The 144,179-nt window shown below is 43.2% G+C and overlaps 3 protein-coding genes across 3 annotated transcripts; all 3 read right to left on the bottom strand.

The window, feature by feature from the left end:
- Nucleotides 1-25,945: 25,945 nt before the first annotated feature.
- LOC142663938 (pulmonary surfactant-associated protein A-like) lies at nt 25,946-33,133 on the bottom strand. Its single transcript, XM_075842789.1, has 4 exons — nt 32,962-33,133; nt 31,126-31,245; nt 28,393-28,470; nt 25,946-26,322 (listed from the first exon to the last, which is right to left on the bottom strand). Exons 1-4 carry the CDS (start codon nt 33,131-33,133, stop codon nt 25,946-25,948), a joined length of 747 nt encoding a protein of 248 aa, XP_075698904.1.
- A 25,760-nt stretch (nt 33,134-58,893) lies between these two features.
- On the bottom strand, nt 58,894-80,031 carry LOC142663937 (uncharacterized). Its single transcript, XM_075842788.1, has 11 exons — nt 79,980-80,031; nt 78,367-78,562; nt 75,748-75,864; nt 75,089-75,250; nt 74,701-74,832; nt 72,690-72,842; nt 68,275-68,436; nt 66,316-66,468; nt 66,068-66,211; nt 61,656-61,736; nt 58,894-61,178 (listed from the first exon to the last, which is right to left on the bottom strand). Exons 2-11 carry the CDS (start codon nt 78,560-78,562, stop codon nt 60,802-60,804), a joined length of 1,677 nt encoding a protein of 558 aa, XP_075698903.1. The 5' UTR covers nt 79,980-80,031; the 3' UTR covers nt 58,894-60,801.
- Nucleotides 80,032-90,704: 10,673 nt separating this feature from the next.
- On the bottom strand, nt 90,705-134,714 carry LOC142663936 (pulmonary surfactant-associated protein D-like). The gene is made up of 7 exons (XM_075842787.1): nt 134,586-134,714; nt 134,294-134,462; nt 130,887-130,967; nt 130,745-130,789; nt 127,648-127,695; nt 110,394-110,480; nt 90,705-91,179 (listed from the first exon to the last, which is right to left on the bottom strand). The coding sequence occupies exons 2-7, from the start codon at nt 134,457-134,459 to the stop codon at nt 90,848-90,850; spliced, it is 759 nt and encodes a 252-aa protein (XP_075698902.1). The 5' UTR covers nt 134,460-134,462; nt 134,586-134,714; the 3' UTR covers nt 90,705-90,847.
- Nucleotides 134,715-144,179: the final 9,465 nt, after the last annotated feature.

Below are 144,179 nucleotides of genomic sequence, written 5' to 3'. Positions count from 1 at the left end.
AAATCAATATGTCTGCATTCAATAACAAACACAGCCTTATATGCTTTGTCTTAAGGATGTTTTCTGGTGACTTATAAATTCTAGTAAACAAATATACTGTAGATAGGTTCTTATGCGTATGAGATAACTATAATGGGACTAATTTAGTATACTGCTAAACCAACCATAAGTACAAACAAGACACAATATGTGCCTCTGTCATTCATGGTACACAGGACATCTTCAAACATTGTGATATCTTAAAATCATCAGATCTTGACACATGGCCTATTATTTATAATTCCCAAAGTTTAAAGTGGACCTGTCGCCTAAAATAACAATTCTGGAGCATCTTTTCTGTGTTGTTACCATTCCCCTTATTAATGGGGCATGTCCCTACACAGTCCCACACTGTTAGCACTGCTTGGACATTGTCAGTCTGTGTAGGACCAACCCCCAACTGGTAACACCCAGCTGTCAATTTATTCATAATATTTTAGGAGGATTAACTGATGAACGACACATTGCAGAGTTATAAGAAAATGTGCTCCAGAGTTGTTTTTTTCACAAAGAATACAAGTATTTCGTTAAATAGACATGTCAGCAGAGGTTCTCTTTAAAAGATGGCACAAATTTAAGAAAAAAAAAGATCAGATTTGGGTCTTACAATCAGAGACTTAATATATGATTATAACAAATCTGTACCATGACCCCTCAGCCATCATCTTCCTGTAATATTACCGGTTTCCGTCTATGTTGTAGAGGTGCCATTGGACTCCATCGAGCAACAAGCCTAAGGTGCGACTGAAATCTCTGCACTCCCTAAAGTTATAGTCAAGCTATAGCACAAGCTCGTATTCTGGATTTCTCATTTATATAATTTGATGAAGTTTACAGCATACCTACGCAAGAGATAATCAAATAGAGAAGTATGCAAATGGAAAGTCCCTTGTGGTACATACCTCTGAAAACCCCCAGAGTAGTGGGCACTGGTCGACTTCTCTAGTTTTTATAATTTTTTTGTCCTACTTAATTATATATCTGGTGGTAATACGATATTACTTCAGTAAAACAAATGCCCACTTTGCCACTTCCTTAGTGTTTCTCTAAAACATCTTGAATTAACAAATGTATTTACACAAGGTAAAAACAAATGCATTAAGAGGTATTTGATATTACCAAATAAAATTTTCAAGTGCTTGGAGAAGTTGAGTGGTGCATTTCATGCCAAACTTGACCAGCTTGACTACCTCAATGCAGTAGAGGTAAAATATACTATTGTTTGTTCATGTAACTGTATTTTGTAGGGACAAAATTAAACTCAATATTATTATTTGACAATAACCTTTTAGCACTACTACTAGGTAATTAGTACTTCCATACTGATCTACGGCCCTCTGCACTACACATTTATGCACGTTTATGTTTAGCGTGTAAGTAGGGAAAGCTCCTTTTTTTAAGGATGGAATAGCGTAGTAGGCTACTGAGGGATCCTGCAAAAAAACGCGTACCGCACAGTATATGTTTTGTTTAATATGGAAGCTTATGTGTGACGAATACCACTCTATGGCATCCACCACATGTATACGTTAAACTAATACGTCGGGGAGCTTCCCCAGTGCCCGAGTCTCCGAGAAGAGCATCAGATAGCACTTGGCCCGGGGATTACAGCCCAGGGGAATCATCTTATGTCACTGTCCATATAGGGATATATAAAGAAAAAAAGGATAATGTTCCCCAGCGCTGTCCAAATGTTTGGAATTGAAGAATTCAGTCCAAAGCATAGATGTATGTGGCCTGATGAAGAGATGGGTCCGATCTTGTAACATACCTCCAATTTATACTTCTTGCTTTGGACTGAATTCTTCAATTCCAAACATTTGGACAGCGCTGGGGAACATTATCCTTTTTTTCTTCATATATCTCGATCCACTGAGGAAGCCCTGACAGCCCCTGTACGGATATTACTAGCTGCAGTCCTTTGAGATCGTACATACACTTAAGCAGAGGCGTAGCTAGGTTCTCCGGCACCCAGGGCAAAGATTCAGTTTAACCTCTTTCCCGACATCTCCTTCCCCCTCGCCATATTTGTTTTCTCTACCAATCAATGACGTGCCATTTCTTTTCCACATTTCTTTTTATGTAACACAAGCATAAAAACATTTGCACATTTTACAAGCAATATAGTTCTATACACAACACCAGAATAGTGCTCAGTACATAAATACAGCCCCAGAACCAAGCTCAATACATATATACAGCACCAGCACAAATACAGCTCAATTTAGTGCAACCCCTGACGTATAGATTCACACTAAATTGTTTCCAGCTCCCAGTATGGCCCGAACAATGGTGAGGATATGCTGGGTGATGCTGTTTCACAAAAAAAAAAATCATATCATAATCATACCACCCATCTCGCTGCAGATCATACAGTGACTACAGTACTGATTAGAGGCAGAATAAACATTTACATTAAGTGACTCACCGGTGACGTCTCAGATTCTAGTTCTTTTTCTCCATCCGGTCCAGACCTCTATTATGACTTCTCCCGGTCACATCTCATTTCTGCAGTTTGCCGCTCAGATGTCTTCAGCCTCTCACTTTTCCTGCATTTCTACACATATAAACAAAGATAAAGTTCTCATTATACCACATACTACGCCAATAAATATAATAGCGCTATACACTGCACCTCTAATTATAACAGCACCATACACCGTGTCCCACACACACACACACACACACACTGTGCCGCCTGTAGATAGTGCCTGCCATAGAGCCCCCTGTAGATAGTGCCTCCCATAGAGCCCCCTGTAGATAGTGCCCCCATATAGCCCACCCCTGTATAGTGTCCCACATATAGCTCCCCCTATAGTGCTCTACAGATATCCCACCCCTGTATATAGCCCCCTGTAGATATAGCCCACCCCTGTATATAGTGTTCCACAGATAGCCCACCCCTGTATATAGCTCCCCTGTAGATATAGCCCACCCCTGTATATAGTGCTCCACATATAGCCCACCCCAGTATATAGCCCCCCTGTAGATAGAGCCCCACCATAGAAAAAGCCCGCCCTGGTAGATAAAGCCCCCGTAGATAAAGCCCCCTGTAGATAAAGCCACCCCTGTAGATAAGGCCACACACTTTTTTATTACGATAAAATAACAAACTATTCAAACTCACCTTAATCCCGTTCCGACGCCGTCCAGCAGCAAAGGAGACCTGCTCTCTTCTGCGCAGGTCTCCTGGAGTTGAACGCTTGCCTGTCATTCATCGCCTTTCAACGATGCAAGCGGCGCAAAGTATCGCACCACTTCACTTGTAGAAAGGCGCTGAATAGCCGGCAGTGGCGGATTAAGTAGACCATAGGCCCTGGGCTGTTCCACAAACTTGGGCACCCCTTCCCCACCGCCGCTCTGCCGTGTCTATAGTGAACACCACCTTTTTGTGTGAGCATTGACAAATGGTTGTTACGATTCCCCTTGTCAAAGGGCTGTGTCCCTACATACTGAAAGTCTCCAACCATCGCTGGACACATCCTCCTGACAATGGGAATGGTAACACGCATTTGTCTATTAGCTCTGGCTACACAGAAATATGTGGAATACAAGGATTACCTGCAACAGACATGTCAGGAGAGGAGGTCCCCTATAGATCCAGTGATGTCTTCTCTGATGGGAGCCATTTTCTTTTCTTCTCCATCTGACGCAGACCATTATGGCGACTTCTCCTGATGAGATATCTTTGCCCATCACTTCTGCAGCCATTTCCAGCCCCTATAGAAACACACAAATTTAGACACCAAGGCCCAGGCCAATAAATTAAATGGGTGGTGCGGGCACAGACTGTTTTTTATACTGATGACCTATCGATGTGCCCGGACAACACCTTTTACTCAGACTAATAAATATGGACCAGAGACTAGATCATAGAATACATATATTTTAAACTATTGCAGTCCCCAGACCAGACCCCCTAAACAAATACAGACCCCATCACAAGCACCCTGAATAAATACAGATCTCAGACCGGACCCCTAAATACAGATACCAGACCTGACCCCCTACACGAATAATGACCCCAGACCTGACTCCCTTAATACAGACTTTTGACCAGACCCCCTAAACTAATACAGACCCCTAAATAAAGACCCCAAAACTGATACAGACCCCTAAATACAGACCCCATAAACTAATACAGACCCCAGACCACACCCCCAAATACAGACCTCCTAAATACAGACACCAGACCTCAAACTAATACAGACCCCCAAAATACAGACCCCAGACCAGACCCCCTATTCTAACAGAGACCCCAGACCAGACCCCTAACCTAATACAGACCCTAGAACAGGCCCCTAAATAGACCCTGTAAACTAATACAGACCCCAGATTAGACCCCCTAAATACAGACCCCTAAATAAAGACCTCTAAAGTAATACAGACCCTAGAACAGGCCCCCTAAATAGACCCTATAAACCAATACAGACCCCAGACCTCAAACTAAAACAGACCCCCTAAATACCAACCCCAGACCTCAAACTAAAACAGACCCCCTAAATACCGACCCCAGACCACTTAAACTAACACAGACCCCTAAATATACAGACCCTAAACCCCTTAAACTGATACAGACCCCAGACCAGACCCCCTAAATACAGACCCCTTAAACGAATAGACACCAAACCTCCTAAATACAGTCCCCAAACCAGGCCCCCTAAATACAGGCCTCCACACCAGACCCCCTAAATACAGTCCCATTAAACAAATCAATCCCCTTAGGGTATGTGCACACGATAACTGCATTTACGTCTGAAATTACGGAGCTGTTTTCAGGAGAAAACAGCTCCGTAATTTCAGACGTAATTACTCGTACTCGCGAGGCGTAAATTATGGACGTAATTTGGAGCTGTTCTTCATTGGATTCAATGAAAAACGGCTCCAATTACGTCCCAAGAAGTGTCCTGCACTTCTTTGACGAGGCTGATATTTTACGCGTTGTCTTTTGACAGCAACGCGTAAAATTATAGGTCGTCGGCACAGTACATCGGCAAACTCATTTAAATGAATGGGCAGATGTTTGCCGACGTATTGGAGCTGTGTTTTCAGGCGTAAATCGAGGCGTAAAACGCCTCATTTACGCCTGAAAATAGGTTGTTTGAACCCAGCCTTATACTTAGATAGTCCGTCTTCTCTGTGGAGTCTTGCTGCTGCTGCTTCTGCTGCTGCTCGAAGTCCTGCGGTCATGTGACCAGCAGGTCTCTAAGCAATAGTAAGAACTTCAGAAATAAGGCCATGTGACCCTATGTCTAAAGGTCCTTTTGCTGGACATACACAATGCAGTTTCGTCACGTTTTTTCCCGCGATTCGTGGCAAAATCGCGACAAAACTACAATGTACCATGATAATATGCCATTGATGGCAGGGCACGGAACGTACCTGGCCATTCATTGGTTCAAATTGTACCTGTGTCCTATAGACGCAGGTACAATTATAGTGCAGTAGGGGGTGGCGCTGGCGCCCCACTCTAAGTGGCACCCGGGGCACATGCCCCGTCTGCCCCCCTAGCTGCGCCACTGCACTTAAGGGTGTTGTGCTCCTAACACAACACCATAAGGTAAGCATAACTGCCTATCCCTGACCTTTTGCTACTTCAAACAAGAGATGATGCAAGATGTGTGCCGGGTGTTTTTTTTTTTTTTTCTTCTCTGTCTATAGATACTATCCATATAGGGACAGTGACGTAAAGAGCCTCACTTCCACTGAGAGTTCTGGGGCAGAGCACTCCCAATTCTCTCCCAGGCAACTCCAGCATTGTAAAACTCCTGACATCACTGTCCATATATGGATAATGACATTAGGAGAATCCCTAGGGCTGGAGTCCCTGGCTGGAGCGGCTCCGATACTTTGCCTAGGGTGTCCGGCAATGTAAAGCTCTTGACATCACTGTCCATATATTCTTCCCGGGAGCCGTAGTCCCCGGCCAGAGCGCTTTTAATGCTCTGGCAGGGGACTCCAGCATTGTTAGCTCTGACATCCTTGTCAACATATGAACCCCGCAAATGCTTTATTGGTTTATTTTAATTAATTTTGATTGTTACCATACCCCATTTTATGGATACTAGATTAATTTTTCATTTCATACATATTTCCATAGGTTAAAAAAAAGACACGTCATTCATTGCTTGATTAGTTATTACCTTCTATGCTATTTATCAGTAAATATTAATCTAGCCTTTTTTTAAATGCTGACATAGTATCTGCCATCACTACCTCTTGGGAAAGGGCATTCCATAGTATGACCACTCTAACTGTAAAAAAGCCTTTTCTATATTGATGTCTGAAACGTCTTTCTTTCACACGCAATCGATGTCACCTGGTCGTTAGTAGAGTCCTTGGAAAGAACAGATGATGTGTTATATCCTTTTTACAATATGGAGCCCAAAACTGAATTCCATATTCAAGATGTGGCCTCACAAGGGATTTATAGAGGGGTAATATTCAGTGGCGGATTAAGTAAACCATGGGCCCTGGGCTGTTACTCAAATTTGGGCCCCCCTTCCGAACCGCCGCCCTGTTGCGCCGTAACTATTTTTAACTCTACCTTTTTGAGCAAGCAATAACAAATGGGTGTTACGATTACCCTTGTCACAGGGCTGTGACCCTACATACTGACAGTATCACACTGTGCGGGGACGCGTCCTCCTGACAAGGGGAATTGTCTATCAGTCCTGGACTGCAGAAACACTTTTTGTGAAATACAAGGATTTCCTATAATAAACATGTCAGGAGAGGTGACAGATTCTCTATAAATCTAGTGACTCACAGGTGACGGCGTCAGATTCTAGTAGTTTGTTTCCTCTTTTCTTCTTCATCCGGTCCAGAGCTCATGACGACTTCTCCCGGCCATGATTCATTTCTGCAGAATTTGCCACTCAGATGTCTTCAGCCTCACTTTTCCAACATTTCCACACCTATAAACGAAAATAAAGTTATCATGGGGCCACATACTGTGCCCCTAAATATAATAGCACCAAACACTGCGCGCCTGAATATAATAATACCAAACACTGTAAAACACCACATACACACAGCCCCCTGTACATAGTGCCACACACAGCCCCCTGTACATAGTGCCACTAACAGCCCCTGTAGATATTACACACCCCCATAGATAGTGCCACACACAGCCCCCTGTAGATATCACACATCCCACCCGTAGAGAGCGTTACACACAGCCCCCTGTACATAGTGCCACACACAGCCCCTGTAGATATTACACACCCCCATAGATAGCGCCACACACAGCCCCCTGTAGATATCACACATCCCCCCGTAGAGAGCATTACACAAAGCCCCCTATAGATAGTGCCATACAGCCCCCTGTAGAGCCCTCCCTCTCTTGTAAATAGCGCCAAAAAGGCCCCCTATAAAGAGCGCCACACACATACCGCTGTAGATAGTGCTACACAGCCCCCCTTTGTATATAGTGCTACACAGCTCTCCCCCTTTGTACATAGTGTCACACAGCGCTCCCCCTTGTATATAGTGTCACACAGTGCTCCCCCTTTGTATATAGTGTCACACAGCGCTCAACCTTTGTATATAGGGCCACACAGCGCTCCCCCTTTGTATATAGGGCCACACAGCGCTCCCCCTTGCATATAGAGCCACTTAGCACCCTCCCTTGTATATATTGACACAGAGCACTCCCCCCCTTTGTATACAGGACCACACAGCACTACCCTCCCCCTTGTATATAAGGCCACCCAGCACTCCCCCTTGTATATAGTGTAACGGCCCAATCCCCCCCTCCTTGAATATATACACAACGATAGTCCCCACCTAAAAAAAATATATACAGTTTACTTACCTTACCCCGTGGCGGCCGCTCCAGCTGGACGCGTGTGAATCCTCCAGACTAGACGCATGCGCAGACCGGCGTGATGCAGTACCTCATCACGCCGGCCTAGGCAGGGAGTCTTTCCAGCGCCTTATAGGCTGCAAGCCGAACGTGACCGGCTGCAGCCTATAGTATTCATTTGTATCTAAGTCCCGAACCGCCCTAATGATAATCCAACAATGGTAATATTACACTGTAATCACAAATTTTTATCTCTTTTTTTATACATCCTAAAATCCTATTTGCTTTTGTGGCTGCTGCTTGACATTGAGTGCTGCTGCTTAGCTTATTTGTTACCAGAATACCCAGGTCCTTCTCTTGTTCCATTATCTCCAGCTTTATTCCATTTGATATATATGCATTTATACTATTATTGCGTCCTAGGTTCATTACTTTACATTTATCAACATTTAATTCCATCTGCCATGTTTTTGCCCATGCTGCCAGCTTATCTAGGTTTTTCTGTAATATTTTATAGTCAAGTTGAGTTTTAAGTATCCTATAAAGTTGAGCATCTTTAGCAAAAACTGACACCTTGCTATTAATCCCATCAACAGGGTGATTAATATAGAGATTAAAAATAATTGGGCCTAACACTGATCCTTGTGGTACACCGCTGCTGACTTCAGCCCATTTTGAGTAAGTTCCATTTGTAACGACTCTTTGTTTTCAGTCCCTTAACCAATATTTTACCCACTCGCATATATGGTCCCCCAGTCCCAGTGTCTGTAATCCAAATAAATCACATCAGCCGCATGACCAACATCCAGATTTGCACTTACCTTCTCATAGAAACCGAGCATGTTCGTTAGGCACTACCTGTTTTTCATGAATCCATGCTGGTTATCAGCTACTAGACTTATCTCTGCTATATACTTTTGAAGTTCATCTCTTAGAATACCCTCAAATATTTTGCATACCACAGATGTCAAACTTACTGGACGGTAGTTACTCGGTTCCACCGTTTTACCCTTCTTAAATATTGGTACAACATCAACCGTTCTCCAATCCTGTCACTGATCCTGTTACAAAAGAGTCTAAGAAGATGAGATACACTGGTCTGTCCATGACAAGGGATAACAGAGTGCGGTCTTGCCTTACCTTACCTGCCGCTACTGTACCAATTCAACCGCTGCGTCCCCCACTTACCATACTGTTACCTAGCCCAATAAGACACAGAGACTTTGGCTTGGATGAATTTGGCCACATCAGCCATTTTATTAACTAAACAAAACAATTCCACACATGAATACACAGGAAATAAATAATCACAATTTACATAACATTGGGGAGGGGCGTCCTTGAAGCTCCGGAAGGGGGATCTGGTGCCAATCTGCCCATACAATGTAATTTTACCAACAGCCGTCCAAAACACAGGCTCAGGGGCACCGTGACCAACCGCAGATGACTAAAACGGCACATGTACCTACTCCTCGGGACACCACCCAGCAGGAGTCCAAATCCACCAGATCCCCCAGAACATAAGTTTGGGAGGGACCATCCTTACTATTAGTCTCTCCCCCACCAAACTTGACCAACTCCAAGGACCCCCAACCCGGCCACAGTGAGCATATTTTGACCCCCTCAAGTATGCGAGTGCCCCCACAACACCAAGGCCCGCTCGATTCCTTCCTGAATCCTCAATGCCCACAAATCCACACCCACTGCATTCAAATGCACACCATCCGCCATCCGCCAACCAAAATTTACCCACACCATACTCAAAATCAACATGCCGCCCAAACACTCTTTCTTGCCACAAATGCAGACAACGCCCGATTCACCTTCACCCGTGCCCTATTAATTTCCGACACGGGCCTGATGTCCCTCCATGATTTTTGTGCTACGATTTCCGACCAAACCACCACCACTCTGGGGAAAAAAGACCCATAGACGCAGCAGATCGAATCACATGTCCCGAATCAGTTCACAAAATGGACGTACGCCCATGTCATTTCCCCCTACATGCAGCACTAAAACATCCGGCGCCCTGTCCAGCCCTGCCGAGTGATTAAACTCCATCACAACCCTCGCCCACGACATGCCGCGGAATCCGAGCCACAGCAACGTTGCTAACGATCTGTCGAATCCCAGCTGGCGCCCGTCCAGCCGAACGTCCGCCCGTACCGCCCCATAATGGACATACGAGTGCCCAAAGATCCATACCAAGCACGGAGACTGGTCTGAAAAAGAATTAACACAACTAGTAGGCATGAGCAATAACAAGGGCCTCAAGAATGCCTCACGCTCCCGGGAAACTGCTCCCCCACCTTCCCCTTCTCTTATGCAAGCTAGTGCGGACGCACGTAAGTTTTGTAACACAGAGATTCCCACATCCCTATCCTACGCACCACCTACGGTGCCAACCCCCAGCTGGCCTCCTCAATGGCTGCCCCTATACGAAATGAATGTGATGCGTAAGATCTATACTCTAGGCCTATGACCCGCAGACACCTCCGAAAAACAGCCGTAAACTGGAAACGAAACATAAACCCCCCGTCCGCATGGCGCAGCAATGGACCCGCCCCCAACTCGTCAGTCCCCAAGTAAGACACTAAAGTACGCACCGGACACATGATTGCCCTTTTCCAGACTTATCCGTTTTTGACCGGCGAATCCAAAACTCCACCCTGCCCTGCAGCTTTGTTACATCCTCCCCTAACTCGCCCCCGGTCGCGATCTACTTGGCGCCACCAACTCCCCTACCCTAAGTGCTCCGAAAAATGCCCAGGAGAAAGCCAATCTAAATGAACCCACCTCATATCCGGAGGTGCACACCCCGTTCCCCACTGAACACAGTTGTTCCAACAATGCAAATTACACCGGGCGCCGCCCATCCGCCACCACCCATCCCCTTCTAAACCCCATCAGGGCCTGGCCGACCATAAAATCCTTTGCCATTTGCATCCAAAAGCCAAGGCCGCCACAAAACGATTCACCTTCGCGACCGACCAACCCGCAGCCGATACATGACCCAAAAACGCAAGCAACACAACCATCCAATCATCCGTTACCACCCCCTCCACTGCGTCATCCACTCCTCCCAATCACTCCATGCTGTCTCATACGCTAACCACGTACCAGGAGCCAACGACGAATGGATCAGCCGACCTGCTCCCTGCAGACCAGATCCCACAAGTGCACCAGACAGACGAGTCCCTCCACTTCTGCTTCTAGGGCCAACAGCCGGAACCAATCCCACTATAACCGAGAAAGAGAGTCTGCGATTGAGTTGTCGACCCCAGGTACGTGCACCGCAGTAACCCATGCATTCAAAGACAAACACAACAAGACTAGATGTCGCAACAAACAGACAACGGGGGGAGAAGACGCCGACACATTGTTAATTGCCTTCACCACCCCCATATTGTCACAGTGAAACCGCATCTTCCTGTTCCTAAACCGCTCCCCCCCCATATTGTAACCGCTACGACAATGGGAAACAACTCCAAGAAGTCAAGGTTCCGAACCCAGCCCTTCTCCACCCATGTGACGTGCCACTGCCCCACACACCACTGCCCCCTCCCCCGCAGTAAGCGCCGAAACCCACGCTACCAGATGCATCGGTAAATAAGTTCCAATCAAAACTATTAACCACCGGTGCCATGATAACTGATCGGCTATTGTACTGGTCCAGAAACTCTGACCACACCTTTAAGTCATCCCGATGTTCCCTGACTAACCGGACAAAATGATGAGGTGCCTTTACCCCCACCATAGCTTGTGCCAACCGCCTACAAAATATCCTGCCCATGGGCATAATCCGGCATGCAAAATTAAGCTTCCCCAGGAGAGATTGCAGGTCCTGCAGCGTGATTTTTTTTGCACGTGCTGCGTTTTCCCCACCAGCAGCTTTAAATCCTGCAATTTCCCCGGGGAAAGGCGGCATTCCATACGCTCTGTGTCAATCGTGATACCCAAAAAGACCATCACTGAACTGGGGCCCTCTGTTTTTCTGGTGCAAACGGCACCCCGAACCGCCCACACACCCACTGTACCGTTGATAACAGGTTGCTAGACACCAGGGAACCTGCCGCCACACAAAGAAAATCATCCAAGTAATGAATGATTGAGGCCACCCCCGACACCTCACAAATAACGCACTCCAAAAATGAACTACAAGCTTTGAAATAGGCGCAGGAGATGGAGCAGCCCATCGGCAAACTTCTGTCCACAAAATAACCCCCCTCCCAATATCACCCCAGCAACCGAACACTCTCTGGATGTATTGGAAGTAACCAGAAAGCTTATTCTATATCCGTCTATGCCATAAGGGCCCCCTTACCATACCGCCTAACCCAATCAACTGCCGCATCAAATGAAGTGTAAACCACTGAACATATAGACGGATCGATGCCATCATTCACCGAAGCCCCCTTTGGATGAGACAGGTGATGAATAAGCCAAAACTTGTTGGGTACCTTCTTGGGAACCACCCCCAGTGGGGAAACCACCAAGTTCGGAAAGGGGGCGAAACAAAAGGCCCCACCATATTACCCAGCTCCACCTCCTTGCTCAACTTTTCTGTCACTATAGATGGGAACTCCCGAGCCGATTTTAAGTTACACAACGAAAAGGGGACCTCATTCTGCAGCAGAGGAATATGAAACCCATCCCTAAAACCTGCCTCCAGCAACTTTGACCCCTCCCTATCCGGATATCTACCTAGATACGGCAACATCCCTGCCAGTTTCACCGGTGTCTCCCCCATGGTCACTTGCACCAGCTCCCTTTCCCTTTCCTTTTTTGAAGCAGCAGGATGACCCATGGGACGCCCCTCCCCCCCACAAACGGCGCCGGAGTGCTTGATCTTGCACCCTTCCCGAACTTACATTGGCCGTCATTAAACTGCCAGCACAAACCCATTTTACTGCTTGCATCCCCGCCCGACTAAGCCCCCCCTCCCAGTTGCCCATACAAGCTGGACCCCCCCGGCCCCACCTGGAAAGGACTTCCTGCCAAACCTCACTGGTGCCATTACCCTCAGCCATAACCCAATGTCCTTCTGAACCCACTGTATACTGGGGCGACCGCCTTACGCTGTCTGAACTGCTCGTCATATCTGAGCCAGGTCATCCCCCCATAAACCCTGTACGCCTCACCTATGGCATATAAATAGCAGAACAGGCCAGAGCAATTATCCGGCACCTTCTCCCCTATGACACTCGCTAATATAGCAAACGCCTGCAACCAGTTGGGAAAAGTTTGGGGTATTAATCTGTACCTACGCTTCTCCTCCTCCTCTTTCTTACTCTCCACCCACTTTGGCTTATCCAAATTAAATTTCTCCAGTGGTAGCAGTGAAAAAATCTCCACATACTTGTCCTTCCATATCTTCTCCTTAACCTCTGGTTTTAAATGCGCACCCAGGGGACCCTCAAAGCAAACATAAACCTCCCCCTTTGCCTTATCATCTAACCGCACCCGATCAACCTCTCCATCCTTATCAGTCTGAACCGACACTGCCACGTCCGACTCCCGAACTGCCCCCCCAGTGCCTGTCTCCAGTGACCTCTGAGCCACGCCTGCGGCCTCCACCCACGGGGCTCCCCCATAAACCGTCATTCTCGCACCGCGACAATAATTCCCGTACATCTCCCAACAATTCATGCAAACTATTGACCTGCCCCCGCCCTACCCCACCCGCACATGATTCCTTTCCTAACTCCCCTAGTGACGCCCCGCAACGCCCTGGGAAGCTATGGCTAGCATGAGTAAGATACGACTTGTGTACTGACCGGGCTGCAAAGGAGCTGTTTGCCCACCAGCCGGGGAAACTGGATCATCCCGTCGTCCTCCTTTAAACTCTTCCTGTTCTCCCGCATGGTCCTCCTCGTAGGTCTCGTAGCCTGTCTCAGCCGTCCCTGGAGGGCCGCTCCTGCCATCCTCCGCCCATACTGGCAACAACACCGTCCGCGATGTCCACGCCCTTTTGTTCTCCACGCCGAGGAGGTGGTGCACCGCCCACCGCCGTTGCCCCGCACGACCACTAACTGTGGTCGCCGAGCGATGCCGCCATCAGTGATGTCATCATGGAGACTGGCAGGCCGCCCGACTGGAGGATCGCCACTGTCCTGGGGCCTGAGGGCGTCCCCCACCTTCTGGGGACCAGACTCCCCGGCCCCTGGCTCTGGTCGGGAGACGGGATTCCTGCCAGCCCGTGGCCTATGCCCAGAATTAGAGGGCTGAAGGAGCGCCATCTTACCCAAACTTGTGTCCCTCGGCTCCTCCCCTTCCTCTTCCCCTCGTCATGGGGCCTCCCCCTAGTCTGCGGCTTCGTACGGCTGTTCTTTACTGAGCTCAATTCCCTTAATACTCGTGGATGTATGCTGTCTGGGCCAAGGGATTTATCAATATTTAATTTGCTCAGACGCAGCTGCACTTGCTCCTGTGTTAAACAAGTAATATAGGGTGGGGAACCTTTATCACTATCCCCCTGAATATCTGGTACTGGCAGGTCATCAGTGAACATAGAGGAAAAGTATGTGTTTAATACCTCAGCCTTCCCTTTGTTATCTACAATTATATTCCCATGGTCATCTGTAAGAGGGCCAATATCAGATATGTTCATTTTGGCATTAATTTATTTATTAAAAAAATTTGGGATTCATTTTAATGTCGTAGCGATTTTCTGTAGATAACTTTACTAACTTGATTTAATTTTTACATTTCCTATTGAGATCTTTGTAAGTCTGGAATGCTTTTGCTGAGCCCTCAGCCTTCAATGTTTTGAATGCTTTATGTTTTTGTCTTACTATATTCAGTAATTTCCTATTTATCCATATTGATCTCCTTTTATTCCTAGACATTTTGTTACCAGTGGGTATAAACTTACTACACAATTCATGTAATATATCTTTTAAAGCTCCCAATTTGGCGTCAGTGTCCCTATTTACCATTACATGATCCCAGTCATCAAGACTAAGGCCCCATGCACACGACAGCAAAAAACCTACGTTTTTGCGGACCGCAATTGCGGTCCGCAAAAACTGAGCCATTCACTTTCATTGAACACTGACACCTTTCCGTAGCACTACAGAAGGGTGTCAGTGCCGTGGAAATGTTCCGGGAATTATGGAACATGTCCGTTCTTTCGCATTTTGCGGGCCGTGCTCCCATACTTTGTATGGGAGCACGGCCCGAAAATGCGGCTGTCAGTCAGTGGCCGGCCATGCCCGCAATCGCGGGCCGTGATTGCGGGCACGGTCGTGTGCATGGGGCCTTAGTGTATCCCCCAGTCGATTGAATTTTGCTTTCCTAAAATTCCAGGTTTTTATTGATCCCCTTTGAAATTTTTTATTGAAAATTATATTAAGACTTACCATATTGTGGTCACTATTGCCCAAGTGCTCCCGGACCTCCACATCTGATATTGTGTCTGGTCTATTAGATAAGATCAGATCCAGCACATTATCCCCTCTGGTTGGTTTATTAACCAACTGCGTGAAATAATTGTCCTGAATTGTGTAAAAAAAACTTCCAGCTTTTAGCCCATCCAGCAACCTTTATGTCCCAATTAATGGCAGGATAGTAAAAATCCCCCATAATAAGGACCCCATTATTATTCGCTGCTTTTTATATTTGTTGCAGTATTTCATCCTCAGCCTGTTCCGCTATGTTCGGTGGCTTATAACAAACTCCAATTAGTAGTTTAACATTATTAACCATGATGTTAAACTACTCCCATAAAGACTCCACACTGTCACAGTCTCCCCCAATGTCTTCATTCAGGACCGGTCTTAGGCTGGATTTTACAAATAGACAAACCCATCCACCTTTTTTTTCTTTTCTATCCCATCTGAATACGGTGAAGCCCACCACATTTGTTACCAGTCATGGCTCTCATTGAGGCAGGTTTCTGTTATGCCCACTACATCATAATCCATGTCGGTCATTAGAATCTCCAATTCATCCATTTTACTTGCAAGACTTCTTGCATTTGCTAGCATACATTTGATATTACTGACACCTTTAATATTCTTAGGTCCGTATTTATTCCTAGTCCCAATGAAATCCCCATTAACCCCTTCTGTATCCCACTCCCTATTTACTCTATCTAACCCCGCTTGTGTATCCCCACCCGCCCTCCCCAGATCCTAGTTTAAAAGCTCCTCCAGCCGTCTAACCATTCTTTCCCCCTGCACAGCTGCACCCTCCCCATTTAGATGCAGCTCGTCCCTACCATAGAGCCTGTAGCCGACAGAAAAGTCAGCCCAGTTCTCCATGAACTCAAATCCTTCCTTCCTGCACCAATTTCTACTTACACTTATTTAACTCCCTAATCTCCCGCTGTCTTTCTAGTGACGCTCGTGGCACTGGTAGTATTTCTAAAAACAGTACCTTGGAGGTCCTGGACTTTAGCTTCTCTCCTAGTTCCCCAAAATCATTTTTAAGGATCTTCAATCTCCCATTGACTTTGTCCTTGGTACCGATGTGTACCCTGACCGCCGGGTCTTCCCCACCCCCACCAAGCAATCTGTCTATTCGATCTGCAATATGCCGAACCCCAGCACCCAGCAGACAACACACTGTTTGGCATTCATGGTCTCGGCGACAGATGACCCTATCTGTCTGCCTAATAATAGAATCCCCTACCACCAGCATCTGTCTGACCTTTGATGCACTCCTACTTCCATCCTTCCTACAGCAGTCTTTGTCCTTGTTGCCAGGTGCAACTCCCTGCTGTAGTGATGCTGGCCCTAGACTTGCATCCCTAATATCAGCCAAACTGGCATATTTACTAGGTTGTGCCAGATTAGGACTAGCCTCCCTGGCACTTTTCACCCTACCCGTTCTTCAGTTACCCAGCTACAAATCACCAGATCCTGAGCTTGCCCACCTCCACCCACGTCCATCTCACTGGCCCCAGAAAGTGTTTGCTTAGTGAGCTCTAAACTCCTCTCCAGGTTTACAATGCTCCTAAGTGTTGCAAGCTGCATATTTTGATCCAATACCTTGGCTTCCAAATACACAACATGCGTGCATCTAGTGCAAATATATTCACCCTCAAACAGCTGTTCAAGGAATGCATACATTGCACAAGACACACACCTGGTAGCATTGTCCATGGAGCACATTCTTAAATGGGGATAGACAGTATAGCAAGACAAATTAAAAACTTTTGTAGTATAGAATGCACAACAATGCACAAAGAAAAGTTATCAAACCTTATTTTCCTATGTCCTTTTGTTAAACTATGGCCCTTTAACTATGCACATCCAATCTATAACTATGCACAACAATCCATACAACCCAACCGTCCCGGATTCAGCGGGATAGTCCTGGATTCTGGGCGGTGTCCCGCTGTCCCGGGCGGTTGGGGGTATGTGACGCTGTCAAACTAATTCTGAAGCAGGGAACCATCAGCTCCCTGCTTCAGCATTAGTTCATAGCGGAGGAGCAGAGGGAGCACCTCTGCTCGCTGAGGACTCTGCGGGCAAAGCACTACTTTAAGCGCTGTGCTCGGGGAAGCCCTCCAGTGGCTATTCCTGGAGAAGAATCCTCGGCCAGAGTCGGCAACGGGGATTCCGCTCAAGGAGTAGCCACTGTCGTCACTGTCCATATATGGACAGTATCGTCAAGGGCCTCCCCGAGCACAGCGCTTAAAAGCGTTGTGCCCAGGGAATCCTCCGCGAGCGGAGGAGCTCCTTCTGCTCCTCCCCTCTAAACTAATTCTGAAGCAGGGAGCTGATGGTTCCCTGCTTCAGAATTAGTGGCTACTCCTTGAGTGGAATCCCTGTTGCCAATTATTCCGCTCCTAGAGGAAACCCTGTCCATATATGGACATTGACATCAATGGCTCCTCCTGGAGCCTAATCCCCGGTCAGAGTTGGCAACGGGGATTCCGCTCAAGGAGTAGCCACTGACGTCACTGTCCATATATGGACAGTGACATCAGGGATTCCCTCTAGGACTAGAATTCCCGGCCTATGCTCTGGCTGGGGAGTCCGCTCCTCGAGGGAGTCCTAATGGGGGGTAGCGCTATCTTCAAGGTGGGTGTGGCACTATCTACATGGGCACGGTGGCACTATATAAGGGTACTTTCTACAGGGACACTGTGGCGCTATGTACATGGGCACTATCTACATGGGTACTGTGTCACTATCTACAAGGGCACTAACACTAGAGGCAGCTAAGGGGGCATTATACCGTATGGGGCAGCTAGGGGGGCATTATGCTATATGGGGAATTTGTTTGGGCATTATATTGCATGGGGCATCTGTATGGGCATTATACTGCACGGGGGAATCCGCGCGCGCCGCATCGGTTGTCCCTCTTTGTGATACTTGAAAGTTGGGAGGTATGACATATCTGCAAAATCACACTTTACTGCGGCACTTTACTGCACACTCGCTTCACTCAGAAAAACCTCGCTTGCAGTCTCTTAAATTGCAGCTCAGAAACAGTAAATATATATACTTTTGTGAGCATAGTGTCATTTATTCTAATGTATTAATACTTTTCGAATGTACCTAGGTTTAGGATTAAATTGATATAATTGGATAACTAATACTATTTGTGTTTATTATATATCAACTATATGTACTGCAGTGAGTAAAATCTTGTAAGGGATCCTAGAGAGCGGGTATCATCTTATAATATATATTTAGTAGATGATTCGTTTGGGGGCTGTATCTAACCCTTGCACTCAGCTTCCCAAATTGCTTGCATAACAGGCGAGCCACTCACATCTACTGCTATATCCCACTGTATGGCTATAAAGTGGGATAGGCTGCAGCCTTCTGCTGTATACATCTTAAAGCATTACACTGATGTAACAGGGACCTTAATATGGAGGCTAGTACACAAGTTATGAGCCCTACCTGATGTGAATTAATAATGTGTAATAATATATGTATTCCCCTGCCCAAATAAACTATTGTATGTTTCCACCTTAATTCCACTTTTTCAACTGTGTCTCACTGTTAGCAATACAACTTAATATAATCCACCAGTAATTGTGAAGCTAGATATTTGCTTGCTATGAAATGCAGTAGTGGTTGTCTGAGTTTAGAAAAAAATGGTCTGTTTTTTACAGAAACAGTGCCACTCTTGTAAATGGGCTGTGTCTGGTATTACAACCCTATTCTAGTAAATGGAGCTAAGCTGCAATAACAGACACAGCCCATAGACAAACATGCTGCTGATTTTGTGAGAAAAATATAGTAATCTGTACACATGAGTCAACCCATTAGTGACCAGCCTATTTTTGACTTTGGTGACAGCAATTTTTATTTTTATTTTTCGTTTTTTGATCATCGCATTTCAAAAGCCATAACTTTTTTTCCGTAGACATAGATGTGAGGACTTTTTTTGGGGAGGACAAGTTGTCTATTTCAATGGCACTTTTTTGGATACATATAATTTATTGACTCAACTTTTATTAACTTTTTTACGGGGCAATGAAAAAAACCCTGACATTTTGCCATTCTTTTTTGTGTCTTATATTTACGGTGTGGTATAAATAATATAATAATATAATATACTGCAGGTCGTTACGATTACGGTGATATCAAATTTATATTTTTTTTAAGTTTTAATACTTTTACACAATAAAAACACTTTTTTTTATAGTATTTGTTTTTTGTAGCCATATTCTAGGAGCCATATTTTTTTTATTTTTCAGCTGACGTAGTTGTATAAATTCATATTTTGTGCAGGACAACTTATAGTTTTTATTGGTTTTGTTTTGTGTTAAATACTGGTATGTAATTTTATTGCATTTTTTTGAAGGCAGAATGAACAGATAACAGAAATTCTGCCATTTTTTTCCCTATTTTTATTTGATTGCTTTTATGATACACTATAATACTTCTGTATTGCAGTGTAATATGTCTGTCAGTGTAAAATTGACAAGAATTCTATTAGGCCTCGCGTCGTGGGGTTGATGATGGGGTGGCAGAGGAAGCCTCCGGCCTCTGAAACCACTTAGATCCCACAGTCGCTATTGACTGAGGCATCTAAGGGATTAAACGGGCAGGATCGAAGCTAACTCTGATTCTGCCCATTAGAGCAGGAGCCCGACTGTCTTTTGACAGCCCGAAAAACGTTCTATCTGGCACGGTACACCCGTAATGACACCCGTACCGAGCTTAATTAACCTTAATGACCACCTTGAAATGCCATATGAGTGGTGATTAAGCGGTTAAGAGCTTCACAAAAGACTATGCTCAACACTACTTTTCTAAGACTAGGTTCACATCATGTTTAGGCAATTCTCACGACATAAACGTCTAATAGATGCCATTAGCCGGACAGATGCGAAAACAGTGTCCTTTTGCCACATATTTGTGCGGTAAATGCTGGTATACTTTTCCCTGAACGTTATTAAAAAGCCTAGTTCAGTATGCCTTTCAATCCAATTTTATACAAGAAAATATACCATGTAGAATTTTTTTTTTTATTATTATTTTCGTATGCTTATCCCAGAGCCAATGTCTATATAAATGTTACTGTCTTTTCATACTTCAGTCTGTCCCCATTACTGTTTGCAAATTGCCAAAGAGCCCTTGGGAATTATGCTGCGACAGACCCAGGTACGAGGAAAGATAGAGTCAGATTATATGCAGATGTCCTGATCTTATTTATGTCTCAGAAGAAAGACATTCTCCCCTGGGCATCCATCTTATAGATCAATTTGGACAATATTCAAGCCTAAGAATTAATTGGTCCAGATCGATGCGGGTACCACTATGAATTGCTAGCCGGCCTACATGGCATTCTGGTTGAAACGAATCTTAAAGATTTAGGTATGATTATCACTAAATATTCCTCTAAATCTCATAGATTGAATATATACCCCCTTTTAGAATACTGTCGAGATAAATTTCAAATAAATGTCAAATCTAGAGTACTCTCACAATGTTCATTCACCTTGCATGGTGACTAATTCTTTCTTTCTACAATCAATCGTTATTATCCCCTTTTTTGGGGGGGAATTCCTGCCCTAAATTATCCTTGAGTACATTGTGGTGGCCTAAGTTACAGGGGGTAATATCCTTGCCAGACTTTTTTATTTATTACTGAAAACTTAACTTGTGTCTAACGCTAAGGCACATTTAGCAACTTATTTAAATATAAAGGTTTTATGGCCAGTTCTAGAGAAAGCTAATTTATTCCCCAGAGTGTTACTACCTATTGCAACGTCTGTGGTCACTGACCACGAACTCCTTCCATCCAGTCGACGCCCTTCTCTCCAGAGATGTCTGCACATGCAGCCGTCCTGTTCCACAGTGACCACCAGGGTACGCTCTCAAGCTCAGTCCAGACAAGGAGCCAGGTCTCACACAGGTCGGAGATTGAGCTTATTGCTCCCAGAGCACCCTGGACTATAAGAAGGGCCCAGCTCCTTCTTGCCATGCCTGAGACTTGTTGTCGTTATCCTAGTATGTCTTTGCAAATGGTCTCCTAAGTGTTCCCAGTGTTCCCCATTCCTGCTACCTGTAACCTGTATCCCGTGCTATTCTGGTCAAGTCCCGTGTTGAGCTGAAGTGGTGCTGTGCTGTGTACCACGTCTGTCATGCTGTGCCACGCATGGTGCCTGCCTGCTGCCTAGTCCCAGCCGAGCCTGTCTTGCTACTGTCTGAGCTACCACAGGTACGCTATACCAACTATAGACTGTGACCTGTGTCCTGTTGGCCAGCTGCCATACCGTCAAGGCGGTATGACCCAGTGGGTCCACATACCCAATGTGACAGTAGGCTCAGGCCATGGACCCCGCTGGTCAATCCAAGACCATGACGACGTCACAGGAGATGCGGGCGGATATGCTAGACCTCCGGTCTTGACAGGACCAACTCCTCCAGGCATTGAACATTATTGCATGTCGGCTGGAGGTGCAAGCTGCCGTTCCTCCTACTACAACTCCTGGCAGTACTGATCCTCCGACTACACCTCCTGACAAAGCTGATCCCCGATGTTCTTTGCCGCTTCCTGACCGCTAAGATGGAGATGCGAGGACCTGCCGTGGATTTTTGAACCAGTGCCAGATCCACTTTAGCCTGTATGCAAGGGCATTCTTGTCTGATGGCGCAAGGGTCGCGTTCATTATCTCTTTCCTCACTGGCAGGGCCCTTGCATGGGCGAACGCTATCTGGGAGAGACAAGTACCAGAGACCAGCAACATCCAGGGGTTCCTATGGACATTTCACATGGTGTTTGAGGAGCCTGGATGAGTCTCGTCTGCAGCCGCCTCCTTGCTGAACCTACACCAGGGAGACACCTCTGTGGGTGAGTACGCCATCCACTTCTACACCCTGGCGGGGGAACTGCTGTGGAACAATGAGGCCCTTGTGGCTACATTCTGGCAGAGACTGTCTCCTAGGATTAAGGACGAGGTGGCCGCCCGAGATCTACCATCTACCCTGGATGCCCTCATCCTTCTGGCCACCTGGATTAATATAAGGATCCGACAACGGTTCCAAGAAGCTCGTCAGGAGGGAGGACTCCCTAGTCCGGTTCCTACTTTGCAGCAAACCCTGTAGTCCTCAGATGCTGATCCTGCTATGGAGTCTGTGAGGACGGACCAGTTTAAGCTGTCTACCCAGGAGAGACACAGACACACCTCGGGACTGTGTCTATATTGCGGCCTCGGAGGCCATCTTGTGCGTCTGTGTCCCCAAAAGCCCCAGAGCCTAGGGTTGAGAGAGACAACCCTGGGTAAAGAAGGACTTTTGTCTAAATTTTCCATCCCCGTGACCATAGTGTCCAGCGAGAAAATGTATCGGGTCTCTGCATATCTGGACTCTGGATCCGCTGCTAATTTCATTCAAAGAGACCTGGTGGATCTTCTCCAATTGCCCACTACCCCTCTGGAGAGGCTATTGACGGTTGCATCTGTGAATAGACTACCTCTGCCAGACCCAATTGTAGCTTTGCCCAAGCCACTGAGGCTCCAATTGGGAGCCCTCCATTCCGAGCTCCTTTCGTTCTTTGTCCTGACTAAAGCTGTCAATCCTGTGCTGCTGGGTCTGCCCTGACTCCTACTACATGCCCCAGTCCTGGACTGGAATTCTGGAGAGGTTCTCCAGTGGGTTCCCGAGTGTCTCAACCGCTGCCTGGTACAGATTAGTTTGGCTCAGCCTCCTCTGCTTTAGTCCTTGGCAGAATTGCCTGGTTATTATTCTGCATTCTCGGATGTCTTCAGCAAGAAAGAGGCAGAGTCGTTGCCCCCACACCGGGCCTATGACTGTCCTATCAACCTAGTTCCTGGTGCATCCCTTCCTTGTGGTAGGGTATATCCTCTCTTCGTGCCAGAGACTCTGTCCATGTCTGCCTATGTTAAGGAGAACTTGGAGAGGGGCTTCATACGGAAGTCTTCATCCCCAGCTGGAGCCGGGTTATTTTTCATCAAGAAAAAGGATAGTTCTCTGCGTCCTTGCATCGACTACCGGCGTCTCAACCAGAGCACGGTAAAAAATAGGTATTCGTTGCCTTTGATTTCTGAGCCAGGTCGCACACAGGTGGGGGATTGAGCTGATTGCTCCCAGAGCTCCCTGGTCTATAAGAAGAGCAAAGCCCCTTCCTGCCATGCCTGAGCCTTGTTGTCGTTATCCTAGTATGTCAAATGAAAATGGTCTCCTAAGTGTTTTCCAGTTCCCAGTGTGCCCCGTTCCTGCTACCTGTAACCTGTATCCTATGCTCCTGATCAAGTGCCATGTTGAGCTGAAGTCGTGCTGTGCTGTGTACCATGCCTGTCCTGCCTGCTGCCTAGTCCCAGTTGAGCCTGTCTTGATACTGTCTGAGCTGCCACAGGTACACTATACGAACTATAGACTGTAACCTGTGTCCTGTTGGCCAGCTGCCCTACCGTCAAGGCGGTACGGCCCTGTGGGTCCACATACCCAACGTGACACCTATACATAGGTTAGCGATATAGGTTTGTACAGCAAGAATTATCCAACAGCCATGACATAATAGCCGAATACTCTTTATGCGATAATAATATGATTGCACAATTAATCTCCTTTCATGATCCTTAATGATGGAAGTTACACAATATATCCACTTTAAGTAATCTGTATGTAGACAATGTTTTATGCCCCTTTGATCAGCTACAGATTAAAGGGGTTTTCCAGAGAAAGAAAATAGATAGCCTATCCTCAGGATAGACCATCAATATCTGATCAGTGGGGGTCCCCTCGACACCCCCATCGATTAGCTGTCTAGAAGGGACTGCAACGCTCGTGCCAGCACTACTCCCTTTACTGCTCAAATACTGTGAAACACAGAAACCATTGTAGAAGCAGTTAACAGTATTACAGTCTTCTCCCATTCAAGTGAGTCTAGAGAGTTTTATTTTTGGCTCGTAAGGCTATTATTCTCAGAGAGATGGGGTATAGTCTTCCCTCAATGGAGAATCTTCGTAAACTCTACAATTCTTTATGAGAATATTTTGTAGAAAAATAGAGGGCATCCTTTTAAGTTTATAAAAGTCTGAGGAGCATGATGTTCATCTTCTCTAACACATTATTCTTCTTACTCATTAAATAATGCAATAAGTCACCCAATAGAAAGTGATTCCATTTTACTGTAATGTTTATTGCAATAGTCTTTAGTATGTACTGTATTTTTTAACATATTGTGTATTATTCAGTGATTTGCCCTGTCAAACTTTGTGCTCTGGAAAATGTAACAGTGCAAGTACTTTGTTAATATTTTGGATCCAATAAAATAAGTAAAAAAAAAAGATATATGCAAGTGCAATTGTATGGTAATATAATTAAATATGTCTGGGCCATACGGTCAACTGAACTTGAAAACAATCCCTTTGAATCCTAACAGCAATATTACTGGTCCATAGACTAATAATAAAACTTGTGTTTACGATCACTAGTTACGTAGACAGAAGCCTAATACCATTTGATGAGATTTAAAATGTAGAGTTGGATCTAAGGCAAAACATTTAAAAGTGTGGGGGAGAGTTTGCGATTCTTTGAAGGGAATTATCTTTACAGGGCCGGGGGCGCCCCTCTCTGATACAGTGGTTGGTCTGCGCTGGCAATGTGAGGTCTAGTAGACTTTTAGAACAGGGGTGGTCTGCTAACTGACTTTTAGGAACCACAATTCAGGAGATGTAATTGTGAGAGCATAGAAGCAAATTAACTACTCTTGCCTCACTTTAAAAACCCAATCGAGGCACTTACGATTCGCAACAAACTTATTTGAACCAAATCGAATCTGATGGCCAATCATTGTCCTGTTAAAAGTTACATTGTCCTGTTAATCTGACTAAGACATTATTGTTGGATTTTTTAATACAACTAAAACAAGACTCTTATTTGCAATTGGATAGCGCAAGTGTTGTTTTTTTTTACGACTTTTCTACACCATTTACAACCTTGGACTCTTAACCAAAATGTAAAATGCTACAAAGAGCATATCTAACTCTGGAGGACTTGGCACATTCATGTCTTACTAAGACAGCCCATTGATTTCAATTGGAGCTCTTTAATGCCTCCTCTCTCCTCCGGTGGCACTTCAGGGGTATTGAAAACATTCTGCCTGAGTGCCCTGCAGATTACAGCAGATGGTTGGGTATCTTAACACCAGGACACTCCCATAGCAATGTCCATGGACATTATGGTCGCATTGCTTATTGCTACTGGAATGGCTTGTTTTTCCGAATGTGGCACAAAAGCTTCAGTTACTGAATATGGCCATAGATGGAGGCATACACTAATAGATTTTCATGATTTAAATGGTGCTAGCACTAAGGCAATGTGCATAATGCTATCAGAGGGCATGTTTGGTGCCTCTGTTGGCAGGCTGGGCAAATTTGACTAGAAAATTTGTACTGAATGCGCTATATGTAATACCTTGTATAAGTGGGGGGAATGTATAAAGACTGGCATTTTCATTTTAATATAAAGAGCACTGGCATACGAAGCACAAATGATGACTTTTGCAGCCTTTGGGCCTTTTCTACGCCAGAAAACTGTTGTAAAACTAATTATAAATTCCCCACACTGTTCAACAGCTTTAACGAATGATACTGAAAGCTGTAGTTTTGACTTGAGGATAGATTTATTTTTATGCAACAATTATTATAGTTATGAAGGCTTAAAACTCACAAACTGTGAGCCGATATTGGTTACAAGTCTTGTCATTCCATTTGCCATCTGTGTACATTTCTATACAATTTTCTTTCCCTTTTCCAGTAGGTTCATTTTTTCTCCAGTTGGTGTAGTTCACATGATCTCCATCCAAGTAGTGGAAGTCCCCAGGTATTGCCCCTTCAATAATTCCCAGGTATGCATATCTGTTGTACTGCTTTAAAATTGTTAAAATGGCGCTGTTTTCAGCTTCATTCATGGGTGTCGCAATACTACCACCAACATCTTCGCAAGTGGCCTGGGAAGTTTTGAAGTCTACTTCTTTGCCATTTGTTGCCAGTATTTTATCTTTTACATGTTGGATTTTTCCGTCCAAGAACAAAACTAAAATAAATTATATAAGATCATCTTATTTACTGTATATCGGAAAACAGAATTTTCATGTAGTATATTGATATTAGTAATTGCTTTACAAATATGTACAGTTGTAGTAGAGCTACGTTTGCCTTTAGGGTCATGGGTACATTTTACGAAGATCTAAGCTTACAGTTAGTCTTAAGATATCACAATCTGTGGTTCTCAATAGGACGGCATGTAAACCTAATGAGATGTCATAACTCAGGGAGTTATTACAGTGTGCAAAAAGAAAAGTAAAAGGGCTATTTCCAAGAATGATTTGACATATCGCTAGAATATACTATAACATTGTGATCGGGGAGAGTCCACCGATCCCCAAAGCAACAGATGTCTCTTTGGCAGCCCTCCTGCACATCGGGGCTCTCTGCCACTCGCCATGCAGAAAGTGCAACATAGCTCAATTCAAGTAAATGGGGCTGTGTAGTAATTCCCAGCACAGCGGGTGTCCTTGAGTATCATTGTGATGGGAAATTGGGGATCCAACAGTCTGACTGAAGATATGTCATCGATTTCTATATGAAAAATGCAGCTCTGCTACATCTCTAGTATTGCATTTGCTTATTATAATTCTATTTTTTAATATATGTAAATAGTAATGATAAATTTACCATATACAGTACATTTGGAAAGTGTTCAGACCCTTTCACTTTTTTCACATTTTGATAAAAAAAATAAAAAATGTCTCCCATCATTCTGTACTGAATATCCCATAATGACAAAGTGAAAACAGAATTTTAGAAATGTTTGCAAATTTATTCAAAATCAAAAACTAAAATTTTGCATGGACATTAGTATTCAGACCCTTTGCGGTGACACTTGAAATTTAGCTCTGGGGACCTCCCATTTCTTCAGATCATCTTTAAAATGTTTCTACACCTTGATTGGAGGCCACCTGTGGTAAATTAATTTGATTGGACATGATTTGGAAAGTCACTCCCCGGTCTATATAAGGTCTCACAGCTGACAATCAGAGCAAAAACCAATCCATGAGGAGGAAAGAACTGCCTGTAGAGCTCAGAGACAGGATTGTGAGGAGGCACAGATCTGGAGAAGGGAACAAAAAAATGTCTGCTGCACTGAAAGTTCCCAAGAGCACAGTGGCCTCCATAATTCTTAAATGGAAGAAGTTTGGTACAACCAGGACTCTTCGTAGAGCTGGCCGCCCCACCAAACTAGTAATGGGGGGAGAAGGGTCTTGGTAAGAGTGGTGACCAAGAACCCAATGGTCACTCTGGCTGAGCTCCAAAGATCTTGTGTGCAGCTGGGAGAAACTTCCAGAAGGTCAGCCATCACTGCAGCACTCCATCAATCTGGACTTTATGTCAGAGTGGCCAGAAAGAAGCCTCTCCTCAGTAAAAGACACATAAAAGCCGCCTGGTGTTTGCAAAAAAGCACATAAAGGATTCTCAGACTGTGAGAAACAAGATTCTGTGGTCTGATGAAACCAAGATTGAACTTTTTGGCCTAAATTCTAAGCGCCCAATACCATCCCTACAGTGGAGCATGGTGGTGGCAGCATCATGCTGTGGGGTTATTTTTCAGCGGCTGGGACAGGGAAACTGGTCAAGTTTGAGGGAAAGATGAATGGAGCAAAGTACAGAGATATTCTTAATGAAACCTGATCCTGAGTGCTCTGGACCTCAGACTGGGCTGAAGTTTCACCTTCCAACAAGAATGCCAGAAAATCCCCACATCCAGGTGTGAAACCTTGTGGCATCATACCAAAGAAGACTGGAGACTGTTAACGCTGCAAAAAGGGGCTTCAACTTAGTACTGAGTAAAGGGCCTGAATACTTAAGGCAATGCAATATTTTAGTTTTCCTTTTCAATAAATTAGCAAAGATTACTAACATTCTGATGTCATTTTGTCAGTATGGAGTATTGAGTGCAGATTGATGGGGAAAAACTTGAATTTGTTTTTATTTTAACACAAGGCCTCAGTATAACAAAATGTGAAAAAAAGTGAAGGGTCTGAAGTCTTTCCGAATGCATAGTTTCTATCTCGTTTCATCAACCAGTCTGAATGTTTATACCCACCTCCTTCAAGTTTCTTTATTTGCTGGTTCATATTAGCGAATTGAAGCTGTAGTTTATCATCCAGTGATGCAGGAATACCTTTGAAAGACAATCATAAACACTGAATATAAACTATGTTAATCTCAGATATATTAGAATTGCAGTTAGAATTATAAATATAATTGTATCAATTAGGAATAGTTCTATAACATTTATTCCATATCGATTTACATTTATTTTGATTTTCTGCTTTATATATATTTATATTAATGACATAATTCATGCATATTCAACTCCCAGTTACATTTTGAATTATGTTGTAATAAAATTTACACTAGAGTCCCTATAGTCTGGTATTATGATACCATAGACACTCTGTGTGCCGCTATACTATGCCGTATGGCACAACATTCTCCCTTAGGGTATGTTCAAACGATAGCAGGCATTTACGGCTGAAATGACAGCCTGTTTTCAGGAGAAAACAGCTGCCTCGTTTCAGCCGTAAATGCTCCTCCTCGTAATATACGAGGCGTCTGTGACGCTCGTAAATCTTGAGCTGCTCTTCATTGAGTTCAATGAAGAACGGCTCAAATTACGTTTCAAGGAAGTGTCCTGCACTTCTTTGCCGAGGCAGTCAATTTACGCGTCGTCGTTTGACAGCTGTCAAACGACGACGCGTAAATTACAGGTCGTCTGCACAATACGTCGGCAAACCCATTCAAATGAATGGGCAGATGTTTACCGACGTATTGTAGCCCTATTTTCAGACGTAAAACGAGGCATAATACGCCTCGTTTACATATGAAAATAGGTCGTGTGAACCCAGCCTTAGATACAAATCCTTAACAGTGATTTTAGAATGTGAGTGGCCTTTTAGAAAATGTAATTTACTCAACCCTATTTAACTGAATAAATTAAATGAATGTAGTTTGTAAAATACTTGTGTTTGCATTGTTGTTTCTAACACCCTATTCCAAAGCCGGTCACGTGATGCGTCTCCAACAGTAAAATCAGAACTTCGGGCGCTGCCCCGTACATCAGCTATTACTTCCCTTTTCTGGCCGGCTTAATGTACGGGTACATCATTCTTGACATCATTATACACTGAGGGAAGGGGTGCACCGGATACTCTTCCTCAACTGACACTGAGCATGTGTGGTTGCTACACAAACAGTGTTGACCACGCATGCCTAATAATCTGCTATCAAAGTGCTTGCTCGGAATTTAGGTAATCGGACTACAGGAAACAGCCGACAAGAGGAAGTATCAGAAGTAAACAAAGCGCAAATCGAATGCAGTGGGCATACAGTGAGTAAAATGAATCAGAGAAAAAGCTGGGCAGCATTCTTACACCATCCCTAAGGGCATGGGCAGACGTGGCGGAATTGCTCTGGAATTCCGCTGCGGACAGTCCGCTGCGGAAATCCGCAGTGTACACGTTTCTCCATTGCTTTCCACAGCTTTTTAGTGAGGTTCGTTTCCATGTTGTGGAAAACTCTGCTGTGGACCATAGGCTGCAGTGCGGAATTTGGTGTCCGCAGCATACACTGGATGTTGCGGACGTATAGCGGACATGTTGCGGACTCATTGCGGAATTTCTCCATTGACTTCAATGGAGAGTCAAAATTCCGCAATGAAGTACGCAGATGTCATGTGTGTTGCGTAGCGTATTTGTTTTACGATCATTACATTTCTTCATTCTGGCTGGACCTATGTATTTCTAGGTCTATAGCCAGACTGAAGCCCCATGCACACTAACGTAAAAACGCCCGTAATCACGGGCCGTTATTACGGCACCGGCAGGTCCATAGAAGTCAATGGGGCTCCCATAATTATGGGTGACTACGTGTGTGCACCCGTAATTACGGGAGCGTTGCTCGGCGACGTCAGTAAATAGTCACTGTCCAGGGTGCTGAAAGAGTTAAACGATCGGCAGTAACTCTTTCAGCACCCTGGACAGTGACTTCCGATCACAATATAGATCAAAATAGAAGTTCCTACTTACCGAGAACTCCCTGCTTCTTCCTCCAGTCCGGCCTCCCGGGATGACGTTTCAGTCCAAGGGACGGCTGCAGCCAATCACAGGCTGAAACGGTCACATGGACTGCTGCGTCATCCAGGGAGGTCGGCCTGGATGTTGAAAGAGGGACGCGTCACCAAGACGGCCGGGTAAGTATGAATTTCTTTTACTAGGGAAAGGGCTGTCCCTTCTCTCTATACTTCACTGATAGAGAGAAGGGAAGTACTTTCACCTCAATATGCAATGGCTAGTCCGCATCAATTTTATGCCCATTTTAGGCAGAGCCGCAACAGAATCTGCAACGCAGATTATGTGCGGCATTGATGCAGACAGTGGCGGAAGAAATACGCCACGCCTGGTCATACCCTTACAGAGATCTCAAATTAAGAAAAAATTATTTTTGCATTGGAAAACCCCTTTAATCGGGTATAGACTGCATAGTATAGAAAAAAAACAATACGTTTACAACAAATCAGGATATGCTCTGGATTTAAACAGAACTAGCAGAATGCTCTTGAGAATGGAAAAGCTAACAGAAAAATCTGCCAAAGTGGATTGTATTATTGGTTCTCAATGGAGAAGACAACATAATATGTCCGAAGACCACAACAAGGTAAACAAAGACATTAATAAACACTTATTACGACTTGAATGTAAAGTGTTGTTCAAAACTGGAGCTTCTATTTCTTCTAATTAAAACACAAGATATGCATTTACTCATGATGTTAATTTACCTGGTGGTCCTATATCCCCCTTCTCGCCCTTTATCCCTTGTACACCTGGTGTTCCTGCTGGTCCAGTAAGCCCATCTCTTCCTGGTGGTCCTGAGTGTCCTCCTGGTGGACCCATTGGTCCTGCAATGGAATAGCCAAATCTTTTACTTCAGTCTTTACTCAACAGTTTCTGGAAATATCTGACAATATGACATACAGCTTTATATGTATTCACAAGGTCTCTGGGAATATACTGTAGTTGCCGGAATGTTTAGTTTGAACAACTTTTTACAGTATATATATATATATATATATATATATATATATAAATAAAAATAAATGATTAACATACAATTTTGAGTAACTTTGTAAATGCATTGCATTACTCGACATGTATGAGTGGTGAATCACAGCCTGTATTATAGTATAAGGCTAAATCTCCCAGCAGTTTTTGCTGGCTCAATGTCTGCACAGAGCTTGCTCTGGTGATTTGCATTCTGGGAAATGTCCTGTTTGCACTAGACACTTTACATTAATCTGATGTTGGAGAAAACTACTTGTCCCACTGTATAATAGAAAGTTAGTTAAGCTGTTGGGGAAATGTCTAAAAACCAACTTGTTGATTGTTTCCAGTGACAACCTGCAGAACTGTAGATTCAGCTCGTAGGTAATATACAGGCTGTTTTCAGCATGTTCAGTATGTTGTCATGCAATTGATAATTCATACTATTAACATGATTCTGTATTATACAAACTGTTTCACAATAGTTTAGAAGGGAAATATACAGTTAAAACTCTGAAAATACAGAGAAACCGAGAAATGGCCCCTGCTTATCAGAGCTTACAGTCTGAGAGTAGGTGGGATAATGACTCAAAAGTTAAGAAGGGCTTTATTTGTGTTGTTGACCAGCCAGATGCGGATACAAAATGAGGGGAAGATGGTGAATGTGAAACAGGGTTTAGAAATGCAGGAATAAATGGGAATTCATGGTCAGAAAAGTGTCAATAAACCAATTAATTTGCCAGAAAGAGATGCAGTACAGTCTCTATGGCAGAGACAAGGGAGTGGTGGAAGAGCTGTATAAAGAGCCTGGTCTGAATGTATAGTAATATTGTCCTGCCTTGTGTAAGCCCCCAACAGCCAAATAAAGCTGTCATGACATTAAATCCCCTGCCCTATTGTGATAAGATGATTCTGATCATTCTGTCCCAGTCTACACAGCAAAGCAGCAAACTGAGATGCAGAGAAAAGCAGATGTCATCCTACGTATTGTGTGTGCTCCACTGTGAAAACTAGAATATATCAGGATTTTTTTTTATTTTGTCACAAAACAAATATGTTTATAATAAAAATCTGATTTTCGAATAATACATTCCCACGAAAGGTTTGGATGTTGGATGGACATTTCAGAGAACAAGAAAAATCTTTGAGACGGCAATGAGAGTTCCTGATTAAAGAGGATGAGAGTTAGCGGTCAGAATGGAGATCACAGAGAAAGGAGGACCTAAGGGAGGGTGCAGTGCTGTGAAGCGCTTTGTGGACAGGAACATATAAATGAATTTCTGAAGGCTATAGGCAGATTGTTCAGTGACAGGCACTGGATAGAAACATTAGGGTAGTGCTTGGACATATAGACCATCCCGCCTGCTGCATTTTGGAAAGAGACAAGTGAGAGGAAGTTTAGTGATTTTTAATAAGAAGATACATATGTTTCTTCAGTTTGCAAAGTATATGGATCAGCAACATCCAAAGATAAGTAACTAACATGAGTTGGCACTCATAAAAATGCTGAATACCTCTTAACCTCCATATAACTGGATCAAACACCAAACTTCAATAATGATAATCCTTCTCACCAGGTACACCTGTATCTCCTTTCATGCCATCTCTGCCATCTCTTCCTGGAAGACCATTCTGTCCTGGTGTGCCTGGAATCCCGGGTGTTCCCAAACATTTATCTGATGACTGAGCATGGCATGTCACTAGAATAACTGTGACAAATGGCCAAATCCATAGCTGGAGACACATCGTTATGAACTACCTGCAATGTAAATGTTCTTTTATATAAATCGAATATCATTAGTTTAATCCATTTAAAGCAAGAATCACATCAACATTGGAATCAACATTTTAAATCCTGACAGAGATGTTAGGGGTTAACTTACCATATTTTCAACCTGTGCTGTTTCACAGGGGTCCAGAAGGGAAATGTGTTGCCTAAAAGCAGTTTCAAATTGTCTATGAAATTGCATGTTCGGGACTGATCTAGTGAACTTCATATCTCACAATTACTGAAGGAATGTTAGGGAGACATAAGGGGTGCTCAATGCTGGTCCATTCCAAGAAAACTGGCCCCATATTCAGTTCTTGCAAGGGACCTGTGTTGCCTATGTCGCACCCTGGTATACTTCTAACATTTCCACAGGCATTTGCTACTGTATAGTTATATAGTTGCATATGTTTAGCGATTACAGACAGTCCTAATGAACGGAATGCTTGAACCTAGCGGGATGTTCATTTTATGAATACCATGCATAATATTATTTCCCTATGTGTTTATAAATGTGTTATCTTACTATTTTACAACATATAAATCTTTTTTTTATTTTTTTATATCAGTCAAATTGTATATATTTGTATGGTATATGTATGGTTCCTTATGTTAGTACCATTCTTGGTATACATAAGATTGCATTGCATATGTTAGTATTCACAAAATAACCACTACCTAATCTATTCTTAACTTGACTAAAATATGCTTTCATCTGTTTTAGGAAAGAAATTAATATACCATCATTAGGCTGTGTTGACACTGAGTTTTTTTTTCTACACATATTTTGACGCAGAAACCGCGGCAAAAAACGGCCAAAATTTCCTCCCATAGTTTTCAATTTCAGGTGGAGGAGTTTTTTTTCCGTGAGAAGGCGTTCTTGAGACGTTTTCCGCCTAAAAAATCCCATTGAAATCAATGGGAGTCGGAAAAAAACGCAGTGACCGGCCGACACGGTTTTTGACGTGTTTTATGTCAAAATCGCTCACGGTTATTCCCTTTGCCTTTTGAAGAAATAGGTAAAAAAAAACGTGACAAAAACCAGGTAAAAAAAACGCCTGTGGTGCAAAACCACTTCAAGAAAACCTGAGCTGATTTTTCCAGGCAGAATTTTCTGCCTTCAAAAAACTCAGTGTGAACATAGCCATAATATTTTTTTATAATTGCTTATATTATTTCTATAGTTCTTCCTGTTTTACAGGTTCAGACTCTATTCAGAGTATTTTATTATACATTTATAAAATTTTTAATATGTATTTAATTTTTTTCTAAACCTTAATATTTTTTTTACCTATGATTTCCAAAAATTATCATTTACATTAAAAAAAATACATAAGATGAAGGCAAATAATTGCCACTTATGATATAATTGTCTACACAAGATACATCAAATATAAATGTTCTTAAAGCATTTTGAATGAGTACATTCACAGAATAAAGAAATGACATACCTTGTTAAAGTGAATGATAGATGAGATGGCAATGGTTGTCACCTTGAATGAGATAGCAATGACTGTCAGCTTTTTTATAGTGAATAAGAGCCCTATTGTGGACAAGTGGACGCTCTGTTGGTGCGTTATCAGTGATTTCCATGGTTACACTCAAATACAAATGTGTTGTGCAATATGAAATCTTACTAGAGAATAATAAGAAGGGCCTACTAATATGAATTGTATTCATAGTACAAGAAAGTATTATTCATCAATTTTGGCTTGTTACATTATACTAATAGATTCCCCAGAGGCGTAGCTAGGTTCTCCAGCACCCGGGGCAAAGATTCAGTTTAGTGCCCCCCCCCCCAACCTCTTTCCCGACATCTCCTTCCCCCTCACCATGTTTGTTTTCTCTACCAATCAATGACGTGTCATTCCTTTTCCACATTTCTTTTTATGTAATTCGAGCATAAAAACATTTGTACATTTTACAAGCAATATAGTTCTATACACAACCCCAGAACCAAGCTCAACACATATATACAGCACCAGAACCAAGCTCAGTACATAAATACAACACCAGCACAAATACAGCTCAATTTAGTACAACCCCTGCCGTATAGATATGTACGGCGTAAAACTATAGCTCCCAGAATGGCCCGAACAATGATAAGTATATACTGGGAGATGCTGTTTCACAAAAAAAAAATCATATCATAATCACACCCCCCCATCATCTCTCTGCAGATCATACAGTGACTACATTACTGATTAGAGGCAGAATGAACATTTACATTAAGTGACTCACCGGTGATGTCTCAGATTCTAGTTATTTTTCTCCATCCGGTCCAGACCTTTATGATGACTTCTCCCGGTCACAGCCTATTTCTGCAGTTTGCCGCTCAGATGTCTCCAGCTTCTCACTTTTCCAACATTTCTACACCTATAAATAAATATAAAGTTCTCATTATACCACACACTACGCCCCTAAATATAATAGCACCATACACTGCACCTCTAATTATAATAGCACCATACACCGTGTCCCACACACACAGTGCCCCCTGTAGCTAGTGCCCCCCATAGATAGTGCCCCCATATAGCCCACCCCTGTATATAGTGTCCCACAAATAGCTCCCCCTATAGTGCTCCACGGATCGCCCACCCCTGTATATAGCCCCCCTGTATATATATTCCACCCCTTTATATAGTGCTCCACATATAGACCACCCCTGTATATAGTGCTCCACAGAAAGCCCACCCCTGTATATAGCCCCCCTGTAGATATAGCCCACCCCTGTATATAGTGCTCCACATATAGTCCACCCCTGTATATAGTGCTCCACAGATAGCCCACCCCTGTATATAGCCCCCCTGTAGATATAGCCCATCCCTGTATATGGTGCTCCATAGATAGCCCACCCCAGTAAAAAGCCCCCCTGTAGATAGAACCCCCGTAGATAAAGACCCCTGTAGATAAAGCCCCCCCTGTAGATAAAGCCCCCCCCGTAGATAAAGGCCCCCGTAGATAAAGCCCCCCTTGTAGATAAAACCCCCTGGTAGATAAAGCCCCCCTGTAAATAAAGCCCCCCTTGTAGATAAAGCCCCCTCATAGATAAAGCCACACACTTTTTTATTACAATAAAATAACAAACTATTCAAACTCACATTAATCCCACGCCGTCCGGCAGCCATGGAGACCTGCTCTCTTCTGCGCAGGTCTCCTGGGGGTTGAACGAAGCGTCAATGAAAGGCGCTGATTGGCTGGGCAGAATGACTTTCCATGTCAGTCAGCGCCTTTCAGCGATGGAAGCGCCATACCGCTTCACTCGTACAAAAGAGATGAATGGCCGGGCACGGAATGTACCCGGCCATTCATTGCTTCTAATTGTACCTGTGTCCTATAGACGCAGGTACAATTATAGTGCAGGAGGGGGTGGCGCTGGCTCCCCCCTCTAAATTGCGCTCGTGGCACAAGCCCTGCCTACCCCCCTAGCTACGCCCCTGAATTCCCTATGTCACTACGACTGTGCTCTCCAGCCTGAACTTACATCAGATGTGGAGAGGTGCAGTCGTACTCCGCCTGAAACGTGTCATGCACGAATCATATTAATTAGAACATTTACTAGAAACTTTAAATTGGACACAGGTGCAATGATCACCATTAACAATCTGAATAATTAATTAAGGGGTTGTTAGAAAGGTCTTCTGAAAATAATCTGATCAAAGGGGACATCCAGCAAACAACTGTAATCTGTAGGGTTACTAAGCAGCAAGTGTTAAATTCCCCTGCAACCACCACAGGGAAAACTAAGCAACACAGAGTTTCCATTTAAATCAATGGGTTGCCGATGTAATGCATAGATGTATCGGGACTTCCGGAGTAAGGACGGGTTTCCACAGAGCGTAAATCCTGCAGAATTTGCAATAGCAGCAAATTGGATGAGATTTAGAAAATCACTTGCCCATGCTGCGGAACAAAAACGCAGCGAAAAAGTTAATAAATTGACCGGAGGTGCCGAATTTAAACCCACAGCATGTCAATTTATGCTGCGGTTTTGTTGCTTTTCTGTTGCGGGATCAATGGGGATGCAAAACCCGTAACAAATAGGTATTCTATTTAAGTGATGTTTAGATTCAACAAGTCTGGCAGTAATCCTGCCTGGAGAAATTAAACCCAATTGTCAATTGAATTTGGTTAACTGGTTGATTTGATAGCTAAGGGGGCAATTACTTTTTCACAAAGGGCCAGGTAGGGCTGCACAGTTTTTTTTAACTTTTATAAATCAAATCATCATTTAAAAACAACATTTTGTGTTTATGTGGTTTATCTTTGTCTAATTTTAAATCTAGTTTGATGGTGGAAAACATTCAAGTGTGTCAAATCTGCAAAAGTAGAAAAAATTGGGCGGGGGGCAAACTTTTTTACAGCACTATATATATATATATATATATATATGTATATATATATATATATATATAGGTCCCCACCTTACAGAGGTTGCCTTGTCGTGACAGGTGGGCAAACACTTTTTTATCAAAATGTGCACTAAGAACCTCCCTATTATAAGTACATTTAGCAGTTAATGCATATTTATTTATATTTAGTGGTTTAGTTTGCATTGGCATTCGCAGTGTGCTGTCGCCATTTTTTGTCTGCTATCTATCTATATATATATACATACATACATATACACACTCTGATTAGCCAATATTAAAAACACATGCCCAATATTGTGTAGGCCCCCTCATAGTCAGTGGCGGATTAAGTAGACCATGGGCCCTGGGCTGTTACCCATAGTTGGGCCCCCCTTCTCCACCGCCGCCCTGTAACTATTGTTAACACTTCCTTTTTGTCCAGACATTAACAAATGGGTGTTACTACTCCCCTTGTCAAAAGGCTGTGTCCCCACATACTGACAGTCTCCAACCATCGCTGACAGTATCGCACCGTGTAGGGACACATTCTCCTGACAAGGGGAATAGTAACACTTATTTGTCTATCAGTCCTGGACTGCACAAAGACTTTGTGAAATACAAGGATTTCCTATAATAAACATGTCAGTAGAGATGACAGATTGTCTATAAATCTAGTGACTCACAGGTGACGACGTAGTTTTTTTCCTCTTCTCCATCCAGTCCAGACTTCATGACGACTTTTCCCGGCCATGACCCATTTCTGCAGAATTTGCCACTCAGATGTCTTTGGCTCCTCACTTTTCCAACATTTCCACACCTATAAACAAAGATAATATTATCATGGTGCCACACACTGTGCCCCTAAATATAATAGCACCAAACACTGCGCCCCTGAATAAAATAGTACAAACACTGTGTCCCTAAATATTATAGCACCATAGACTGCGCCCCTGAATATAATTGTGTCAAACACTGTAGATAGCACCACACACAGCTCCCTGTAAATAGCGCTACACAGTCCTCCCCCTCTGTAAATAGCGTCACATAGCCCTACCCCTCTTGTATATAGTGCTATACAGCAATCCCCCTTAGATATAGTGATGCACAGCGCTCCCTTCTATATAGTTCTATACAACAATCCCCCCTCGAATATAGTGCTACACAGCGTCTCCCCCCTTGGACCTGCAGCTCTTGTAATTGCTCAGTATAATGTCCCCCGTAGCTGCCCCCACAGTATATTGCCACCCATAGCTGCCCCCACAGTATAATGCCCTTCATAGCTGCCTCTACACAGTATAATGCCCCCATAGCTGCGACACAGTATAATGCCCCCATAGCCGCGACACAGTATAATGCCCCCATAGCTGCGACACAGTATAATGCCTCCATAGCTGCTACACAGTATAATGCCTCCATAGCTGCGTCACAGTATAATGCCTCCATAGCTGCGACACAGTATAATGCCTCCATAGCTGCTACACAGTATAATGTCTCCATAGCTGCGACACAGTATAATGCCCTCATAGCTGCGACACAGTATAATGCCCCATAGCTGCTACACAGTATAATGCCTCCATAGCTGCGACACAGTATATTGCCTCCATAGCTGTGACACAGTATATTGCCTCCATAGCTGCGACACAGTATATTGCCCCCATAGCTGCGACACAGTATAATGCCCCCATAGCTGCGACACAGTATAATGCCCCATAGCTGACACAGTATAATGCTCCATAGCTGACACAGTATAATGCCCCATAGCTGACACAGTATAATGCCCCATAGCTGACACAGCATAATGCCCCATAGCTGACACAGCATAATGCCCCATAGCTGACACAGCATAATGCCCCATAGCTGACACAGTATAATGCCCCATAGCTGACACAGTATAATGCCCCATAGCTGACACAACATAATGCCCCATATGTACGTACCTAATAAATAAAAAAAACATAATTGCTTACCTATCCCGGTTCCCACGACGGTGGGGGGTGCGATGCTTCTCCTCTTCTGCACTGTGCTGTGAGTGACTCTGTGCAGGCAGGCGCGATGACGTCACTACATTGCGCCTGCCTGCACCGAGCCGCTCACGGCAGAGTGAATGCTGGAGCGAGGCTCCAGCATTCAACCCAACTGAATCTGCGTCCTGCAGACGCAGATTCAGTTGGAAGCGGGCAGCGCGGCAGCGCGGCAGCGCTGCATAGTTTTTTAAGATAGTGTGCGGTTCGGGCTGCGAAGGGCCCCCTGGCAGCCTCGGGCCCCGGGCGACCGCCCGAAACGCCCATATTATAATCCACCATTGCTCATAGTCCACAAGACTCATGAAGGTGTCCTGTGGTTTTTGGCACCAAGACATTAGCAGCAGCTTTATGTCCTGTAAGTTGCGAGGTGGGGCCTCTATGGATTGGACTTGTTTTTCCAGCACATCCCACAGACGCTTGATCAGATTGAGACTTAGGGAACTTGGAGTCCAAGTCAACACCTTGAACGCATTGCTGTAACGTCTATGGCCGGGGCCGTCGTTCAGACTTACCCTCTGACGGCCCCAGCCATGGACATCTGTCTTCTCGTCATCAGCTCCCTCCAGGGAGACGCCGGAACTCACTTTCGGTTCCTCTGACTTTTTCCCGCAGGGCGCACGCGCGTGCACGGCCTTAAAGGGCCAGTACGCATCCAGTTGTCACCAACCAATAATTAGCCCAAAAGGCTGCTGGACTATAAAAAGGGGCTCTGGCCACTTGTTCCTCGCCTGAGCGTTGTTGTATACCTAAGCTTGTCTTGCAAATGGTCTCCCAGTGTTTTCCAGTTCACAGTGTTACCCGTTCCTGCTGCCTGTACCCTGTATCCTGTGCTATCGTATCTACTGAGAAAGTCAAGTCGTTTCTTCCACTGCACCCACGGTGCCACCCCTTGAGAAAGTCAAGTCGTGCTTCTGCTACTGTCTACATTGCCTCAGTGACCCGTTCTGAACTATAGACATTGTTTTGTACCTTGTTGGCCAGCTGCTACCCCGCTACGTGGTACGGACCAGTGGCTCCACACCCCACACCTTGACAATTGCCATGTTCCTTAAAATATTTTTGCACAAAACCTGCATGCTGGTTTAATAGGTGCAGATTTTACTAAGACTAGTGCATCATACGCCAGCCTTAGATTTCTGCTCTGATGGAGTAAGATATGACAGATTTATAAATTGTATAGATTTATAATTTTTTTGCATCTTTCCACTGGCCGTGCTCTACCCATTTCCCTTCCTCATTGGATATAAAATAAAAAAATCAATGCTCATCTCACAGCTCCTCTTTAAATCTCCCCTATGGGTCCCCTCATTCTTTGCCAGCATGCCGTGGCTCATACAAGGTCCTGACACGAAACAGCGTCGGGGCCTTATGAGCGGACAGCACTAAACGTCCTGAGTGCTGCATCACATACAATGTCCTGACTCTGCCCGGCAGCAGTACGTTGTATGAGCTGCGACATACTGAGGGTGCTTGAGGGGAGAAGTAAAGAGGAGCGGTGAGGTGACTGTACATATTTTTTATTTATTAATATGTACAAAACCAAATTATTGTCCGATGGTAGGGGTAGTCTGATGAAGGGACAAGTTTCCACTATCATTTACGTCAGAAAACTGTGATAACCATGCGGTAAGCATGCCCCCTTTATAAGCTGCGACCCTTTCCAAAAAAGTGACGAGGGTGACAAAAAGGGCCCATAAGTCGCAATTTTCAATACAAATTATGACTTTTGAGCCTTTTTGCGACTTTTCTATGCCATAAAACAGGTGTATAAGGCCGGGTTCCTATGGGTTGCGTAAAAACCACGCAGCGTATCTGACCTGAACCCGCAGTATATTCTGTCTGAAAACCGCACCACAATGCGTTTTTTTGGGCGGAATTTCCACTGTGGAAAGCAGCGGTAAAAAAGCTCATACTTGCGTAACCTGTTGTGATGTGCAGTCCGGTCCGGCCTCCTTGGATGACGCTGAAGCCCATGTGACCGCTGCAGCAGGTGATTGGCTGCAGCGGCGGTCACATGGGATGTAACATCATCCAGACTGACCCTCTGACGTCATCAATGCTAGCCTCCTGGGATGACGTATCATCACGTGTGACCACCGCAACTGCCTGTGATTTGCTGCAGCGGTCACATGGGATGCCGCGTCAAGCCAGGAGGCCGGACTGCAGGAAGAAGGAGGGCGTTCTGGGTAAGTATGAGTTTTTTTTTCCATAGTTGCAATTTTTGCTGCTTAATCGCTGCGTATACACCGCAAAAGTTGCAACACTTGACTGTCTGTTGCGGGATTTGCATCCCCATTGAATTAAATGGGGAAAATCTGCAACGGATAATCAATAAAAACGCGGCATAAATTTACATGATGCAGAATTTAATTCTGCACCGCAGGTCAATATATTAACAATTACACTGAGGTTTTTTCCGCAGCGTGGTCATGAGATTTTCTGAGTCTCATCCACTTTGCTTCTACTATAAATGCTGCGGAATTTCCGCACACAATTCCTTTGTGGAAAGTCTGTTGCGGAAATTCTACAGCATTTACGCTACGTAGGAACCTGACCTAAAGGTTGATAAATTCCCCCAATGTCCTCCTTTTTTTGGTTAAAGGTAGGTTACAGGCAGAGCCCTGTTTTGTATTTTCCAAAGCAAAGCCACAGATACTAAGTATAGAGATTTGTACAATTTTGTATCGCCTAAATGCTGGCCTTTATGTTGTCTAGTATATATGCACATGTTTACCAGAGGTCAACCTTTAAAATAATTGATGTCCTTAAAGGTTTTCAGAATTATACTAACACTTCTTGATTTAGCAAGTTGTGTTTCCTTATAAGTACACATTGCGTAATATTTTAGAGATATCAGATAAGAACAGTATGTTTGTTATGCGTAGGTTGGTGAAATTGCAAAACCATGTGGGAGTTTAAGATTTCTGAGAAATTATTATCGTGAACAAGTAAAGGAAATATAAATATAAACTTGTTACATAGGTTGAAAAAAGACACAGGTCCATCAAGTCCAACCTTTCTCAATAAATTAACCATCCTTCATTGTTTGATTAATTATAACCCTCAATGCCATTTTTCAGTAAATAAGGATCTAGACTTTTTTAAATGCTGACATAGTATCTGCCATCACTACCTCTTGGGGAAGGGCATTCCATAGTTTGACCACTCTGTAGAGAACCCTTTCCTATATTGATGTCTAAAACGTCTTTCTTCCACACGCAATGGATGTCCCCTGGTCCTTTGTAGAGTCCTTGGAAGGAACAGATCATGTGCTAGTTCTCTGCATTGACCACACATATACTTATACATATTAATATGATCGCCTCTATGGCTTTATTCAGACGAACGGGAATTACGTCCGTACAACGCGCGTGATTTTTACGTGCGTCGCACGGACCTAGATTAGTCTATGGGGCCGTGCGGACATGTGCGTGATTTTTACTCAGCGTGAGTCCGCTGAAAAAAACTCACGACATGTCCGTCCTTTGGGCGTTTGGCGCGAATCACGCACCTATTGAAGTCAATGGGTGCGTGAAAACCACGCATGCTGCACGGAAGCACTTCCGTGCGAACTGCGTGATTCGCACAACAGCTGTCAAAAGGATGAATGTAAACAGAAAAGCACCACATGCTTTTCTGTTTACAAACATCCAAATGGAGTGTTATAATGATGGCGGCTGTGCGAAAAGCACGCAGCCGCGCATCATATGCTGATGCCACAAAAACGCCACGCTCGTGTGAATCCAGCCTAAGTCTTATATTTTTCCAAGCTGAACAAGCCCAATTTTTCTAGTCTTTCATTGTAAGCGACACCTCCCATCCCATTTAATAATCTAGTTGCTCGCCTTTGAACCCTTTCCAGTTCTCCTATATCCTTTTTACAATATGGAGCCCAAAACTAAATACCATATTCAAGATGTGGCCTTACAGGGGATTTATAGAGTGGTAATATTACAATTGAATCATGGGATTTTATCTCTCTTTTTATACACCATAAAATCCAATTTGCTTTTGCAGATGCAGCTTGACATTGAGTGCTGCTTAGCTTATTTGTAACCAGAATACCTAGGTCCTTCCCTTGTTCCATTATTCCCAGTTTTATTCCTTTTAATATATATGCAATAATGCTATTATTGCATCCTAGGTGCATTACTTCAAATCTATCGACATTAACCTGTGTTATACATATTACTTAAAACTGCACAAACAAATATCAGAGCTGATCAAACATGACTTAGTGCTGGTCTAAATTAAAAAACACAAAAATGTAAAAATGTAATGTAGTGCTAGTGACAGCTACATTTACTTGTATGTGTGTCCTCAGGACGCAGATACAAATGAATATTATGGACTGCAGGCCACGTTTTTTTTTTGGGGGGGGGTCTGTGTGGCGATATACAGGGGGAAGCGCTGTGTGACACTATATACAAGGGAGGGAGCACTTTGTGACACTATATACAAGAGGGAAGCAGTTTGTGACACTATATACAAGGGGGAGATTTTTGTGACACTATATACAAGGGGGAGTAGCACTGTGTGACACTATATACTGGGGCGGGCACCTTGTGATACTATATACAATGGGGTGCTTCGTGACTATATACAAGGGGGGAGTGCTGTGTGACACTATATACAAAGAGGGGAGTGCTTTGTGACACTGTACAAGGGGGGAGCACTGCGTGATACTATATACAAGAGGTGAGCGCTGTGTGATGCTATATACAAGGGGGGAGTGCTTTTCAACACTATATCCAAGGAGGGGGGGGTGTGACACTATATACAAGGTGAGGAGTGCTGTGTGACACTATATACAAGGAGGGAGCACTGTGTGACACTATATACAAGGGGGGCGCTTTGTGACACTATATACTAGGGGGGTGCTGTGTGACACTATATACAAATGTTTATATCCGATTATGGCTTCTCCCATTGTGGGTTGTATAAAAGCAATGAACTGACTGTTGTATATTGCTTGACAAAGGCTGCATTGAGCAGCTGAAACGTTGCACCTTTTTCACTGATGGGTGAATAAAACTTCTTATATTTTTTTACTTCTGAAGTGCTGCCTCTTTCTCTATTTATATACAAGGGAGAGCACTGTGTGACACTATATACAAGGGTTGTCTGCTGTGTGACGCTATATACGAGGGGGGAACCCGGTGACACTATATATAAGGAGAGGAAGTGCTGTGTTACACTATATCCAAGGGAGGGAGCGCCGTGTGATACTATATGCAAGGGTGGAGCGCTATGTGACACTATATACAAGGGGGAGCGCTGTGTGACACTGTATACAAGGAGAAGAGCCCTGTGTGACACTATATACAAGGGGGAGCGCTGTGTGACACTATATACATGAGAGGGAGTGCTGTGTGACACTATATACAGGGGGAGCACTGTGTGACAGTATATACAAGGGGATGAAGCGCTATGTGACACTATATACAAGGGGGAGTGCTGTATGACACTATATGCAAGGGGGAGCGCTTTATGACACTATATACGAGGGGGAGCGCTGTGTGACACAATATACAAGGGGGGAAAGTGCTATGTGACACTATATACAAGGGGGTTTTGTGTAGCACTATATACAAGAGAGAGGGGCTGTGTGGCACTATACAGGGGGGATTGCTGTGTGGCACTATATACAAGGGGGATGTGTGGCACTATATACAAGGGAGGGGAAGGCTGTGTGACACTATATACAAGGTAGAGTGCCGTGTGACACTATATACAAGGGGGAGGAGCGCTCTTTGATACTATATACATGTGTGGCACTATATACAAGGGAGGGGAAGGCTGTGTGACACTATATACAAGGTAGAGCACTGTGTGACCCTATATACAAGGGGGAAGGAGCGCTGTGTGACACTATATACAAGGGAGGCAGGAGTGGTGTGTGACACTATATACAAGGGAGGGAGGAGTGCTGTATGGCACTATATACAAGTGGGGTTCTGTGTGGCACTATATACAAGGGAGGGGGCTGTGTGACAATATACAGGGTGGATTGCTGGGTTGCACTATTTGCAAGGGAGGGGGCTGTGTGTCACTATATACAAGGGAGGGGGCTGTGTGGCAGGGGGATTGCTGTGTGGTACTATATACAAGGGGGATTGCTGTTTGGCACTATCTACAAGGGGGATGTGTGGCACTATATACAAGGGGGGTTCTGTGTGGCACTATATACAAGGGAGGCTGTGTCGCACTATATACATGGGAGGCTGTGGGACACTATGTGCAAGGGGGAGTGCAGAGTGACACTAAATACAAGGGGAGGAGTGCTGTATGGCACTATATACAAGGGGAGGAGAGCTGTATGGCACTATATAAAAGGGGGTTCAGTGTGGCACTATGTACAATGGAGGGGGCTGTGTGTCAATATACAGGGAGATGGCTATGTGGCACTATATACAAGGGAGGGGGTTTCCATGTGGCACTATATACGAAGGAGTGGGGCTTTGTGGCAATATACAGGGGAAATTTCTGTGTGCCACTATATACAAGGGGGATGTGTGGCACTAACTACAAGAGAGGGTAGCTCTCTGTGACACTATATACAAGTTGGGGAGTGCTGTGTGACACTATATACAAGTGGGGGAGTGCTGTGTGATACTATATACAAAGGGGGAGGAGCGCTGTGTGACACTATATACAAGGGGTGGAGCACGGTGTGACACTATATAGAAGAAGAGGAGCGCTGTGTGACACTATATACAAGGGGAGGAGCGCTGTATGGCACTATATACAAGAGTGGGTTCTGTGTGGCACTATATACAAGGGAGGAGGCTGTGTGGCAATATACAGGGTGATTGCTGTGTATCACTATATACAAGGGAGGGTGGATGTGTGGCACTATATACAAGGGAGAGGGGTTCTGTGTGGCACTATATAAAAGAGAGGGGGCTGTGTGGCAATATACAGGGGGATTGCTGTGTAGGACTATGTACAAGGTGGGATGTGTGGCACTATAAACAAAGGGGGTTCTGTATGGTACTATATACAAGGGAGGCTGTGTGGCACTATATACAATGGAGGGGGCAGTGTGGCAATAAACAGGTGGGATTGCTGTGTAGCACAATATACAAAGAGGGGGATGGTGGGACTATATACAAGGGAGGTAACTGTGCGACACTATATACAGGGGGAGCGCTGTTTGACACTATATACAAGGGAGGAGCACTGTGTAACACTATATACAAGGGGAGCGCTGTGTGACACAATATACAAGGGGGAGGAGCGCTGTATGACACTATATACAAGGGGAGGAGCGCGGTGTGACACTATATACAAGGGGAGAAGCGCTGTATAGCACTATATACAAAGGGGGTTCTGTGTGGCACTATAAACAAGGGAGGGGGCTGTGTGGCAATATACAAGGGAGATTGCTGTGTAGCACAATATACAAGGGTGGGGGCTCTGCTGCACTATATACAAGAAAGGGGGTTCTGCGTGGCACTATATACAAGGGAGGGGGGCTGTTGCCAATATACAGGGGGATCACTGTGTGGCACTATATACAAGCGGGGATTTCTTTGTGGCACTATATACAAGGGGGATGTGTTGCACTATATACAAGAGGGTTTCTGTGTGGCACTATATACAAGGGAGGCTGTGTCACACTATATACATGGGAAGCTGTAGATGAGGGGAGTGCGGAGTGACACTATATACAAGAGAAGGAGCGCTGTATGGCACTATATGCAAGTGGGGAGGAGCGCTGTGTAACTCTATATGCTAGGGGGAGCGCTGTGTGACACTATATACAAGGGGAGGAGAGCTGTATGTCACTACATACAAGGGGGTTCTGTGTGGCAATATGTATAAGGGAGGGGGGCTGCATGGCAATTTACAGGGAGATTGCTATGTGGCACTATATACAATGGAGGGGGTTTCCATGTGGCATTATATGCAAGGGAGTGGGGCTGTGTGGCAATACACAGGGGGAATGTCTGTGTGACACTATATACAAGGGGTATGTGTGGCACTATATACAAGAGAGGGGAGCTCTCTGTGACACTATATACAAGTGGGGGAGTGCTGTGTGACACTATATACAAGTGGGGTAGTGCTGTGTGACAATATATACAAAGGAGGAGGAGCAATGTTTCACTGTAATGATGGGGTAGGGAGACAGACAGGTGAGCCCTAATCTACCCGGCACTCAGTCCCTGCCTACTTGCACGGCCCGTCCTAGGCGACGGCGTACAACTGGGCGGCGGTCCCTACGCTCAATAAGTGCACAAAAGACCAACAGACAAGGGTACACAGAAGCTAAGGGAAATGGGGCAGTTGCCCACGGCAACACCGTGAGCAACAAGAGTAGTGAACGAGCCGAGTCAAACCAGAGCAGGAGAGTAGTCAGTAAAGCCAGGTTCAATTTGAAGCAGAGGTCAATAGTATTAGCAGGAGCAGCAGAGCCAGGAAACCAGACAGAATCACAGGCAAAGGAGGAGCAGGAAAGGAAGGTAAAAATAGACAGAGGGCAGGAGCTAGCTCTGTCTGGCCAGGCTGTCTTAGGTTCTCCTACTTCTCAGCCTCCCAGCCTGAGTGGTAGCAGATCGAGTCACTCTAACAGACCTAGGCACAGATGCAGGCTGATTAACCACGGGCGTCGACAAAGAAGCTGTGTCAGGCAAATCCATTACAGTACCCACCCTTTTATGAGGGGCCACTGGACCCTTCCTAAGTGGACCTGGCTTGTTGGGGAACCGAAGATGGAACTTCCTGAGCAATAACCCGGCGTGAACATCCCGGGCGGGTACCCAAGTCCTCTCCTCAGGCCCGTAAACTCTCCAATGGACCAGGTACTGGAGGGAGTCCTGGACCATCCTGCTTCCCTACGAAAAAGAAGCCAGCACCTACCGGAGAAGTAGAGGGGCGGATGTAACCCTTGGCCAGGCTTTCCTTGATATATTCTCTCATGGCTTCACGTTCAGGACAAGAGAGATTAAATATCCCACCTTTAGGGAGCTTAGCTCCTGGTACCAAATCGATTGCGCAATCGTACTCTCTATGAGGAGGTAACTCTTCGGAGGCTTTTTTAGAAAAAACATCAGCAAAGTCTTGAATAAACTCAGGTAGAGTGTTCACCTCCTCAGCGAGAGAAACCAAATTAATAGAAAAACAGGAAGTCATACATTCATTACCCCATTTAGTAAGATCCCCAGTATTCCAGTTAAACGTGGGATTATGCATCTGCAACCAAGGAAGGCCTAAAACCAAATCGGACGATAATCCCTGCATCACCAACACAGAACACTGATCCAAATGCATGGAACCAACCATGAGTTCAAATACAGGGGTATGCTGTGTAAAATAACCATTAGCAAGTGGAGTGGAGTCTATACCCACTACCGGGACAGGTTTAGGCAAATCAATTAAAGGCATAGCTAGAGACATAGCAAATTCCACAGACATAATATTAGCAGAAGACCCTGAGTCCACGAAGGCACTGCCAGTGGCAGACCTATCACCAAAAGAGACCTGAAGGGGAAGCAAGATTTTATTAGTCTTCATATTTACGGGAAATACCTGTGCGCCAAAGCGACCTCCCCGATGGTCACTTAGACGCGGAAGTTTTCCGGCTGCTTATTCTTACGCCTAGGACAGTCGTTCACTTGATGCTTGTCATCCCCATAGTAGAAGCAGAGACCATTCTTCCTGCGGAACTCTCTACGTTGTTGGGGAGACACGGAGACCCCGAGTTGCATAGGTTCATCCGAGTTTTCCGTGGAAGAACGAAGCAACGGATCCACTGGAGCCATCATAGGGGAGTCAGAGGAAAAGGCACAAAAACCTTCTAGTCGTCGTTCCCTGAGACGTCGGTCAAGACGTACCGCTAAAGCCATAACCTGATCTAGAGAGTCCGAAGAGGGATAACTAACTAACAGGTCTTTCAGTGCGTTCAACAGACCCAATCTAAACTGACACCTCAGGGCAGGGTCATTTCACCGAGCAGCTACACACCACTTTCTAAAGTCAGAACAATACTCCTCAACGGGTCTCTTACCCTGACGTAAGGTCACCAGCTAACTCTCGGCAAAGGCAGTCTTGTCAGTCTCGTCATAGATGAGCCCGAGAGCGGAAAAAAAAAAATCAACAGACGAAAGTTCAGGGGCGTCAGGAGCCAAGGAGAAGGCCCATTCCTGGGGGCCGTCCTGGAGCCGGGACATAATTATACCCACTCGCTGGTTCTCAGAACCTGAGGAGTGAGGTCTTAAACAGAAATAGAGCCTACAACTCTCCCAGAAGGAGAAAAAAGTCCTCCGGACCCCTGAGAACCGGTCACGCAACTTGAGGTGGGGTTCTAGAGGTGAGGTGGGGGCAGTACCAGGGTAGCATCACGCTGGTTGCAAGACCCTGCATTTGCTGAGCCAGGGCCTCAAGGGGGTCCATAGTGTGTCAGGGACCAGGGTAGAAAAGGTATTTTGGCCTGTGATTATGTAATGACGGGGTAGGGAGACAGACAGGTGAGCCCTAATCTACCCGGCACTCAGTACCTGCCTACTTGCACGGTCCGTCCTAGGCGACCGCGTACAACTGGGTGACGGTCCCTACGCTCAATAAGTGCACGACAGACCAACAGACAGGGATACACAGAAGCTAAGGGAAATGGGGTAGTTGCCCACGGCAACACCGTGAGGAACAAGAGTAGTGAACGAGCCGAATCAAACCAGGAGTGTACGAGGTACCAAACGCAGAGCAGGAGAGTAGTCAGGAAAACCAGGGTCAATTTGAAGCAGAGGTCAATAGTATTAGCAGGAGCAGCAGAGCCAGGAAACCAGACAGAATCACAGGCAAAGGAGGAGCAGGAAATGAAGGTAAAAATAGACAGAGGGCAGGAGCTAGCTCCGTCTGGCCAGGCTGTCATAGGTTCTCCCACTCCTCAGCCTCCCAGCCTGAGTGGTAGCAGATCGAGTCACTCTAACAGACCTAGGCACAGATGAAGGCTGATTAACCACGGGCCTCGACAAAGAAGCTGTGTCAGGCAAATCCATTACAGTCACACTATATACAAGGGGGGAGGAGCGCTGTGTGACACTATATACAAGGGGTGGAGCGTGGTGTGACTCTATATACAAGGGGGAGTAGCGCTGTATGGCACTATATACAAGAGGGGGTTCTGTGTGGCACTTAATACAAGGGTGGGGGCTGTGTGGCAATATACAGGGTGATTGCTGTGTAGCACTGTATACAAGGGAGGGTGGATCGGTGGCACTATATATAAGGCAGAGGGGTTCCATGTGACACTATAAACAAGGGAGGGGGCTGTGTGCCAATACACAGGGGGATGTCTGTGTGGTACTATATACAAGGGGGATGTGTAGCACTATATACAAGTGGGGTAGTGCTGTGTGACACTATATACAAGTGGGGGAGTGCTCTGTGACACTATATACAAGGGGGGAGGAGCGCTGTGTAGCACTATATGCAAGGTGGGATGTGTGGCACTAGATACAAGGGGGGTTCTGTGGGGCACTATATACAAGGGAGGCTGTGTGGCACTATATACATGGGAGGCTGTTTCGCCCTATATACAAAGGAGGGGACAGTGTGGCAATAAACTGGGGGGATTGCTGTATAGCACAATATCAAGGGGGGGTCTGTGTGGCACTATATACAAGGGAGTGGGCTGTGTGGCAATATACAGGGGGCATCGCTGTGTGGCACTATATACAAGTGGGGATTGCTCTGTGGCACTATATAAAAGGTGGATGTGTGGCACTATATACAAGAGTGGTTCTGTGTGGCACTATATACAAGGGAGGCTGTGTCGCACTATATACATGGGAGACTGTGTGACACTATATACAAGGGGGAGCGCGGAGTGACACTATATACAAGGGGGAGCGCTGTATGGCACTATATACAAGGGGATACTGTATGGCACTATGTACAAGGGAGGGGGGCTGTGTGGCAATATACAGGGAGATTGCTATGTGGCACTATATACAAGGGAGGGGGTTTCCATGTGGCATTATATACAAGGGAGTGGGGTTGTGTGGAAATATACAGGGGGTTTTCTGTGTGGTACTATATAAAAGGGGGATGTGTGGCTCCATATACAAGAAAGGGGAGATCTGTGTGACACTATATACAAAGGGGGAGGAGCGCTGTTGAAACTATATAAAAAGGGAGGAGGAGCGCGGTGTTACACTATATAAAAGGGGAGAAGCGCTGTATAGCACTATATACGAGGGGGGGTTCTGTGTGGCACTATATACAAGGGAGGGGGGCTGTGTGGCAATATACACTGGGGGTTTGCTGTGTAGCAATATATACAAGGGAGGGGGCTGTGTTACACTATATACAAGGGACTGGGTTCTGTGTGGCACTATATACAAGGGAGGGGGGTTGTGTGGCAATATACAGGGGGGATCGCTGTGTGCCACTATATACAAGGGGGGATTGCTTTGTGTCACTATATACAAGGGGGATGTGTGGCACTATATACAAGGGGGTTCTGTGTGCCACTATATACAAGGGAGGCTGTGTCGCACTGTATACATGGGAGGCTGTGTGACACTTTGTACAAGGGGGCAGCGCGGAGTGACATTATTTACAAGAGGAGAAGCTCTGTATGGCACTATATACAAGGGGGGGAGGAGCGCTGTGTTACACTATATGCAAGTGGGAGCACTGTGTAACACTATATACAAGGGGAGGAGGGCTGTATGACACTATATACAATGGGGTTCTGTGTGGGACTATGTACAAGGGAGGGGGGCTGTGTGGCAATATACAGGTAGATTGCTATATGGCACTAAAACCAAGGGAGGGGGTTTCCATGTGGCACTATATACAAGGAAGTGGGGCTGTGTGGCAATACACAGGGTGGATTTCTGTGTGGCACTATATACAAGGGGGATGTGTGGCACTATATACAAGAGAGGGGAACTATGTATGACACTACATACAAGTGGGGGGGTGCTGTGTGACACTATATACAAAGGGGAGGAGCGCTGTGTGACACTATATACAAGGGGGGAGGAGCGCTGTGTGACACTATATACATGGGGTGGACCATGGTGTGACACTATATACAAGGGGAGGAGCGCTGTGTGACACTATATACAAGGGGGAGAAGTGCAGTGTGACACTATATACAAGAGGGGGTTCTGAGTGACACTATATACAAGGGAGGGGGATGTGTGGCAATATACAGGGGGAATTGCTGTGTAGCACTATATACAAGGTGGGATGTGTGGCACTATATACAAGGGGGGTTCTGTGTGGCACTAAATACAAGGCAGGCTGTGTGGCACTATATACATGGGAGGCTGTGTGGCACTATATACAATGGAGGGTGCAGTGTTGCAATAAACAGGGGGATTGCTGTGTAGCACAGTATACAAAGAGGGGTGTGGTGGAACTATATACAAGGGAGGGGACTGCGTGACACTATATACAGGGGGAGTGCTGTGTGACACTATATACAAGGGGGGAGCGCTGTGTGACACAATATACAAGGGGTAGCGCTGTGTGACTCTATATACAAGGGGGGAGGAGCACGGTGTGACACTATATACAAGGGGAGAAGAGCTGGATGGCACTATATACAAGGGGGTTTCTGTGTGGCACCATATACAAGGGAGGGGGGCTGTGTGGCAAAATACAGGGGAGATTGCTGTGTAGCACTATATACAAGGGATGGGGCTGTGTGGCACTATATACAAGGGAGCGGGATTCTGTGTGGCACTATATACAAGGGAGGGGGCTGCGTGGCAATTTACAGGGGGTTGCTGTGCAGCACTCTATACAAGGGGGATGTGTGACACTATATACAATGGAGGGGGCAGTGTGGCAATAAACAGGGGGTATTGCTGTGTAGCACAATATATAAAGAGGGGGTGGTGGGACTATATACAAGGGAGGGGACTGGGTGACACTATATACAGGGGAGTGCTGTGGGACACTATATACAATGGGGGAGCGCTGTATGACACAATATACAAGGGGGAGGAGCGCTGTATGGCACTATATACAAGGGGGGTTCTGTGTGGCACTATATACAAGGGGGGTGCAGTGTGGCAATATACAGGGGAGATTGCTGTGTAGCACTATATACAAGGGAGGGGTCTGTGTAGCACTATATACAAGGAGGGGGCTGTGTGGCAATATACAGGGGTGTTGCTGTGCGGCACTATCTACAATTGGGGATTGTGACACTATATGCAAGGGGGGAAGCGCTGTGTAATACTTTATACAAGGGGGAGCTCGTTGTGACACTACATACAAGGGGGGAGCAATATATGATACTATATACAAGGGGGTTCTGTGTGGTACTATATGCCAGGGAGGGGGCTGTGTGGCAAAATACAGGGGGGATTGCTGTGTGGCACTATAAACAAGGGGGGATTTGTGGCACTATATACAAGGGAGGCTCTGTGGCACTATATACATGCGAGGCTGTGTGGCACTATATACAATGGAAGGGGGCTGTGTGGCAATATACATGGGGGATTGCTGTGTAGCATTATATACAAAGGGGGGTTTGTGTGACACTATATACAAGGGAGTGGGCTGTGCGGCACTATATACAAGGGGGGCTATGCGGCACTATATGCAAGGGAGGAGGCTGTGTGGCACTATAAAGAGGGGGATTGCTGTGTGGCACCATATACAAGTGGGGCTGTGTAGCACTTCATACAAGAGGGGTTCTGTGTGGCACTACATGGGGGGCTGTGTGGCAATATTCAGGGGGGATTGCTGTGTAGCACTATATATACAAAGGGGGGAGGTTATGTGGCACTATATACAAGGGGGGCTGTGTGGCACTATACAAGGGGGGGCTGTGTGGCACTATATATATACAAGGTAGAGGGGGCTGTGTGGCACTATATACAAGGGCAGCTATGTGACACTATACAAGGGGAGGCTGTGTGGCACTATATATACAAGGTAGGGGGGCACTATAAATATATACAAGGGAGGGGGGCAGTGTAGCACTATACACAAGGGAGGGGACTGTGGGGCATTATATATGTACTAGGGAGGGGGCTGTGTGGCACTATATACAAGGGAGGGGGGCTGCGTGGCCACTACATACAAGAGGGGCTGTGCGGAACTTTCTACTAAGGGGGGTTGTGTGGCATTATATATAAGGGGGAGGACTGTGGCACTAACTACAGGAGGGCTATGTGTGGCGCTATCTACAGGAGACACAAAGGGGGCATTATTACTGTGGGGGCACAAAGGGGGCACGGTTACTGATGGGGCACTTCTATTGTGTCCAGCACTGAGGGATCATTATTACTGTCTGGGGCACTGTAGATTACGAGTTTGTTTAGAGGATGGGGTAGAGGTGGGGAGGGTGCTTAAAAAGCGAGAAACCAACATCTCTGTGTGTCAAATTCTGCAGAGTTGAGTCTGGACTGGAATAAATCATCACAGTAGTCTGGGCAGGATGGAGGAAAAAAGGGAAAAAGAACAACTCTAATCAGAGAAAACATCACCTGTGAGTCACTAGATATAAATGTGCTATAAACACTTATGTCGCCTGCAGATCTCCTGTGTATAACTGGCACCTACCACTATAAGGTCACTGTATGGTGGTAATATTGGTATTTTTATAGTGGTTTATATTCAGTAACGGTATGAGGGTGTTATTCAGTCACTGTGTGGTTATGGTGTGGCGGTATTATTCAGTAACAATATGGGGGTATTATTCAGCCACTATGTGGTTATGGTGTGGTGGTATTATTTAGTAACAGTATGGGGATATTATTCAGTCACTATGTGGATGTGGTGTGGCGGTATTATTCAAAAACAGTATGGGGGTATTATTCAGTCACTATGTCGTTATAGTGTGGTGGTATTATTCATTAACAGTATGCAGGTAATATTTAATATGGTATAGTGGTATCATTTAATAACTATATATGTGTATAGATAAAAAAAAATCTGTGAGAGGGGGGATATACAGTGAAGGAAATAAGTATTTGATCCCTTGCTGATTTTGTAAGTTTGCCCACTGTCAAAGACATGAACAGTCTAGAATTTTTAGGCTAGGTTAATTTTACCAGTGAGAGATAGATTATATAAAAAAAAAAAAAAGAAAATCACATTGTCAAAATTATATATATTTATTTGCATTGTGCACAGAGAAATACGTATTTGATCCCTTTGGCAAACAAGACTTAATACTTAGTGGCAAAACCCTTATTGGCAAGCACAGCAGTCAGACGTTTTTTTTTTGATGATGAGGTTTGCACACATGTTAGATGGAATTTTGGCCCACTCCTCTTTGCAGATCATCTGTAAATCATTAAGATTTCGAGGCTGTCGCTTGGCAACTCGGATCTTCAGCTCCCTCCATAAGTTTTCGATAGGATTAAGGTCTGGAGACTGGCTAGGCCACTACATGACCTTAATGTGCTTCTTTTTGAGCCACTCCTTTGTTGCCTTGGCTGTATGTTTCAGGTCATTGTCGTGCTGGAAGACCCAGCCACGAGCCATTTTTAATGTCCTGGTGGAGGGAAGGAGGTTGTCACTCAGGATTTGACGGTACATGGCTCCATCCATTCTCCCATATATGCGGTGAAGTAGTCCTGTGCCCTTAGCAGAGAAACACCCCCAAAACATAATGTTTCCACCTCCATGATTGACAGTGGGGACGGTGTTCTTTGGGTCATAGGCAGCATTTCTCTTCCTCCAAACACGGCGAGTTGAGTTAATGCCAAAGAGCTCAATTTTAGTCTCATCTGACCACAGCACCTTCTCCCAATCACTCTCAGAATCATCCAGATGTTCATTTTCAAACTTCAGGCGGGCCTGTACATGTGCCTTCTTGAGCAGGGGGACCTTGCGGGCACTGCAGGATTTTAATCTATTACGGCGTAATGTGTTACCAATGGTTTTCTTGGTGACTGTGGTCCCAGCTGCCTTGAGATCATTAACAAGTTCCCCCCGTGTAGTTTTCGGCTGAGCTCTCACCTTCCTCAGGATCAAGGATACCCCACGAGGTGAGATTTTGCATGGAGCCCCAGATCGATGTCGATTGACAGTCATTTTGTATGCCTTCCATTTTCTTACTATTGCACCAACAGTTGTCTCCTTCTCACCCAGCGTCTTACTTATGGTTTTGTAGCCCATTCCAGCCTTGTGCAGGTCTATGATCTTGTCCCTGACATCCTTAGAAAGCTCTTTGGTCTTGCCCATGTTGTAGAGGTTAGAGTCAGACTGATTCATTGAGTCTGTGGACAGGAGTCTTTTATACAGGTGACCATGTAAGAGCTGTCTTTAATGGAGGCACCAAGTTGATTTGGAGCGTGTAACTGGTCTGGAGGAGGCTGAACTCTTAATGGTTGGTAGGGGATCAAATACTTATTTCTCTGTGCACAATGCAAATAAATATATATAATTTTGACTATGTGATTTTCAGTTTTTTTTTTATATAATCTATCTCTCACTGGTAAAATTAACCTAGGCTAAAAATTCTAGACTGTTCATGTCTTTGACAGTGGGCAAACTTACAAAATCAGCAAGGGATCAAATGCTTATTTCCTTCACTGTATGCTTTGGGGCTTACAACACTCCTGGAGGCGCTGGAAATCAGTGATGCAGTTCTCTGCACGTCGACTTCTGAATTGACTGCATTATTGATACAGTAAGGGTGTGTTCACATCTGTGTCGTGGTTCCGTTCATTTGTTCCATCAGACCTTTCTGTCAGGGAAACCCATGAACGCAAACCAAATGGAAACCATAGCTTTCGAGTCAACTGTGCTATTGTTTCCGCCAAAAAAAAAAAAAACTTACAGAACGAAGACCAAGGAAACTATTTGCAATGGGAACATTACCATTGAAATCAATGGTAATGCAAATGGAAAGCTATGGTTTCCGTTTGGTTTGCGTTCATGGGTTCCCCTGACTGAAAGGTCTGATGGAAGCCATTAACGGAACCCCGACACAGATGTGAACATGCCCTAATTCAGCATTTGGGGTCCCATTTTTAACTTTGCTCAGGGCAACACTTTATCTAAAACCGGCCCTGCTTCTACTCTCTGAAGAGCTAAACAAAGAAGGAGGGATCTTCAATTCTCCTGATATATGGGGGTCCTACACATGAGACCCCCACAAAAAAAGGTATATATTTTTTTCCAGAAACACTGTCATACAGTGTTCATCCCTGTTTACTTGAAATGGACTAAGCTGCAATAATAGACACTTCCTACTAAAATTGTGTCCCTGTTTCTTGAGAAAGAGGGCACCCTTTCTTTAAAAAAGACATGAGTGATGAAACAAAATGTGTCGCACAGGTGGTCACAGAAGCTACGCATTTCGACCTCAAACTGAGGTCTTCCTCAGGCTTATGAACTCATAAGCCTGATGAAGATCTCAGTTCGAGGTTGAAACGCGTAGCTTCTGTGACCACCTGTGCGACACATGTTGTTTCATCACACATGTCTTTTTTAAAGAAATACATTTCCATTAATTGTGAAACTCTGTCTTGATTGTGAATTTGGTCCAATCCTTAACACCAGCGCAGGAGCTCCTTCTACTAAGAGTCACTATTTTCTTCATTATTATCTGGAACTTCTTCTCCACATCGACTCCCGCTGATTCTCCAGCCGCAGGTGTCCACTCTGTTGACCAGTAGACTGCCTATACACGGAGCATCAAGGCTCCACATGCTTGATGATCGAGTTGTGACGACCACCTAGCACAACTCCAAAAGGTGAGTGTATTCCACACACACACACACACACACACACACACACACACACAGTTTCTGAGATATCATCCCAGAGGAGCGCTCTGTGTCTCTTTCTTTTTTTCCTATATCATTGCCACTACTCCAATTGTATAACTGCATTTCTTTTGATCACTGTCATGTTTTAGATATATGGTTTACATGTAGAAACTTTAGGAAATGTAAATAAAAAACTTTTTTCAAAAAATAAATACATTTGACAAATTCAGCAGCAAAGACAAAAGGAATATATTACTTTATTTACCACAAAATATTCTTCACGCTAATAAAACCACAGTTCAAAAATTGTGAAAATAAAATGTATTTTTGTGTTTAGAATATTTATAGAAAATAGGAGTGCAAATAGACAGCAATTATACATTACAAAGTGCGTTGAACTCTGCTACTTACAGTACGCCGTGTCTTTTTTTAAACATATTTATAGCTTATAATAATGAAATAATAATCCATCATTTATCACCAATACATCCCTCTCTGAAATTATAGTTTTCAGAATTAAAAATCATCTTGGAAAAAAAACGAAAAGAAATAATTAATCTATTGTTACCTTTGTATTGATTTTCTGTATAGTTTAGGCTTATATGATTATGAAAACTATGATACAAAGAGAGATTTCTCGTTTAGATTAGAAATACTACAACAGCCATTTTTCATTTTTAATTTTACTGTATGGTTTACATTTTAATGCCATTTTTAGCTTACATATTGATTTAACCTACATATATCGTTGAGAACTTTTCAACTACATTACTCTGATCTAAAACATGAATTGTAGTTCATTCTCATCCCCAGCAGGAGTCAGTATTTTCCTGCATTTGTTCATGATTTGCTTTGAGTGTATTCCAGTCATGAGACAAGGCATGATGAAGGTTCTTGCAAGACCATTGCAAAATATGTCAATTGGATCTGCTCCACTTTTACCTCTTCTGCTCCATATTACAAATTGTATATCATTGGAGATAAACTTTACATTTTTATCAAACTCTCATTGCTGCTGGTGTTTGGTAATGGCTGGAGTAAAATAAGTGGAAGAAGGCTTCTGAGATACTGCCCTTCCTGTGTTCTGACCCTAACATCACAAGCTGTACAATTATATGATGTAGGAAAAAGAAAATGTCCTAGAAATATAGTACAGAATAGAACATTTCATTATAGAAGTTTACCTGAGCAGGTAGCAGTGTGTTGATAAACTGAAAATCTTCAAATATTTAAATATATTTAAACGTAAAGTAGAAATATCCAGTAACTTTTACTTTCAAGCCTTGTCTTTTTGTGTCATTATTTTTTCTGTAGCCCAAAACACACTTTCAAAAATTCTCTCAAATAGTGACATAAAAAAAGGAGGGGCATGTCCCTACACACGCCAACACTGTCCAATCCGTGGTGACAATATCAGGGTATGTAGGGACACACTCTATTGACAAGAGGAATGTTAATGGCCAGTTGTTAATGTATTCATACATTTCCAAGAGGACTAAAAGGGGAACAGCACAACTTGACTCGAGTTCTAAGAAAATATCAGCAGAGCTGACGGTATGCCTACGTCATAGCCGGGTAGGGGAAGTATGGAGCGGGCTCATGGGTTGAGTCCACTCCATACAATGCGGGTGTCGGCTGTATATTAGAGTCAACACTTCACAGTAACAAGTGACCGCAGCATTTAAATAGTTAGAAAGAGGGGGGCGACCCGCTCTAACAGTTCACTGCCCCCCCATGATGCAATCGCGGAGTGCCGATGGTTGCTATGGCAGCCTGAGGACCTAATGAAGGCCCCCAGGTCTGCCATCTATGTGCTCCTATTAAGCCCTGCCTCTGGCAGGGGTTAATAAATGCCTGTCAGAAAGACTAAATACTGCAATACATTAGTATTGCAGTAATAGTTCAAGTGATCCAACAATCGTTGGTACAAGTCCACTAGGGGGAATAATGAAAAAACTAAAAATCTGTTAAATAAAGTTTTCTTCACCACAAATAATTTTTTCCCTTTCCCGTTTCCTAGTACATTATATGGTACAATAAATGGTGCCATGAAAAACTACAACTCGTCCCGGAAAAATCAAGCCATGATAGGACTATGTCGATGAAAAAATAAAAAGTTATGGCTTTTGGAAAGTTGGGAGGAAAAAATGAAATTGAAAATCTGAAAAATGGCTCCGGCAGGAAAGGATTAATTTAATAAAAAAGGGATTGTTTTCTAATTAAAGTGATTTTAACCTCTTCACGCACAAGGACATGCCGGTACGTCCTGGTGCAGGGGGAGAAGTATGGAGCGCGCTCTATATGCTGAGTGTGTCAGCTGTGTTTTGCAGCTGACACCCGGGACTATCGGGCAGGAACAGCAATTGCAATGTTCCTGGCCATTTAAGCTCTCAAATCCTATGGTCAATCGCGACCGCAGCATCTGAGGCGTTAGAAAGAGGGGGGAGCCCCCCTCTGACATCTCATGCCCCCCGCAATCCAATCGGGTGGTCCTGATGGTTGTCATGGCAGCCCAGTGGCCTACACTCTGCCTCTGTTAAGCCCTCCCTGTATTTAACTTTTCAAGCAAATCTTACTAAAATTCACACACAATCATATTTTTAGCATCACAAGGTTTATCATTCCATTGTCCTTGTTCAATTAATTCCACACAATTTTCGATTCGGCCTCCATTAGGCTCTTTTGTATTCCAGTTCTTATAAGATATTTGGTTTCCATTGGCATATACATATTTACCTTCTTCTTTTTCATCATTAATGCCAAGGAAAGTTCTTTTGCCTCGAGCCTTCACAATCTGTAATATGGCAGCATTTTCTGCACTATTCAGCGGTGTGGGTATCGTGCCTTGCGCTCCTTGGCAGGTAGCTTTGACTGCATTATAATTACCTTCATTTCCATTTGTGACATATATTTTGTTTCCAGATGTCACAACTCCAGTTTGGAAATAGCAAACTGTTAAAAAAAGGAAGATTGTTTGAGTTTCCTGTACATATTTTGTAACGTATTGTATGATGTAAGAACAATACACAGAAAACCTCAGGATCTAATATTTACCATATATTGACAAGTATATTTTGCAAGTTAATTGAATAAATGTTTATGGGGTTACAATAGACTGTATTGCTATTATGATTTTAAGTATAAATTGAGCCTTGAATCTAAAAATCGAACTCTAGATTTCTGCATTTCTAAAGTCAATGAGGACTGCCAATAATTCTCGTAATATCTACCATTAAATGAAACAAGAATCCAATACATTGGATTTTTACCTTTCTTAAACATGTGGGGATATGTGGTACAGACCATTTGTGTCTGGCAGCTTTTTATCACTATCCTGAATTGTAATACTATGTTCAACTCAGCTGGACATAGAGCTGAGCAAATATTTATTAACAAAGTTTAAAACAGTCAAAATAATAAAATATTTACCTTTTTTGAGAAGGGAAATACTTTTCTCTAGAGCAGCTATCTTGTTTTCTAAGTTTATAACATTTGTTGAGAGAGTAGCATCTAAAATAAAAATATTGCAGGAAATTAACAACAGAATGTAATGGTTCTGAATATATTTTGTTTTATACTTTTTCAGTTGATGTTAAACAGAGATACAATTTTTTTATACATGATACAAATATTGTGTCTAGGGCAGTGGTCTCCAACACGTGGCTATTCAGCTGTTATGATATTTCAAAACTCTGCACACTCTGACAGCCACAGACTGAAGAAAAACATGACATCATAGTACCCCCAAGGCTTTGATCATACACTGTGAGTACCCCCTAGAGACAAGGGATGTACTGGGGCTGGGCAATTAATCGGAAAAAAAACTAAAACCAAAATTTGGACGTCAAACTGACGTCATCTTGCGCATTTCGGTTTACTAGTTTTTTTTTCCAGTTTCAACTGCATCTGCGTTCTCAGGACGCAGACAGAGTTGAAACCTATATTAGAGCAGGGAGCCGTCAGTTCCCTGCTCTACTATTCACTGTGCAACGACGTCCGTTCAAGGCTAAAGTGTAGAAAGAGTCCGCTGGACTTCTGCCATGTACCAGTGTTTCAGGCATCCAATAAGTACATGGTGTCCTCAAAGCCCACCCTATTTACTCTATGTTTAGCCTCAATATCCGCCGCCACAATGAGTAGACAGTGCCTTCCCCAATTGTATATACACGGATGATGGGGGTTATATACAGGGTTGATGGGTTAATATACAGGGATTACGGGGCTCCCTATATGTTACCCCCATCATCCCTGTATATAGCAGCCATCATTCCTGTCTATAACCCCCATTATTCCTCGAATGTAACACCCATCATCCCTGTATATTACCCCATCAACCCTGCAGACAGGGATTATGGGAGATAAATACAGGGATGATGGGGGACATATATAGGGATAATAGCTCTCTAGTATATACAGGGATGATGGGGGCTATATACAGGGATGATGGCTGATATATATGTGATACCCAGGAAAATTGCTGTTTATTTACTGTCATTGTACTGTTGCTTTAGTATGCAGGTTTTAATGTGCTTTATTCTGTAATCATGGTCGGTACTGAATTCACTTCCCTATATGACTCAGCAGAAACATAAATGGGCTGCTTCACCTTTAAGATGTATTCTCCAGAGAGAGGGGAGGGGTGTAGCTAGCTGGGGACACAGGAACAAACCTCACCCAGTGCATTGTGTGGAGCAGCGCAGTGCAGAAGTGAGGAGAAGTGTGCAGCAGCGTGCAGGCAGAGGAGAGCAGACAAGTCAGTGTCTAAAGTTGGATTCAGGGAGATACTGCAGCAGACATGTGGATCTGAGAGGAATTCTGTGAGAGGATCAGCTACAGCCATGTGGAAGTGAAAGGAGTGCAGGTCAGTGTGTGTTGCATGTGGCACAGAAGCCAGACAAGGAGCTTGGACACTACTGAGAGTGCCTAGAGCAAAGCAAGGAGCTTGCACACAGCCTAGAATCCCCAAGGGACACCATTCCTCTGTGATAGTGCAACTGGATTGGGACAGTCAGCAGCGCACCTTCCAGCACAGTATAGAGAAGAAAGAGGAGCAGAACTCACAGCACACTTGGAGGAATTACAGCCAGAGTCAGGGAGTTGAAGCAGGTACCACCATTTGCAATACCCTGTGATATGTTTATACTACTTAAAGACATTGCCTCTGTAACAAAAGTAACCACCAAGCATATTGTGCCCAGTAAAACAACTGTGAAAGATTATTGAACCCTGTCTCTCGGAACGTCCTTATTTCGGGGTACGCCACATAACATCCCAGGGGACAGAGAACAGTGTATCCTACAAGCACCACTTATTTCACTGGTTCTGCGGCCCGAGGCGCGGGAGACAGAAAGTGTGCCACCGTGACCAAAGGGCGCGAATACCAACTTCAGCTCAGAGAGCCCCGCCCACCGCGCCTCGGCGCCCGCGTTACCACATATACAGGGATGATGGGGATTACATACAGGGATGATGACTGACTGATATATATATATATATATATATATGTATATATATATATATATATATATATACATATATATATATATATATATACAGTGAAGGAAATAAGTATTTGATCCCTTGCTGATTTTGTAAGTTTGCCCACTGTCAAAGACATGAACAGTCTAGAATTTTTAGGCTAGGTTAATTTTACCAGTGAGAGATAGATTATATATATATAAAAAAAAAAAGAAAAGAAAATCACATAGTCAAAATGATATATATTTATTTGCATTGTGCACAGAGAAATAAGTATTTGATCCCCTACCAACCATTAAGAGTTCAGCCTCCTCCAGACCAGTTACACGCAAATCAACTTGGTGCCTACATTAAAGACAGCTGTCTTACATGGTCACCTGTATAAAAGACTCCTGTCCACAGACTCAATTAATCAGTCTTACTCTAACCTCTACAACATGGGCAAGACCAAAGAGCTTTCTAAGGATGTCAGGGACAAGATCATAGACCTGCACAAGGCTGGAATGGGCTACAAAACCATAAGTAAGACGCTGGGTGAGAAGGAGACAACTGTTGGTGCAATAGTAAGAACATGGAAGACATACAAAATGACTGTCAATCGACATCGATCTGGGGCTCCATGCAAAATCTCACCTCGTGGGGTATCCTTGATGATGAGGAAGGTGAGAGCTCAGCCGAAAACTACATGGGGGGAAATTGTTAATGATCTCAAGACAGCTGGGACCACAGTCACCAAGAAAACCATTGGTAACACATTACGCCGTAATGGATTAAAATCCTGCAGTGCCCGCAAGGTCCCCCTGCTCAAGAAGGCACATGTACAGGCCCGTCTGAAGTTTGCAAATGAACATCTGGATGATTCTGAGAGTGATTGGGAGAAGGTGCTGTGGTCAGATGAGACTAAAATTGAGCTCTTTGGCATTAACTCAACTCGCCGTGTTTGGAGGGAGAGAAATGCTGCCTATGACCCAAAGAACACCGTCCCCACTGTCAAGCATGGAGGTGGAAACATTATGTTTTGGGGATGTTTCTCTGCTAAGGGCACAGGACTACTTCACCGCATCAATGGGAGAATGGATGGAGCCATGTACCATCAAATCCTGAGTGACAACCTCCTTCCCTCCACCAGGACATTAAACATGGCTCGTGGCTGGGTCTTCCAGCACGACAATGACCCGAAACATACAGCCAAGGCAACAAAGGAGTGGCTCAAAAAGAAGCACATTAAGGTCATGGAGTGGCCTAGCCAGTCTCCAGACCTTAATCCCATCGAAAACCTATGGAGGGAGCTGAAGATCCGAGTTGCCAAGCGACAGCCTCGAAATCTTAATGATTTACAGATGATCTGCAAACAGGAGTGGGCCAAAATTCCATCTAACATGTGTGCAAACCTCCTCATCAACTACAAAAAAACGTCTGACTGCTGTGCTTGCCAACAAGGGTTTTGCCACCAAGTATTAAGTCTTGTTTGCCAAAGGGATCAAATACTTATTTCTCTGTACACAATGCAAATAAATATATATAATTTTGACAATGTGATTTTCTTTTTTTTTTTTATATAATCTATCCAACACTGGTAAAATTAACCTAGCCTAAAAATTCTAGACTGTTCATGTCTTTGACAGTGGGCAAACTTACAAAATCAACAAGGGATCAAATACTTATTTCCTTCACTGTATATATATATATATATATATATATATATATATATATATATATATATGGATGATGGGGGTAATGTACAGGGATAATGGGGTTATATACAGGAACCACCATCATCCGTGTATATACCAGCCCACCATCAACCCTATATATAACCCCTATCATTTGTGTATATATCATTGGGGTGGGCACTGTCTGCTCAGCATGGCATTTAGGCCAAACGAGAAGTAAAATAAGTAAATTATACTGCGTGGGGGCATCTATAGGGACATTATACTGTGTGGGGTCAGCTATGGAGGCATTATACTGTGTGGGGACAGCTATTGAGGCATTATAATGTGTGGGGGCTGCTATGGGGGCATTATACTGTGTGAGGGGCAGTGTCAAGGGATATATTATATACAGTAGTATTCAGCAGGCTTAGCGGCTCTATATTAATTCAATGGCAAGGCATGCAAATAGGAGGCGTGGCACGCAACAAGGGGTGAGACCTAAAAAATAGTTTATTAATCGTAATTGAGGTTACATGTTCAATTAATCATGATTTTGATTTAGGTCATAATCGCCCATCCCTAGCATATACCCACTGGGGTACATGTTCCAAAGGTTGAGAACCTAAGGTCTAGGTATGCTACAGGCAGATACATTTTTAACCACTGTAACAATCATTCTATAATAAACACACATACAATTAATCATACCTGGATTTCCTTTGTCTCCTTTAGCACCAATTGCTCCTTTGGCACCTGGAGTACCTGAAGCTCCCATTGCTCCTTTAGTACCTGCAATACCAGGAGCACCAGTTGCCCCCGATAGGCCTCTGTCTCCCTTTAGTCCTTGAATACCTTTGAATGTACATTATATATGATTAATAATTAGAACAACATTTATTTAACTTATTGATAATTATACAAAATAAATCCTCAGATAATGTAATTTTTTAATATACCTGGACTTCCATTGTCTCCTTTTGCACCTGAGCTTCCCTTTAAACCTTGGCTGCCTGGAGATCCTGTCGCAGCAACAGAGCCCTTTGCACCTGCAATCCCTGGTGCCCCATTAGCACCAGGAAGTCCCTTCTCTCCCTTTGTTCCTTGAGCACCTTAGAAAAACAAATTACAAATGTAATACATTTTGTAAGCAAGGATTTTACTCTCATCCTATATTATTAATTATTCACATTCATAAGAATTTAGAATTTTCCTTCACATATTTCATTAGGTTTGATTGGAGATTTGAAGGTGAATGTAGCACAGATTGCTACTTAAATCATGGGCAGACATACCATATGTGCAACCTGTTCAGCTGGGGTCCACTACCACTCCAAAAGCATCTTCCTACAGACTATTTAATTTCATCAAGACATGAACTAATGACAATAGTGAGCTATTCCAGACCGAGCAATTTTATACAATGGTAAGTTATCCACACTAAACTGGTTTGTGAGAAATGTTTTTTTTCTGCTTAATCTATCTATTTGTGTTTACCCTTTTAATTAAACGACAACAAAATCAATAGTCTCTTAAAGTATTTGTGTAAAAAGAGTATTAGGCTATGTTCACACTGAGTATTTTGCCGAGTTTTTTGACGCGGAAACCGCGTTGCAAAACTCGGCAAAAACGGCCCTAAAATGCCTCCCATTGATTTCAATGGGAGGCGTCGGCATCTTTTTCCCGCGAGCAGTAAAACTGCCTCACGGGAAAAATAAGTGACATGCCCTATCTTCGGGTGTTTACGCCTCTGACCTCCCATTGACTTCAATGGGAGGCAGAGAAAGCGTACTTCGCAGTGTTTTATGCCCGCGGCGCTCAATGGCCGCGGGCGAAAAACGGCGCGAAAATCGCCACGGAAATCGGCGTGCAGGGAGAGGAAAATCTGCCTCAAACTTCCAAACGGAATTTTGAGGCAGATATTCCTCCTGCAAAATACTCTGTGTGAACATAGCCTTATTTTCTACACTTTCACTTGTTATGGTTCCTGTTTTATATTTATAAACATGTTGAGCTTGTTTATAAATACATTTTGTCATGATTGTTTTATCACAATGGCACCTGATGGATTTTAAGAATTAAATATTCAAATATTTTAATTTCTGACCAAGAGATCATGCAAACCCAAAATCAGGGGTGTCGCTATAGGGAGTGCTAAGGTAGCAGTCACACCTTGGTCCCTCAGTGGTTCAAAGGGCCTTTTGCCACCTTAGAGGGCAGCATATCTCCTAAGTGTTCCTCTTTTTGTGGGGCAGTCACTACTTTTGACCCAAATCCCTCTGTCCCTCTTAGCTCCTTCTATATCCCTCTTTTTTTGACTTGATAATCTGATTTGCATTAAGAAATGTACTATATTGCTCCAAAAAGCTTTTTGTCTAGTTCCTGATTTTATATAAGATCCCAATCTATAAATTGTTTCATGAGTTGACAAAATGTGGACCTTAAAAATGAGAAGTATGAAAGATATCAGTTTTAAAAATTGCACGTTACAGATGTTTCCCTGGGGCCCAGGAGCTTTAAATTATGCCTCTGCCTATAATCTCTTGCACGCAAGTGTTCACAAGCGATGGCATTACCAGAAATCAGCATGTGATGTGTACTAACAACATAGGCTTTACAATCCCTTCCTTTAGGAATTGACATGATTTTATTAAAAACTATTGCCAAAATATTCCATAACAATGGGGAAATATAACCTCAGCATTACAGTTGTTTATGGAACGCTATATCACCGATGAAATTCTATGGTAATATAATTTATGTAAACACAACCTATACAATCATGTCACAGCTTCAGTTAATTGAGACATAGCAATTGAGATAAATAAAATATTTTGCTTTTACATGTAATTATGTTCATTCAGCATTTCAAACTTAAATAATCATTTATGTGTGTTGATCAGTATGATTTATTATACCTAGATCTCCTTTGTCTCCTTTAACACCAACAGATCCTTTTGCCCCTGCAGGTCCAGTTGGTCCAGCTAACCCTCTTTCGCCCTTTGTACCAGCAGCTCCGGGGGCACCAGCTAAACCTTTAACACCAGCTGAACCATCATTGCCCTTGAATCCCTGTGATCCTAGAATAAGAAGTGTAAAATTCTTAAATAATGCAATGAACTTAATAATAATAATAATAATAATAATAATATATATATATATATATATATATATATATATATATATATATATATATATATATATATATATATATATATATATATATATATATAGATATATCTGTTTTCAGATGAAAGTAAATTTTGCATGTCATTGGGAAGTCAAGGTCCCAGAGTCAGGAGGAAGAGTGGAGAGGCATCAATCCAAGTTGCTTGCGGTCCAGTGTGAAGTTTCCACAGTCAGTGATGGTTTGGGGGCCATGACATCTGCTGGTGTTGGTCCACTGTGTTATATCAAGTCCAGAGCCGTCTAGCAGGAAATTTCCGAGCACTTCATGCTTCCCTCTGCTGACAAGCTTTATGGAGCTGCTGATTTCATTTTCCAGCAGGACTTGGCACCTGCCCAGACTACCAAAAGTAGAAATACCTGGTTTAATAACCACAGTATTACTGCGCTTGATTGGCCAGCAAACTCGCCTGACCTATAACCCCGTAGGGAATCTATGGGGTATTGTCAAGAGGAAGATGAGAGACACCAGACCCAACAATGCAGATGAGCTCAAGGCTGCTATCAAAGCAACCTGGGCTTCCATAACACCTCAGCAGTGCCACAGGCTGATCGCCTCCATGCCACGCCGCATTGATAACACCTCAGCAGTGCCACAGGCTGATCGCCTCCATGCCCCACCGCATTGATAACACCTCAGCGGTGCCACAGGCTGATCGCCTCCATGCCACGCCGCATTGATAACACCTCAGCAGTGCCACAGGCTGATCGCCTCCATGCCACGCTGCATTGACCCAGTAATTCATGCAAAAGGAGCCCCAACCAAGTACTGAGGGCATATACTGAACATACTTTTCAGCAGTCCCACATTATGGTATTAAAAATCATTTTTGAAATTGGGCTTATATAATATTCTAATTTTCTGAGACACTAAATTTTGGGTTTGTATTAACTGTTATCATAATCATCAACATTAAAAGAAAAACATGCTGGAAATAGAAACTGTGTGTAATGAATCTATAGCATATATGAGTTTCACTTTTTGAATTTAATTACTGAAATAAAGTAACCTTTTGATGATATTCTAATTCATTGAGAAGGACTAGTACAGTGAAGGAAAGAAGTATTTGATCCCTTGATGATTTTGTAAGTTTGCCCAATGTCAAAGTCATGAACAGTCTAGAATTTTTAGGCTAGGTTAATTTTACCAGTGAGAGATAGATTATATAAAAAAAAATAAAGAAAATCACATAGTCAAAATTATATATATTTATTTGCGTTGTGCACAGAGAAATAAGTATTTGATCCCCTAGTAAGAAAATGGGAGACATACAAAATGACTGTCAATCGACATCGATCTGGGGCTCCATGCAAAATCTCACCTCACGGGGTATCCTTGATCCTGAGGAAGGTGAGAGCTCAGCCGAAAACTACACGGGGGGAACTTGTTAATGATCTCAAGGCAGCTGGGACCACAGTCACCAAGAAAACCATTGGTAACACATTACGCCGTAATGGATTAAAATCCTGCAGTGCCCGCAAGGTCCCCCTGCTCAAGAAGGCACATGTACAGGCCCGTCTGAAGTTTGCAAATGAACATCTGGATGATTCTGAGAGTGATTGGGAGAAGGTGCTGTGGTCAGATGAGACTAAAATTGAGCTCTTTGGCATTAACTCAACTCGCCGTGTTTGGAGGAAGAGAAATGCTGCCTATGACCCATAGAACACCGTCCCCACTGTCAAGCATGGAGGTGGAAACATTATGTTTTGAGGGTGTTTCTCTGCTAGGGAGAATGGATGGAGCCATGTACCGTCAAATCCTGAGTGACAAGCTCCTTCCCTCCACCAGGACATTAAAAATGGCTCGTGGCTGAGTCTTCCAGCACGACAATGACCCGAAACATACAGCCAAGGCAACAAAGGAGTGGCTCAAAAAGAAGCACATTAAGGTCATGGAGTGGCCTAGCCAGTCTCCAGACCTTAATCCCATCGAAAACTTATGGAGGGAGCTGAAGATCCGAGTTGCCAAGCGACAGCCTCGAAATCTTAATGATTTACAGATGATCTGCAAAGAGGAGTGGGCCAAAATTCCATCTAACATGTGTGCAAACCTCATCATCAACTACAAGAAACGTCTGACTGCTGTGCCTGCCAACAAGGGTTTTGCCACCAAGTATTAAGTCTTGTCTGCCAAAGGGATCAAATACTTATTTCTCTGTGCACAATGCAAATAAATATATATAATTTTGACTATGTGATTTTCTTTATTTTTTTTTATATAATCTATCTCTCACTGGTAAAATTAACCTAGCCTAAAAATTCTAGACTGTTCATGACTTTGACAGTGGGCAAACTTACAAAATCAGCAAGGGATGAAATACTTATTTCCTTCACTGTATAAGGGGAGCTGTGTGGCGCTATTTACAAGAGGGGGAGGGCTGTGTGGTGCCATATACAGGGGGCTGTGTGTGGCGCAATTTATAAGGGGTCTGTGTGTGGCAATATCTACAGGGGTCTGTGTCGTGCTATCTACAGGGGCGCTGTCTGGCACTATCTACAAGGGGCTTTGTGGCGTTATCTACGGAGGGGCTGTGTGATGCTATCTACAGGGGGGCTGTGTGTGGCACTATCTACAGGGGGTGTGGGGCACTATCTACAGGGGTCTGTGTGACGCTATCTTCAAGGAGTTGTATGGCGCTATCTACAGGGGGCTCTGTGGCACTATTTACAGGGGGCTGTGTGTGATGCTATCTACAGGGGGCTTTGTGTGGTGCTATCTACAGGGTGTGTGTGTGGCGCTAACCACAGGGGGGTGGGTGTTGCTCTTCACAGGGTGGCTGTGTGGCGCTATATATAGGGGGCTGTGTGTGATGCTTGTGTAGCGCTATCTACAAGGGTGTGTGTGATGAAATTTATGGGGACTGTGTGTGATGCTATCTACAGTGGCTGTGTGTGGTGTTATGTACAGGGGGCACTGTGTGTATGTGGTGCTTTACTTTACAGTGTTTGACACAATTTTATTCAGTGGCGCAGTGTATGGTGCTATTATATTTAGGGGCACAGTGTGTGACACCATGATAATTTTATCTTCGTTTAAAGGTGTGGAAAACTGAGGAGCTGAAAACATCTGAGTGGCAAATTCTGCAGACATGGGTCATGGCCGGCAGAGGTCATCATGAAGTCTGGACCGGATGGAGAAGAAAAGAGGGGAAAAAACTACTAGGATCTGAGAAAACGTCACCTGTGAGTCACTGGATTTATAGACAATCTGTTACCTCTCCTGCAATGTTTATTAAAGAAAATCCTTGTATTTCACAAAAGCTGTCCAGGACTGATAGGCAAATGGGTGTTATCATTCCCTTTGTCAGGAGGATGTGTCCCTGCACAGCGTGATACTGTCAGCGGTGGTTGTTGACTGTCAGTATGTAGGGACACAGCCTTTTGACAAGGGGAATCTTAACCATTTGTTAATGCTTGAACAAAAAGGTAGTGTTAAAGAAGCACTCCACTTTATTTTTTTATTGCACCTTCAATTTGAACATTGGTGTTTCAGTGGGGTGCTGTGTGCAAAAATACTTACCGATCCTCGCGTCTTGTTATTTTTCAGATCCAGCGCCGCTCATGTGATCTTCTTTCTGACCTGGTCTGGAATCGCTGCTTTTAAGAAAACCGGAAGTCAGGCTCTCAATGCATTCCTATGGAGCCTCGTTCTGGCTCCCATACAAATGCAATAAGAGCCTGAGTGCCGGTTTATTTAAAAGCAGTGTCTCCAGACCAGTCAGAGGGAAGATCACGTGAGCGGTGCTGGACCCGAAAAATACAAGATTCGGGGATCGATAAGTATTTTTTCACACAGCACCCCAGTGAAACACCAACGTACAAATGGAGAGTGCAATAGAAAAATAAAGTGGAGTGCTTATTTAATAATAGTTACGGCGTGGCAGGGCGGTTGTGGAGAAGGAGAAGGGGGGCTTAAGTTTGGGTAACAGCCCAGGGCCTATGGTCTACTTAATCCGGCACTGACTTTATGGATGTGTTACAGCATAAATGAAAGTCACTTGCAATGTTTTTCAAAATGTGATGATCCCCAGTTAATAAAATGCTGTATTTGGGCAGTGATTCTAATCTTCAGTTTGTGGCAATGTTACTAGAGGTATAACATTTGCTAGAATATTATAAAAGCATTTATTAATGCAGTATAACCTACCTAGAGCTCCTGTATCTCCTTTGGCTCCGTCAGCTCCTTTAACCCCTTGTGGTCCTGCTGCCCCTGTAGCACCTTTAGCACCTGCAACTCCAGAAGTTCCTGGTACCCCTGTTGCACCTATTGATCCCTTTTCTCCCTTTATTCCTTGCAAGCCTTAAACAAAAAAAAACAATAAATTATACACATATTACAATATTTTGAAATTATTTTTTACAATTATTATGAAATACCACTGCACGTACAGTCCATGACTGCTTCGTAGGTGAAGGCATGTGGTAATTCTGTAATCATTGTTAGACTATAGCACATTCTGCTATATATACAGTTAAATAAAGGTTGTTCTAACAGTTCATACACCCTTGTCAAAATTTTAAGTTTTTGGGAAGTAAATCAACACAGAAACAAATACATTTTTTGGAAAAAACAACAAATCAAAAAGTTACAATTATTACTTATATTAGGTTTTCAGAGTCTATAACGGTATGGCTATGGCTGTGTTCAGAGTATGGTCTCATGTACATGGCCACTTTCCGGCTCCATTTTGTTCGGAGCTGTAATAGTTCTGCCATAGAAGGTTATGGTCCCTCTACTGTACCTCTGAATACCTCCGATTTTATAATGAGGCATATAAAAAAAAAATTGGAACATGTTCCATTGGACTCTGTATGTACGGATCCAGGGCGTAGCTATAGGGGTCGCAACGGTCACATTTGTGACTGGGCCCCTAAGCCTGGGGGGCCCACGGGGCCCTTGTTTCCACACAGCGCTTCCAACTGTATTTGCGTCCTCAGGACGCAAATACAGTTCAGTTCAACTGTGCCGAGAGTGGCTCAGCGCAGGCAGGCGCGATGTAGTGACGTCATCGTGCCTGTCTGCTCCGAGTCACACAGCACAGTGCAGAGAAGGAGAAGGATCCCCTCCACCCGTCATGGGAACGGGATAGGTAAGTAATTATGTTATTATTTTTCGATTACGGATGTACATATGGGGGCTTTATACTGGGTATGGGAGGGAGGGGGCTCATATGGTAGCTGCCGAGGGAGCCTTATACTGTATGGGGGAATAATACAATATGGGGCAGCTATGGGGTGCATGCACTACTGCATGGGCCATTATACTGTATGTGGCAGCTATGGGGGCATTATACTGTAGGTGGCAGCTATGGAGGGCATTATATTGTATGGGGCATTATATTGTATGGGGTGTATTATACTGTATGGTGGGCATTATACTGTATGAGGCAACTATGGGTGGTAATATACTGTGGGGGCAGCTATGGGGGGCATTATACTGTGTGGGGAAGCTATGGGGTATTATACTGTGGGTAAGTAATGGGGGGCATTATACTGTTTGTGGGCAGCTATGGGTAGCATTATACTGTAGAGGCATTCATAGGGTTTGTCGGGCAAGGCGGCTGGGCATAGGCGTGTGAAGGGGTCTGGTTGTTTTGGGGAGGGGTAGGGGGGCCCAAGCTTAATTCTTGCACTAGGGCCCATGAGCCTTTAGCTACACCCTTGTACGGATCTATTCTGTAGTTCTGTTTAAAATGTCCACCTTAATAATACACACAAATGGGCAAATTTACTACTACTGTCTAAGATTTATACAGCGTAAACTTAGACCATACCGTCAGAAGATACGTCAAATTGATCACAGTAGTGCATGATAAATGTGGCGTATCTAGCTAGATATGTTAGACACTTTTCCCTTCATTGTGCCGCCTCTTGGTTGCTTTAGTTTACGCCAGTTTTTTTGTTCTAACATTTTGGCGCACGTCGGCACATTTAAGCTATGACCCATTCTGCTAGACCACCCCCTTTCTGTCTTAGTGCAAAAAATGTCTCAAACAGTTAATAATTATGTTGCATGGCATGTCCGCCAGAATTCTGGCTCAATTTGAATTGTAAATCCGCTCCATAGTCTACAATAATGTCAACCTCTGTGAAGTCATATTCGACATCTCAACACAGAGGTATAAATACATTATGCACATTTAGAATATCATGTATACCTCCAACTCCTTTGTCCCCTTTTGCTCCAGCTGCTCCTGTTCCAGGAGGTCCAATGGCACCCTTGGTCCCTGGTATTCCTGGAGTGCCTATTCCTCCTGCTCCACCTCTTTCTCCTTTTAAGCCTTGAGGACCTTGAAAAATAATGGACAAGTAAATATACAGTGTGTATACAATAGTAGAGCCATATTTTACACCATCATATGTGATTTGATATAGGGCTGCAGGTAAACTCACTACATTATCTTAGTTCAAAGAATTATGATAATGAAGTACTACAATCCTAAAGATCAATAAAAAATTCAACTCTGCTACAAATGTACGTACAGACAGAGAAAAATAGCACAATTTATCATATCATGAATCTCATATATGCATGTGGAAAATTACCTAGGTCACCTTTGTCTCCTTTGGTACCAGCAGCTCCTTTAATGCCTGGAGTCCCAGGGGCTCCAGCTGCACCAGTAGAACCTTTAGCACCAGATTCTCCAGCAGCACCGGTTGCCCCTGAGGGTCCCACTGAACCCTTTTCTCCTTTGAGACCCTGTGGACCTTAAATCAGAAATATTATACTTATAATAGCTGTAACTCCTCAAATACAAAATACGCTTTATATCAATTTTATTAAATCTCTGGACAATAGCCTAAACTAACTAACACCAGTGTCATAAATGATGGGGTCTACTTGTGGAATTCCCGAGTTCTGTTGTTTTTGGGAGTATCTTGTCTGCACAAGGTAAAAGAGGATCTGCAAGACCATAACCATCTTCATTAAAACTACAAATCCGCTTTGCACATAGAGATAAGATATACACCTACCGTAAAAATTAACAGATTATAATATTTTTATATGCTAACATTAACAGGGCAAAAATTAATTTTCATACTAGTTTGCGTGAACATCAAGAAATGTTGCTCTTGTTGCTAGATGTTTACCACACAGTTCATATCTATACTGGCCATTGTCCAACCGACTCTCAACTACATTTACAGTAAAAAAATAATCACATTCTCCATGACAAGGATTCTGAGATTATGACTTGTATTACCTGATGTCCCATTCATTCCTTTATCCCCTCGATCTCCTCTCAGACCTTGGGGACCTGCTTTACCTGGAGTTCCTGGATCTCCTTTTAGGCCTGGACTTCCAGTTTCACCAGGTGATCCTAAAAAATGTAAAAAAAAAAAAAATACAAATCCAGCTTTGAACAGATCATTCGTGCTTTAATGATGCACCGCCACATGATGCACTGGGAATCTGCAAAGAAATATTTGTGGGGTGAAATGGGCAAAAAACAGCGATTATGCCAATTTTTGAGGGGTTTAATTTTTACGGCTTCCATTAGGCGGAAAAAAATACATATTCAACTTATTCTATAGGTTGATACGATTATGGTGATACCAAATTTATATGTTTTGTTTTATGTTTTGCCACATTTAGAAAAAAATAACTATTTGCTGAAAAAAAATGTCACCATATTCTGAGAGCCATAACTTTTTTATTTTGTAGTTTTACCATTTTAGGGTACAAGCGACTCGTTGATCACTTTTTATTCCATTCTTTTGGAGAGCTAAGGTAACCAAACGACAGTAATTTGCGTGTTTTATATATATATATATATATATATATATATATATATATATTTATTTTTTTTATTTTTTTTTTATTTTTTTTTTTACGGCGTTCACCAAGTGGGTTAAACAGCGCTATATTGTGATAGTTCAGACTTTTATGAATGCGGTGATACCAGCTATGTTAACTTTTATTTTTTCCTAACATTGCTTTAGGGAAAAAAATGGGAAAAGTTTTTTTTTTTTGAACTTTTAATATTTTTTTTTCTTGGAACATTAAAAAAAAACGTTATTTAAATTTTTTTTTATTATTCCCCCTAGGGAACTTGAACCAGTGATCATTGGATCGCTTAATATACTGCAATACTAATGTATTGCAGTATACCATTATACTGACAGTCTCCTTTGAAGCCTAACAATTTAAATGGTGCGGTCGCGTTTGACCTCGGCGTTTAAGGTATAAAACAGGCAGAATCAAAGTGATCTTTGATTCCGCCCGTTGCAGTGAGGTGTCAGCTGTATTACACAGCGATCACCTGCTGCGTATGGAGCGCGCTCAGCCATTGAGCCAGCTCCATACTTTCCCTTAACTAGTACGTGACATGTCATTAAGGGGTTAAGTCAGTGCCCACAGTGCCATAGCCAGAAGTGCCCCTTAGTCAGTTAGCAAGTGATAATTACTTACTAATAACTTAGGTTGTATGTTTTTTGTGGGAGCTGCATTTTTTGGCCTCATAATGGGATAAATTTATAGTATAGTGTAGTGTAGTGTAGTGTAGTGTAGTGTTGTCACAGGCGCAGCTATTCTAATTATTTATATTTTTATTTTTCCATAATAAAACATTTTGTAACCTTTTTGTTTTTTAAACTTCTTTAGTGGCACTATGGGGCTTGAACATGCGATCCTTTGATCGCTTCTATATTACAGTGAAATACTTCTTTATTGCAGTGTATTATGCCTGTCACTAATAGGCTCACATACATGGCAGACTTGGATGCCTTTGCTAGACCCCTGGATACAATTGCATCAGGGGGCGCCAATGGGGAAACAGAAACCATTGCCGTGTCAGCTGTAATATACCATGTCATACCACATCATGCCATCCCCTTGCAGAACATTTATGTAGTACATACCACCAGCACTGTAAATTACCAAATTGACTATGTGTTTTAGACACTTTTAAATACCTACCCCAAAAGTTTTGAAGAAGAGGTGCATCTCAGAGTAGTCATAGAATGCTCCAAACTTACTCATGTCTTTATGCAATATATTTTGGCCCAAATTACTGGTGTAAATGTACATGTTGTAATGTATGGATAGAAAATGTCTAACATGACTGTTGAGTTGTGCCAAATTTATTTTGCCATGCGTACCATTTTCACTATCTCGCAAATAATGCAACTTACGACATTATTGACAAATCTTCACCATTGTGATACTGTAAATTGTGCTAAATTAGCTTCTTAAGTACTTTAAATGAAATAAAGAACACTGAATACTTTTAGGTTTCAAAAAGGTGAAGATAAGTCTTTCTTTTTATCAAGTCTATATTTTCTTTTAATTCTCCTGCAGGACAGATCCTGTAATTTAAAGGGAAAGTCTAATATTGCTAATGCACATATGAATGCTGTTGCTGAATGTTGGGGATGGAATCAGAAAACATTTATCTAATGAGTGTGGCCAGTTTAACCACATCCTGCACAGCGCCACAAATGTATGACACTGGTAGCTCAGCCCCATACACGTACACAAGTGCCTGTGCAATCATTAGTTCTAGCATTGTGATTACCAGTGCTGATCGTTTCATAGGGACAGCCATGGGCCTAACAAAGACCCCCCAGGACTGTCTGGAGTCGGTTATGGCTTTTGGAACGCAGGGAGAGAAAAACGTAAAAATATGCTACATTGTAAATACCACAATTATGACTTTAGGGGGTTAACACCATGTATCCTAAAAAAAATATATTTAAATGTTCAAGTACATAAAAACATAACTGTAGCAGATAAGAAAATGTGAAAAAAAGAATCAGTTTAATCCAATATTATCAGGATTTCACGTGTATATTATAGTTAGTCTACTTATGAGTGAACTTACCTAGTTCACCTTTACTACCAGCAAGGCCATCTCTCCCATCTCTGCCATCTCTGGCATTAAGACCTTGAAATCCCTTGATAACTGAACATACCACTGGCTTTTCTGGATCTTCACATGACGCTAGGATCAATGATGTCAGCATGACAATGGTAACCTTTATGCAGAACCCCATATTCTTATGGATCTGTTCACACATCTGTGAAGAAATATTTAGGTTACTTCTCAGCAGGATATACATAACATTCTAATTCCTCTCACATGCATGAAAGCTAATACAATAATTTTGCTAACCCTATATTTATTTTCCCGTATTACTGGCCACAATGCAAAATCTGCGGTAGGTCTCGCTCCTCCTCTCATGTACAATTTATAATACTGGTGTCTTTTCACATGTGGCAGAGGGGACTTTGGGCCCTTTCAGGCACCAGGACGCAGGTACGACTGCTACTTTTGCACCCCTTATAGCTAGTCAATTGGCTTTTATATTGTGTAGTACTGCAGCATATTCCCTACTTTAAAAGTTATGTCCACTTTTGCAACCAATTTTGTTCAAATGCATCTAAAATAAAAACGGAAGCAATTTTGCAAATAGTTTTAATATACAAAATATTCTAACATTTTGTGTCCAAAGCTCCTATGCAGACCTAAATGTTTCCATTATTAAAAAGGGGTTGTCCACGCATGGACAACTGATGATATTCACAAGATAGTTCATCAGTTTATGATCGGTGCTGATGATCTGCTTCGGCTGCCTCCGGGCACCAGATGCCAATGACGGAAGCAGATAGCTCCGGTCACGGAATAGTGGCCGAGCTGCAGTACTGAATGCTGCATACCCTGCATAACATACGGTGACCGGAGGCAGCCGGAGCAGCTGATCGGTGCAGGGTTCGGGTGTCCGATCCCCACCAATCATATACTGATGACCTATCCTGTGGATAGGCCATCAGTTGTTCATGCGTGGACAACCCCTTTAAAGACTACAAACAAACCCTGTGTAGTCTGATCTTGCAGTTACACTCCCTTCCCTCTGCCCCCTACTTCTTACTAACCTACCACATCTACAATATCAGAAAAAAGTAAGGGACAAGTGGAAGGAAGTATGACAGCAGGATCAGACTACACATGGTTTCTTTGTTCCCATCTAAAGACATAGGTCTCAATAGGAAAATCAAGACTATTCCAAATGTTGCTTCACTTTTTTAATTGAGGTACATTCTATCTTCCACCTATTCCCTACATTCAGTGAGTTAACAAGACAAAGGAGGCAGGTGGAAGGCCATATGACTACAGGTTTGGATCACACAGGGTTTGTTTATAGCATGTTACCAATGAGCCACATAGGTCTGCATAGAAGCTGTAGACACAAAACAGTAGAAGATTTTTTCGTTATGACTTTTTGCAAAGTTACTTACTACACATAATTGTCCCGTATCACCAATTCCTTACAATGCAGCATCGATATGTTATCTAATAATTCATAAAACATTTCAGAAAAGGGAACCTAAACCAGCCCTATAAGATATTTACTCCCAGGATCACAGAATTGAATCTCATTTCACTTTTATCTACATGCAGAATAAATGCCCAGAGTGACAGAGAAAATATCTTACCTTAATAAAAAATAGGATGTAGTGGATGCTCCTAATTTGTATTAGTGTCTTGTGTTCAATATAGCAAAGACAAACTTTACACTGTAACCTAGACCTCTTTTTATATGTTCAGATATTGGGTCACACAACATATCTTCATACATTCTTTAGTGGGAAATTTTGTTGTAAAACATCTGTGGGATTAGGCTATCTGCAAATACTGGACTTTCTCAGATGTTACAAGAGTGTTGCAATCATTCCTCGCATAGCTAAGGAAACATACAAAAGTTCACACAGTCACAGCAGATAGTATTATTCTAATAGTAGTAGTAGCAATATTTTTGTGCTGAATGCACAGATTTTTTAATGAGGGAACAACAGGAAATCGAAACAATAGTATTTGTCGGAGCTCAACTCAACTCAATAGACGGAAGACAGCTAGTGCAGGCCAATTGAGATGGAACTGTTTCACTAGATAGATAAAGAATAAAAATCGAGGCACTCACCGTTGGTTGCAATAAGCTTCTTTATTCACTGATCATGGTCTGAGAGATGTGGAGTAACTATGAGGTCATGGAGCGCGAACGGTACAGCTACCATGACCTAATAGTACGTCCAGGAGCGGGAAGGGGTTAAAAATTAATATGATAGATGGTAAATAGATAGAAGCCACGCCCCAAAACCATACACATTTTTTGCACGTAATAACATGGCCGGTATTTTTTGACTGAAAAGGTGTCAACCCTAGTCCCCCAAGGTGGGGTCATAACATGAACAAATGTTCATGGGGCTGCATAGGGGAATAAATGACTGCCACAAGGTGTGATCTATCATCCTACTCCCACTTTCAGCTTCCCACCACTCTCTCATGTAGACACAGAACCAGAAAGTAAAACTTTTCATCTTGTTTTCTGAAAACGACTTCTGCTCCTTGCCTATTGCACCTACAACTTTAGAAATTAATATGATAGATGGTAAGTTCTAATCTCCAGCCCTTATATTCTAGTTGTGGCAAATACTTCAAATCATCACATATTACATACATAGTTAATAAGGTTGATAAAAGACACAGGTTCATCAAGTATAACGTATGATCCTACCGTGTTAATCCAGAGGAAGGCAAAACTCCCATACGGTTGCCTCATTACGGGAAAAATTTACTCCCGCACTCCAAATATGGCAATCAGAATAAATCCCTGTATCAACACCCCATCTCCAGAATCTACTACTCATAACTTGTATTATTGTATTTTTCAAGAAAGGCATCAAGGCCCTTCTTGAACTTGTTCAAAGAATCAACCATCACAACATCGTGTGGCAGAGTGTTCCATACGTCCTTGTCAGTTAATAGGTTAAAGAGGTGGCTCTATTACACAATGCCTTTCCATATACCCTATGGGGGGGGGGGGTTAACAGAAAATTGAGGTAAATTATGTAGTTACAAAAAATGCAAAAATTCCTACACATTTTAACATGAAGTGTTGGCCAAATTACCACCATAACGGTGACAGCAAGAGGAACCTAAAATATAGCGATTGGCACCAGTTCCCCCTAAGGGTATGTTCACACAGCTTATTTACAACGTAATTCGGGCGTTTTACGCCTCGATTTACGTCCGAAAATGCGCCTCGATAGCGTTGGCAAACATCTGCTCATTCATTAGAATGGGTCTTATGATGTTCTGTGCACACGGTCATTTTTTTTACGCCCCGCTCTCAAAAGGCGGGGCGTAAAAAAGACGCCCGCGTCAAAGAAGTACCTGTCAATTATTCAGACGTAAATGGAGCCGTTTTCCATGGACTCCATGGAAAACCAGCTCCATTTACGTCCAAGATGGACACAGCAAAAAGCGCCTCAACATGCCATTACGGCTGAAATTACGGAGCTGTTTTCTCCTGAAAACAGCCCCGTAATTTCAGCCGTTACGGACGCTGCCGTGTGAACATACCCTTACAGTCATAATAAAATAATACCTTGGCAGGGCAACCGTTCCTAGGTGGAAGAATGTAACCATTGTGTAAAGGATCTGCCAGGCACAGCTTCGGGGTTAACGCCCATAGGTAATCAGTCGGCACCTGAGTCTATGTCTCTGAGACTGACTCCAGCTTCCACCACTCAGGCTGGCAGGCTTAGGAGTGGGAGAGCCTATCGCAGCCTGGCCAGACGGAGCTAGCTCCCGCCCTTGGTCTATTTATACCTGCCTTTCCTGTTCCTCCTTTCCTTGTGATTCTTCTCGTGTGGTTTGCTGGCCCAGCTACAGCTTCTGACTATTTGATCCTGCTCCATACTGACCCTGGCTTACTGACTACTCTCCTGCTCTGCGTTTGGTACCTCGTACACTCCTGGTTTGACTCGGCTCGTTCACCTCTCTTGTTGCTCACGGTGTTGCCGTGGGCAACTGCCCCATTTCCCTTAGCTTTGTGTACCCTTGTCTGTTTGTCTCGTGCACTTACTGAGCGTAGGGACCGCCGCCCAGTTGTACCCCGTCGCCTAGGGCGGGTCGTTGTAAGTAGGCAGGGACAGAGTGGAGGGTAGATTAGGGCTCACTTGTCCGTTTCCCTACCCATATCATTACACATTGTGACTGTGGTCTTATTTGTAGAGGCAGACAAATAGCAGTCAGTGAATATCACTCAGCGGTGCAAGTGCTGCACAACTTTCCATCTTCCTAAAAATGACACACTCATGAAGAATTAGTCGCATCTTCTATCAAAATTTGTAATCAATGCTGGGTGGTATAACAACAGATAGGCAGGTCTGCTTGTCAAGACAACAATATGACAATCGAAGTTGCTGGTGAAGAGCTCTTGCAAATTTTAGCTAGACATGCAACTCGTCCTTCATTCCAGGAAAACTCACGTTGGCCACTTCTTGCATACAATCCATTGGTTCACCACTCATCCCTATGGTATATTATTTATGAAGATCGCATATCTCTGTTTTCCATGCGCCAGAACACTTGTTTAGCATAATTTCCTTTCCTCAATATTTCACATTATCTACCAGTGTATAAATGGCTTTTATAATATACTAAGGAATTTAATATAAGTTCCAGTATAGAATAAAAAAGGTGTGCAAAGTAAATAACTGTTGCAGGAGAGAGTTTTCATGCCAAACGGTTCTACCTAAATTGTACATATCGATAATGTCTGGATTAAGGGAGTTTTGTAGATTATGAAATCGTGCAGTTGTGCTCACCAGCAAGTTACAAGAGGATATCATTGGAGAGGAAAGCTTTGAGAAGAAAATCTCAGTGACGCAATCGTATCTTCATTAAATGTTGTTTTACCAAACATTTTACAGGAATCCATGTAATTGTCAGGGTTGTGGTATTTTTACCTGTTTACATGTAAATCGTTCCAGAATGTAAAGTTCTAAATTATTTTCATGCCAAGACCTAAAGTTAACGTGTCACATTCTCTAATCTGGTTGTGTTAAACCAGCCTTAAAGGGAACCTGTTATGTTGAACATCTGTGGGCAGTATGTTATAGAGCAGGAGGAGCCGGGCAGATTAATATAAAGTTTTGTGGGAAAAGATTCAGTATAACTTGTATTTTATTAATTTAGATCCTTGCTCATTTTCGATTTAGGAGTTCAGTAGGCGGAGTCACTTAATAAATGACAGTCTTCCTTGTATTAGTGGGCATATAGAGATGGCTGTCAAACACTGAATAGCATCACCCTGAGGCCTAATTCACACGAGCGTGATATACGGTCCGCGATATACTGTCTGTGATATACGGTCCGCATGTCGGCAGTCTTTCCCGGACCTAACACAGTGCAGGAAGGAACGCTACTAGCATCATAGTTATGTGCGATGCCAGGTGTCCCTGCATCACTGCGGGAACTGTCCCATACTGTAATCATGTTTTCAGCATGGGACAGTAGTTCCGCGGGGAGGCAGGGACACCTGGCGTCATACATAACTATATATCCATCTACTCAGCTCCTCCTGCGTTATAACATGCTGCATGCAGATCAGACTGCAGGTACAACGTGACAGTCACACTATACACCGCGTTCCAAATTATTATGCACATTTTATTTTTCGCTGATTTTCCTAAATAGTTGATGCAAATGACAGTGAGTATAATCTTCAAGCCATCAACCGTTGGAGTATAATGCGAATTTTATTGAACAAATCTCCTAATGATAACAGATTTTTTTTAGAAGTAAAAAACTCAATATGCACTGTTTCAAATTATTATGCACAACAGAGATCAAAACATTTTAAAGGTTGTAAAGAGAACTAAAATGGTAATTTGTTGAATTTGCAGCATCAGGAGGTCATATTTACAGAAATCAAAAGCTCTTTCAATCAAAAAAAACTAAGCAAGCCAAGTTACATATTAACATAGGACCCCTTCTCTGATATCACCTTCACAATTCTTGCATCCATTGAATTTGTGAGTATTTGGACAGTTTCTGCTTGAATATCTTTGCAGGATGTCAGAATAGCCTCCCAGAGCTTCTGTTTTGATGTGAACTGCCTCCCACCCTCATAGATATTTTGCTTGATGCTCCAAAGGTTGTCAATAGGCTTGAGGTCAGGGGAACATGGGGGCCACACCATGAGTTTCTCTCCTTTTATGCCCATAGCAGCCAATGACACAGAGGTATTCTTTGCAGCATGAGATTGTGCATTGTCATGCATGAAGATAATTTTGCTACGGAAGGCACGGTTCTTCTTTTTGTACCACAGAAGAAAGTGGTCAGTCATAAACTCTACGTACTTTGCAGAGGTCATTTTCACACCGTCAGGGACCCTAAAGGGGCCTACCAGCCCTCTCCCCATGATTCCAGCCCAAAACATGACTCCGCCACCTTTTTGCTGACGTCGCAGCCTTGTTGGGCCATGGTGGCCATTCACCAACCATCCGCTACTCCATTCATCTGGACCATCCAGGGTTGCACGGCACTCATCTGTAAACAACACGGTTTGAAAATTAGTCTTCATGTATTTCTGAGCCCACTGCAACCGTTTCTGCTTGCGAGCATTGTTTAGGGGTGGCCAAATAATAGCTTTATGCACACTTGCAAACCTCTGGAGGATCCTACACCTTGAGGTTCGCAGGACTCCAGAGGCACCAGCGGCTTCAAATACCTGTTTGCTGCTTTGCAATGGCATTTTAGCAGCTGCTCTCCTAATCCTATTAATTTGTCTGGCAGAAACCTTCCTCATTATGCCTTTTTCTGAACGAACCCATCTGTGCTCTGAATCAGCCACAAATCTTTTCACAGTACGATAATCACGCCTAAGTTTTCTTGAAATATCCAATGTTTTCATACCTTGTCCAAGGTATTGCACTATTTCACGCTTTTCGGCAGCAGAGAGATCCTTTTTCTTTCCCATATTGCTTGAAACCTGTGGCCTGCTTAATAATGTGGAACGTCCTTCTTAAGTAGTTTTCCTTTGATTGGGCACACCTGGCAAACTAATTATCACAGGTGTCTGAGATTGATTACAATGATCCAAGCATTACCACAGGAGTGTCACTATAGGGGGTACAGGGGTAGCAGTCGCAAACAGGTCAAGTTGGCTGAGGTGGCTTAAAGGCCCTTGTGCCACATAAGAAGACACTGGTGTTATAAATGGCACATGCTAGGTGGGGGCACCGTTACAGATTTTGCATTGGACCCAGGAGCTTAAAGGGTTATTCCCATCTTACATCTTTATTTTTTTGATACCCTAAATGTTTTTATTTATCAAAAATAAATGTATTACACCCCTCCATTGTTTGATCTTACCCCCCATAATCACACTACAGGACTGCATGGTCCCACACCTCGTTCCCTATAATTTCTGCTTGAGTGGGCGGTACAAAGCTATTTCCATTCACATAACCAGCAGATGGCGCTGTGAAAATATCATAGCACCACTTGCATCAGAATGCACGCTCCCGATGCTGCTATGTATTGTATTACGTATATTCGCTTCTCTTGGACACAGCCGGGTCTTTGATGCTGGGAGAGCATGGTGTGTTGTTGTTTGGCATAGCAAGCAGGGTAGCCCGCTCTATGAATTATCAAGGCGTCACAAATAGGCTTCTACCTGGCTATACACGTTGTGCCTCATGACGTACACACTATCCCTCCATGTTTCACTCACTTGCACCCCATTATCCATTTATTTCCATTGAGGCACTTTATTTATTACTGCCCCCTATATTTCACTTATAGTATTACACTTGCACACACACTATTCATTTATTATTTCTTACTACACATCCCATGCACCACATACCACTCCCCTCAAGACTAGTGGGAGTGGCTATTATTATTTAAAGCACCTGCTCGCCCTTTCATCAGCATTTCTGGCCTGGCTGTGTCCATTTGTAAGTATGGCCTTTTTCGGTGGTATTGTATTACATGCAGCATTGGGATTATACAGTAAAATAGTGCCAAAATAATGTTTAACAGGAGGCTCACTCATTCCTCCCTCATTATTATTCACTATGTGCTGTGTAAAAGTTCAATGCCCTCTCTCACCTTTATCCAGTTCAGTGTTAGGGTCTCCTTAACTTGTCCACAGTAATAAAAAAACTATTTGTGTTTGCTCCAAAGTCCATTCTGGTATCTCTATATTTACATACAGAGATACCAGAGCTTCAGAGCAAGCACAAGTGTGAAAGTCCTGATAAGTGCTCTGCTGTTGTGGTCTCAGCAGTGATGTGCGGAGAACAACTGAATAGGACCGCTCTCCAGGCTACTTCACATGCCAGGGAACCGTTGCTATTCACTTCTATTGCAGAGAGGAAGAGGAGGGGGAAGCTGGGCTGAGAGCGGAATAGGACAACTCTCAGGCTACTGCGCATGCCTGAGAGCTGTCCTATTCACTTATACTGTAAAGGAGAGAGGTGGCCGGGCTGGGAGTTTCTGCGCACGCAAGACCAATGCGCGCTCTTGAGAACCCGGCCAGAAAAATAGAAAGATGTAGAGGCGCATCTGCGCAAGCGCGGCCACTGCTTCAGGATCCTGGTGGTGGTTGTATCTATTGGAAACAGACAATATACAAAGAAGAGGACATCAGATCCAAGAGGAGGACTATCTCAGAAATGGTGAAAAAAAAAAAAAAAAATTGCTACGTTTTATTAATCTACATAATTAACCTATTGAAGTATGATCTTCACGTTGGGAATACCCCTTTAAACTTATACCTCTGGCTTTACTGAACTGAGGAAAGCAAGAAAAATTCTCAGAAACATACGTGTATCGTGATATTCACAAACATTCGATAGAATAGTATCCATTACAGGTCTCAATACTTCTATGATGTAAAGCTGTACCTGGATTTTCTGGAAGAATGGTGTAAGAAACAAGACTTCCACCTCCTGTGTTTTGACTATAAATATTGTGATAACAGAGTGATGGTACTGGGCCAAACCGCCTTCATAAATTTAATAGGGGAGATGTATTGGCCAGTCTTAATAAGAAAAACATTGGAGTAAGATAAAACAAATTTATGAAGAGACACACACCTCTCGATTTTTCAACTTCAAACCCTGTGGAAGCCACTTGTTGGCGATACGCGTGGGGTATCTGTCTCCTTCTCCCCTAACGGACTTCATAGAGGACATGCTGATCTATGCTTACCTGATGCAACATTTTTGTTCTTTGATCATTTTCTCTTGCATTGCATGTCTGCTCTAGGGGTTTAGGTGAGCGAGTGGGGGTTACTATACCTGTTGCCGCTTATCATGGTGGCTCTCTCTCTCAACCCCTCCAATTGATTCCTATATGGCATTTTGGTGCCGATTTTAAATGTTTTTAACCTTTGTTTTGCATATTGAGTCTTGATTAATTAAATAAATATATTTTGGATATTCATATGGTTATCATATGACATTTTTTCATTGCCTCATACATACCCCTTCTTTTGTCGTTCAGCTTCTGTGGTTTACAGGGTATGTGGCAATATATATGCTGTGCCTGCCTTTGACTCTTTAGTACACCACATTTGTGAACTGTTTCAGAGACCTCGCTTGACATGGGGGCATGGGCTAGATTAAAATGGGGCATGACCTGTTGCAAAGGAGATGTGCGGATGTGTGACAACTATTTGGTGCAAAAAACTGGCTTAAAGGAACAGTGTCATCACAAATTATTTTTTTATATGTTAAAGATGTTAGTGCTTTATTAAAAACGTTTATATTAATTTGTGTGTTTGTGTTTTACTTTTTCTTATTTTTACACTTTTTCTTCCCTATGGGGGCTGCCATTTTTTGTTCCATTTCTGTGTGTGTCGATTAACGACACATACAGACATGGAATACGGCAGCCACAGTCCCATAGGGACTGCGAACGGCTCCCGTCCCATTGACTGCAGTGTACGGCGTCTGTGTGGGAACTGCGCATGCGCCGCTCCCACACAGTCCTATTCGAAATTGGCGCCGTCCGGCGCCATTTTCCTGTGGACCGGAAGTCGCGGCCGGACAGTAATATTACTACTTCCGGTCGCGGCTTCCGGATTTGTGCACTTGCACCAGCGGCAGCAAACGGAGCGGACGGGCCGGAGGGAGCCGCGGCGGCAGGAGCAGGTAAGAGATTTCAATGTATGTTCGTGTTTGTGTGTGTTTACTACTGTATGTAAACCTACTACACTGTGGGTTAGCTCAAAAAATGGCGACACACAGTGTAGGAGGTTACATCGTTCAAACCCCTCGTTTATCCCGGCACTAGCCAGGATAAAGGAGGGGGGGATGCTGAGAGCTCACTAGAGCGAGGGCTTTTAACCCAATGTTGCAATGCTGCAATTTTGGGAACAGCTCCATCTAGTGACCAAAAATGGGTAGTATTATAAATTAGAAATAATTAATAATATTACATGGACTCGTGCAAAAAAATAAAAAAAATTTGAACAATGTTTAATCACCCACACACTAAATGTTTCATTTTTTTAAAAAAAACATGTTTTTCTGGCAACACATTCCCTTTAAACTATGTCAGCCAACAGGTGGTATTTGGTAAAGTGTCTAAGATATCTAGCAAGATGCGCCAAATTCATCATACAGCATGCATGTACCACTATGATAAAATTAGCGTGTCTTCTGACTGCCTTCTAAGTTTGTGCTGTCTAAATCTTAGATACTATTCGTAAATCTGCCTCAATGTGTTTGTGTTTAATGCATTTTATTATGCTCTAGCTGTGACGGCTTACCACCCACAAACCAAAATAGGAGCAAAAAAAACAAAACACAACTGTTGTGTATTTTGTGTCTTTTTTGGTAAAACTAGAACCATCAACAATGGAAAATGCCACCAAAAATATATAGAGGCATAATGATTGTAGGTCATGTTTTATGTTAAATAGGATTGCTACCCACGGCATAAATTTAGCCAACTATATGTAATTATAGAAGTATCAAATCTTAGAGGTGTAGCTAAAGTTTAGTAATTGTGTTTTATGTACTGTGTTATGCATTCTATTGCAGTAATTTTTTGCAAGAAGTGCAGTCATATTAATTTTCACAGCTTATTGACCGGGAATGGAAATCCTCTTTAAAAAAATATTTCTAGAACTGTTTAGATGGAAAGTCAAAATTGCAATACCAAATGTAAAACCTGCTATGATGGACTTCACATGTTTTTCTATGGTGCTTTTTCCCCATAGAAATCTTGACGAATATGCCTGTACTAACCTTTTCAATCAGTTGCCACTCCAGCACTGACAATCCCATGGTCCCCACTTTTCTTTGTTTACATCACTACGACATGTGACCACTGCAGCCAATCACTGTCCGCAGTGGTGATGCCAGTATGTACAGAGCATAACTTTTTTGGCCAGTGATCTGCTGTCGTGGTCACATGTTGCTAGCGCATTTTATTGCTGCCGCTATGTAAACATAAGCAAGCAGGGAACCTGAAAACCGTTGGAGGGGGATTGAAAAAGTGAGTATATAGGCATATTTATTTTAACCCTGTAAGCAGCTGCCCGTTCATTTTTCGCACAGACGTTTCCAGAGCAGATTTATGCGCGAGGCCATAGTACGAGTGAGCAGATACATTTGGACAATATGATCAGACGTTTAATGGCCATGGATTGTCAAACCATATGTGAAATTCCGTCACACAATAGAATAGGTCCCCTCTCTGTCCCTGCCCTTGTATGCCATATCCAGGATTGTTTGAGACATTCAATGGGTTGAAAGGTGGAGATCAGAAGTTTCTCTCACTTTTGCTGTTAGAGCAGGGCTGAGGCTGTGCATTTCAGCCATTATCTCGCTCTTGATTACTTGAGCACAATAATATTGCTCACAAAATCACAAAGATGAGTATGCTCAACATGATGCTGATTATGACTGCCACTTATAAAAACTATGCTTGTAGGGCCATGTAACACAGCAGATTTTTAATCAGATTCCACATCGAAATCCGCGTGAATTTTGCCCTTCTCTGTCTCCCATAGTTTTTAAATCCACATCACAGTAAAAAAAAACGAAGTCACATGTTACTTCTTGAAGTGCAAGCCATGACTGGTAGCCACGAGTGAATTTGCCCCATTAAACCGGACTAATCAACATGCGGATTTGTGGCATATCGAACTGCAAATCCGCAGCAGGAATCCGAGGGTAGCTCTAGGACTTCTACTATGGATCCTCTTGCAAATCCGAGTTGGATTTTTTCACTTAAAAAATACGCCGTGTGAACATAGCCTTCTAAGCTGTCAACCAGTTTTCATAACAATCACACATATTTTAGCCAAGAATTCATTGCTAGTTACAGTATGTTATGTCATATTAAAGGTATTAGAGGGGATAATAATTTTATTAGTTAAATACAAGGTTTGCCTAATTAAACAAAAATAATCATTGCTTATTATCTCTTATTTGAACATTTATGTTGCTAATAAAATTCGCATATATTTAGTCTCTTTTCCTGACACCTTTTGTCATTCCATTTCCCATTTTAGTTGCATTTCAACACAATTTTCTTCTCCTGCTTGATTGGGTTCTCCAGTGTTCCAGTTCGAATATGTAATTGGATTTCCATCTGGGTACCGAAAAGTACCTTCTGTTTGAGAGTCAGTAATTCCCAGGAATGGAAACATTTTGTAAAACTGTGCAATATTTAAAACAGCATTATTCTCTTCTGAACTTTTTGGTGTAGCTACCTGGCCTCCAGCTTTCTGACATTCTTCTTTTGACTGATCATAAGTTAGCTCCTTACCACTTGTAACAAATGTTTTATCTCCAGCGATGGCCCCTCTTGCAAACAGTAAGGCTGAAATAAATGGAATAAAAGGGTAAGTACTGATCTGGACCTGGGTGAGTCGTCGGAAGTCATATGTCTTCATTTTTCAAAGCATTTGACACTTTAACACATAAAAGGTTGGTATATAAAATGGAAATGCTGGGACTGTGGGAAAATGTGCAAAAATGGGTAAATAACTGACTCAGTGATTGAATGTTGTTATTATTGGTACATATTCAGATTGGGTTACTGTTACTAGAGGAGTACCACAGATGTTGACCTCTATTCATTTTATTCACAGTAATCTATTCACAGAATTGGCCTCTATTGTTTTTTATATGTTTAACTAATAATTTAATTAATACATTTTGTTTATTTATTACCTTGTAGATAGGTTGCACAGTAAAATTTATATTTTTGCAGATGATACTAAATTGTGTAAAGTAATTAACACTAAGAAGGACAGTATTATGTTACAAATGGATCTGGATAAGTTGGAGGCTTAGGCAGAGAAGTGGCAAATGTGGTTTTATCACTGATAAAAGGAAAATGTATGCCAACATTACTTACTAAATGTAAAAACTTTGGTCAAATCTGACATGGGAAAGGACTTAGGAATATTAGCTGAAAACAAACTTAATTGTAGCAACAAGTGTCAGGCAGCGGCGGCCAAGGCAAATAAGATTAAAGGATGCATAAAAAGGTTTAAAAGTAAGAACCAAAGTAATCAATGGAATGGGTTGACTGCAGTATCCAGAAAAATTATAAAAATTGGGGTTATTCAGATTAGAAAAAAAAAGAAAGCTAAGGGGTGACCTATTAACTATGTATAAATATATCAAAGGTCAATACAGAGATCTCTCTCATGATCTATTTATACCCAGAACTGAAGACGGGGGTGCATCAACTACGACTGGAGGAAAAAAGTTTTTTACACCAAAATAGATGGGGTTTCCATACTGTAAGAATAGTGAGGCTATGGAACTCTTAGCCAGGGGAAGTTGTCATGGTTAATTCCGTGAAAAAGCTTAAAAGGGGCCTGAATGCCTTTCCTGAAAGTAATAATACACTTATTAAAAAAACTAAATAAACTTATGGGCACTAGATTACTAGAGATTGTTCTTTGATTCAGGGATTTCTTCTGATTGCCATATTTGGAGTTTTGAATTTTTTCCCGAAGATGAGGAAAATTGGCTTTTGCCTCATGGTTTTTTCCTTTTTCTGCATCAACATTGAAGGAGAATAGGCTGAACTGGATGAACTTATGTATTTTTTTTTATATGAATGTCCACTAATTACAACAACTTTATGTTTTGAAAGCCTAAAACTGTCTCTAAATACTACAAAATTGTGTGTATATATATATATATATAGCAGATATAAAAAAATGGCGACAGCACCCTGCAACACTAATGCCACCTAAACCACTAAATATAAATAGATATGCACTAAAGCTCAATCTACCTACAAATAGGGAGGTTCTTAGTGCACATTTTGATCAAAAAGTGTTAGCCCACCTGCCACGACAAGGCGACCTCTGTAAGGTGGGAACCTACGCTGCACATACACCCAGAACTGGGACTAAGCCTACATATATACCTGGGGATGGTAGGATCCAGCATTGAACTGATTAAAATCACCCAGGGCAGAGTGGGAGGAGTGCAAGAACAACAAGTGGAGGCAGTCACTAACCCCACATATATGGATACCATAAACACAACAAAAATTGAACAGCACATTCCAACTAAATGATACAAAATACGCAGGTGCAAGAACACCTGTGACTGCAGATATACAGCAGATATAAAAAAATGGCGACAGCACCCTGCAACACTAATGCCACCTAAACCACTAAATATAAATAGATATGCACTAAAGCTCAATCTACCTACAAATAGGGAGGTTCTTAGTGCACATTTTGATCAAAAAGTGTTAGCCCACCTGCCACGACAAGGCGACCTCTGTAAGGTGGGAACCTACGCTGCACATACACCCAGAACTGGGACTAAGCCTACATATATACCTGGGGATGGTAGGATCCAGCATTGAACTGATTAAAATCACCCAGGGCAGAGTGGGAGGAGTGCAAGAACAACAAGTGGAGGCAGTCACTAACCCCACATATATGGATACCATAAACACAACAAAAATTGAACAGCACATTCCAACTAAATGATACAAAATACGCAGGTGCAAGAACACCTGTGACTGCAGATATACAGCAGATATAAAAAAATGGCGACAGCACCCTGCAACACTAATGCCACCTAAACCACTAAATATAAATAGATATGCACTAAAGCTCAATCTACCTACAAATAGGGAGGTTCTTAGTGCACATTTTGATCAAAAAGTGTTAGCCCACCTGCCACGACAAGGCGACCTCTGTAAGGTGGGAACCTACGCTGCACATACACCCAGAACTGGGACTAAGCCTACATATATACCTGGGGATGGTAGGATCCAGCATTGAACTGATTAAAATCACCCAGGGCAGAGTGGGAGGAGTGCAAGAACAACAAGTGGAGGCAGTCACTAACCCCACATATATGGATACCATAAACACAACAAAAATTGAACAGCACATTCCAACTAAATGATACAAAATACGCAGGTGCAAGAACACCTGTGACTGCAGATATACAGCAGGGTGCTGTCGCCATTTTTTTATATCTGCTGTATATCTGCAGTCACAGGTGTTCTTGCACCTGCGTATTTTGTATCATTTAGTTGGAATGTGCTGTTCAATTTTTGTTGTGTTTATGGTATCCATATATGTGGGGTTAGTGACTGCCTCCACTTGTTGTTCTTGCACTCCTCCCACTCTGCCCTGGGTGATTTTAATCAGTTCAATGCTGGATCCTACCATCCCCAGGTATATATGTAGGCTTAGTCCCAGTTCTGGGTGTATGTGCAGCGTAGGTTCCCACCTTACAGAGGTCGCCTTGTCGTGGCAGGTGGGCTAACACTTTTTGATCAAAATGTGCACTAAGAACCTCCCTATTTGTAGGTAGATTGAGCTTTAGTGCATATCTATTTATATTTAGTGGTTTAGGTGGCATTAGTGTTGCAGGGTGCTGTCGCCATTTTTTTATATCTGCTGTATATCTGCAGTCACAGGTGTTCTTGCACCTGCGTATTTTGTATCATTTAGTTGGAATGTGCTGTTCAATTTTTGTTGTGTTTATGGTATCCATATATGTGGGGTTAGTGACTGCCTCCACTTGTTGTTCTTGCACTCCTCCCACTCTGCCCTGGGTGATTTTAATCAGTTCAATGCTGGATCCTACCATCCCCAGGTATATATGTAGGCTTAGTCCCAGTTCTGGGTGTATGTGCAGCGTAGGTTCCCACCTTACAGAGGTCGCCTTGTCGTGGCAGGTGGGCTAACACTTTTTGATCAAAATGTGCACTAAGAACCTCCCTATTTGTAGGTAGATTGAGCTTTAGTGCATATCTATTTATATTTAGTGGTTTAGGTGGCATTAGTGTTGCAGGGTGCTGTCGCCATTTTTTTATATCTGCTGTATATCTGCAGTCACAGGTGTTCTTGCACCTGCGTATTTTGTATCATTTAGTTGGAATGTGCTGTTCTATATATATATATATATATATATATATATATATATATATTTATTTATAGCCAGTATAACAAGAACTTTTTCTTAATAATATTTCCCAAATATTTAGCAATAAATTTTAAAAAATGAGCCGTGTGCAGCAGTCTGTATGGAGGCACACGGCTCATATGGCTGAAGTGACTGCAGTTCTGTACTATAGAGCCATACTGTAGGTACTCTTTGTGCTGCAGTACAGTGCTCCATGCATTGCTATATAACAGGGGTATTCTCCTTTCGAGACAATAATTTGAGGGAAGAATAACTTTTGTAATACAGCATTCACATTTTTATAACAGGTTAAGGCCTCATGCACACGAACGTAAAAACGCCCGTAATTACGGTTTGCAATTACGGGCCCATAGACTTCTATTGGCCACGGGTACCTCCCAGTATACTTACGGGAAGGTGCCTGTGCCGTTGAAAAATATAGAACATGTCCTATTTCAGGCTGTAATAACGGCACAGGCAGGGCCATAGAAGTCTATGGGGCTCCCGTAATTACGGGTGACTACGTGTGTGTACCCGTAATTACAGGAGCGTTGCTGCAACGTCAGGGGATAGTCACTGTCGAGGGTGCTGAAAGAGTTAAACGATCGGCAGTAACTCTTTCATCACCCTGGACAGTGATTACCGATCACAATATATATCAACCGGTAAAACAAAAAAGACGTTCATACTTACCAAGAATTCCCTGCTTCTTTCTCCAGTCCAGCCTCCTGGGATGACGTTTCAGCCCATGTGACTGCTGCAGCCAATCACAGGCTGCAGTGGTCACATGGACTGCCGCGTCATCCAGGGAGATCGGGCTGGATGTCGAAAGAAGGACGCGTCACCAAGACAACGGCCGGGTAAGTATGAATTTCTTTTACTTTTACTGCGGAAATGGCTGCCCCTTCTCTTTATCCTGCACTGATAGAGAGTAGGGGCTGCCGATTAGTGCAGTGCAATTTTGCAGCAAAAATGTGCCCGTAAATACGGGTGGAGTACTGGTGACACCGGACCCGTATTTACGGGCACGGGTCCGTAAATACTGGTGTAATATGGGTCGAATATGTGTGACCAAGGACCCGTATTTACGCCAGTATTTACGGGAGGAAAAAAATAAGTTCGTGTGCATGAGGCCTAAGAGGTGGTATGAAGCCGTAATACGGCCCTTAGACTGTATCTATGCTTTGTCAGGGGCAAAGCTATTGGGGCTCAAGAAGTAACAATCATACCCTGGGTTCTGGTGTCTGAGGGAGGTCAAAGACCACTCTGCCACATAAGACACCAGTATTATAACGGACAAATTATAGGTGGTTTGGTCCCTTTACGTGGTTGATATTGTAACAACTTAGTTCAATTATTTCTGTCCCCCTCTTCATAATACTTAGAGATTCTGTAGTGACTAGTATAGTGCCAAGGGACGGTCGCAGGGCAAATGTGGTGCCTATTTTCAAAAAGGGCTCTAGGTCTTCCCCTGGTAATTATAGACCAGTAAGCTTAAAGAGGCTCTGTCACCAGATTTTGCAACCCCTATCTGTTATTGCAGCAGATTGGCGCTGCAATGTAGATTACAGTAACGTTTTTATTTTTTTAAATCGAGCATTTTTGGCCAAGTTATGGCCATTTTTGTATTTATGCAAATGAGGCTTGCAAAAGTACAACTGGGCATGTTGAAAAGTAAAAGTCCAACTGGGCGTGTATTATGTGCGTACATCGGGGCGTGTTTACTACTTTTACTAGCTGGGCTTTCTGACGAGAAGTATCATCCACTTCTCTTCAGAACGCCCAGCTTCTGGCAGTGACAGACACACAGCGTGTTCTCGAGAGATCACGCTGTGACGTCACTCACAGGTCCTGCATCGTGTCAGACGAGCCGGCACCAGAGGCTACAGATGATTCTGCAGCAGCATCGGCGTTTGCAGGTAAATCGATGTAGCTACTTACCTGCAAACGCTGATGCTGCTGCAGAATCAACTGTAGCCTCTGGTGCCGACACGATGCAGGACCTGTGAGTGACGTCACAGATCTGCACTGCCAGAAGCTGGGCGTTCTGAAGAGAAGTGGATAATACTTCTCATCAGAACGCCCAGCTAGTAAAAGTAGTAAACACACCCCGATGTACGCACATAATACACGCCCAGTTGTACTTTTACTTTTCAACACGCCCAGTTGTACTTTTGCAAGCCTCATTTGCATAAATACAAAAATGGCCATAACTTGGCCAAAAATGCTCGTTTTTTAAAAATAAAAACGTTACTGTAATCTAAATTGCAGCGCCTATCTGCTGCAATAGCAGATAGGGGTTGCAAAATCTGGTGACAGTGCCTCTTTAACATCCATCGTGAGGAAAATGTTTGAGGGGCTATTGAGGGACTATATACAGAATTATGTGACAATAAATAGTATTATAAGTGACAGCCAGCACGGTTTTACTAAGGACAGAAGTTGTCAAACTAATATGATTTGTTTTTATGAAGAGGTGAGCAGAAGACTAGACAGAGGGGCCGCTGTGGATATAGTGTTTTTGGACTTTGCAAAGGCATTTGACACTGTCCCTCATAGATGCCTAATGGGTAAATTAAGAACTATAGGTTTGGAAAGTATAGTTTGTAATTGGATTGAGAATTGGCTTAAGGACCGTATCCAGAGAGTTGTGGTCAATGATTCCTACTCTGAATGGTCCCCAGTTATAAGTGGTGTACCCCAGGGTTCAGTGCTGGGACCATTATTATTCAACTTATTTATTAATGATATAGAGGATGGGATTTATAGCACTATTTCTATTTTTGCAGATGACACCAAGCTATGTAGTATTGTTCAGTATATGGAAGATGTTTGTGAATTGTAAGCGGATTTAAAAGTGTTTGGGCGTCCACTTGGCAAATTAAGTTTAATGTAGATAAATGTAAAGTTAAGCATCTGGGTACCAACAACCTGCATGCATCATATGTCCTAGGGGGAGCTACACTGGGGGAGTCACTTGGTGAGAAGGATCTGGGTGTACTTGTAAATCATAAACTAAATAACAGCATGCAATGTCAATCAGCTGCTTCAAAGGCCAACAAGATATTGTCGTGTATTAAAAGAGGGATGGACTCACAGGACAGGGATATAATATTACAACTTTACAAAGCATTAGTAAGGCCTCATCTAGAATATGCAGTTCAGTTCTGGGCTCCAGTTCATAGAAAGGATGTCCTGGAGTTGGAAAAAATACAAAGAAGGGCAACGAAGCTAATAAGGGGCATGGTGAATCTAAGTTATGAGGAAAGATTACAAGAACTAAACCTATTTAGCCTTGAAAAAAGACAACTAAGGGGGGACAGGATTAACTTATATAAATATATTAATGGCACATACAAAAAATATAGTAAAATCCTGTTCCATGTAAAACCCCCTCAAAAAACAAGGGGGCGCTCCTTCCGTCTGGAGAAAAAAAGGTTTAACCTGCAGAGGCCACAAGCGTTCTTTACTGTGAGAACTGTGAATCTATGGAATATTCAACCACAGGAGCTGTCACAGCACGGACAGTAGATGGCTTTCAAAAAGGCTTAGATCATTTCCTAGAACAAAAAAAATATTAGCTCCTATGTGTAGAAATTTTTTACTTCCCCTTTCCCATCCCTTGCTTGAACTTGATGGACATGTAACCATTGCAATGCAAAAACTGAAATCTGTGGCAAGTCCGCTGTGATATCTGCAACGTCTGCATTACCTGTCAAATATGCAAATATACGATCCTTGCGTAATTGCCCCGAATCTGCACCAACATTTGCAAAGGAAAAAAAAATCTGCCACGTTTGAACGTGGACTTAGGCTAGCACACTGAGAACATTGGGGTTTTGCTTTGGAGAAGAGGCTCACTTTCATGATTATTGATAGATCACTTGGCTCCGAAACAGCAAATAGTAGCTCACATACCAGAAACATATGCCCACCCCTACCTTTTACCCACTTCCCAAAACATTAAGCTCAAGTTGGCCAAACTTTGAAAAAATACATTCCTTATATACTGTATGTACTTTAAATTTCCCTTCATCTATAGTGGTGTTACCACAGTGTTAGGGATCTGCCAGGTACTTCATCTAGCTATACTCCTGGGATTAATCAATCCACACCTGAGGCCAGACCTGCTCGACTGACACCATCTCCCACCAACCAGGGTGGCAGGCTCAGGAGTGGGAGAGCCTATCGCGGCCTGGTCTCTCGGAGTTAGCTCCGCCCCCGGCCCTTTATTACCTGCCCTGTGCTCTCCCTCAGTGCTTGTAATTCTTTTGGATTCCTGGCCTCTGCTGCTTGCTCCAGCCTGCTTCTGCCGTGCTTCTGCCTTGCTGCAGTTCTGCTTGACCTGCTTGCTTGCCCTGGCTTGCTTCTGTCTCTGTGCCTGCTCGGGTGTTCTCACTTCGTCCTGGTCCTGACTGTTCGTTCGCCGCCCCGTTTCCTCGTGGCGTTCCGTGGCTACTGCCCCTTCCCTTGCGTGTTCCCTGTTTGTCTTCCTGTGCACTTAGCCAGCGTAGGGACCGCCGCCCAGTTGTACCTCGTCGCCTAGGGCGGGTCGTTGCAAGTAGGCAGGGACAGGGCGGTGGGTAGATTAGGGCTCACTTTCCCTTCACCTCCTTCCTGCCATTACATAATTACAAGCCCTTACCTAGTCTACCATTTCTCCTACGCTGACGCTATCATGGACCCCCTTGAGACCCTGACCCAGCAGATGCAGGGCCTCTCCCTACAGGTCCAGGCCCTGGCCCAAAGGGTCAATCAGGGTGACGCTGCTTTAGTAGTACCCCTCACCTCACCTCTAGAACCCGACCTCAAGTTACCTGACCGGTTTTCAGGGGACCGTAAGACGTTTCTCTCCTTCCGGGAGAGTTGCAGACTGTATTTCCGCCTAAAGCCCCACTCCTCAGGTTCCGAGAACCAGCGGGTGGGTATCATCATATCCCGACTCCAGGAAGGGCCCCAAGAGTGGGCCTTCTCCTTGGCTCCTGACGCCCCTGAACTTTCCTCTGTTGATCGTTTTTTCTCTGCCCTCGGACTCATTTACGACGAGACTGACAGGACTGCTATAGCCGAGAGTCAGCTGGTGACCTTACGTCAGGGTAGGAGACCGGTTGAGGAATACTGTTCTGATTTTAGGAAGTGGTGCGTAGCTTCTCAGTGGAACGATCCGGCCCTAAGGTGCCAGTTTAGGTTAGGATTATCTGACGCCCTGAAGGATCTGCTGGTTAGCTACCCCTCGCCTGACTCCCTTGACCAGGTTATGGCCCTAGCAGTACGACTTGACCGACGTCTCAGGGAACGTCAGCTAGAACGCTTCAGTGTGCTCCCCTCTGACTTTTCTGTGATTCCCCCCGAGGTCCCGTCTCCTCGCCCCTCCACGGAGGACTCGGAGGTACCTATGCAACTCGGGGCCTCCATGTCCCCTCGACAACGTAGAGAGTTTCGCAGAATGAATGGTCTCTGCTTCTACTGTGGGGACGACAAGCATCTACTGAACACCTGCCCCAGGCGCAAGAATAAGAAGCCGGAAAACTTCCGCGCCTAAGTGATCATCGGGGAGGTCACTTGGGCGCACAGGTATTTCCCGTTAATGTGAAACGCAATAAAATTTTGCTTCCCTTTCAGGTCTCGTTTGCTGGCCGGTCTGCCACGGGCAGTGCTTTCGTGGATTCTGGCTCATCTGCTAATATCATGTCTGTGGATTTTGCTATGTCTCTAAAGATGCCTTGTATTGATTTACCTTATCCCATCCCTGTAGTAGGAATCGACTCAACCCCCCTTGCTAATGGTTATTTTACTCAGCATACTCCTGTTTTTGAACTCCTGGTTGGCTCCATGCATTTGGAGCAGTGCTCTGTACTGGTGATGCAGGGATTATCGTCTGATCTGGTATTAGGTCTTCCCTGGTTGCAGTTGCATAATCCCACATTTGATTGGAATACTGGGGATCTCACCAAATGGGGTAATGAATGTCTTATGTCATGTCTTTCTGTTAACACTATTTCTCCCCGGGAGGAGGTAAACACGCTTCCTGAGTTTGTTCAGGACTTCGCCGATGTGTTTTCTAAGGAGGCCTCCGAGGTGTTGCCCCCCCATAGAGATTACGATTGCGCTATCGATTTGGTGCCTGGTGCCAAGCTTCCTAAGGGTAGGATATTTAATCTTTCATGTCCTGAACGTGAAGCGATGAGGGTGTATATCCAAGAATGCCTGGCCAAGGGTTTCATTCGCCCCTCGACTTCTCCTGTAGGTGCTGGCTTCTTCTTCGTGGGGAAGAAGGATGGTGGTCTTAGGCCGTGCATTGATTATCGTAACCTGAATAAGGTCACCGTAAGGAACCAGTACCCACTTCCTTTGATTCCGGATCTTTTTAATCAGGTTCAGGGAGCCCAATGGTTTTCTAAGTTCGATCTACGGGGGGCATATAACCTTATCCGCATCAAAGAGGGGGATGAGTGGAAAACTGCGTTCAACACACCCGAGGGTCATTTCGAATACCTGGTCATGCCCTTTGGGTTGTGTAATGCCCCTGCTGTCTTCCAGAATTTTATTAATGAAATCCTGAGAGAGTACCTGGGTAATTTTCTTGTTGTGTACCTTGATGACATACTGGTGTTTTCCAAGGACTGGTCCTCCCACGTGGAGCATGTCAGGAAGGTGCTCCAGGTCCTTCGGGAGAATAATCTGTTTGCTAAGATTGAAAAATGTGTCTTTGGGGTACAGGAGATACCATTTTTAGGGCAAATCCTCACTCCTCATGAATTCCGCATGGACCCTGCCAAGGTTCAAGCTGTGGCGGAATGGGTCCAACCTGCCTCCCTTAAGGCGTTACAGTGTTTTTTAGGGTTCGCCAACTATTACAGGAGATTTATTGCCAACTTCTCGGTCGTCGCTAAGCCTCTTACGGACCTTACCCGCAAGGGTGCCGATGTCCTCCATTGGCCCCCTGAGGCCGTCCAGGCCTTTGAGACTCTCAAGAAGTGCTTTATCTCGGCCCCCGTGCTGATTCAGCCCAACCAAGAGGAGCCATTTATTGTGGAGGTTGACGCTTCCGAGGTGGGAGTAGGGGCCGTCTTGTCCCAGGGTACCAGCTCCCTCACCCATCTCCGCCCCTGTGCTTACTTCTCTAGGAAGTTTTCGCCCACGGAGAGTAACTATGATATTGGTAACCGCAAACTTCTAGCCATTAAATGGGCTTTTGAGGAGTGGCGGCACTTCCTGGAGGGGGCCAGACACCAGGTAACGGTCCTTACGGATCACAAGAATCTGGTTTTCCTAGAATCGGCCCGGAGGCTTAATCCTAGACAAGCTCGGTGGGCACTATTCTTTACCAGATTTAATTTCTTGGTTACCTATAGGGCTGGGTCCAAGAATATTAAGGCTGACGCTCTGTCACGTAGTTTCATGGCCAATCCTCCTTCCGAGAAGGATCCCGCTTGTATTTTACACCCTGGTATAATCGTCTCTGCCACGGATTCTGATTTAGCTTCTGATATCGCGGCTGATCAGGGTGCAGCTCCCGGGAACGCCCCTGGGGACAAACTGTTTGTTCCCCTGCAATACCGGCTGAGGGTACTCAGGGAAAACCATGACTCCGCTCTATCTGGTCATCCTGGCATCTTGGGCACCAAACACCTCATTACCAGAAACTATTGGTGGCCTGGGTTGCCTAAAGATGTTAGGGCTTACGTCGCCGCTTGTGAGGTTTGCGCTAGGTCCAAAACCCCTAGGTCCCGACCTGCGGGCCTACTACGTTCCTTGCCCATTCCCCAGAGACCTTGGACCCATATCTCCATGGATTTTATCACCGATTTGCCTCCATCTCAGGGCAAGTCGGTGGTGTGGGTGGTAGTCGACCGCTTCAGCAAGATGTGCCACTTTGTGCCCCTTAAGAAGCTACCTAACGCCAAGACGTTAGCTTCTTTGTTTGTGAAACACATCCTGCGTCTCCATGGGGCCCCAGTCAATATCGTTTCTGACAGAGGGGTACAATTTGTTTCCTTATTTTGGAGAGCTTTTTGTAAAAAGTTGGAGATTGATCTGTCCTTCTCCTCCGCCTTCCATCCCGAAACTAATGGCCAAACGGAGAGGACTAATCAGTCTCTAGAACAATATTTAAGGTGTTTCATCTCTGACTGTCAATTCGATTGGGTCTCATTCCTTCCCCTTGCTGAATTTTCCCTGAATAACCGGGTCAGTAACTCGTCAGGGGTCTCCCCGTTTTTCTGTAATTTCGGGTTTAACCCAAGGTTCTCCTCCGTCTCCCCTGGTTGTTCCAATAATCCTGAGGTAGAGGAGGTTCATCGGGAACTGTGCACTGTCTGGGCCCAGGTTCAGAAGAACCTAGAGGCGTCCCAGAGCGCACAAAAGATTCAGGCGGATAGTAGACGTTCTGCTAATCCCCGGTTTGTCGTCGGGGATTTGGTCTGGTTGTCGTCCAGGAACTTGCGCCTTAAGGTCCCGTCCAGGAAGTTTGCTCCCCGATTTATTGGACCTTATAAGATCATTGAAGTCCTCAACCCTGTATCCTTCCGTCTGGAGCTCCCCCCATCCTTTCGCATACATGACGTCTTCCATGCCTCCCTCCTTAAACGCTGCTCCCCGTCCTGGCCCCCCTCGAGGATACCTCCTGTTCCCGTTCTCACCCCTGAGGGGGTGGAATTCGAGGTGGCCAAGATTATGGACAGTAGGATGGTCCAGGGCTCCCTCCAGTACCTGGTCCATTGGAGAGGATACGGGCCGGAGGAGAGGACTTGGGTACCTGCCCGTGATGTTCATGCTGGGGTATTGATCAGGAGGTTCCACCTCCTCTTCCCCACTAAACCGGGTCCCCTTAGTAAGGGTCCGGTGGCCCCTCATAAAAGGGGGAGTACTGTTAGGGATCTGCCAGGTACTTCATCTAGCTATACTCCTGGGATTAATCAATCCACACCTGAGGCCAGACCTGCTCGACTGACACCATCTCCCACCAACCAGGGTGGCAGGCTCAGGAGTGGGAGAGCCTATCGCGGCCTGGTCTCTCGGAGTTAGCTCCGCCCCCGGCCCTTTATTACCTGCCCTGTGCTCTCCCTCAGTGCTTGTAATTCTTTTGGATTCCTGGCCTCTGCTGCTTGCTCCAGCCTGCTTCTGCCGTGCTTCTGCCTTGCTGCAGTTCTGCTTGACCTGCTTGCTTGCCCTGGCTTGCTTCTGTCTCTGTGCCTGCTCGGGTGTTCTCACTTCGTCCTGGTCCTGACTGTTCGTTCGCCGCCCCGTTTCCTCGTGGCGTTCCGTGGCTACTGCCCCTTCCCTTGCGTGTTCCCTGTTTGTCTTCCTGTGCACTTAGCCAGCGTAGGGACCGCCGCCCAGTTGTACCTCGTCGCCTAGGGCGGGTCGTTGCAAGTAGGCAGGGACAGGGCGGTGGGTAGATTAGGGCTCACTTTCCCTTCACCTCCTTCCTGCCATTACACACAGCAGTTTTTAAGCAATTTAAAACTTATTTTTTTAGAGCTGAAAGAAGAAATACCCTTATTTGTTCAGAAATTATAATTCTTTAGTATTGCAGAACAGACCAACTGTAATTTGTTGGAAAATTGTGTGGGTCGAGAATCTGATAATCATTTCAAGGAATAATAATCCCTTCCCGCTTTGTCCACTTTTGACCTTCCTGACAGAGCCTGATTTTTCAAATCTGATATTGTTTCACTTTATGTGGTAATAACTTCAGAATGCTTTTGCATATCCAAGCGATTCTGAGATTGTGTTCTTGTGAAACATTGGACTTTATGTTACTGTTAGAATTTGATGGGTACATTTAGTATTTAATTGTGAAAACACCAAAACTTTGTGAAGAATTTCAAAAATTAGCATTTTTCTAAATTTAAATGTATCTCCTTGTAAGAAAGGCAGTTATACCACACAAAATTGTTGCTAATTAACATCCCCCATATGTCTAATTTAGATTGGCATAGTTTTTTCTAGCATACTTGTATTTTCTAGGACGTTACAAGGCTTAGAACTTAAGCAGCAATTTCTCACTTTTTCAAGAAAATTTCAAAAGGCTATTTTTTCAGGGACCAGTTCAGATGTGAAGTGGCTTTCAGGACCTTATATATTAGAAACCCGCAATAAGTTACCCCATTTTAAAAACTTTACCCCTCAAAGTAATCAAAACAGCATTTAGAAAGCTTCTTAACCCTTTACACGTTTCACAGGAATTAAAGCAAAAATGTCATTTATTTTTTTTGCAGAAATTCATACGGCAATACCCCATATGTGGTCATAAACTGCTGTTTGGGCACAAAGTAGGGCTCAGAAGGAGGGGAGGAGCGGCATTTGGCTTTTGCAGATTTTGCTGGATTGGTTTCTGGGAGCTATGTTGCATTTTCAGAGCCTCTGTGGGACCAAAACAGTAGAAACCCCCCAGAAGTGACCACATTTTGGAAACTACACCCCTCAAGGTATTCACCTAGTGGTGTAGTGAGCATGTTAACCCTGCAGGTTTTTTGCAGAAATTAGTGTACACTCTGTTGCAGAGTGAAAATTTTATTTTTTCCATAGATATGCCAATATGTGGTGCCCAGGTTGTGCCACCATAACAAGACAGCTCTCTAATTATTATGCTGTGTTTCCCGGTTTAAGAATCACCCTACATTGGGGCCCTAATCTTTTGCCTGGACATTCGACAGGGCTCAGGAGTGAAAGAGTACCATGAGAAATTGAGGCCTAATTTGGCGACTTACAAAGTATTGGTTCACAATTACAGAGGCTCTTATGTGAAATAATAAAAGAAACCCCTATGAAATTAGTCTATTTTGGAAAATACACCCCTCAAGGCATTTATTAAGGGGTGTAGTGAGCATTGTATGGAATCATTTATGGAAAGGTATTTTCCATAAATGATTGCACTGCGGATGGTGATAAGTAAAAATTTCATTTTTTTCCCCCAGATATGCCATTTCAATGGCAAATATGTTGTGCTCAGCTTCTGCCACTAGAGAGACACACCCCAAAAATTGTTAAAAGGGTTCTGCCGGGTATGGTGATGCTATATATGTGGAAGTAAACTGCTATTTGGGTACGCTGTAGGGCTCAGAAGGGAGGGAGCACCATTTGGCTTTTGAAGCATAGATTTTGTTTGTTAGTAGTTTTGTTTGGAGTTTTACTGGTATTTAAGTTTATAATGTGAGGGCATATGTAAGCTCGGCAAAGTACATGAGGGCGTAGTCAAGTGGTATAATAATGGGGTAAAATAATCCATAGAAGTGTGTTACGCTGAAGCAATCCTTTATGAACAGGCCAGTGTCGAACTGATAAATGATGTCCTTTCTTATTCCGCTTTTGGTCCACACTCCGCACCTTGAGGAATTTTGCTGGGAAGTGTTGTCCTGGTATAATATGGACACCCTTGCTTCCAGAAGATGTTTGGGCCCTCCCCTTCCCTGTTCCCTAATTTTAGGGCCTCGATAAGTCGCCTCTTGAAACAGAAGAAATGTTCCCCTCGGGCCTGCACAACTGCATACGTTTTATTTCCTGACATATTGGAGCCTTAACTAATTTATTGTTTCATAGACGTAGTGGTACGAGGGGTGTTTTTTTTGCGGGATGAGCTGTAGTTTTTATTGGTACCATTTTGGGGTACATGCGACTTTTTATTCACTTTTTATCCTATTTTTTGGAAGGCAAGGTGACAAAAAAAAAGCAATTCTGGCATAGTTTTTTTTGTTATTTTTATACAGCGTTCACCATGTTTTCTAAATTACTTTGCGGGTCAGTACGATTCCGGCGATACCTACTTTATAGCACTTTTTATGTTTTACAACTTTTTGCACAATAAAATTACTTTTGTAAAAAGAATGTATTTTTTCTGTTGCCAAGTTGTGCGAACCATAACTTTTTTTAGTTGACGGAGATGTATGAGGGCTTGTTGTTTGCAAAATGAGCTATAGTTTTTATAGGTACAATTTTTGATACTTGCGACTTTTTGATCACTTTCTATTTTAATTTTTGTAGGCCAAATTGACCAAAAAACAGAAATTCTGGCATTGTTTTTTACGGTTTTGTTTTACACCTTTGGAATAATGTGTATGGGTTAACGGCGGGGATCACAGCTAACTTCTGTCCCTGCCATTACAGTAGGGTGTCAGCTGTAAGATACAGCTGACATCCAGGGATGATGGCACGGACTCAGCTTCTGAGCCGGTGCCATCGATTTGTTGTAAGTATACAACATTTTGCAGGAAGCACTGGCTTTCCATGAAGTATACTTATGACAAATGTCCAGAATTATTTGGACAGTGACACAAGTTTTGGCATTTTAGATGTTTACCAAAACATATTGAATATACACTTATATAATCAATATGGGCTTAAAGTGCAGACTCTCAGCTTTAATTTGAGGGTATTCACATCCTAATTTGAGGAAGGGTTTAGGACTTATAGCTCTTTAATATGTAGCTGCCTCTTTTTCAAAGGACCTAAAGTAATTGGACAATTATCTCCAAAGCTATTTAATGGGCTGCATGGGCTATTCCCTCGTTATTCCATCATCCAATAAGCAGGTAAAAGGTCTGGAGTTGATTCCAGGAGTGGCATTTATATTTGGAAGATGTTGCTGTGAATCCACAACATGAGGTCAAAGGAGACCTCAATGCAAGTGAAACAGACCATCGTTAGGCTGAAAAAAATGAAGAAATCCATCAGAGAGAGAGCGCAAATGTTAGGAGTGGCCAAATCAATGGTTTGGTACATTCTTGGAGAGTGCACTGGTGATCTCGTGAACTCCAAAAAGGCCTAGACATCCACGGAAGACAACAGGGTGGATGATCGCAGAATCCTTTCCGTGGTGAAGAAGAAAACCCCTTCACATCATCTACCCAAGTGAAGAACACTTTCTTGGAAGTAGGTGTATCAGTATCTAAGTCTACCATAAAGAGAAGACTTCATGAAAACAAATACAGAGGGTTCACCACAAGGTGCAAAGTATTAATCAGCCTCAAAAATAGAAAGACCAGACTAGATTAGACTTTGCCAAACAAAATCTAAGGAAGCCAGCCCAGTTCTGGAGCAGCTTTCTTTGGACAGATGAAACTAAGATCAACCTGTACCAGAATGATGTGAGGAAGAAAGTATGGAGAAGGCTTGGAACGGCTCATGATGCAAAGCACACCACATCCTCTGTAGAACATGGTGGAGGCAGTGTGATGGCATGTGCATGCATGGCTGCCAAAGGCACTGGGTCACTAGTGTTTATTGATGATGTGACTGAAGACAGAAGCTGCTGGATGAATTCTGAAATGTTCAGGGATATACTTTCTGCTCACATTCAACCAAATGCAGCAAGGTTGATTGGACGTTGCTTCACAGTACAGATGGACAATGACCCAAAACATACTGCGAAAGCAACCCAGGAGTTTTTTTTAAGGCAAAGAAGTGGAATATTCTGCAATGGCCAAGTCAATCACCAGATCTCAACCCGATCGAGCATGCATTTCACTTGCTTAAGACAAAACTTAAAGGGGTTGGCAAGGAAAAAAATATTTTCTAAAAAGTGTCCCTCAGCCTTGGTTTGCCTTCCCTAAAACCGGCTACTACCCTTCTAACCAGTTTCTGTTTGATCTCAATCGTCACTGCTGCTCTTTCTGTTTGTTTACATCCCTTGCTTCTGTTCGTGTCTGTATCCTGTCTTGTAACCCTCAATACCCATGATCCCTTGCTGCATCTGAGGAGACAGCTTACATTCCCCCTTCCTCCAAAGCATCTCAGTTATTTGCATACTGCCACGCCCCTTTATGTTCAGTCACCCCGCTCCCTACACTTTCTCTCACACACACACACACACACACACACGCACGCACACGCACGCACACACACACACACTAATAATCACACAGGGGGAATGGGGGTTATATACAGGAATGATGGAGATTTATATACACGGATGATGGGGTTATAAACAGGGATGATGATGTAATAGACAGGGATGATGGGGGGTTATACACAGGGATGATAGCTGTATACAACCTGTATATAACCCCCATCATACCTGTGTATTGCCTCACCATCCCTGTGTATAACCTCCATTATACCTGTGTATTACCCCATTATATAACCCTAATTATCCCTATGCATTACCTCATAATCCCTGTATATGACCCCATTCATCCCTGTGTATTACCTCATCATCCCTGTATATAACACCCATCATCCCTGTGTATAACCCCCATCATTCTGTGTATTACCCCATTATCCCTGTGTATTACCCCCAACATCCTATACAGGGATAAAGGCAGTTATACAGAGCGATAATGGGGGTTATATACAGTGTTGATGGGGTTAATACACAGGGATGATGGGGTTATACACAGGGATGATGGGAGTTATATACAGGGATGATGGAAGTTATATACAGCGATGATGACCCCATCCTTTCTGTATATAACCTCATTATCTCTGTATATAAGCCCCATCATCCCTTTTATTTACACGTATATAACCCCCAGCATCCCTGTATTTATATAACCCCTGTAATAACTGTATATACCATCAGGGAGGCGCCGAGGGCATAGGCGATGAGAGGAGAGGGGCAGGCTGTGCGGGAAGAGAGAGCGGAGGGGGCGGGTACTAGCAGACGACATTCCCTGTCTTTGCGCAGCCAGCACTTCCGAGAGACACTGTGCGTCATCAACTAGGTTTACAGGCAGTGGGCCGGGCGGATGTTTCATGAGCTCTTCAGCGCTCCGCCTCTGGTCCCACTGCCTGTAAACTTACTTGATAATGTGCCATGCTTCAGCTCTGCCGGAAGTGCTGGCTGAGCAAAGACACGGAGCATCAGAGGAAGTGAAAAATTTACTCTGGGTGCAGTCACGTGGCCGCACATTAGAAGTAAGTAACGCCACAAGATATAAACAGACATTATTTTAGGAAGTTAATTGTACATGTCATATTAAGTTAAAATACAAATACAATTTATTCCTGGACAACCCCTTTAAGGCAGAAAGACTCTCAAACAAGCAACAACTGAAGACATCTGCAATAAAGGTCAGGCAAAGCATCACGAAGGAGGAAAAGCAGCGTGTGGTGATGTCCATGGGTTCCAGACTTCAGGCAGTCTTTGCCTGCAAAGGATTCTCTACAAAGTATTAGAAAAAAAACCATTTTATTTATGGTAATGTTAATTTGTGCAATTACTTTTGAGCCCCTGAAATGAGGCGGCCGTGTAGAAAAATGGTTGCAATTCCTAAACGTTTCACATGATATTTTTGTTCAACCCCTTGAATTAAACCTGAAAGTCTACACTTCAATTGCATCTCAGTTGTTTCATTTCAAATCCAATGTGGTGGCAGCAGAGCCCAAATCATGAAGATTGTGTCACTGTCCAAATAATTCTGGACCTAACTGTATTATTATTTGTTGTCTCACAAAATGTATGAAAGACCCAATTAGTCTGTCGTGGGAAAATTAACTAGTTTGATGGACTTGATTCCATTTTTCCTCTCTGATTATGACTTAAAGGTGAGCTTCGATAATGTGGGCTAGGTTTGTGGGAGTGGGTTTAATTTCATGTGTCTGCTTGTATTTTTTTTATTTTAGAAGCCTGCTATTTGAATAATAAAATAAGGTACTTAGTAATAGGACAGTAGTATTCATCATAACTGGACAAACCTTTGGTCTTTGCGGACACACTGAGTTGCAATTGATTCAACTGTGCTTCAAGGGATGATAATTTGCTTTGTATATTTATAAGCACTGCTGTAAAAAAAAGATACATTTTTAAGTCTAGTATTTCTTGCAGGCTACAGTTTTTCAACTACATTTAGTTTGCCCCCAGTCAATAGATAGATAACCACTTAAGATGTCCAAGAAACTAGATTTACAGTAGACTTTACGGTGTATTTTCTTGAATCAGCAAATAAAGCTCATAAAATGAAACGTGGCAGTCACACTCCCGATCCTGATCATGTGGGCATGGCTGTTGTGCCCATGCAATATCAGCACTGCAATAGCAATTAGGTACCGTATTATTAGTACTAAGTTGGGAAGTTACTTTGTCCATGTCATATGATGGTCACACAGGCGTTCAGCTGGTTTGCAAGAGAAAATTGTGATACTTGTACTGTAATGATCTGTGCAACTGTATGAGCCGGAAATGACTGCAACAGATTCTAATCCTCTAATCCAATGAAGCTTTCCAATCACGGACCATGAGCACAGCTATTGAACACCTGTAAATGAATACATATCAGTAAGAATTTCTGGGTCTGAATCCTGACAGGCGCGATTCCAATGAACACTTCTCTTTAGTGCTGGGGAATCACTCACTGGATTCTTGTACCTACAGCTATATCATCCACAGACACAACTGAAAGAAATAGGGTTTTTTTTCTTTATAGGCAACAACCTACTCTTCATTGTAGCCCTGCAGAATAATTGAAAGTGGTTTAGCACTGGCTTAACAGTTATCACAAATATGTAATTGAATGCCTTCATGGAATACCTTCAGGAAGCAATCTTTACCGTGTAAACTTTTTAAAGCCATACATGACTTAAATGGGTTTTCCAGTCCCCCAAAAATTAATGCCCTATCCAGGGCCGCATCTACCATTAGGCGAGTTGAGCCTCTGGACTCAGGCGGCGCCTTGCAGACTCTCAGAGGGGGCGGCATTACAGAGCTGCTGGACAAGGTTCCCTCCAGTTAGCAGCTGCAAGATGTGCTGCCTACTTAAAAATATCACATATCTCCTTTGTCACCTTAATAACCCTCCCCTGCCCATAATATATATATATATATATATATACATATATATATATATATATATATATATATATATATATATATATATATATGTACACTACCGTTCAAAAGTTTAGGGTCACTTAGAAATTTCCTTATTTTTGAAAGAAAAGCAAAGTTTTTTTCAATAAAGATAACATTAAATGAATCAGAAATACACTCTATACATTGTTAATGTGCTAAATTACTATTCTAGCTGCAAACGTCTGGTTTTTAATGCAATATCTACATAGGTGTATAGAGGCCCATTTCCAGCAACCATCACTCTAGTGTTCTAATGGTACATTGTGTTTGCTAACTGTGTTAGAAGGCTAATGGATGAATAGAAACCACTTGAAAACCCTTGTGCAATTATGTTAGCACCGCTGTAAACAGTTTTGCTGTTTAGAGGAGCTATAAAACTGACCTTCCTTTGAGCTAGTTGAGAATCTGGAGCATTACATTTGTGGGTTCGATTAAACTCTCAAAATAGCTAGAAAAAGAGATATTTCATGTGAAACTCGACAGTCTATTCTTGTTCTTAGAAATGAAGGCTATTCCATGCAAGAAATTGCCAAGAAACTGAAGATGTCCTACAACGGTGTGTACTACTCCCTTCAGAGGACAGCACATACAGGCTCTAACCAGAGTAGAAAGAGAAGTGGGAGGCCCCGCTGCACAACTGAGCAACAAGACAAGTACATTAGAGTCTCTAGTTTGAGAAATAGACGCCTCACAGGTCCTCAACCGGCAGCTTCATTAAATAGTACCCGCAAAACGCCAGTGTCAACGTCTACAGTGAAGAGGTGACTCCGGGATGCTGGCCTTCAGGGCAGAGTGGCAAAGAAAAAGCAATATCTGAGACTGGCTAATAAAAGGAAAAGATTAATATGGGCAAAAGCACACAGACATTGGACAGAGGAAGATTGGAAAAAAGTGTTATGGACAGACAAATCGAAGTTTGAGGTGTTTAGATCACACAGAAGAACATTTGTGAGACGCAGAACAACTGAAAAGATGCTGGAAGAGTGCCTGACCAGTGGCGTAGCTATAGGGGTCGCAGCGGTCGCAGTTGCGACCGGGCCCCTAAGCTTGGGGGGCCCACGGGCCCCCGTTGCCATACAGCATGTTTCCTAACAATCTTCTGTGCCGTGAAGCCGGCACTTCCTGGCTACGGTCACATGGTGTACCATGTGTACCATAGTGTACCATGTGACCGTGTTGTCACGTGACACGGCTTCCAGACGGAGCAGAAGAGTCGGTGCGGAGGACTCAAGGTAAGCTGCAGTGTAATGTTATGTAATGTAATGTTATGTATTGTAATGTAATGTATTGTGTTGTGATGCCTTGTGATGTATTGTGTTATTTGCGGTGGAGAGGGGGGGGCGTTAAATCACAGCCCCCCCCCCCTCCTCCACCGCAAACGGCACAATACAGTATAGTACACATGACTATGAGAGCGGGGCTGCGGCTGTGTAATACAGTCACTGCCCCGCTCCTGAGTCCTGACATGTGCGCGCCGTCAGGATGATGCGATGCGGCCAGCGTTGCACTAATGATCTGCGGCACTGAAGACAGAACATGGCGGGCGCTCTACAAAACACCCCCATGTTCTGTCTTCAGTGCCTGCACCGCCGGCCGCATCACCTCATTCTGACCGCGCGTGCACTTGTTGTCAGGAGCGGGGCAATGACTGTATCACACAGCCGCAGCCCCGCTCTATAACGGCGTAGATCAGAGAAACCTCTCATCTCCGCCGCTATTCTCCTGAATGCTGCGATCAAAGCTGACTGCAGCATTCAGGGGAAAATGAGAAGGGGGATGCCCCTGGATCGCGTCACAGGGAATTCCTGTGACGCGATTGAGGGACATACCATATATGGGCAGACAGCCCAGGGTCTATTGACGGACCCCAGGGCTGTCTTACTATATTTCATGTTGTTAGGGCATACTCAGGTATGTCCTAACAACTGCCTGTGTACTATACATACAAAGGCTAATGTACTGGCCTATAGCTATAGGCCAGTACATTGAAGTTTAAAAATAAAGTAAAAACAAAGTAGTGTTGAATAAAAAAAATACACATTCACCTTTTTTACAATAAACATTAAAAAAAGTCTCAATACATAAAACATACACATAATCGGTATTGGTGCGGCCGTAATAACCTGCACAACTATTTTTTTGCATCATTTATGTGTAAAAATTGCTTTCTATCATTTAGGCCCCATTCACACGACCGTGCCCGCAATCACGGCCTGCGATTGCGGGCACGGCCGGCCGCCGACTGCCACCCGCATTTTCGGGCCATGCTCCCATACAAAGTATGGGAGCACGGCCCGCAAAATCCAAATGGACGGACATGTTCCATAATTTTCGGAACATTTCTACGGCACGGTCACCCATCCATAGCGCTACGGAAATGTGTCCGCGCTCAATGAAAGTGAATGGGTCCATTTTTGCAGACCGCAATTGCGGTCCGCAAAAACGGAGGTTATCTACGGTCGTGTGCATGGGGCCTAATTGTGAGACGCGAGGTGCGATGATGAATTTAACCTCCATGTGCCTCACATTAATAGTAATTAACCCCATCATGTACCTTACACATTAACCCATTATGACTGAGAAACATGATGGGGTTAATTACTATTAATGTGAGACATTCAAAATTCATCATCGCACCTCGCGCCTAACATTAGAAAACGAAAGAACTTTTTTTTTTTTTATTACTGTTGGCAAAGTAAACGAAGTATCGGTATCGAAGTCCAAATTTTGGTATCGGGACATCCCTACACTGTGGGTCGCGTCCCCCTGGGGGTTGCGAGTCACTCACCGAGGTCCCGGTTCCCATCAAAGCTGGAGCAAGGATCTGACATCTCCACGATCTAGCATTCCTTGTGCCCTGAGCGGCTCGACGCAGGCAGGCGGGATGTAGCGACATCATCGCGCCTGCCTGCGCTGAGTCACTCATACCACACACTGGAGGAGGCGAAGGATCCTCCACTCGACGTGGGAACGGGGATAGGTAAGTAATTATGCACATATGGGGGCATTATACTGTATGGGGGGGCTGATATTGTGGGGGGGGGGCATTATACTGTATGGGGGGCTGATATGTGGAGCATTATACGGTATGGGGCTGTTATGGGGGGGCATTATACTGTGTGGGGGCAGCTATGGGAGCATTAACTGTGTGGGGGCATTATACTATGGGGGCTGTTGGGCACGGCGTCTGGGCATAGGAGCGCGCAGGGGTCTGATGATGATGGTGGTGCTGGGGAGGGGTAGGGGGGCCCAAGCTGAATTCTTGCACCCGGGCCCATGAGCCTTTAGCTACGCCCCTGTGCCTGACGCCATCTGTCAAGCATGGTGGAGGTAATGTGATTGTCTGGGGTTGCTTTGGTGCTGGTAAAGTGGGAGATTTGTACAAGGTAAAAGGGATTTTGAATAAGGAAGGCTATCACTCCATTTTGCAACGCCATGCCATACCCTGTGGACAGCGCTTGATTGGAGCCAATTTCATCCTACAACAGGACAATGACCCAAGCACACCTCCAAATTATGCAAGAACTATTTAGGGAAGAAGCAGGCAGCTGGTATTCTATCTGTAATGGAGTGGCCAGTGCAGTCACCAGATCTCAACCCCATAGAGCTGTTGTGGGAGCAGCTTGACCGTATGGTACGCAAGAAGTGCCCATCAAGCCAATCCAACTTGTGGGAGGGGCTTCTGGAAGCATGGGGTGAAATCTCTCCCGATTACCTCAGCAAATTAACAGCTAGAATGCCAAAGGTCTGCAATGCTGTAATTGCTGCAAATGGAGCATTCTTTGACGAAAGCAAAGTTTGAAGAAGAAAATTATTATTTGAAATAAAAATCATTATTTCTAACCTTGTCGATGTCTTGACTATATTTTCTAGTCATTTTGCAACTAGTTTGATAAATATAAGTGTGAGTTTTCATGAAAAACACAAAATTGTCTGGGTGACCCCAAACTTTCTGAACGGTAGTGTATATATATATATATATATATATATATATATATATATATATATATATATATATGTATATATACTGGTCCTTCTCAATGGATTAGAATATAATCGAGAAGCTAATTTAGTTCAGTAATTCAATTCAAAAAGAGAGACTCATATATTATATACTGTAGATTCATTACACACAGAGTGATCTATTTCCAGCATTTTTTTCTTTTAATGCTTATTGTGGCGAACAGTTAATGAAAACCCCAAATTTAGTGTCTCAGAAAATTTGAATATTAATAAGCCCAATTTTAAGAATGATTTTTAATACCGAAATGTTGGCCTACTAAAAAGTATGTACAGTACTTTTGCCAGTGTGGGCAGGTGCCATGTCCTGCTGGAATATTGAATCAGCATCTCCATAAAGCTAGTCAGCAGAGGGAAGCATGAAGTGTTCTAAAATTTCCTGGTAGACAGCTGGGTTGACTTTGGACTTGATATAACACAGTGGACCAACACTGTTGTTGCTCAGTGGTCCAAAGTCCTGTTTTCAGATGAAAGTTAAGTTTGCATTTCAATTGGAAATTAAGGTCCCACTGCTAAAATTACCAATACCTGGTTTAATACCCACAGTATCGCTGCGCTTGATTGGCCAGCAAACTCACCTGACCTAAACCTCATAGTGAATCTATGGGGTATTGTCAAGAGGAAGATGAGAGACACCAGACCCAACAATGCAGACGAGCTGAAGGCCGCTATCAAAGCAACCTGGGCTTCCATAAGGGTATGTTCACACGTACTGTTTTCAGATGTAATTCGGGAGTTTTACGCCTTGAATTATGCCTGAAAAAACTGCTCCATTACGCCTACAAACATCTGCCCATTGCTTTCAATTAATTTTACGATGTTCTGTTCCCACGAGGTGTAATTTTATGCGTCGCTGTCAAAAGACGGCAAGCAAAAAGAAGCCCGCGTCAAAGAAGTGCATGTCACTTCTTAGGACGTTTTTGGTGCCGTTTTTCATTAACTCCATTGAAAAACAGCTCCAATAACAACCGTAAATTACGCAGCGAAAAACGTGAGTAGTTACAAAAAGTCTGAAAATCAGGAGCTGTTTTCTACTTCGTGTGAACATACCCTAACACCTCAGCAGTGCCACCGGCTGATCGCCTCCATGACACACCGCATTGATGCAGTAATTCATGCAAAAGGAGCCCCGCCCAAGTAATGAGTGCATAGCATATACTGGACATACTTTTCAGTAGGCCAACATTTCGGTATTAAAAGTCATTTTTGAAATTATATAATATTCTAATTTTCTGAGACACTAAATTTTGGGTTTTCATTACCTGTTCGCCATAATCATCAACATTAAAAGAGAAAAATGCTGGAAATAGATCACTCTGTGTGTAATGAATCTATATAATATATGAGTTTAAATTTTTGAATTGAATTACTGAAATAATTTAACATTTTGATGATATTCTAATTCATTGAGAAGGACTAGTATATACAGGGCCGCCATCAGGGCAGTACTAGTGGTACTCCCGTCAGGGGCCCGGCCACATGGCTGAAGAAAAGGGGTCTGCCGGGCTTTCGCCACCCCGGACTGTCGGCCCACCCTCTCCCCTCGCAGCCCCCCACTCGCGGGCCCCCCTTGCCCTTGTGGGCCCCCCCACAGCGCTTGCACTCCTCCCCTGCAGACCTGTTGTAACTTCACGAACTGGACGAATAACAGAAGGGGAAGATGCAGCATGAGAAGCAGAAGCTCCGTGTGGAGATCCCGCCCTCCAGACACATCCTTCTCTACACAGCCTACTGGACCTGCAGACTGGGGAGTGTCTCCCCCTCTCCATCCTGCTTCCCATTCCTCCTGACCCCACTTGTAGAATATATAAAGTCTGTTAAAATGTAGTTGTTTTTTTCATTTCCCTAGCGATTTTTGGCGAAATTTGGATACAAAACATGAAAAAATAGTGCTGTTAGGCTATATTCTTACAGTGCAGTCAAATCAAGTTTTGCCGCGATTTTGCAAAAATTGTGGCAAAAAAATGGGATTTGACCGCACTCTGTAACTATACTAAGGCCTTATTCAGACAGGCGTGTTCAGTCCTTGATATAAAGAGCGTGTATCAGCCGTATTTCCCAGGCCGACCACAATTCAGGGAGCTGGACTCCTAGCATCATAGTTATCAACGCTGCTAGGAGTTCCTGCCTATCCGCGGGAATACTGCCCCGCACTGTAATGATGTTTTCAGTACGGGACCGGGGATAGTATTCCCACGGATAGGGTGGGACTCCTATGATTATAGATAACTGTGATGCTAGAAATGCGGCCCCTTGAACTGGGAAATATGGCCGATACATGGTCCGTATATCCCAGACCGAACATGGACATCTGAATAAGGCCACTTGTCTCCTATTTTTGGTGCGGATTGAGCACTGAAAATTCACTACAAATTACAATATATGGCTATATTCAGACAAACGTGTAAAGCAACGACCATGTGAATAACCCCATAGAGATGCATGCAGCCGTATGACAGCCATTAAAAAAACGTCCTTCACACGGATGATTAACATGTTAGTCTGAATAAGCCCTAACTCATGTGAATGGGGTTTTCAAAAATCTGAATGGAATTTAGAACGTGCTGCTGATTTATAACCCCTTAACGCAATATCACGTAACTGTACGTGATAAGGGTTAGGTAAGTATAGAGCGAGCTCAAGGGCGATGTCTGTGTTACGCAGCCGACACCTCACTGCAAAGGGCGGAATCAAAAATCACTTTGAGTCTGCCTGTTTAACACATTAAAAGCTGCGGTCAATCGCGACCGCTGCATTTAAAGTGTTAGAATCAGGGGTACCTCCGCGGCACGATCGACTATTAACAACGGTTGTTGTGGCAGCCTGGTGGCCTAACAAAGGCCCCCAGGTCCGCCATCTTTGTGCTCCTATTAAGCGCTGCCTCCGGAAGAGCTTCAAAGGAGACTGTCAGAATCACGACATACTGCAATACATTAGTATTGCAGTATATCATGCAGGTGATCCAACGATCGCTGCTTCAAGTCTCCTAGGGGGACTAATAAAAAAAGTAAAAAACAGTTAAATAAAGGTTTTTTTATGTTTCAAAAAAAATAAAGTATTAAAAGTTAAAAAAAAAAACCTTTTCACATTTTTCCCCTAAATCAATGTTTAAAAAAAAGTTAACATAACTGGTATTTCCGCATCCGTAAAAGTCTGAACTATTACAATATAGCGTTGTTTAACCCGCTCGGTGAATGCCGTAAAAAAAAATATATAAAACACACAAATTGCTGTTTTTTGGTCACCTTAGCACTAAAAAAAAATTAAAGAAAAAGTGATCAAAAAATCGCATATACCCTAAAATGGTATCAGTGAAAACTACCGCTCGCCCCGCAAAGTCTAAGCACTCACGTCGCTAAATTGATGGAGAAATGAAAAAGCTATGGCTCTCAGAACATGGCGGCACAATTTTTTTTTTTAATTTAGCAAATAGTTTTATTTTTTTAAATGTGGTAAGACATAAAACAAAACATATAAATTTGGTATCGCCGTGATTGTATCAACCTATAGAATAAGGTGAATATGTCGTTTTTACTGCCTGATGGATGCCATAAAAACAAAACCCCCAAACAAATGGCGTAATCGTTGTTTTTTGCACCTTTTCACCCCACAAATATTATTTTTCAGCTTCCCAGTACGTTATGCGGTACAATAAATGGTGCCATAAAAAACTACAGCTTGTCCCGCAAAAAACAAGCCCTCATAAGGCTATATAGATGGAAAAATATAAAAAATTATAGCTTTTGGAATGTGGGGAGGAAAAAACAAAAGTGAAAAATGGCGGGAGGGAAGGAGTTAAATCAGCTGCATGTCTATTATGTTGCAGAATTGTAACATATTTCATCCTTTACAATGTAAGGCTATGTTCACACTGAGTTTTTTGACAAGTTTTTTGACGCGCAAACCGCGTCGCAAAACTCGTCAAAAACGGCCCGAAAATGCCTCCCATTGATTTCAATGGGAGCCGGAGGCATCTTTTTCCTGCGAGCAGTAAAACCGTTTTGCAGGAGAAAGAAGGGACATGCCCTATCTTCGGGCGTTTAGGCCTCTGACCTCCCATTGACATCAATGGGAGGAAGAGAAAGCGTATTTAGCGGCATTTTAGGCCCGCGGCGCTCAATGGCCACGGGCGAAAAACGCTGCGAAAATCGGCGTGCAGGGAGAGGAAAATCTGCCTCAAACTTCCAAAAGGAATTTTGAGGCAGAAATTCCGCCAGCAAAAAACTCCATGTCAACATAGCCTAAAGGGTTAATTTGCTGTTAATCCCTAGCAAATTCTGTAACGCACACATTGAGAAATTTGGTGCACAAAATCTGCATCAAAACTGCAGGTAATTCCGCAGGTAAAATCTGCACCTGCGGTTTTTACATTTTGATGCAGAAATAGGTGCAGGTTTTATGTTGCAGATTTTTTAAATTTTTTTTAAACATTCAGAAATAATTTGCAAGCAGAAACGCAAGATAAATTGACATGTAGCTTATTTTCAAATACGCACTGCAGGTACATTTTTGTGCAGAAAATGGGACATGATTAGATTTCTTGATCTCATTTACTTTGCTGGTCCTGTATTACACTGCGGATTTGCTGCACGAAAATACCCGCAACAAATTTGCTCGTAATAAGTATCGTGTGCATTTAGCCTAGCAGAATTTTTTTTTAACCGACTCTAAGGGCTTATTCAGACGAACGTGTTAAACGTCCATGCAACACGCCTTGCACGAACCTATGTTAGTCTATGGGGCCGTGCAGACTGTCCGTGAGTTTCACGCAGCGCGTGTCCGGTGCGTAAAACTCACGACCTGTCCTATATTTGTGCGTTGTTCGCGCATCACGCACCCGTTGAAGTCAACGGGTGCGTGAAAATCACGCGCAGCACATGGAAGCATTTCCGTGTTACGCGCGTGATTCGCGCAACAGCAGTAAAAAGTATGAATGAAAACAGAAAAGCCACACGTGCTTTTCTGTTTACAAACATCCAAACAGAGTGTCAGGCTAGGTTCACACGACCTATTTTCAGGCGTAAACGAGGCGTATTATGCCTCGTTTTACGTCTGAAAATAGGGCTACAATACGTCGGTAAACATCTGCCCATTCATTTGAATGGGTTTGCCGACGTACTGTGCAGACGACCTGTAATTTACGCGTCGTCGTTTGACAGCTGTCAAACGACGACGCGTAAATTGACTGCCTAGGCAAAGAAGTGCAGGACACTTCTTTGCAACGTCATTTGAGCCGTTCTTCATTGAAGTCAATGAAGAACAGCTCAAATGTTTGGCCGTCAAAGACACCTCGCATAATGCGAGGAGGAGCTTTTACGTCTGAAACGACGCATCTGTTTTCTCCTGAAAACAGTCTGTCATTTCAGATGGAAAAGCCAGCTAGCGTGTGCACATACCCTCATAATGATGGCGGCTGTGCGAAAATCACGCAGCCACGCATCATACGCGGCTGACACACGGAGCTGTTAAGTACCTTTTGCGTGCGCAAAACGCCACGTATTTTGCACGCGCAAAACGCACACGCTCGTGTAAATCCGGCCTAAGGCTGTGTTCACACTGAGTTTTTTGCAGGAGGAAAACTCTGCCTCAAAATCTCAAATTTTGAGGCAGAATTTTCCTCCTGCAAAAAACTGCACGTCGTTTGCCGTCATTTTCGACACTTTTTCGCTGCGTTTTTCGCCCGCGGCCATTGAGTGCCACTGGCAAAAAACTCAGCGAGATACGCTCTCTCTGCCTCCCACTGCCTCTGCCTAAGGCCCTGTTCACACATGTTGGATTTGATACGGTTTCCGATGACATGCCGATGATTCTGCATCCCATGCATATGAGGTTTCCGCAACCCAGTTCATATGCTGCGAAAAATTTTACATGTGTATTTTTGTCCGCGCCATGAAAAGAAATCCGCCACAGCAATAAGTAGCATGCTACTTATTTTCCATGAAAAAGCCGAGAATAAGCAACTTTGAATGACAATGGGACTTAGGCCTTGTTCACACAGTTTTTTGCAGGCAGAAAAATCTGCCTCGAAATTCCTTCAGGCTTTCTCTGCCTCCCATTGATGTCAATGGTAGGTCAGAGCCAGAAATGCCCGAAGAAAGGGCCAGTCGCTTCTTTTTACCGCAAGCGTTTTTTTCTGCTCGCGGGAAAAAAACACCTTCGCCTCCCCTTGAAATCAATAGGAGGCGATTTCAGAAGTTTTTTGACGCAGTTTGCAACGCGGTTTCCGCTGCAAAATTGCGGCAGAAAACTCTGTGTAAACAGGGCCTTATTCTTATGCGGATCTGCTACACGCCTGTGGCACACGCTTCCGATTTTTGCTGTTGAAAAGCACATTGAACTTTAATGGCAACGTAAGGAGCATCAGTTCTCCTTATATCCTCCCAAGCGCTTCCCCCACCCTTACTCCTTAACGCCGAAGGACGGATATATCCGTCCTCAGCAGCTGCTAGTTCGCGCAGGAGGATGGATATATCCGTCCTCTCATCGCGTGGGTAATGCCAGTGTACCCACGCGATCAGCGGCAGGAGCACGGCTGTTATACACAGCCTGGCTCCTGCTGCAACTGCCGGAATCAAAGCGCGCTCCGATTCCGGCAGTTTAACCCATTAAATGCCGCTGTCAATAGTGACAGCGGCATCTAATGTGTTTGACAGAGGGAGGGAGCTCCCTCTGTCACCCGATCGGCGCCCCCGCAAACAAATCGCGGGTCGCCGTAGGGTTTCCATGACAGCCGGGGGTCTAACAAAGACCCCCAGGTCTGTCTTCAGCAACTGCCTGTTAGGCGATGCCGGAGGCATGACCTAACAGGTTGCCTGTCAGTTTTACACTGACAGGCAATAATGCTTTGGTATACGAAGTATACCAAAGCATTATATATGCGATCGGCATATCGCATAGTGAAGTCCCCTGGTGGGACTTAAAAAAAAAAAAATCAATCAGTTAAATAAAGTTTGTGGGAAAAAAAAAATAATTACAGTCAAAATCAAATAAAACTACTTTTTTTGCCCAAAAAGTGGTTTTATTCAGTAAAAGTGTCAAAACAAATAACACATACACATATATGATATCCCCGCGATCGTAACAACTTGACCAATAAAATGAACACATTAAATAAACCGCCGGATGAACGGTGTCCAAAAAAAAACGCAAAAAACAACGCCAAAATTCTCTCTTTTCTCCCATTCCCCCCATAAAAAATAAAATAAAAATTAATCTATAAGTCCTATGTACCCCAAAATAGTACTAATGAATACTACACATTGGCCCGCAAAAATCAAGCCCACATACGGCCACATCGACGGAAAAATAAAAAAATGACGGCTCTTGGAACGCGGCGATGCAAAAACAAGTAATTTTTTTCTAAAAGGGTTTTTATTGTGCAAACGTAGGAAAACATATAAAACCTTTACATATTTGGTATCCCCGTAATCGTGCCGACCCATAGAATAAAGTTAACATGTTATTTACGCTGCATAGTAAACGCCGTAAATTTATAACGTGAAAATTAATGCTGGAATAGCTGCTTATTTTCAATTCTCTCCTAAAATAAAGTTAATAAAAGTTAATCAATATATTATAAGCATCTAAAAATGGTACAATTACAAAATACAACTCGTCCCGCAAAAAAACAGCCCTTATACGGCTATGTTGACGGAATAAAAAAAAAGTTACGACTCTTGGAATGTGACCATGAAAAAACTAAAAATAATCCTTGGTCATTAACGTGCAAAATGGCCCGGTCATTAAGGGGTTAAGGCTTCCTTCACATTGTGTTGTTGTCCTAAGTATATCGTGTACGCCAGGAAATCTCCTAACGTACACTATAAACAATGTAGACGATAATTCACAGGACTCCATTATGTCCTTTTAGCTCCGTCGGGCTGGTAGACGTCGGTCAGTGGCGTAGCTATAGGGGTCACAGCGGTCGCAATTGCAACAGGGCCCCGAAGCCAGGGGGGCCCACGGCCCCCGGCACCACATCTATAAAAAGTTACTATAATAACTCGGGCCGCGGGCCCCTGTTACTATAGTAACAGACTGTACTTACCTTCCTGGTTCTGGATCGCAGCGGAGGTCCTGACGTCAAGTGCTGTGTGCAGCACATGACGTCACAACGCTATGCGCCGCGCACAACATCGAGAGGATAGAACTTCCGCCGCGGCTGAAGAGGAAGGTAAGATTAGTAGCCCTGACTGCTAAAGCTGACTGGCGGGGTCCGACTCCCGGGACCCGCCAATCAGCTGTTTTGAAGGGGCCGCAGCACTCGTACGAGAGCTGCTTCCCCTTCATTCCGGTCACACTGTGAATCGGTGTCGGCGATTCACAGTGTGAGCGAGTAAGTGAAATTAAGGGGAAGCAGCTCTCGTACGAGTGCTGCGTCCCCTTCAAAACAGCTGATTGGCTGGGTCCCGGGAGTCGGACCCCGACACATCAGCTATTGATGGCCTATCCTGAGGATAGGCCATCAATGTTTAGGGACTGGACAACCCCTTTAAGCCTACGATGTAGCAGGCTTAGAGGGCCCATGAGACAGGATCACAGATTGTGTGATGCTGTCTGCTGGGCCCTGTATCTAAGCCAATCACATGGTAGGCTTAGATACATGGCCCATGTGTGATCCTGTCTGATGGGCCCTGTATATAAGCCTACTACACTGTAGGTTTAGATAGAGGGCCCCAGCACACAGTAATCTTGTACTGTATAAGATTACTGTCTGCTGGATTCTGTATCTAAGCCTACCTTGTGGTAGGCTTAGATACAGGGTCCCACAGATAGTATCACACATGGGCCCTGTATCTAAGCCTAACACATGTGTTACTAATCGTTTTTTGTGTGTTTTCTTACAGGTTCGGTCGTTGGACTACGTCGGATTCCAGGACTGCTTCGATGACGGCTTTTTTATTATTAATAAAATGCTTGACGAGGGTTGTGTTTTGTTTTTTTTATTTCAATAAAATATTTTTTCTATGTCTTTGTGGGTTTTTTTAAACTATATTACTACCGCCTTAGTAATGGCCGCCGGCTGATTGACAGTATCCATTGCTAAGGCGGGGCTTAGTGTTAACCGGTGCAGAGGCTAACATTAACCCCCTTTATTACTCCGGTACCCACCGCCACCAGGGGTGCTGGGAAGAGCTGGGTATCATCCAGTACTTGACCATCTGTAGTGATGGTCGGCCACTGGGGCGGCCGCCGCAGGCTGGTATTATCAGGAGGGGAAAGGCCAAAAACAGTGGCCTTTCCCACCCTGGTGATGCTAGGCTGCTGCTGATCTATTGTATCTGGCTGGTTATGAAAAATGGGGGGGACCCCACGTCATTTAAAAAAAAAAAAAATAATTGGAAAGAACGATGTGGGGTCCCCCCCCCCAATTTTCCTAACCAGCCAGATACCACACAGCAGCAGCAGCCTAGCATTACCAGGGTGGGAAGGGCCACTGTTTTTGGCCTTCCCCAGCCTAATAGTACCAGCCTGCGGCCGCCCTGGTGCCTGCCCGTCACTACAGATGGTCGGGTACTGGTTCATACCCGGCTCTTCCCAGTACCCCTGGTGGTGGTGGGTACCGGGGTAATAATGGGGGTTAGTGTTAGCCTCTGCACCTGCTAACATTAAGCCCCGCCTTAGTAATGGAGGTTGTCAATCAGCCAGCGGCCATTACTAAGGCGGTGATAATAAAGTTTAAAAAGATACAAGCACATAGAAAAAATATTTTATTGAAATAAAAAAACACAACCCTTATTAACCATTTTATTGACAATAAAATAACGCTGTCATTGATGTCGTCCTTGAATCCGAAGTCCAACAACCGAACCTGTAAAATAACACAAACACACAAAAATAAACAGTAACACATAAAGAAGCAAAATTATTATTCTTACCTTTCCTGGGTCCAGCGCTGGAGCTGCAATGTCAGCGAGCTGAGTCCTGTATCTAATCCAATCATGTGTGATACTGTCTGCTGAGCCACTGTGTCTAATCCTATAATATGTGATACTGTCTGCTCAGCCACCGTATCTAATCCTATCATGTGTGATACTGTCTGCTGGGCCCTATATCTAATCCAATCATGTGTGATACTGTCTGCTGAGCCACTGTATCTAATGCTATCATGTGTGATACTGTCTGCTGAGCCACTGTATCTAATCCTATCGTGTGATACTGTCTGCTGAGCCACTGTATCTAATCCTATCATGTGTGATACTATCTGCTGGGCCCTATATCTAATCCTATCATGTGTGATACTGTCTGCTGAGCCATTGTATCTAATCCTATCATGTATGATACTGTCTGCTGAGCCATTGTATCTAATCCTATCATGTGTGATACTGTCTGCTGAGCCACTGTATCTAATCCTATCATGTGTGATACTGTCTACTGAGCCACTGTATCTAATACTATCTATAGTTGATAGGGTCGTAGTGCTATAGATATGCTATGCTGTCTCATATACACACATACATTTTTTTTGGGGCGGACACATATGTATTGGGGTTATTTCCCCTGACATTTTAAGTCCTTAGTGACGCCCCCGGCTGCTAGTGCTGCATTGTTGGGTCACTTAGGAGACCCAGCGATGCAGCTGAAAGCTGCGGACCGTCGGCCATGAGGAGTTTGCGGGGGGGGGCCCAATAAGAACTTTTGCATCGGGGCCCATGAGCCTTTAGCTACGCCCCTGACGTCTCTTTCCCCTTTCTTTGAAGGATGGAATAGTGTAGTAGACTATGCTATTCCATCCTGAGGAGTTGCACAAAAAAATGTATACCGCTCCTGACATTAGTATGTGGACAGTGACGTCAGGAGTCCCCAGGCAGAACATCACAAGTGCTCTACACGTGTACTTTGTCCCTGGGAAAGCTCCTGACATCACTGTCCGTATATGTAAAGTGACGTCAGGGGATTCTCCAGGGCCGGAATCCCTGGCCAGAGCGTTGCTGACGCTCCGGCCGTGTACTCTGGCTTTGCAAAGCTTCTGACGTCACTTTACATATATGGACTTTAGGAACAGCGCCATAGTCCCTGGGCTGAGCGCTAGTAAAAGGCTCCAGCCCTGTTCATGGACAGTAACTTCAGGAGTTTCCCCTGGGCCATTCCCCGGGCAACGTATCCCACTTTATGCCATACAGTCGGATACGTTTTGGCTAAATAGATCAAAATCCAGAGCGTTAACCGGTCACTGCCGGCTCTATGGTTTCCTTCACTGTAATTGACATCAGCACCAAATCAGTTAATGCGTATAACGTACAAACGTGAGTGCCACACTCTCCGTTGCCCACCCCCGGTAATGGCTGTATGAGGCCCAGAAATTCCTGATGGTGGCCCTGAGTATTTATATATATATATATATATATATATATATATATAAATAAAATCAACTTTTAAAATGGAGCACGCTGTATGCTAATTACTCATTAAAGGCTAATGGGACGCTGCTCCTATCCTGAAGAGTCACTTAGTTCTGCCTCCAGACACCCTTTCCATGTTGATTGACATCTTCCTGGCTGTTCTACATCACTATCATTCTCCTACAACTTTCTCGTAAGCGACATTGCATGGGCACGCACTGTGCAGCGAGGTGTTTTTTTGCCGGACTTCATTGCTGCACCGGAAGTATAAGGCAACGGTGCATCCGATTGAGTTTGTGTGTGTTTCAAATTTTGAAGGAGCCGCGCCGCTTGTATGAGCGCTGCTTCCCATTCCTTTCTACTTGCTCACTGTGAATCATCTACACACTTGCAGCGATGGTTCACAGTATCTCCCATTCAAGGACACAGATATGACAACTTATTCTGAAAAGTCCCCTAAAAAGTTAGGTACGCTTTAAATAATATTTGCAAAATACTACTATGTTTTGCATGTCACTTGAATCAATAATGAAGAAAAGTGTATATCTTTATATCAATAAATAATCATTCACATTCTCCCTCAATTGTAAAATTGTCATCCTCTGAATGAAAATTTATACTAGCACTTAAATGGTAGTTAGATAAATTTGCTAAATTTTGTTCACACGTCCCAGTTTCCCTTTTGTAACTAAGAACCACTGATGTACAAGCACACTTTATTGATACTTTGATTATTTACCTGTTTGTCCAGCACTGTCACCTTTTTCTCCCTTTGGACCTGTCATTCCTAGATTAAAGGGTAATACTTTTGAGAAAGATTCATATAAATTACCTTAGATTAGTTACATCAATGAATAAGACGTGGTTGAAGTGCCTAAAGAAGTGCTTGTCTTTATTAGGCTAAATTTACACCGTTTGGGATTTTCACTTGGCGGGACTGTTTAACCCCTAGACACACCAGGACGCAACTGTACGTCCTGGTGAGACATTACTTCCTGCACCAGGACTTACAGTGTAACAGTGTGCACCGGGAACCGGGGAATCAGCTGTACTCGACAGCTGACACTCCTGTGTCACCGTCAATGGATCCATAATAACGGTCCAATGCCGGCGATCACATTGTATCTACGTTTAAAACTGTTCCCGGTACTTGTAGTTAAGTCCAGGAACGGTAACTACAGTTCCCCCTTGCCTCATGTCCCATGTGACCAGCAATGGACCACTAGCAGTGGGCCATTGCCGGAGATTGTTGTAATTGGTGGGTTTGTTCAGACCCACCAATCAGAGTGCCTTTTCACCCAGGGTGGGTGAAAAATAAGGGATACAGGCTCTGATCTTTTAAGGTATGTTCACATGCACTGTTTTCAGATGTAATTCTGGCATTTTACGCCTCGAATTACCCCTGAAAAAACGGCTCCATTACGCCTACAAACATCTTCCCATTGCTTTCAATGGGTTTTACGATGTTCTTTTCCCACGAGGTCTAATTTTACGCGTCGCTGTCAAAATACGGCGCGTAAAAAGACGCCCGCGAAAAAGAAGTGCATGTCACCTCTTGGGACATTTTTGGAGCCGTTTATCATTGACTCCATTGAAAACCAGCTCCAATAATGTCCGTAAAATACACGTCGAAAAACGCGAGTAGTTACAAAAACGTCTGAAAATCAGGAGCTGTTTTCGCCTGAAAACTGCTCCGTGTTTTCAGACGTATTTTGCTAAGCCGTGTGAACATACCCTTAGGGTATGTTCACACGCAAACTCAAAATCATCTGGAAATACGCCGGGTACATACTTGGAGTACCAAGAAAAAATTATTTTGCTTGGAGACAAGGTGGGGGAAATGTCTGTTTCTCCAAGTTATGTTTCCCGAATAGTTCCTGGGCAGCACTTTCCAAGTGAAGTGCCTGCCATAGCAAAAAAACAAAAAACGCAGGGCACAAAAAAGGTGACGTGTCTGAACAAAAAGGGGTATCCGAAAGGATACCATATTATCAGTGTGACATTTGTCCATCCAAACCCGGACTCTGCATGTAAGACTGCTTCCGTATCTACCGTATCTTCTGTATTTTGTCTTTTACCCATTTTTAAAGTTGGACACTCACAAAAAACTAAAAATTCTCATTATACCCCTAAATGGATATCTAATACTATAACAAATGTGTATGATCTGCACCATTTTTTCAGGCCTATGTTTGTGCCCAAAAATCATCTAAGTAAAAATAAGGCATAAAAATCCTTGTGGTGCTACTTCACTTCCAGGCACTGCTATGTGTCCAGACAACATATTTAGACCACTTTGGGGGTATTTAGGAACTTGGAAGAAATAGACCAATAAATGGTGAGGCGCTTTCCTTCACTTACATGCTTTGTGTCTGAAAAATCTGTCCTATAAATTACGTATTTTATTATTCATACCAGATTTCCACTAAATTCAGAAAAAAAACGATGGGGGTCATAAAAGTGATCAAAACCCTAGATAAATTCTCTGAGCGGTGCAGTTTACAAAATGGGTAACTTCTTGGGGGTTTTCACTGTATTGGTACCTCAGGAGCTTTGCAAACGCAATATGGCACTTGAGGACCATTCCAGCAAAATCTGTGCTCCAAATGGGGCTTCTGGGTCCTTCTGTGGGTCCAAACAGCAATTTATTACCACATATGCAGTATTGCCGTAATCGTGAGAAATTGCTTTACAAATGTTGGGGTGCTTTTTTCTGCTTTATTCCTTGTAAGAATTTAAAAATTCTATTTTGTTTCAGGAAAAAAAAGTAGATTTTCATTTTCACAGACAAATTTAAATAAATTCAGCAACAAACCTGTGGGGTCAAAATGCTGACTATTACCCTAGATAAATTACTTGAGAGGTGTAGTTTCCAAAATTGGGGTCACTTTTGGGGGATTTCCACTGTTTTGGCACCACAAGACCTCTTCAAACCTGACAAGGTACCTAAAATATATTCTAAAAAAAGAGGCCCAAAAATCGCCTGTGTTTCAGTCCAGTAGCACGCTAGGGCCACATGTGGGATATTTCTAAAAACTGCAGGATCTGGGCAATAAATATTAAATTGCATTTCTCGGCCCGTTTTTCACAGATCTCTTGCTAAGCAACGGCAGGGCGTGCCAAAGTTCCCTCCATTCAACACACAAGATGGATTTTAATGGACCATTTAAAATGGAAGACAAACGGAAGCACAGTATCCGTTTAAAACAGAACAACGGAACGGACGTGGAGTGACAATGGAAACCACACGGATGTCACAACGGACACACGGATCGGTTTTAAACGGATGTAAAAATGGTGAAGGATGTGTGCATGACAGGAGGGGTTCCGGGGGGGAAAGTGTTTTGATCATTTTGACAGGTTGTCACAATGATCACATGCCCAGAGACCTCGCCTTTTGTCTCTAGGCAGAGCTCCGTGATGTCACAGAGATAAATGTCGCTACAGTGCAGCAAAGAGTGTCAATCTACAGAGCGTTCCGGAACGTCCCTGCAGAGTTAATTGCGGACCGCCCGGACGTTTATAGTCTTTGGGCGATCCACAACTGGTTAAAGAACATTCAGTCATTATCTGCACAATGTGAGATACCGCTGTCTAAAAACATGCTGATGAAATTGTTCTTAGTGGGCAATTACAATCTATGTACATTGCTGCAGACTAAATAGATATTAGATAAATATGTTTATAGACACATTGATAAGAAAAAAATAATTAGATTACTTTAGTTTTCCGAACAATCAAATTTCAAAAAGTTTATGGTAATATGTTTATTATTTTCTGATAACTATCAATACATTGTCACTATGTAATGGCTGTAATGCATTGGTTATACATACCTGGTGCTCCAGCATTTCCTCTTTCGCCTTTTTGCCCAGGTAATGCTAAGCAGGGAAACATAAAGGTCAAATTATTTGAACATGAAATTTAATAATACATTTCTTATAAATTATAAAGTTGAAATCAAAATAATTAGCGCACCTATATTACCCTTTGGTCCTTCTTTTCCTGGTGGGCCAATGCTGCCTCTTACTCCTTGCATTCCTGGCTCTCCAGGAGGACCTAAAAAAAAAGAATAGATGTCCATGGGACCTTGGGTTACCTTAGTTTTAAGTATACAATAGGTAGCATAATCTAAAACTAGGGCTGTAGGTTGAACAGATTCCCATTCATGTCCAAATGTTGCTAATTTTTGGATTAGAACAATAAAATTTGTCTATCAATAATATTGTCTAACTGTAATCTTGTTCTTAATCATTTTAAACTTTTCATTAACTAACTTTTCCACACATGGTTAGGCAGCTATTAAAGTGATTTTTGCATATTTTTTTGAGTTACTGTGCTTATAGTATGTGATAAATGGTAAAGACATATTAGCACTCCTAACATTTAAATGGTCTCTAACTTTTTAACACACTTTGTATAAATCAATAGTACTAGCGTATATAAGAAACTTTGTAATATATCTTATTAGAGACAAATAAAGATTAATTAAGAAAAGGCAGACCATCAGCTCATTGAAAAAAACAGATTACAGCTTCCCATAGAAGTCTAGGGAGAGGTAAGTGGGGGGAGGAGATAGCAGAGAGGGAGAATCAGAGAGACTCAGACACAATGAGACTGTAGCAGCTTCCTAGTAAGTTTCATATTTCATCCTAGTACTGGATTCACAACTACACGACATTGCCGATGTATAATCTCCTCCATGTTGTTGCTGCTGCTTCTATACATTCTCTGTACGCAGTGTATAGAAGACATGATAGCAGTTCTCAATAAAAGATCTCCTAGATCCTATGCACTTGACTCCATTCCTGATCCTCTTCAGCCTGGCGCCGATACCCGTAATTACACTGCATTTTTTCTCTTCACCTTCTGACTCTCACCTTGTCCCAGGTACTAAGGATTTAGCACCCAGGGACTGCAGTGGGTGGCAGCCGGCTATCTACACTTCACCACCTCATAATAGTCTCTGAGCAGCGCCGCCATCCCCTCACCTTTTTGCTGTACTAACTCATGATAGCAGTTAGGCTCCGACAACTAGCTCAGGAAAACTGCTAATTAGAGATAGAGCCCGCAGAGAGAAAAACTGCTAAAAAAGTGCAATATACAAGTCAAATAATTGGGGCCGTCATCAGGGCAGTGCAGCTGTGACTGCAAGCAGGGGCCCGGTCACAAGAATTAGAAATTTGGAGCAGGACCCCAGCGGTAGTTACTTTGGAAAAAGGATTGGGCCCTGCAATTAAATGAGACTTGTTCCTACTGTTCCTCACATAGTAGAAGCTAGAGTGGAGCAGAGGAGGTCATTTTCTACCTTCAATATTTCCTCAGCAGCTGCCATAGCCATGACAAGTGAAAACGGTAACACTCAGTGATGTGCGTAGTCTATCTAGCTTACATAGTCACTGAGGTCAATAGACGGAACACTGTGTATACAGTACAATGGTTAAAAAGAAAAAAGTTCTCTGCCTTTCGTACTGTGTGTCAAGGGGTCTCTTGCCCACATCTCTTTGCAGTTGTGATTCTAGAACGTCATATATCAAATCGAAATTGGAATGCAAATATATAGTAAAAGTAGCATATACTGTATATTCATACACAAACTTTGATTTCTAGAAAGTGACTTTGTGACTTATTATGCCAGTATCATTATAGCTGCAATGAGATCCTTGTACTAAGTAAGGCTTGCATTAAAAACAGATGTATATTGGTTGACATTACTTTTATAGATGGTTCATTACACTGTCTCTATATGGTAAATTTTGTAAATTTGTGTACAAATTCAGATATGCATATACACTAGTAATAGCTTGGTTTCTAAACTACTCAATTATATGTATTCAAGAATAAATATTACTAGAAATGATAGTTGTCTATAAAAGTACTAGAACACAAAAACTACAAACGTGTACTTTTTTTTCTCTTTTTGAATACTCATTTTTATTAGGGTTTATAAAATACATCCAGTGAAACAGTTTAAGAGAAACACAATAGCCCTCCATAAAGACAAAATGGATGAATGAACAATACATCAATAGTTCCAGAGAGTGCCATGCTGTGTGTTGAAAACCATCATGAACAGATGCCCACACTGTTAGAGACCGCTTGTTGATAAAAGATCGCCCTCATAAAATGAATAGCTTTGGGCCTGTTCACATCAGCCTTCGCTTTCCGTTCCGGGGTTCCGTCGGAGATTTCCGTCTGGTGAACCCCGCAACGGAAAGTGAAAGTGAAACCACAGCTTCCGTTTCAGTCACCATTGATATCAATGGTGACGGAAACATCGCTAATGGTTTCCGTTCGTCACCATTCCGGCAGGTTTCCGGTTTTCCGACGGAATCAATAGCGTAGTCGACTCCGCTATTGATTCCGTCGTTAAAACGGAAACCTGCCAGAATGGTGACGAACGGAAACCGTTAACGATGTTTCCGTCACCATTGATATCACTGGTGGCTGAAACGGAAGCTGTGGTTTGTTTCAATTTCCGTTGCGGGGTTCACCCGACGGAAACCTCCGACGGAACCCCGGAACGGAAAGCGAACGCTGATGTGAACAGGCTCTAAGTCTGCGTTTCTTTTTGCAAGGTTGCTTTTATTCACTCCATGTGGAGTAAATATTCGACCTTTGCAACAACCAATGCAAAAAGGTACTGTTTCAGGGTTTGCCCAATACTGAAGTATACTTTTGCAGGTTGCACTCGCCCAAATGGATCCAGAACAGGGGAGAATCTTGAATCTCCAGGGTCCCAAAACAAAATCAGGACCCTCCACCATCTCAAATGATTTATAGTACTGACCTCTTTATATGGGGCAGAGGGAATTTTTGGGCCCCCTGAGGGTCTAAGATGCGGGTGAAACCATAACCTCCGCAGCCCCTATAGTTACACCCCTGTTTTATATCCCAGAGATGTGATTGTAAAACTAAACTGGTAAAGTAAGATCATTGTTGTTGAAACGTTTATTTATTTATGATTGCAACACAGAAAGGGTTAATTTAATGTATATGAATTATACAATATATTATACAATATGTGATGTTCTCTCAAGGAGCTGCTATTACTGATCAGCACACACAAGCATTCTGAAAAAAAAAAAACTTCTAAAATATAGAATATTGTAGGACAATAATATAAGATGGACAATAATATACATATGACTGTTCTCATATATGAAATGTTTCTTTTTTATTTTTTTTTAATTCCCATTCTATTTTACAAAGAAAATGATGACCATGTAAACATTTCAGTAAATGCTACTATATTTACTAGGGAGAGAAACAAAACGACGACCGACTTAATACCTCATATTTTATCTTTGTTTTGTGAACTATGTCTAATCTATTCAACTATAGGGAGTGGCTATTTGTAATCTTCATTTGTCCATATTTCCTACCTGAATCTCCCTTTAATCCGTTGATTCCATCTCTCCCATCCCGTCCGTTTAGACCTGGAAGTCCTTGTATTACAGAGCACATGGGAGAGGTGTCTGACAGAGTCCCGGTGAATATCATTATAAGTATTGCAGCTATGAAGCTGATGGTCCGGTAGGGGACAACCATGTCCTAATTAGAGATACAAATATTTTAATAATCTCACAATGGTTAATATTTTTGTGACTTTTTAAGGAATCTAAAGAAACTGCGCTCAACATAACTAACAATTTCAAAACATCGGTGTTCACTCACCTTTTTCAGCTACTTTACACAAATTGCCTGAAATTACCTAAAAACTTAATGTGGTGCAAGTTTTTTTGTACCAAGAGATTAGCTTGTAGCAAACCCAGTTATGACATATGAGTGCAATGAGTGCAATGCTTTTTAGTTCGCAGTTTATCGATTACTTAGAGATATCTTCGTGAACTTTGAGCTGGGATGGACAATAAAAGGATTCCGTTTTTTCTTTTAGTAAAAATTTGTCACGCTTTAAAAAAATGGATCTGGTTGTCAGGTGATATTGTTTCCTAAAACTGCTAAAATTAAATAAATGGGAAAATATACTTTTTCATACAATAAAAAATTCTTAATAAACATGTAAAACAAATAATAAATAGGCTCAAAAGTAAGTGGACAGATCACTGACCGGCAGTTTCATGTCTGGGTGTGGCTGTTTGCTCGTTATTTCATGAAGAATTAAGGAGATAAAATTCTAGAGTGTTAAACTTGCATTTGGTAGCTGCTTTTGGGAACTCTCAATATGCGGTCTAGAAAGGTGTGAATGCATGTGAAAGAGACCATTATTATGCTAAAAAAAACAAACAAAAAACGACCAGATCGTCAGCAGAAAGTTTAGGAGTGGTCACATCAACAATTTTGTACAGTCTGAGGGTATGTTCACACACAAACTCAAAAACATCTGAAAATATGGAGCTGTTTTCAAGGGAAAACAGCTCCTGACTTTCAGTCGTTTTTTAAGCCACTCGCGTTTTTCGCAGCATTTTTTATTGCCGTTTTTTGAGCTGTTTTCTATCGAGTCAATGAAAAACGGCTCCAAAAATGTCCCAAGAAGTGACCTGCACTTCTTTTTCGCGGCTGTCTTTTTTATGCGGCCGTTTTTTCAGAACGGCCACGTAAAAAAAACGGCCCTTCGGAACAGAACGCCGTTTTTCCCATTGAAATCAATGGGTAGATGTTTGCAGGCGTTCTTCTTCCGATTTTTCAGCCATTTTTCAGGCATTTCCGGCCCGAAAAACGTCCGAAAATAGGCCGTGTGAATATACCCTTAAAAATAAAGGAATGCACTGGTGAGCTTAGCAACCCCAATAGGCCCTTCACAACATCTAGTCAAGTCAAGGACACTCGAGGAGGCAGCCATATCATTATCAAAGTCTACAATCAAGAGATTCCTTCATGTATGTAAATACAGAGGGCTTATCTCAAGATAAGAAAGGCCAGATTAGACTTTTCTAGAAAATATCTGACATAGCCACACAGTTCTGGAACAAGATTCTTTGAACAGATGAAACCAAGATTAACTTGTACGAGAATGATGGGAAGTCAAGGCATGGCGTATAGAGAAGGACAGGAACGGCTCATGATCCAAAGCATACCACATAATCTGTGAATTGTGGAGAAAATGTTTTGGCATAGGCATGCATGGCTGCCAATGAAAGTTGTACACTGGTATTTATTGATGATGTGACAGCGGATAGAAGTATCAGAATGAATTCTAAAGTGTATAGATATTCAGTCCAATGCTGCAAAACCGTTAGGGAGGTACTTCAAAGAGCAGATGGATAATGACCCAACGCTTACAGCTAAAGCAACCCAGGAGTTTTTTTTTAATGCAGAGAAGTCAGTCATCTGACCTTAACCTGATTGAACATTCTTTTTACTTACTGAAGACAAAATTTAAGGCAGAGATAAACAAAGTAGCAGCAACTGAAAACGGCTGTGGTAAAGGCCTGGCAGGGGAAGCATTTGGTGACGTCCATGGGCTACATGACTTCAGGCAGTCATTGACTGCAAAGGATTTGCATTCAAGTATTAAAAATAATCCTTATGAGCTTGACCATAGCAAGACGGACGCTTGAACTAAAGCACGGGAACTAACTCAGCAATACTAGCAGCTCAAACCCAACTTATAGTGAAACCTACTAAAGATAAATTCAGGCAGCCGCCAGAAAACTGTAAATCTAAAAAAGGTTCTGGATAAATTTATGTCCAAGTCATGCGGTGCAGATGACTTTGACATGGAGAGTTTGCAAGACCCAGCAGAAGCTGCATGGGAATCTTACCCTGCCACATTGTCCAGATCATTTATCAAGAGAATGGTCGCACAGACGAACGGCCATAAAGAGAGCGATGTATCAGATAGTTTACAGGGTTGAGATCAAGTTTCTCCTTTTGATTTCAGCACAGCTATATACTATAAATGGACACATTGAACATGGCCCTACCATTAAAGAGGCTCTGTCACCACATTATAAGTGGCCTATCTTGTACATAATGTGATCGGTGCTGTAATGTAGATTACAGCAGTGTTTTTTATTTTACACTTCTCTCCATTCATTTACACAGCACATAGTGATCTTACTAGATCACTATGTGCAGCCACATACACACACACTAACGCTACTCTAGTGTCCAGAGAGTGAATAGACATCCCTACCAACCAGGACATGATGTCTATTCAGAATCCTGACACTTCGCTAACGTTTGAGTGGGATTTACAGCACAGAAAGCATAATCTCGCGAGATTACATTGTAAATAACAGACCAGCATGATGTCAATGTGCTGTGCTGTAAATCACACACAAACGTTACTGAAGTGTCGGGATTGTGAATACACATCACATCCTGGCTGGTAGTGATGTCTATAAACTCTCAGGACACTTGAGTAACGTTAGTATGTGTGTAAGATTACTATGTGCAGAGTAAATTAATGAAGAGAAGTGTATGACGCTGATTGGTCACTGATTGGTCAGCGTCATACACTTCTCTCCACAACTCCCACTTGGTCAAAAAGTCATCTATATTACAGCACCGATCACATTATGTACAGAATAGGCCACTTATAATGTGGTGACAGAGCCTCTTTAAGGACCAAGAGACCTGTAGTCGCCACAAAAATATTAGAATAAAGGGTCTCCCAAAGTCCAAGGCGCATTTGGCATTATCATTATGTAAGAAATTAAAGGAAATGTGTCGCAAATTAATATTCTTTTTAGTAAGTTACTTATTTTTATTATATTTTTCAAGTTTTTATGCTGTATTTATTTTTTTCCTCCACAAGTGGGAAGTATTAAAAATGAAATACAGCTGCTGTAAATGTGGGAGGGAGACTCACCCCCATCCCTAATTTTGGCTACAAGCCAGGAAATGGTGTCTTCAAATTGCTAAGCATTGTCCAGCTCCCATTTTGGGAGTGCTTTTACAATGGCACAGCTCTAGGACACACCAAAGGCTAAGAATGATGAAAGTCAAGAGGGAAGAACCTGTGGTGAATGGCTTTTCAATTGACAGGTTCACACGCCGTGTATTTGATGCGGTTTTTGTTGCATTTTACGTGCCGAAAAACACGTCAAACGCGTGATTAGGCTTCTCATTTACATCAGTGGGAAAGCGCGCCGCTAGTGCATACAACACTTTTTTCGCGCGAGCGTTTTTAAAAAATGCGTTGCGGAAAAAGAGAGGCGTCTGATCAATTCTTTAGGCACGTAAAGCGTGCCGAATGTTCCTACAGTCAATGGGAGTAATAAAAAACGTGCAAAAAGCGCGCACAGAACGTGTAAAAAGCCCCTTGAAGGACGCGTCTTAAACACTTGATCAAGCTTCCCATTTACAATGGGAAAGCGCGCCGTTAGTACATGCAACAAGCTTTTTTTACGCAAGCGTTTTAACAAAAACACGTTGCAGTGACAATTAACCCCTTAGTGTCTAAGCCTGTTTTGGCCTTCAGGACCAGCCCCATTTTTGCAAATCTGACATGTGTCACTTTATGTGGTAATAACTCCAGAATGCTTTTACCTATCCAAGCGATTCTGGGATTGTTTTCTCGTGACATGTTGTACTTTATGGTACTGAAAAAATTTTGTCATTAAATTCAATATTTATTTGTAAGAAACGCCAAGATTTAGAGAAAATTAGCAAAAATTAGCATTTTTCTAAATTTTAATGTATTTACTTGTAAAACACATAGTAATACCACACAAAATACATACTAGTTTATATTTCCCATATGTCTACTTTATGTTTGCGTCATTTTTTGAACATTCTTTTATTTTTCTAGGACGTTACAACGCTTAGAACTTTAGCAGCAATTTCTCATATTTTCAAGAAAATTTCAAAAGGCTATTTTTTCAGGGACCAGTTCAGTTCTGAAATGGCTTTGAGGGCCTTATATATTAGAAAGTCACCATAAATCACCCCATTTTGAAAACTGCACCCATCAAAGTATTCAAAACAGCATTCACAAAGTATTTTAGCCCTTTAGGCGTTTCACAGGAATTAAAGCAAAGTAGAGGTGAAATTTACAAATTTCATTTTTTTTCTTCAAAAATTCATTTGTAATAAATTTTTTCTGTACCACAGAAGGTTTTACCCAAGAAATGCAACTCAATATTTATTGCCCAAGTTCTGCAGTTTTTAGAAATACCCCACATGTGGCCCTAGCGCGGTCATGGACTGAAACACAGGCCTCAGAAGCAAAGGAGCACCTAGTGGATTTTGGGCCTCTATTTTATTAGAATATATTTTAGGTACCATGTCAGGTGTGAGGAGGCCTTGTGCTGCCAAAACCGTGGAAACACCCCAAAAGTGACCCCATTTTGGAAACTATACCCCTCAAGGAATTTATCTATGGGTATAGTTAGCATTTTGAACCCACAGTTTTTTTGCTAAATTTATTTGAATTAGTATGTGAAGATGAAAATCTACTTTTTTTCTGAAAAAAGGTAGCCATTTTTAATTTTTACAAGGAATAAAGGAGAAAAAGCACCCCAACATTTGTAAAACAATTTCTCCTGATTACGTAAATACCCCATAAGTGGTAATAAACTACTGTTTGGACCCACACCGGGGCTTAGAAGGGAAGGAGCGCTATTTGGCTTTTGGTGCTCAAATTTAGCTGGAATGTTTTTGGGTGTCATGTCGAATTTGCAAAGCCCCTGAGAGACCGAAACAGTGGAAGCCCCCCAAAAGTAACCCCATTTGGGAAACTACACCACTTAAGGAATCTATCTAGGGGTATAGTGAGCATTTAGGCCCCACACGTCTTTTGCAGAATTTATTAGAATTAGGCCGTGAAAATTAATATCAACATTATTTCCACTAAAATGTTGAATTTTTCAATTTCACAAAGGATAAACGAGAAAATGCACCCCAACATTTGTAAAGCAATTTCTCCCGAGTACGGCAATACCCCACATGTGGTCATAAATGTTTTTTCATTAGAAAGTAATTAACCCTTTACGAACTGATTCATGTTTTGCTTTTTCGTTTTTCCTCCCCGCTTTCCAAGAGCCATTACTTTTTTATTTTTCTGTCAATAGAGCGGTGTGGGGGCTTATTTTTTGCGGGACGAGCTGTCGTTTTTATTGGTACCATTTTTTGGTACGATGCCATATCGGTGGACATAAACGGCTGTTTGGGCACGCTGTAGGGCTCAGAAGGGAGGGACGCCATTTGGCTTTTGGAGCGCATATTTTGCTTGGTAGTAGCTCTGGCGTTTTGCTGGTATTTCAGTTTATAATGTTGGGGCACATGTAGGCTGGGCAGAGTACATCAGGGGCATAATAAGAGGGTATAATAATGGGGTAAATAAATAATAATCCACAGATATGTGGCCAGTGTCGCACTGATAAATGGTGCCCGATCTTATCCACTTTTGGAACACTCTGCACATTTTGCATCGCCATAATCTGGGAGCCGGAACTTTTTTTATTTTTTCACCACCGGAGCCGTGTGAGGGCTTATTTGTTGCGGGACAATCTGTAATTTTCATTGGTACCATTTTGGGGTACATGCGATTTTGTTGATCACTTTTTATTCAATTTTTCGGCAAGCCAGGTGACCAAAAACCATCAATTCTGACAATGATTTTTATTTATTTTTGACGGCGTTTACCCTGGGCTATAAATGACTATTATACTTTATTCTGCGGGTCGGTACGATTACGGCGATACCATTTGTATATTTTTTTATGTTTTGCAGCGTTTGAGCAATAAAATAACTTATTTAGAAAATAATGTATTTTCTGTTTCACCGTATTCTGAGAGCCGTAACTTTTTTATTTTTCAGTCAAAAAAGCTGTCTAAGGGCTTGTTTTTTGCGGGACGGGTTGTAGTTTGTATCGGTACTATTTTGGCGTACATGCGACTTTTTGATCACTTTTTATTACATATTTTGTGAGGGGTGGTGACCAAAAAATAGTGATTCTGGCATTGTTTTTCGTTTATTTTTTTTGCGGCGTTCACTGTGCGGGAAAAATAATATTATAGTTTTATAGTTGGGGTCGTTATGAACGCGGTGATACCAAATATGTGTACTTTTTTTTTACGTGTTCATTTTTTTTCCTATAATGAAAGACTTATTATAGGAAAAAAAGCAGTTCTTGTTTATATCACTTCTAACTTTTATTTTTACACTTTTTTTAAAACATTTTTATTCTTTTTTTTACTTTTTTCACTTGTCCCACTAGGGGACACTTAGACTTGCAGCTCTGATCGCTGCTGGAATACATTACACTACACACGTAGTGTAATGCATTCCAACTGTCATTGTGACGTGACAGTCACACTGACAGGAAGCCTACGACGACCACCCTCGGGGTGGTCCTCATAGGCTTCTGTACATGGCAACCCGGAAGCCATTGTCTGGCGTCCGGTTGCCATGGGTACCATCGCCAGCCCCCGTGATTTCACATGGGGGCTGCCGATCGGCGCTAAAGACCTTAATTGTGGCGTTCAAAATTCGATCGCCGCAATTAAGGGGTTAACTGCCGATATCAGCGGCGACAGGCCGCTGATCGGCAACGGGGAGAGCAGGGCAGACACCCTGCACAGTTAACCGCCGCTGCGGTGTAGCGCCGCGCGGCGGTTAACTGTCAAAGCACTGACGTAACTGTACGTCAAGGTGCGCAAACTTACTGCTCACCATGACGTACAGTTACGTCATGGTGCGTTAAGGGGTTAAGCATCGGGTTAAATCTTTGGCACGTAAAATGTACCAAATGTTCCCATAGTCAATGGGAATCCTAATTACGCGCCAATAACCATGCAAAAAGCACGCACAAAACGTGTCAAAAAACACGTGAAAATCACGTAAAAAAAATGCCTGTATTTTAAAAGGCCCCCACAAGAAACGCTGGTGTATTTCACATATCTACACGTCGTTTTTTGTTTTTTTGGAGCGGACATGCCCTAAGAAAATTATTTTTTATTGGCCTGTAGTTTATATTGCGGTGCAGGGAGATGTCTGCTGGAGGTGTGAACTTTATTTTTTTGTTTTGCAGGTTCGTAGATACCCTGGACTGCTTCGATGAGCTACGTTTTTTAAAAAAAATTAAATGGTTAACGAGGGTTGTGCGGGAGAGTTTGTATTTGAATAAAAAAATATTTTCTTAGTGTGTATTCGCGCAGTGTGGTTTTGCTGCGTTTTTGCTACGCAGCTGAAAACTGCATCCAAAAATTGTGGTAAAAACGCATGCACTATTCGATGTGGTATTCAGCTGCGGGGGAAGAACACGGCAAAACCGCACTGTGTGAATACAACCTTAGGCCCGGTTCACACGTTTTTTTGCAGGCAGAGGCAAAAAAAACTGGAATTTTGAAGCCAATTTTAAACTGCCTGCGCGTTTTTTCCGCTGTTTTCGCAGCAGTTTTTGCCCATGGCCATTGAAGCTAATGCAAGGACCATGGGGAAAAACCCCACGAAAAACGCCTTGGAAAAGATTTCAATGGGAGGTCAGAGGCAGAAGATGCAAGAGCGGAAATGCCGATTTTTTTCTGTGAGTGGTCAAAAGCCACCCAGGAAACAAGAGCCTCTGCCTCCCATTGAAATCAATGCGGGGAGATTTCGGGGGTTTTATGGCGCTGATTCCGATGCGGTTTCCACGTCAAAATCAGCGCCAGCAAGCTCTGTGTGAACAGGGAGTGAGTTGTATCTCTGTTTTTTTTTAACTTTATTACCACCTTAGTAATGGCAGTTGTCTGATTGACAGGGTCCATTACTAAGGCGAGGCTTCACGTTAGCCTGTAAAAAGTCTAGCACTAACCCCCATTATTACCCTGGTACCCACTGCCACCAGGGATATCGGGAAGAGCCGGGTCCAATCCAGTACCCGACCATCTGTAGCGATGGTTCGGCACTGGGCCGGACGCAGGATGGTATTATTAGGCTGGGAAGGGCTAAAAACGGCCCTTCACAGCCTGGTAATGTTAGGCTGCGGCTGTTTAATTGTTTCTGGCTGGTTATGAAAATGGGAACCTCACGTAGTTTTGTCAATTATTTCTTCTTTTTTTTCTTTCTTTTAAACGACGTGTTGTCCCCATGTATGTCTCAATGACATTCATCTCATTAGTATGCAAGATACTTATTGTTTAATCTGATTCTCACAACATAGGACACATATTCACAGGTATCTCTTACAGATGCTAACCAGTAGTGTGGACAATAAGCCTTATCCATGGACAAACTCAGGATCTCATAAACGCTAAAGGTGGTTGATAAGTGGTACCGGTATTCCATATTTGCATGTAACATGGGGAAGTTCTTTGATCAGGAAGGTCAGATTATGTGTCTTCAAGAGGGGCAGACAAAGAGGTATAAAAACACAAGCATGACTCACGAGAGGAGCCACTTTGGAGGCCACTTGGGGAGTGACACTTGGAGGCACATACTGGAGAGGAGACTAACTGGAGTGTGTGTATAACATGTAATGTAACTATTGTTGATGATAAGCACAAAGTGTCTCTGTAAAGTTTATTGCTTATGACTGTCTTTGCGTACATATCTCCACATAAGTCTCAAAATAACTGTAACAGTCATTTTACGCTTTATGCAATACATTTTTATACACGCACTCTTGTATTTCATTTATTTAGTCTAAACCAGTAAAAGGCTGGAAGAGAAAAATTCTTACAATTAGCTTTTACATAAATATTTACAGAGCTAGGTGCAGATCGGGCAACCAAGATAACAATAGAGCATATGCACCTCACTCTGAGACCCGTTCTAAAACAAGGCCACACTACATTATTTGTGGCCTCCTCAGCTATACAGACACCGCAGATATATTAAAGGTGTTCAGAGGCAAAACGGTTCTTACTATTGAAGGTAAAAGACATCCTCTATTTAAAGATCTGGCGGCCTCCACACCAAATATATATAAGAAACTCTTTTGCTGGATGTAATCATTCAACCCATCCTCACCAAAGAGGGCAAGAGGTGCCATCATCACAACACCTGGATCATGCTTGGTCTCTTCTGAGCATACCACCAATCGGTGTCCCTTTGTGGTTACCGGCTCCTTCATCTCTGCAACAACTACCGCACATTGAATCCTGGATTCCAGCATGTAAGAGCAAATCGCCCAAAATAAGGAATATCCCAATATGAACTTAGTCCCTTTCTGGCTGCTCAACACTACGTTAATAGTTGAATTGTCTGGCCCACATAATTTTGCCATTACAAGGTTTCACCACTACAACATCAATTAGCGCCTTATGTAAGGTTTACGTGTTTTTTATTAAGTGTTCTCTGCTTTAGAGCCTCCATTTATTATTCAAATGAGTATAGGACCTGTCATCCACGATCAATCCTTTTATCATCTCCCCAACCTTC

Source organism: Rhinoderma darwinii, chromosome 11 (assembly GCF_050947455.1).
Source record: "Rhinoderma darwinii isolate aRhiDar2 chromosome 11, aRhiDar2.hap1, whole genome shotgun sequence".
NCBI lineage: Eukaryota > Metazoa > Chordata > Amphibia > Anura > Rhinodermatidae > Rhinoderma > Rhinoderma darwinii.
The sequence above is the reverse complement of the archived record's forward strand: the minus strand, read 5'-3'. Positions and strand labels throughout refer to the sequence as shown.

Excerpts from the sequence above, each read along its gene's own strand:
- LOC142663938 (XM_075842789.1), bottom strand. The coding sequence starts at position 33,133 with ATGTGTCTCCAGCTATGGATTTGGCCATTTGTCACAGTTATTCTAGTG. Across the intron at positions 31,246-32,961 it reads AGGAGATACAGGTGTACCTG|GACCAATGGGTCCACCAGGA; the intron begins GTGAGAAGGATT and ends ATTCCATTGCAG. Across the intron at positions 28,471-31,125 it reads GGGGGATATAGGACCACCAG|GTATTCCTGCATCACTGGAT; the intron begins GTAAATTAACAT and ends TGTCTTTCAAAG.
- LOC142663936 (XM_075842787.1), bottom strand. The coding sequence starts at position 134,459 with ATGGTTGTCCCCTACCGGACCATCAGCTTCATAGCTGCAATACTTATA. Across the intron at positions 130,790-130,886 it reads AGGACCAAAGGGTAATATAG|CATTACCTGGGCAAAAAGGC; the intron begins GTGCGCTAATTA and ends TTCCCTGCTTAG. Across the intron at positions 91,180-110,393 it reads TGTGTCCGCAAAGACCAAAG|CCTTACTGTTTGCAAGAGGG; the intron begins GTTTGTCCAGTT and ends CATTTATTTCAG.
- LOC142663937 (XM_075842788.1), bottom strand. The coding sequence starts at position 78,562 with ATGTGTGAACAGATCCATAAGAATATGGGGTTCTGCATAAAGGTTACC. Across the intron at positions 75,251-75,747 it reads AGGAATGAATGGGACATCAG|GTCCACAGGGTCTCAAAGGA; the intron begins GTAATACAAGTC and ends TTCTGATTTAAG. Across the intron at positions 66,469-68,274 it reads AGGAGACAAAGGAGATCTAG|GTGCTCAAGGAACAAAGGGA; the intron begins GTATAATAAATC and ends TGTTTTTCTAAG.